At 36.5% G+C, this 130730-nt stretch overlaps 14 protein-coding genes and 2 long non-coding RNA genes across 18 annotated transcripts; 5 read left to right on the plus strand and 11 right to left on the minus strand.

Annotated features, from left to right (window-relative positions):
• Positions 1–936: 936 nt before the first annotated feature.
• LOC111908726 (kinesin-like protein KIN-14G) lies at positions 937–7288 on the plus strand. The gene is made up of 18 exons (XM_042902785.2): positions 937–1684; positions 1937–2103; positions 2198–2341; positions 2429–2620; positions 2729–2788; positions 2879–2947; positions 3022–3093; positions 3176–3280; positions 3365–4567; positions 4661–4742; positions 4866–5126; positions 5226–5332; positions 5429–5607; positions 5714–5875; positions 5951–6204; positions 6293–6513; positions 6595–6674; positions 6888–7288. The coding sequence occupies exons 1-18, from the start codon at positions 1564–1566 to the stop codon at positions 6976–6978; spliced, it is 3570 nt and encodes a 1189-aa protein (XP_042758719.1). The 5' UTR covers positions 937–1563; the 3' UTR covers positions 6979–7288.
• A 134-nt stretch (positions 7289–7422) lies between these two features.
• On the minus strand, positions 7423–13131 carry LOC111908725 (phospholipase D zeta 1). The gene is made up of 19 exons (XM_023904531.3): positions 12649–13131; positions 12249–12350; positions 12029–12144; positions 11812–11950; positions 11558–11719; positions 11297–11467; positions 10980–11228; positions 10785–10901; positions 10575–10714; positions 10182–10488; positions 9607–10074; positions 9395–9505; positions 9069–9215; positions 8791–8988; positions 8613–8714; positions 8308–8439; positions 8103–8168; positions 7942–8003; positions 7423–7857 (listed from the first exon to the last, which is right to left on the minus strand). Exons 1-19 carry the CDS (start codon positions 12841–12843, stop codon positions 7617–7619), a joined length of 3225 nt encoding a protein of 1074 aa, XP_023760299.1. The 5' UTR covers positions 12844–13131; the 3' UTR covers positions 7423–7616.
• Positions 13132–16793: 3662 nt separating this feature from the next.
• On the plus strand, positions 16794–18517 carry LOC111908683 (uncharacterized). The gene is made up of 3 exons (XR_002855954.2): positions 16794–17086; positions 17863–18028; positions 18139–18517. It is a non-coding gene; the product is annotated as an uncharacterized LOC111908683 (long non-coding RNA).
• Positions 18518–26908: 8391 nt separating this feature from the next.
• On the plus strand, positions 26909–28506 carry LOC111908695 (bidirectional sugar transporter SWEET16). Its single transcript, XM_052763645.1, has 6 exons — positions 26909–26942; positions 27046–27082; positions 27210–27423; positions 27582–27740; positions 27857–27976; positions 28174–28506. The coding sequence occupies exons 1-6, from the start codon at positions 26909–26911 to the stop codon at positions 28474–28476; spliced, it is 867 nt and encodes a 288-aa protein (XP_052619605.1). The 3' UTR covers positions 28477–28506.
• Positions 28507–28642: 136 nt separating this feature from the next.
• Positions 28643–31879, minus strand: LOC111908727 (F-box/LRR-repeat protein 3). The gene is made up of 7 exons (XM_023904533.3): positions 30947–31879; positions 30700–30825; positions 30360–30464; positions 29879–30275; positions 29639–29768; positions 29245–29539; positions 28643–29164 (listed from the first exon to the last, which is right to left on the minus strand). The coding sequence occupies exons 1-7, from the start codon at positions 31577–31579 to the stop codon at positions 28919–28921; spliced, it is 1932 nt and encodes a 643-aa protein (XP_023760301.1). The 5' UTR covers positions 31580–31879; the 3' UTR covers positions 28643–28918.
• Positions 31880–56735: 24856 nt separating this feature from the next.
• On the minus strand, positions 56736–59902 carry LOC111908728 (glycine-rich domain-containing protein 1). The gene is made up of 8 exons (XM_023904534.3): positions 59486–59902; positions 59298–59415; positions 58830–59216; positions 58501–58755; positions 57905–58428; positions 57698–57822; positions 57438–57589; positions 56736–57288 (listed from the first exon to the last, which is right to left on the minus strand). Exons 1-8 carry the CDS (start codon positions 59665–59667, stop codon positions 56830–56832), a joined length of 2202 nt encoding a protein of 733 aa, XP_023760302.1. The 5' UTR covers positions 59668–59902; the 3' UTR covers positions 56736–56829.
• A 559-nt stretch (positions 59903–60461) lies between these two features.
• LOC122198090 (uncharacterized) lies at positions 60462–61750 on the plus strand. The gene is made up of 2 exons (XR_006191931.2): positions 60462–61450; positions 61525–61750. It is a non-coding gene; the product is annotated as an uncharacterized LOC122198090 (long non-coding RNA).
• Positions 61751–62080: 330 nt separating this feature from the next.
• LOC111908696 (uncharacterized) lies at positions 62081–63435 on the minus strand. Its single transcript, XM_023904495.3, has 2 exons — positions 62727–63435; positions 62081–62663 (listed from the first exon to the last, which is right to left on the minus strand). Exons 1-2 carry the CDS (start codon positions 63430–63432, stop codon positions 62200–62202), a joined length of 1170 nt encoding a protein of 389 aa, XP_023760263.2. The 5' UTR covers positions 63433–63435; the 3' UTR covers positions 62081–62199.
• Positions 63436–63532: 97 nt separating this feature from the next.
• Positions 63533–65466, minus strand: LOC128125830 (uncharacterized). Its single transcript, XM_042902786.2, has 2 exons — positions 64458–65466; positions 63533–64346 (listed from the first exon to the last, which is right to left on the minus strand). The coding sequence occupies exons 1-2, from the start codon at positions 64761–64763 to the stop codon at positions 63690–63692; spliced, it is 963 nt and encodes a 320-aa protein (XP_042758720.2). The 5' UTR covers positions 64764–65466; the 3' UTR covers positions 63533–63689.
• Positions 65467–66225: 759 nt separating this feature from the next.
• Positions 66226–67356, minus strand: LOC111903060 (uncharacterized). Its single transcript, XM_023898853.2, has 2 exons — positions 66753–67356; positions 66226–66689 (listed from the first exon to the last, which is right to left on the minus strand). The coding sequence occupies exons 1-2, from the start codon at positions 67354–67356 to the stop codon at positions 66226–66228; spliced, it is 1068 nt and encodes a 355-aa protein (XP_023754621.2).
• A 202-nt stretch (positions 67357–67558) lies between these two features.
• Positions 67559–69530, minus strand: LOC128134116 (uncharacterized). Its single transcript, XM_052771553.1, has 2 exons — positions 68482–69530; positions 67559–68372 (listed from the first exon to the last, which is right to left on the minus strand). Exons 1-2 carry the CDS (start codon positions 68785–68787, stop codon positions 67716–67718), a joined length of 963 nt encoding a protein of 320 aa, XP_052627513.1. The 5' UTR covers positions 68788–69530; the 3' UTR covers positions 67559–67715.
• Positions 69531–70253: 723 nt separating this feature from the next.
• Positions 70254–71384, minus strand: LOC128125851 (uncharacterized). The gene is made up of 2 exons (XM_042898678.2): positions 70781–71384; positions 70254–70717 (listed from the first exon to the last, which is right to left on the minus strand). Exons 1-2 carry the CDS (start codon positions 71382–71384, stop codon positions 70254–70256), a joined length of 1068 nt encoding a protein of 355 aa, XP_042754612.2.
• Positions 71385–71586: 202 nt separating this feature from the next.
• On the minus strand, positions 71587–75514 carry LOC111903033 (uncharacterized). Of its 2 annotated transcripts, none has more exons than XM_052771549.1 (3): positions 74806–75514; positions 72510–74742; positions 71587–72400 (listed from the first exon to the last, which is right to left on the minus strand). In XM_052771549.1, exons 1-2 carry the CDS (start codon positions 75509–75511, stop codon positions 74279–74281), a joined length of 1170 nt encoding a protein of 389 aa, XP_052627509.1. In that variant the 5' UTR covers positions 75512–75514; the 3' UTR covers positions 71587–72400; positions 72510–74278. Both variants share the same exon structure in this region, with proteins under 2 accessions (XP_052627509.1, XP_052627510.1).
• Positions 75515–75611: 97 nt separating this feature from the next.
• On the minus strand, positions 75612–78096 carry LOC128125836 (uncharacterized). Of its 2 annotated transcripts, XM_052771552.1 has the most exons (3): positions 77642–78096; positions 76543–76850; positions 75612–76425 (listed from the first exon to the last, which is right to left on the minus strand). In XM_052771552.1, exons 2-3 carry the CDS (start codon positions 76846–76848, stop codon positions 75769–75771), a joined length of 963 nt encoding a protein of 320 aa, XP_052627512.1. In that variant the 5' UTR covers positions 76849–76850; positions 77642–78096; the 3' UTR covers positions 75612–75768. The 2 variants fall into 2 exon arrangements, with proteins under 2 accessions (XP_052627512.1, XP_052627511.1); XM_052771551.1 differs by lacking the exon at positions 77642–78096 and having other exon boundaries at positions 76543–77546.
• An 18741-nt stretch (positions 78097–96837) lies between these two features.
• On the plus strand, positions 96838–99917 carry LOC111908729 (pentatricopeptide repeat-containing protein At4g04370). The gene has a single exon (XM_023904536.3). It carries the CDS (start codon positions 97111–97113, stop codon positions 99367–99369), a length of 2259 nt encoding a protein of 752 aa, XP_023760304.1. The 5' UTR covers positions 96838–97110; the 3' UTR covers positions 99370–99917.
• LOC111908730 (uncharacterized) lies at positions 99458–104176 on the minus strand. Its single transcript, XM_023904537.3, has 7 exons — positions 103865–104176; positions 103396–103574; positions 101071–101144; positions 100806–100955; positions 100431–100716; positions 100096–100329; positions 99458–100021 (listed from the first exon to the last, which is right to left on the minus strand). Exons 2-7 carry the CDS (start codon positions 103540–103542, stop codon positions 99638–99640), a joined length of 1275 nt encoding a protein of 424 aa, XP_023760305.1. The 5' UTR covers positions 103543–103574; positions 103865–104176; the 3' UTR covers positions 99458–99637.
• Positions 104177–130730: the final 26554 nt, after the last annotated feature.

Here is a 130730-nt window from a genome sequence, read left to right on the forward strand (position 1 = left end):
TCGATCAATAAGTAAATGAGGTTTATAATCTTAAGACTTAAGATGAATGTTATTACATGTTTTATATAAGTTTTAGATCAAATACAAACACCTTAAGTCATTAAAAATATGTTTGTAGGCATAGAATCAAGTTCAACAAAGGAGGTTGTCATAGACATTTCTACACATTTGTGTGTAGGTTTATGCATTTACACAATCCTTTTAATACCAACATGGTCATTCAGCTTATTGATTTGTACATGTTTCACCACTTTTTCGGATTTGGTCCGTTGAACCATCGATTATGGGATATTTTTTACTAGAAATGACTTGGAATTTAGGTTTAAAACCAAATCATGAACTGCATTTATTTGACATTATTTTGCCTTGATGGTTGAGTTTATTAATGGTTATAACAACGTACTTTGTCCATTGAATGTTTGCTTACATCAAATACAATAAGAATGTTTCTTTAATAGTTAGAGGGTGTTTGGATAGGGAAAAAAGAGGGTGCTTATTGCTTATTCCCACCACAACAAACTAAGTTTAAGTGTTTGGATATGAATCCTTAAAAATCACCTTATTGTTGTAGGAAGAAACTAAATAAGCTGATTTTAATAAGCATCCCCTTGCTTATTGTTTATTGCTTATTTCCACCACAAACACTTTTGCAAAAACTGTTTATTCTCACCGCAATAAGCTATAAGCTAATTTATCCAAACACCCTCTTAAAATATAAATTTGTGAAATTTAAATACTTCCATTTGAATCTTATAGTGACCAAAACATATCAATTAATGTTTTTAAATGAATTTAGAAGGTGTTTGGATAGTGAAAAAATGATACTTGTTACTTATTCCCATCATAGTTTAATGTTTAAATATGAATCTTACAAATTAGAAATAAACTAAATAAGCTGTTTTATTCCACCTCAAATACTTTTGCAAAAACTAAAAAGCTACCAAGCAGCTCTTAAAAAAAGGGAGGAGGGCTGTCAACGGCGATAAAGCATGTCGAGGACGGAGGAGGCAACAGTGAAAGGGGGACGGCGGTGGTTGGGTAGTACAGTAGGGCAATCGGCGGCGATGAAGTCGGTGTTCTAAAATACAAGTCTTGATTAAAGAATGTATGAAGGAGGGAAGAGGGATGTTTAGATTGTTAGGGTAAAAGCGTAATTTGGCAAAAAAGACTGGCCTACGCCCTTGTAAAATTATAAACGGTTAGGAGCTTTCCTTCCATGGCGAGAGGCACGGAACGAGATTATTTCTCTCCATTTCTAACAGCAACCCTTTCTTCCCTCCCACAACAAAATTAATTTTAGAAAACTGAATTAAAGAATATGATCACAAAGAGGAGAGATAGAGCCAGAGAGAGTGAATAAAGAAATTACCAAATTCAATTTTCTTTTTCTGTTTTCATTACAGCCAGCTCTCCCTCCATGTTTGTAAAACTGTCTCTCTTCATCCATCAACATGCTGCATTCCCTTCCCCATAGATGATTGCATTCAAGAGGACCCAAAAAGTTGAGTGTTTGCCCTGTTAGCATTTCTCTGGGTGTCCTGTTTTTTTTGTTTTGTTTCCAAAATGGCGGAGACTGTAGCCACATTTACGTTTTCGGTCGGGTCAATGGTTGAAGAAGTTCTTCAGCAGCAAGGCCTGAAATTGGTCGAGGCCAATGTGCCATCGAAGCCTAATTCAAAAATCGGTACGTCTCTCCTTTCTTTGATCATCTATATCTATAATACTTATAATTTGGTGTGCATATGTAGATGACATTCTGTCGTGTTTTGGTGGAATAGAATTCATGCATATTAGGTGTTTGATCTATTGTCTGAGAGAGAAAGAATAGAATATCTTATGTTGGTGTGTTGTATGCATGTGGTTGATTGTGGCATTAAGATTATTGATAAAGAGAAATATTATGATTCTGAGGATGTTTGCAATTCTGATTTGTCAGCAACAAAAAGAAATGATGCAACAAGATGGCTAAGAAAGTATGTAGGTGTGGTGGCTGCAAAAGATTTACCAGCCGAGCCTTCAGAAAATGCTTTTAGGATGGGGTTAAGAAGTGGAATTATTTTTTGCAAATTTATTAACAAGATTGAACCTGGTGCAATTTCTAAAGTAACCTTCTTTACCTCTACTACTAGTAATTAATAGATTTTATTTTCTTATAAAAATAAAAAATGGAATGAAATCATGTATGTTGGTTTCCCAGATCGTGGAAGCACCCTTTGATTCTGTTATTATACCAGATGGAGAACCTCTATCTACATCCCCATACTTTGAAAATATCACAAATTTTCTTTCAGCCATAGAAGAAAGGCAACTTCCATCTTTTGAAGCCTCAGATTTAGAACAGGTAAAGCTTGTTTGTTTGTTTTTTTAAAAAAAAAAAATTAAAATCAAAACTGCAAATCCTCCTTTATTAATTTAATTATTTTGATAGGGGGGAAGGTTATTAAGAGTTGTGAACTGTGTGCTAGCCTTAAAAGCATATGGTGACTGGAAAAAGGCAGGTGCAAATGGGAAGTTTAGGTGGGGGTATCGGAAACCCTCTTCAGAAAGGAAAGAAATGGTTCATAAATCATTGGATATGGATAAATGTGATGATCTTTGGAAAGAAGAAGTTAAGGATAAGGTTAGTGTAGTGTAGTGTAGTGTGGTTTACTTTTACTTTCTCTTAACAAATTCTGCAAAAAGTAAAAGCCTCTGATAACTCGAGTGATTCTTGTTTATGCATGTAAAGCCCCTTCAAGAACGTGTTCGTGATCTTATTTCAAATCATAAGCCACGAGATGTTCCTATAGTGAGTCAACATTGGGAGATGCTTTATTAAAACATTCTTTTTTACTTTTTATATAGAATTTGTTTCCACAAATTCCCTTACTTGCTACAGGTTGTTGAGATTGTGTTAAGCAAACTCACACAGGAGTTAGAACGTAAAGTGGAAACCCACAAAGAACAGGTAAGCAGCTGTGTATACCATTTGCATACATATTGAATATAATATATTATGTATCTTGTTTGTTGTTTTAACAGATTGCTGCAAATCCTCCTAAAGAAGTTGACCCAAATAAAGCTCTTCGTAGAGCTAAAAGTAGAGATGCAAAGGTAAAAGCTGATTTCTTCATAAATTTTAGCACTTGTATCACACTTTCTGACACTGAAAATCCTTTGGTTAACATCATGTTAGTCCCTGGATAGAAGAAAGTCTAAAAAAGAAGAATTTATAAAGATGCTTAATAAGGAGAAGGATGAAAATGCTATTCCAGAGACCAGGAGAAAGGAAGAGAAGAAGGTATTGTCATTGTTCATGAATCATGACTTATTTCCAAATTTCCTTATAACTAACTTACTGATTAAAAAAAACATTTGATTCCAGTCGTTTAGTTCTATAATAAACGAGATGAAAAAGAAAGCAACCGAAGATGCTGTGAAATCTCCTATGGAGATTGAAAGGAGAACACCCGCATCCACATTTGCCAAAAAGTGGGGTGAAGTAGCTAATGAGAAAGCAAACACGGATACCAAGAAGTTGGGTAGTGATATCAATAATGAGATGGATAAAAAGTCAACCACAGATGCTATGAAGAATGATCCGATGGAAAAGAAAGCAACCCCAGATGTCAAAAAGTCAACTGTCGATGTAAGTGTCAAGATGGAAGAGAAACCAACCACGGTTGCAATTCCCAAAACAGATTCGGTTCCTTCCAAGAATATAATAAGTTATGAGTTGGAAGAGGAAGAGGAAGAGGAAAGTGAAGAGGAAGAGGAAAGTGAAGAAGAGGAAGATAGCCCAGAGTCAGGTAGTGAGAAAGGTGAGGAGGTGGAAGAGGAAGAAGAAGAAGAGGAGAAGGAAGAGGTGGAGGAAGAGGAAGAGGCAGACGAAGAAGAAGAAGCCATGGAAGCGGAGCATGATGCAATGCAGAAGGAGATGGAATCAGAGCTTTTGGAAATGCAAAACACGGATACAAGTGATATGAGTGATGCGATGAAGAAAGAGATGGAACTTAAGATAATAGAAAAGAAGAAAGAGATGGAGAGGAAGGAGATGGAAATGAAGAAAGAGATGGAAAGACTGGAGATGGAGAAGAAGAAAGAGAGGGAAGCGAAGGAGTTACAGAAGAAGAAAGAGAAGGAAGCAAGAGAACTTCAGAAGAAGAAGGAGAGGGAGGAGCAGGAGTTGCAGAGGAAGAAAGAGAGAGAACAGAAGGAGTTGGAGAGGAAGAAAGAGAGGGAGCAGAAGGAAGCGGAGAGGTTGAAAGGGAAGGAACAGAAGGAGGAGGAAAAGAGGAAAGAGAGGGAACAGAGGGAGATGGAGAAGAAGAAAGAGATGGAAAAAATGGAAATGGAGAAGAAGGCGAAAAGGGAAATGAGGGAGAATGAAAGGAAGAAAGAGATGGAAAGGAAGATGGAGATTGAAAAGAAGAAGGAAATGGAAAGGAAGAAAGAGATGGAAAGGAGAGCAATCGAAGATGCCAAGGATAAGAAATACTATGATTGGGTCAATTCTGAATGCGACAGGTTAAAAACCAGTTCTGAAAAGCAGCAAAAGCTGGTTGATTTCCAGAATAAAAAGCTACAAGTATATTCTTATTATTCTCCACCTTAATCATTATAAAGCTTTTATGAGCACAGATATGCGTTGCCTAATAGAGATTTTGATATGATGATACAGGCATTGAAAAATCTGTTTTCTACTGCAAAAGCAGATTTGGAGACACTACGAACAAACTATCAAAAGGAGTTCAATGCTTTAGGTACATAACAGTTTTTTTTTTTTTTTTTTTGTTTTTAAATTTAAAAAAAAAAAATTAGAAAAAGGTTGGATTTGGGTTTGGGTTTGAAAGGAATAAAAAAAAATGTTGGTTGTGAGTTGTCAGGCAATCAGATGCGTAATCTGGCTCAAGCTGCATCAGGATACAAGAAAGTTGTAGAAGAAAACCGAAGGCTATATAATGAAGTTCAAGATCTAAAAGGAAATATCAGGGTGTACTGTAGATCCAGACCCTCTGGGGGAAAAGCAGGTTGTGTTGATTGCATAGATGAGGGAACCATGGAAGTTATCACAGGTGTTAAAAATGGAAAAGAAATCCGCAAACCATTCACTTTCAATAGAGTTTTTGGTCCAGGTGCAACTCAAGGTCTGACTCTGTCTTCTCCTCCAAAATCAGCTTCTATTTCTTTTTACATTTTCTCTTTATCTTTCTTTATGTTTATGTTTTTACATTTTGATGTTGTAGCTTTGGTATACAAAGACACCCAACCGTTGATCCGTTCTGTCCTTGATGGATACAATGTTTGCATATTTGCATATGGGCAGACAGGATCTGGGAAAACTTGGACAATGGTAAGAAGTAAGAAATTCATTAAACTTTTTTGCATTTTGATTTATGAGATTAATGTTTTATCATTAAAGTTAGTAAGTTGGTGTTTGCATTTGCAGACTGGACCTGATGTTTTTACAGAAGAGACAATGGGAGTAAACTACAGGGCACTAAATGATTTGTTTGGAATCCGAGAAGAAAGGAAGGGCATGATTTCCTACACAGTTTCTGTCCAGATGCTTGAAATTTATAACGAAATGATCAGAGATCTCCTTCTGACAGATGGAGTTAGCAAGAAATATCCTTTTCCCTATCACGGTTATATAAAGTCATAATTATATATATATATATATATATATACTAATAGGTGTCAGATGGAGTTTGTTGACTTAACCATTGAGCACATTAGATATTCGACTGGGTGCAGCGGATGGTATAAATGTACCAGATGCAAATCTTGTACCAGTTACAACAACAGAAGATGTTATACGTTTAATGAATCTTGGCCATAATAATCGTGCTGTGGGGTCCACTCAAATGAACGCACGTAGTAGTCGTTCTCACAGGTAATAATGCATTTAGTTTTATGTTTTATATTTTATAATATATATAATATGTAATATTTAATATAAATATTGCAGTTGCCTTACGGTTCATGTTGCTGGAAAGGACCTGACAACGGGTACAACGGTGCGAGGTTGTATGCATCTGGTGGATCTTGCCGGAAGTGAGAGAGCCGATAAAACAGAGGCTACAGGTGATAGATTAAAGGAGGCAACTTTTATTAATAAATCACTTTCTGCCTTAGGAGATGTTATCGCCTCTCTTGCACAAAGAAGTGCTCATGTTCCTTATAGGAACAGTAAACTCACCCTCTTGCTTCAAGATGCGCTTGGTAGGTCCTGTCCTCTCCTCTCTTCTGATTATTATTATTTTGTTTTACTAATCTTGATGAGTTTGTTTTTTATTTGTGATGTTACTAGGAGGGCAAGCCAAGACACTTATGTTTATTCATGTAAGAGGTGATCCGGATACAGTTGGAGAAACAATCAGCACACTGAAATTTGCTGAAAGGGTGTCTAGTGTTGAACTTGGGGCTGCTAAATCCAATAAAGATATCATAGAACTCAAGGAGTTGAAAGAACATGTTGCTTTTCTTAAGTCACAATTGGAGAAGGCAGGAGGAGAGCTTCCAGATATGGAGGTAAATTTTTGTTATAAATCAAATCATATATGTATCTGAAAATTGATTTTTTATTTTTCAATTCATGGTGAATATTTGCAGTCTGGGGATGTGGGAGATGGTGATGACCAAGATGCAAGCAGTGAACCCAAGAAAGCTGCTCCTGCAGCAAAAACCCCAAGGTATGATGACATCATCACTACTTTGTTCTTTTTACCAATATGGACAATATACTTTTACTTTTTACCCAAATTATAATGATTTAAAATGAAACAAGAGTATGCCTAGCAAAAGCTTAATGGAAATTTGACCTTTTAGTTTTTGTAAAACTACGTTATTACCCTTTTTCAATACAACTTACCAATAAATATTAAATAATATAAATATAAATACAGTGCCAAGGCGGCAGCAGCACCGGCGAAAAAAGCAGCTGCTAGCTCACCGGCTGCAAAGACTGCTGCAAAGCCGGCTCCTAAAAAGAAGTAAGTTGCTATGGTGGATCTATCAAGGAACAAATTTATTCCAATCCTTCTAAATGAGTGTGAGTGAAAGAATATGTATATAGTTATAGTTAGGTAAAAACAGAGGGAGGGATGGGGGGTTCTTTTTGGAAAATATGGAAGTTGATTTTTGGGGGTGATATTCTTTAGTCTTTGTTGTTCATAAAGAAAATGGAAGAATGTTTTATAGGTATACAGAGTTTGTTTCATTCTGTAATGTTGTGATATTGTAATTATTTTCATGTATAGAAACTAAACATTGATTATGCAAAAGATTGTATTTTATTTTTTCCAGATGTAATAATGTGTTAGGACCTGAACTTAAGTAACAATTAACAAAAGCCAGTAGCAACTTATCCAAACTATGTTGCTAACAGACTTGGAAATTGGAATATGATATACACGATTTATACAAAAAATTGTGTCAATGTGGTTCAAGATAGATATACTTATTTATTCACTGCTCTACACAACTTTATCTATGTAGATTGTAATTTTACAATTTACATTTATTCACTGATCTACACAACCACACCCTTTTCCCTCTAACAATCAATCACAAGAAAATTATATATAATTCATGTACATTTCTCCCTAATTGAATATTGAATGAATGATGTATGTCTAGTAAAAGACCTGAGGAGATGTATAGAACTCAGTCTCACTAAACATGGGTCTTAAATCTTCCTGAGACATGAACTCTAACGGAAACGAAACAAGAAACCCTCTTACTCCCTTTAATACCTCCATTGAAGGAACAACACTTCCATCCCTTGTTGATGATGATTCAGGGGCTAAACCTAAATCAATTGTCGTATGTCCAAGTTTCTCTTTCCAGTAGTTCATACTTTGTCGAAAAGCATATCTGCATTAATTCATTGATAAATACCAACAGTTATTATTATTTGGTTCCATCATACCAGATACTACATTATAGTCTAGGATTTACCTTGAGTGTATAGAATCATTTGGGATGCAAGAAAACACATCCTGGTAAATCTGGGCATTTGCCTGTCAAACACAGTAAGTAACAATACATATATTACTTAATAAAGTTTGAAGAATATTAATATATATACATAAATGGTTGTGCATGTATTTTATTTATACCATTGCAGTTGCCAGCCATAGATCTTTGTATGTCACATCAGCTATCGGGTCTCTAATCTGACTAATCTGAAATAAAAAAGAAAGAGAGATTTAAGAAAATAAGCAAATGCGGGTTCCCTACCCGTTCTGGGTGGGGCCTAGTTAATGCCAAACACAGTACAACCTGTTATGTTATGTTATGTTGGTAAAATGGTGATTAGGTTACCTGATTGCCATTCAGACCAAGATGTTCAGACCATAGAGAAAGTCGAAGGCTATTAGCAAATTTCCCAGCACTCCAAGGTTCACCATTCATTGTTGATTCAGTAAACTCTTTATCTTCAATCAGAACCCCAATCTGATATGCATATTTATACAACTTCCTTCGTTACCAAAAATAATTATGGACATTATAAAACCACATTTCATCTTTTTTACCCCGAATCATGCAAACAGTTTTACCAATTTACGAGACAAGTTGCATTTCTTCTTTTTAGTTAGAGGAATAAAGAAAAGAATGTAGATTTGTACCTCGGAGTCCCTGTGACCAAGCAAACTCCTGTCATTTATGTTGGATGATCCAATTAAGGTGATACGATCATCAACTATCATCACTTTGCTATGCACATACACCTGAATAAGATTTCATTAATTAATTGTTAAATTGTTAAAACTAATATAAATACATTATTAGGAAACACTAAATTACCTGACTTGTGACAAGTGGACCATCATCACCCAATCTCCCATATGTCCTAAGACCATAAAATGATATATAATCATCTGTTTTAGGACCAACCACTGAGTTGAGCTTCTCTAGTATTGAATTTTCTCCTCTTGAAATCGATCGATACTGCCAATGCATTATAGCTCTAACCGTTGCTGCCCCACCATCATCCATACGCCCCTGTTTGTTTATTCATTACTTCATGTACACAAAAGGGTAAAATGGTCATTTTACTCTCATATTGAAGACCATGCTTTTACCTGGAATCCTGGTAAGAGTGGTATAACAACAATAACTCTGAAGCACTTTTCCTCTTTATGTGCACGCAGTATACGTCTGTACAGAGCTTCCAGGACACGATTCTCTATGATGTCATCATCTGCAAGGCCTGATATGAAAAACTGATTCTGGAAGAAATCATAAAAAATATTAGCTTTACAGATATGGATCATAGTATGCTCTTCGTTCTTTTATTCAAAAAGAAAAAAAGAAAAAAAAAAAGTTACAAGATCTTGTTGCATTGAAACCATCTTATATCACATTGCTTTAAGTTGACAACTATATTTAATACTAGCCATGAAATTACCTCAATGTAAATAAACTTTTCTGCATTTTCAATTAGGGAACAATAAGCTTTGTGAATGCTGTCTTCGGTTCGACTCGTTCCACCTGACCAATGGCTAACACTTCTGATAACCTGCAAATCATACATCAAATACATGATTGATTGATTGATTGATTGATTGATTGATTTTCATTATATTTGCATGAACTTTATTCAAATGGTAATATTCTAACCTGACAAGAGCATGATGTACGTGGACCTACTTGTGAAATTTCACCACTAGAAACTTGTTGCCTTTCACAACTCTCATCTGACATTTCGGATCCAAAACTAGTTGTCACCATGCTATTTTCATGATGATGATCCAGGGAACTAAAATCATCTGCAGAATATGTTGTTGACAGGGATTGGTTTAAATGTTCATCATGAGATGGATCAACAGGGTTTCTCTGGTCCACTCCATGCAACTTGTTATTGACATTTGAAGAATCTATCTCATGAGCTTCTCGAGGCAAAAGAAACTGTATGTCTTGTGATGGTGACTCATAGGAAAAAGAACCCTGTGTAATGTCTATCTGGTTTCCATCAGTAGGGTTACTCTCAATGTCTAAATTTTGGCTTCTTCCCATGTAGTGTGGAAGGACCATGTGTTGTTGTGGCATTAGTAGTGGTATGGTTTGTTCGTTTGGTGCTTTGTTTCTCTGGGAAAAAAAGAAAGGTAACTAATTAGAGAAACAAAAACTCATCTTTTTACAGCTGCATTTGTTACATTGTATAAGCATATAACTTTTTATTTTTATTTTTTAACCTTAGCATGGTTCCAACGTTGCACAAAGTGTCTAGCTACATCACGACAAGGTGGTCCCCACAAAGCACAGTGAACATCATGCCATGGCATACGGGGAACTTTTCTTCTGTCCAATTCATCTGTCATGGTGTCCACCCAAGAATTTGGTTCGGATTCCCTAGGGTTATAATAGTCCTTTCCAGGCCATGTGAAAGGAGGGTTATCACCAACTTTGTGTTCAATTGTATCATAACGACCAAAACATAGATCTAATCCCCCAAGAAAGCAGATTTTGTGATCAACAACTACAATCTTTTCATGGTGTGACCTGCATTTTAAAAAGGTAATAAGAGTAAAACAAGATAAAAGGATCTTATAATTCACAATATCACTTAAAATTCATAAGATACATACCACAAGTAGATGCCAGCTGCAAAATGGTCAGGATAACGCAACACTTTAACATTCTCATGAATGTTAAGAAGCATTTTCTGGCTGTATAAACTATTGATTTTTAAAGCAATTTGGACCTCCTTGTAGAGAAGAATGTAGATCTGAAAGTATGTTGTTTTAGTTATTAAAATATTTAACACACGACATAAACAAAATAATTAACCATTGTACCTTCACACCTTCCTTTGCTTTAGCTTCAAAAAGTGCATCAAGGCGTGAAGCTCCATTTGCATGAAATGGACGTTTTAAATAAAGTTCGGGGCATAGCCACCATCCAGTAACATAAATCTGATAAAAGATGATTCAGTCAATTAAGGAGTCAAAAGTTTCGAAAGTGATGACATGACAATTTGCAATTCTGTATACCTCTGATTTTGCATTTTCTATTGATGAAGCAATTGCTTCAAATGCTACATGTCCATCTACAAACCATTGAGCTTGACTACCATCATCGGTCAAAGTCAAACCCCTTTGTGGAGCAAAGGAACCAAAACGATGAGGATTGCACCAAGCTTCTTTTGGCTTTTGACCAGTATTATAAATGGCTGATATCCAGTCTCTGATTTTTGCTTTGCTTGTGCTTCTTATCTTTGTACTTCGGTTTCCACATGTAATCTATCAAAAAATTCAAGCTTTATCAATCATCAATAATGGGTATAAGAAAAAGGGTTAACAACAATTACCTTGAATGCATAACGAAGAGGGTTCTTTTCCTTTACTTCCTCCACCAAAAGTACTTGATTCTCTTTATCCCCATTTGAAGGTAGAACATCAAATACAATGATATCTAAGAGTTTGGCACTAAAAGGGTCTTCTAGTAGAGCCAAAAATCCAGGTTTTAATACTGCCCAAACCTGAAAAATCAAGAAACATGCAACAATGTAACTTGCTGATTTGCTTCATCCAATACATGAAGAAGACATCTCATTTTTCTAAAAACTAACCTTCTGCCAATTGTTTCTGCAACAACAGCACATAAAACATCCTGCATCTCCATCATCTCTTTGGATATGACTTAAATGTTGAACCAAAACATAATCCTCTTTCAACTTTGGGCCATACTCTGGAGAAAACGATAACTTAGAGACCTCCAGAAATTTGCAAACCTGACCCGAGTTAAAGAGTACCAAACAACGTTGAAAAGACAAAATTCAAGATCAAATTTATGAAGGAAAGATGAAAAAGCTTTAAGGATTACCTCACGAGAATTCACAATATCAATGTTCCCAAGGAAGTGATTAAGATAATTCTGCATTGCAACTTTTGCTCTTTCTGAAACTGTTGACCTCCCAATTGATGGTCTTATAATTGACAGAGCAGCCCTAGTTGGGACAGATCTGCATTCACTTATATGGTCAGAACAGACTTGATAGAAATTTTGTGGAAGTTCTTAAGGTATTCATGTAAAAAGTTACCTCTTTTTAATGTTATCTTCATTATGTACAGGAATAGCTCCATCATCAGGTTCATCATTGTCATGCACAATTGCTGTCTGATCTCCTATTCCTATGTGTTGAAGCCAATCCTTAACCTTTGGTGTTCATTTCAGAAAAAAAAATGTTTAAATGGTTTAAATTAAGGCATTTAAAGTGAGTTATGGAATTCCATTCAGCTTTAGGAGTTTATGAAAAGAACCTGCTCTTGCTTCTCATGAAATTCCTCAACTATTGCACGTTTCTTCAATGCGACATGTAAGTAGATAACTTGTGACGCCTTCTTTAGTAAACGCCATTTGAACTGTTGGAATACACATGGTTAGCTAGTTTAACCGATGTTTTTTTTTATTGAAATACCTAATAATTATTACTTAAATTCAAATATCCCAAGATCTAAATCTCCTGGTTTTTAGCCTAAATTTAAAAAAACAATGACAATAATAGAAAACCAACCAACTATAGAACTATAGAAGTGGGTACGACATAAATTGATTGTTTACTATTTACACAAACAGGCATGTAGAGGGTATTGTGTCCCTATCTTAAATCAGTAATTAATATAAAGTGGTAGAGGTAATTACTAATTAGCATTAGCTTGCCTGTTTGTATTCGAGTTGAATGGTGTAAGAGAGAAGCAAGGGTCCAATATCACTGACGTCGGTTCGGGAGACAGATAGAATGGTACCCTTAGGGAGTTCATCGAAGATACGGATCGATTCGGCGGAAGAGCGGCGAGACTGAGACCCATGGTGCGATTGCAAAGAACCTTTCGAAATTAGACGCTCAGTCGACATTTATAAACTGTAGTTATGACAACACCACCGTCCACCACCAAGAAAAACTGCCACTTCCGTTCAGATAATCGCCGGCGAAGGTGCTTTGCATTACCAATATGCAATCGAGTGTGTATGGAGCATGGACTATGGACAGAGAGATAGGAGAGTACGTGAGATGCAAGGAATTAAGTTTGAAAATCGTAAGTCAAAATTGATACGAAATCCTTGCTTGAAAGCCTGGATTTGTGAGGTTATGTACTCATATTATAGCGATGGAGTTGGAAGGAATATTTTGTTTGGATCTTTAATCAGATATACCTTTTTCATGTTTATATCATTATATTTTTTTTCTTATTTTAAAGTTATTAACAAGATAGTTATTTAGATTTTAGACGAAACACCCAATCATATGCTATTGTATTCTATTTTTATTAAATTATATAGCTATATTTTATTTTTATCAATTTAAATAATAATCTTTTACATTTTTAGCAAATTTATATACTAAAAAAGATCATACAACTGCGTTTCAGCTGATTAAATCAAACATAATTATAGAAGCAAAACATTTAATCCTTTTAATTTTGCATTATAAGAATGTTTTAGTTTTTCTAAAAGTTAATACTTACTTTGTTAGCAATTTCTATAACACGTTGGTCCAATTAGTTACAGATTTATCATTTATGCCTAAATGTATTATATTTCTAAATTTTTAATTCAAAGTTATTTATTGATAATCATTACATACCATTGCACCCAAAAGAAAAAAAAAATTTGAAGGCTGCGATGGATGGTTCCAATGATTTGGTAGTTTTAGCATATTCCAATTGAATGAGCACCAAACCTTGGAACAACGGATATTCTCAGATGGTGCCGTGGTCATGCATTAATTATTCATATTTATTGGAATCGCTAACCTTACATAGCTTTACCTTTACTTTTCAACAATTACAAAACGACCCCCTAACTCCAACTGTCGACACCACCCTACCTCCCCACATGAATTTCAAGATCTTATATGTATTTTGTCATTTGGTGTATATATATACCATGGTTCTAAAAAGCGTGTTATTGCATGTCTCAAGGCGTGTCATGGCGTAAAACATGGTATAGCAGTTACGGAAACGCCCGATGCGAGTTTGTTAAGCATGACGCCCAAATAACGTGTCGTTGCGCACCTTATCGTGTTATGACACAAATTTTTTTCCCTTATCGGGCCTAAAAAATTGAGTTGTTAATTTTTTATATTAAATATTATTATAACACTTCTAAAAGCTTGATATCTTTGATAAAACTCAATAATTATATGATTTGTGTTTTTTAATGTATATAAAATAGTTATGCCTTGAAAAACATCATGACTCGTTATGGCTTAACGTTGACTTTGCCGTCAAGTTCACTTTTTAAATTATTTAAAACCTTGATATATACATCTAATTGCATATATTCCTAATTTGTTATATTGTTTTACAATATATTCGCTTCAAGTTAATTAAGTTGTGAATTACTAGAAGTGGTGACAAACATGGGTGAAGGTAATTGAAGAAATGTTGCATATACATGGTTTGTTTTTTGTTTTTTGTTTTTTTTTTTTTTTTTTTTGATAAACTGGAATTTTAACATGGGCGGTAGAAAATTAAAAAAAATGAAATGTTACAATAAATGAAGTTCGAAAACACCTTACCATTACACTCGCAAATCCCCAAGTCCGATAAAATGGGAATGGGGTGGGGAAGAGGAAGTTAAGATGGTGGGTAATCGAAACTATTTTCAAATAAAAACCTTTAAAAAAACAGAAGAATAAAGTAAAAAGGCAAACATGTTGGCTCCTCTTAACATGATCACCTTCAAATTAAAGTCAATTCAGTAGGAACCAATGAAAAAAAATAAATGAATAATTAAACATGTTTAATAAGCAACGGTTAATTGTTAGTGGTTAATAACTAAATAAAAAATGAAGGTATAATTAAACAATCCTTTAATAGTATTTTTGCCACATGTCACACTCTCATTCAATTTGTCAAATGTCATTTTATGGTTATTTTAAATTAATTTCTTTTCCATATGTCATTTTATGAGTTTTTATTTTAATAAATTTCACATAATAATTTAATATAATAATTACAATAAATGTAGTAACAAATGAATATAAATTTTATTAATGGACTTATCTTCTTAATTCAAAATTTTCAAATTAAAGCTCATTAGTTTATTTTGTTTATTTATTTAAATTTAAAAGATAAAAAAAATCAATTTTAATAATTCATTATTTTTCTTATTTTATTATAAATCCAAAATTTTAAATATTTAGACATTTATATTTTTTTTTTAATTAACCCATGTAACACATGAGTCTTACACCTAGTACATATACAAATAAAGAGGATTAGGGTAAACATGTGCACACCGTGTTAGTAAATAGATGGAGTAAAACTAATAAATATAAAAATCTACCCTAATAAATAAAGATTTTTTTTTCCACATATCATATTCTAATTCATTTTATCACATGTAATTTTATGGTTATTTTAAATTAAATTTTTTTACACATGTCATTTTATAGTTTTTTCATTTTATTAAATACACATACTATTAAATGTAATAACTAAAATAAATATAATAATAAATGAATATCAATTTCATTAATGGACTTACCTTCTAATTTTATATTTCTAAATTAAAACCTCATTAATTTTCTTTGTTTATTTATCTAAATTATTTGTTTAAATTTAAAAGATAATAAAACACTTTAATTTTAATAATTCAATATTTTTATCATTTTTCTTATAAACTAAAAAAAAAATTAGACTTTCATATTTAACTTTTAAAAAAAATAATAATAATAAACCCATCTAAACATGGGTCCCACAACTAGTATTGTAAAAAAAAGTGAAGAAAAATGTCACTCATACGAATGCAAACACAAACAAATGTCCCTCTAAAATGACTACAAGTGTTAAGAGCATCCATAATGGTGAGGTTAATGGAAAAGTTGAATGGAGTGACAAGTGTATGTGTCATTCAATGGATGAAACTTTACCATCGTGAGATGTCACATTAACATTCAATAGCTTTGGAGTTCAATGATCATTAGACTATTAAATAGGAAAGAGGAAAGTTTTTTTAATTCTTAAATATATACTATAAATTAACTGTTGTAATTTTTTATTGAAATTTATAGTGTTCAATGCACTGTAGGAAAAAATTATAGAGTTGTATGAATTGTAGAAAGATAATGTGACAATCCATTAAATTTTATGAAGTTCAATGCATTACGGATGCCTTAAGTGTAACATTTTTATTTGGGACCTAGAATTTTTGACATTTTTGTAAAAATAGATTTTATATATATATATATATATATATATATATATATATATATATATATATATATATATACGCTAATAAATAAAGGTTTTTTTTTGCCACTTGTCACTCTTACATTAATTTGGACACATGTCATTTTTTGGTATTTTTGAATAAATTCTTTTTTCCATTTGTCATTTTCTCCTTTTTTATCTTTTCTTAATTAACAATCAAATTTACACACCAATTACTAATTGTCTTAATTAAAAATAGTCAATAAATTACAATATTAATACTTATATATTGTATTTAATATGTTTCCTTTTTAAATTTAAATTTTAAATTTCAAATCTAAAATTTCAAATTTAAATAAATTTTTGTTTAAACATTCATATATATTTTTTGTTTTACCAAACCCGTATAACATACGGGTCTCACAACTAGTATATATATACTCTTTATTATGCAAATTTGGTCAAAGACTGAATTTTAGTAGTAACAAGGCTATAATGCAATTTGTACAAGAAATTTATGCAATGAAATCTTATTTGGTCAACAAAAGTAGATAAGTCTAAGTATAAGGACAAGTCATTCAATATAAAGACTAATTCAAAGAACCATCTCCCCGATTTTTTGCTTAAAATTTGCAAGAATTATTCAAATCCCTTTTCCACTATAAAATCCACCACCGATTTGGGGTTTTATTTTTGCATCCACCTCCGATAAAGAACATGCCGGTATCGACCTTGTGCAACTTCGTGAAACGAAATTACAGAAAAAATGATTTCTTGTATATGAACATTGAAGTAATTATATGCACCTTTCTTCTTAAAATCTCTCTGTCCATCTTCATCTAGCCCCACCCCTGTTCATTGCCGCTACGACCTTCATCTAATTCTATCTCCACTGCCGGAGCAACACATAATCATCTCTGTATCTCTCTCGATTTACTAAAGTAAGTGAAAAATCCAATTTTTTTGCTTTTTATTTTCTACCGAATACAAAATCTAAACAACTTTACATTCTCTGTTCCTCATTATGTATCTCTAAAAAACCTCAATCTAAGGCTTGACCACCGCCACTGTTGTCTCCAAACTGCAGAATCAGAAAGACACACAAATAGATTTCTCGGTTTATGTTTTCTACGAACACATTTATCCCATTGATATCCCCATATATTTATTAAATATGAAATAGCATGAGACTGGCTCTTAACGATCACAACCTTTTTGAATTGGATTAGAGATAAATAGAAACATGAGTGAAAGGAGTTGCATGAACAAAAATCAGAGGTATTGAGTAATTGAGATTTTTTAATAAGATGAGCATGACCAAAGAAAGAAAATATGTTGATGTATTTTTCCGAATTTCATTTTCATTCCATTTTAATCAAAAAGCTACACAAGGAACATCATCATCATCTCTCTCTCTCTCTCTCTCTCTCTCTCTCTCTCTCTCTCTCTCTCTCTCTCTCTCTCTCCAGCTGTTCTTTCTTGTTGCGTTTGTATTTATATTTTGGAATTTTTTTTGTTAAAAAGTTGGAAGTAGTTTAATCTGTTATTTAACTACTACCAAATAATTAAACTGATTAGCTGCAACATGGATTGGTAGGTCAACATGTAAATGATAACATGGGAAAATAATGGTGTTTTGTTTCATCTCTACTATCGTTGTCACCTTTTTGTAGAATATGTACACATCTAACTCTTCCATATGTAAATTATTTTCTAGGTATGCAATTTTTACCTAACCAAGATTACTAAAATACCCTGCTGGTAAAATGGTCAAGGCATAGTAGGAAATAAGCAAACGACCCCATGGGTAAAATTGTCAAGACATAGGGTGGAGGAAAGTGTGTTGCATCAGGCTTTATCAAATGCCATTACAAATCTAGCAGGTTCTACACATATTATACCTATAAGTTCTGATTTTCAAAATCATAATTCGATTTTCTACATATAAAACTATATTTGATTGGTTGATTCTCGATATGTATTCAACTTCTAGTTCTGGGGGAACGATCATGATTAGAGCCAATGCCATCAGAAAGGAAAGTAAGGTGACAGAAATGTGATTATGTTCAGGTAGATATGTAAAATCTCATGATTTACTTGGTTTTTAGTATTCTTATCCCTTTTAGGCGTATTTGTAACAATTGAGTTGCTTATTTGTTTCTTTGCTATAAGCGGTGCTAATTGTATGATTGAACACAAGGAAGAGAATTTAACAGTGATCCCTCCTAACATAACCACATGTTATCAATCGATGCTTATCCAAACAATGATAATATGATTAATAAAATCAATGGAAATAGGATGCTATTTATTTTGATTTTTTTATTGCAATCTATTCTGCAGGTACTTTAGGTCATAAAATTATTAATTACAATTCATCCGGTTTACTATATAGTTTGTTATATTACATTTGTAACATGTTATAATAACTGATTATAGATTATTTGTAATTATATAATTAGTTTTAAAAAAATCCAAATACTCTTTAAAAACGGTTGCACTTCCTAAATGTCTTATGTTTTTTTTTCTTTGACACCTTAATTTTACCATTTTAGATTTTTTTACATTAACAATTAAGTCGTCGGAATTCGAGTTAACATTCAAGTCAAACAAAAGTTTGTTATTTCTGAATTAATCCATAATTAGAAGACATCTATTCAACATACTTTACTCAAATTTGAGTTTAATGCGAATTTAAAAAATATTCATTCGTTCAACAAACCTGAATGATAAGTTTTCGTATTATGCATTAATGTTGAAATAGCTACTAGTCAAATATGCTAGGGAGAGGGTATTTTTTCCAATGAGATCTCTATGTCCGTCTGAAGATGAAATGTTCTCGTTTAAGCCAAAAAGAAAACAATTTCCAACTCGATTTTAGTTTTTATTCATTTTGTTTCTATTAGGCTGACTCTTATTAACAATTGTTTAGATGTAATAAACTATTTGCGTAAAAAAACTAATCACCACCTAGAAACTAATTTCTAAAAGAAATTATTCGCACTCGTCGCTTTGCGCAGATAAACGCCTACTGTGTGTGTGTGCGTATATATATATATATATATATATATATATATATATATATATATATATATATATATATATATATATATATATATATATAGGGTTGAGATCAGTTGAGAACTCATAGTTTCCCGAGAACTAAAAGTGGAGCGTTGAATTAAAAGTAATTCAGGAAGGACATGATCGTCATCTTACCAATCTCATTTAATTTTAATAATTTTGTGTTATTTAATATATTAATATAAATGCCTAAAAATTTACATCATAAATCAATTTTTCATATTTTTTTAAAAATAATATTTTTTTTTCGTTTTTTTTTAAGAAAAAATACAACTTTTTTTAATTTTTTATAGAAAACAAGAATTTTTGAAAAAAAAATTGAAAAAAATAGTTTTTTTTTAAATGCAATTTTTTTTCAAAAAACAGCAATTTAAAAAAAAAACTGCATTCTTTTCAAAAAAAACTGCAAGTTTTTTTAAAAACTGCATTTTTAAATAAAAAAATTGCAAGTTTTTTAAGGAAAGTTACATTTTTTTCAAAAAAAACTGTATTTAAAAAAACTGCAATTTAAAAAAAAAACTGCATTTTTTTTTTGAAAAAAGTAAATTTTTAGGTGCATATATGCATATTTTTTCAAATGCATATATGTATATTTCTTATACTATAGTATTCGTAAATAAATCACAACAAATCTCATTTTTATTAATTAATCTATAAACATAATAGTACAAGTATTTTATTCGATACAAAATAAAATATAAAAAAATAAAAAATGCTACAAATTTCAAAAAGTTTTCATGTCTTCGTGTCAATATTTACTTATTTTTTCTTCAATTTATCATTTTTCACCTCTTTAATATTCATCACAATTTCTTCCAAATCTACAAGAAAATTAAAAAAATAATAATAATTAATGCGAAAACACTCACAAAAATGCATTTGTGATTTTAATGTGATTAACATAAGAATCACATGCAATTCACATATGAATCACATTTACATATGACATCATATGTGAATTACATGCGATTCACATATGAATCATATGTGATTCACATGTGATTTACATGTGAATCACATGTGATTTACATGTGATTTACATGTGAATCACATGTGATTTACATGTGAATCAAATGTGATTTATATGTGAATTAAATGTGAATCACATATGATTTACATGTAAATCACATGTGATTTACATGTCAATAACATGTGATTTACATGTGAATCACATATAATTCACATGTAAATCATATGTGATTCACATGTGAATCACATTTGATTCACATGTAAATCACATTTTATTCATATGTAAATCACATGCGAATCACATATGTAAATAAATAATCTTTCTTGTACCTTGTAAAGTAAATAAATAAAAGTATGAGGTTAGTGCCATTGAAGATAATACGAGTTTGTGGTGATGCCCTTCGGGCTCACCAATGCTCCTGTCGCGTTCATGGACCTCATGAACCATGTGTGTAGACCGATGTTAAACCGGTCTGTGATAGTGTTTATTGATGATATCTTGGTTTATTCCAAGACGCAGGATGAGCACGAGGAGCACCTGCGGGAGGTGCTGGAGACTTTGAGGAGGGAGAGCTTGTATGCCAAGTTCTCCAAATGTGAGTTTTGGTTGCGCGAGGTGCAGTTTCTTGGGCACCTTGTCAACCAGAACGGGATTTCGGTAGACCCGGCCAAGGTGGAGGCCGTGATGAGACGGGAGGTTCCGAAGTCTCCATCTGAGATTCGGATTTTCTTGGGATTAGCGGGCTATTTTTGGAGATTCATCCAGGATTTCTCCAAGATAGCCGTACCTATGACCAGGCTAACAAAGAAGGCCATGGTCTTTCGTTAGGGGCCTGAGCAGCAGACAACGTTCGAGACACTGAGGCAGAGGTTGTGCGAGGCGCCAATCTTAGCCTGCCAGAGGGCATGGAGGATTTTGTTGTGTACTGCGATGCGTCCATCTCAGGTTTGGGCGCAGTATTGATGCAGAGAGGGCATGCCATCGCCTACGCGTCGAGGTAGCTGAAGCCTCACAAGGCGAATGATTTACATGGACCACAAGAGCTTGAGGTACCTTATGGATCAGCCGAATCTGAACATGAGACAGCGTCAAAGCTTGATGTGGTGAAGGATTATGATTGTGAGATCCTTTACCACCCGAGGAAGGCCAATGTGATGGCCGATGCGTTTAGCCGCAAGGCAGCACCGATCAAGGATGTCTGTCTGTCTGAGGATGACAGTGGTGACCCCGCTGCTGGAGCAAATTCGGGAGGCTATGAAGGAGGAACATCGGAAGAGCGAGCGGATAGTGGGTCAGGTTTCCTCCTTCGATTATGATAGACGAGGATTATTGACACTACACCGTAGGGTGTGGGTGTCGTACCATGGGGGCATGCGCCGGGTTCTAATGGGAGAGGCGCACAAGTCTAGATTCTCCATTCATCCCGGGGCGACGAAGATATATAGGGATCTTCGTTTGGATTATTGGTGGCCCTGCATGAAGCGGGATGTAGCTTGGTACGTGGAGCGTTGCTTAACCTGCAGGAAGGTCAAGGCCGAGCACCAAAGACCACACGATAAGATGCAACCGTTGGATATCCCGTTGTGGAAACGGGAAGATATTACGATGGATTTTATCACAAAGCTTCTCAAGACCGCGCGAGGAGTGGATTTGGTATGGGTCATCATGGATCGATTGACCAAGAGCGCCCATTTTATTCCGATTCAGGAGAGTATCTCGGCCGAGAAGTTGGCCGACATCTATATCAGGGAGATAGTGGCGCGAAACGGGGTGCTAGTGTAGTGATTTCAGATAGGGATGTGCGTTTTACTTCCAGGTTTTGGAAGAAGTTTCATGACGAGTTGGGTACTCACCTGCATTTCAGCACCACTTTTCACCCGCAGACGGATGGTCAGAGCGAGCCGACCATCCAAACATTAGAGGATATGTTGCGGGCATGTGTTCTAGATTTCGGAGGTAGTTGGGATACCTACCTTCCGTTGGCGGAGTTCTCGTATAACAGTAGTTATCATTCGAGCATCGACGGTCCTCCCTTCGAGATGTTGTATGAGAGGTGGTGCGGGACCCTGATATGTTGGGGAGAGGTTGGCCAGAGGGTCATGGGGAGCACCGAAGTAGTGCTCAAGACAACAGAGAAGATTCAGCAGGTCCGAAGCAGGCTTCAGACTACTCAGAGTCGGCAGAAAAGTTATGCCGATAAGCGTCGATCAGACCTGGAGTTCCAGGTCGGGGATATGGTTCTCTTGAAAGTGTCGCCTTGGAAAGGCGTCATTCGATTCAGGAAGCGGGGCAAGTTGGGCCCAAGGTATATTGGACTGTTCAAGGTTATAGCCCGGGTAGGCAAGGTGGCTTATAGGTTGGATTTGCCAGCCCAACTAAGTCAGATACACAACACTTTCCATGTCTTTTAGCTGCGAAAGTGCCTGGTGGACGACTCAGCAGTGGTACCCTTGAAGGACATTCAGGTTGATGGCAACCCGAATTACATCGATCGGCCTGTAGTGATCCTTGACCGGAAGTCGAAGGATCTGAGGAACAAAAAAGTGGAACTCGTGAAGGTGCAATGGCAGCACCGGAGGGGGTCGGAGTGGACTTGGGAGCCGGTGGATGAGATGATGGAACATTACCCCGAGCTGTTTCAGGATCAAGCAGCAGACTTCGAGGACGAAGTCTAAAATAAGTGGGGGAGATTTGTAGCACCTGGTTCCTAGTATGTATCCTCTTATTGTATACCCTTGCATTTTGGTCTTCGACTCGGCGAGTAGAAGGTCCAACTCGCCGAGTAGAAGCAAGGAGAGACACGGGACTTAAACGGTAAACTCGGCGAGTCGGGTCCCGGACTCGGCGAGTAGACCCTGTTTGGGCAAAACCCTAATTCGAGGGTGTTCACCCTATTTAAACACTCTAACTCGGCCTCCCTTGTCCCTAACACTCCCAGAGAGTTGTAGAGGAAGTTTGGAGCTTAGAAGAAGAAGGAGGAGGTTGAGGAGTGCAAGGAGGGGAAGTAGATCCGAAATCTACACTGTGAGAGGCTTCCATTCAGGTAGAAAAGTTCCTACCTTGATCACTAGTTCATTAGATCCCTTTTTGTCCCTAATTGGTGCTTTTCATGCCCTAAAACCTCAAACTCCATGTGTTTATGCTCTTTGTTCTGAAAGGACTTCTGATCTGGACCTTATGGACATCTTAGAAATGTAAAGTTGTTGTGGTTGAAGTGATTGAGGTCCCTATTGAGTGTATGAACTCATAAAGAGCTTGGAATTGCCTTTTGGAGCTCATAGGGCCATGCATGCACGTAAAGTTTGCAACTTTACGTGATAAGCATGCCCTAGGAGCTTAGATATATGGTTTGGAACCGTTGCATGTCTCAGATTTGGTCTGTATGGGAGGAGAGTTGAAAGGACTCGACGAGTTCCAAAGTGGACTCGGCGAGTTCTATGAAGATGGTCTTAGACTCGACGAGTTGGATGAACGACTCGGCGAGGCCTATGAGGATTGTCTGGAACTCGACGAGTTGTTCTTCAAACTCGGCGAGTCATATGAACTGTTACTGAGTTAAGAAGGGTTTAAGTGTAGAAGGTCCAACCCTTCGTAGTTGCACGCGGAGTTAGCAATTTAACGTGTAGCAATAGTCCCAGAAACCCAAATCCTCCAGATGGATGCTCTAGTGAGGATTTGGAAGCGAGTAGGAGATCTACTCGTGGGACTCGGCGAGTTGTTCTTGGACTCGGCGAGTCGGATCGCGAGTCAGTCTAATCGTCCCAAGAAGTGAGTTAAGGGTGACTCAGTAAGTGGGAAAAAGGACTTGATGAGTTAGTACTGGGATAGTATGAGAGGGACTCGGCAAGTCTGTGCCATGACTCGGCGAGTCCAGTCAAATGGAAGTTGACTTTGACCAAGGAGTTGACCTTGGACCAGGGGTAGGTCAGTCATTTAACCTAAGAATATTTATGAGTGACTAATCTATGTTTATGGATGTATAGCCGGAGGATTACCGGTGCAGCAGTCAGACGTCTAGCATGCAGACTTTCAGCAGCTACCTTTCGAGGTGAGTTACCTTCCAGTAACAGTGGGTCTACGGCCACAATGTCGGCCCACCAGTAGGAGTTGTATGTTAGATGATTGTCTTTGTGATATTCATCTAGGTTTGTTGCTACTTGATATGTTTATGTGCTAGTATGTTATGATGTTATGTGATAGTGGTAGTAGGGGTGAAATAGTCCCCGGTTACCGGTCGAAAGGACCGAAGGGGATGCCAGCACCCAGATATGCTAGGCAGTAGCCGATCGAAAGGACCGAAGGGGAGGCCAGCACCCAGATATGCTAGGCAGTAGCCGGTCGAAAGGACCGAAGGGGAGGCCAGCACCCAGATATGCCAGGCAGTATCCGGTCGAAAGGACCGAAGGGGTAGGTCGGGCACCCAGATATGCCTGACAGTATTCGTATGTTATGTGATTGTATGGTATGTGGTACGATGGGGGAACTCACTAAGCTTCATGCTTACAGTTTACCGTTTTGTTTTCAGGTACCTCTTCTTTGAAGGGGAAGGAGCTGGCGCGGTAGCGGCACATCATACACGCACATTGTTTTCCGCACCATGAGTTATTCTGGGATTTTGTACTCTGACATTATGGTTGTTTTTATGTTTTGGTTTTCAGACACGAAATATGTTTATGAAATGATAGGATCAAATGACGTTTATTCACAAATGTTTTCCAGAGTATTGATTTAAAAATGAAATTTTTGGACGTGAAAATTGGGTCGTTACAAAAGCCATCTCCAACTTGACAAAATGAAGAATGCAATTGTTAAGAAATATGATTATATATGATTATGAGTGGATTAAAAGAAAACACAAATTTGAAATAGCCATGCATGAATAGATTGAATATAACCTTCAACAAATAAGCTCATGAATAGTTACCTAGAAAAAAAGTAGAGATGATCTGTAATAAAGAAATTCATGGTTGCTTACCCAGATAACAATATGCAACCATGATGGGTTTAGCACTCCTGATGGTGGTGTTAGATACTTGATTCCACAAAAAAACGACATATTGACATGCATTTAATAATATGATCAAGAAGTGTAGAAGATAAATGATATTGTCATCACCATAGAGACCCAAAATTACCATTAATTTCATTGAGGGCACATTATTTTAACAAGAAATCCAATTAGGTCTACGGTAAGAAAAAATGCAAAATTTATAGAGAAAGAATATTTTAGAAAGTTTCCCTGAGCATGAAACCTTATTATGTGTCCATATTCCCTAGAACTTTGTAAATTGAGAATATGAGATTTTAGGATTCAACTTTTAAGATTGAAATTGTGTTTTAATGGGAAAATGTCGGAGATAACAACGCACGACTGGGGGAATAAAAAATGAAAGTCATTTAATTGATAGTTTGATTTAATTTATGAAACATTTATGTTTAATGTGATTAATTTCTGAAAGTGAAATATAATATGTGTATTGAATGTTAAGCATAAGTTGATTGTACATGATGTAGTATGTGTGGTACCTCTTAAATTTCAAGAAAATATCTAAAATACTTTATATAATAGTGTGTGTATATATATATATATATATATATATATATATATATATATATATATATATATATATATATATATATAAAGTAAATCAAAATGATATAAAAGTCAGTTTTGTCGGTCAGTGAATAAATCCGCAACGAAAATCTCTCAAAAATATAGTCTTTGTAGAAGTGAAATATTTTGGATCCAATAATAAGAAAACAACAAATCATGTCGACCATTTTTGTCGTTTTCTATAAAAGATATGTAATAATTTAACTATTAAAATATTGGAAAGCATAGAGAATAAAAAGTTAAAAAATGATTTTTTTCCTTTAAAAGTAAAGATTAATTTTACAAAATGACCAGTTCTATAAATCTCAATTGTACTTAATAGGCCAATAAACTATTTTTGTTTGTTTCATTATACCATTCACAGTTAGAATGATTTCAACCTTAGGTCATTTATAATGGAAGTTGTATGAGGATTTAATAGATTAAGAGAGATTAAATGTAAATATAATATAGAGGAGAGAGAGTGGAATTGAATGACTATGGTGCAATGAAATTGTAATAAAAATTTATGAATATTTTAAGAACTAAATTGAATATATATTCTCTTTCCTATATATGGCAATCCATACAACTCTATAGGTTTAATCCATTGGAGATTGTGTTATGTGATAGTGGACGATTGTTGTATAAGATCTTCAATACCAATTAATTGGGTCAAAATATACTTTAACGATGTAAGCAACCAAAAAGAAGGTTTATCAACCTATCGAGCACATTTATAAAAATAAGTGACTTAAAAACTAAATTGTGAGTTATGTTGACCATTTTATTTGTTTTATGTCATTATCTCTATATATAAATGATAAGATATTCAGGTTTTATGGTTTGAAAATTGAAACCCATGTAAATTAAAGCCAAGAATCTTCATTTGACTTCATGTTGAACGATGGAATAGAATTCAAACAAAAAATAATTACAAAACGAATAAGAAGACGAATCTAAGCTACAGTCCAAGACTGGGAATTCTTGAGAAAACCCATAAAAACCTTCACCAATTCATTCCAATTCTTATCCAAAATCTAACCATCGAACTTCTCCAAAACTCCTTAATTTGCTTCTAAATATTTCAGATCAAACAATCCAATTATACATACAATGGTTGCTGCAGACTTTGTGGTCGGGATCGTAGGTGAGCTCTAATTCAAGACCTGAGACACTGACATATGCATGCAAAAACAGTTTATCTCATGGTATTTTTCTACATTTAAATGTTTGTTTATCATATCATGCAGGAAACATCGTCTCTATACTGAGTTTCACTTCTCCCATGTAAGTATCAGTCAGTTTAATTATGATGGAAACATAAAAAATGTGATTCTCACTACCAAGTTAACTAAGATCTGTTTATTCTAATAAAACCTGAGCTGATCAACTTACTACCTTGTAAATGCTGCAGATCACAATTTCGGGACATTGTGAAGAGAAAATGTGCTGACAACTACAATGGAACACCATATATTGCAACGTTTTTGAGTTGCTCTTTGTGGATTTTGTATGGGCTACTTGACCCGGATGAAGGTCTTCTTATTGTCACTGTTAATGCAGCTGGTGTCGCCATGCAATCCCTCTACCTCATTCTACTTTTCATTTATTCATCAAAGGAAAAAAGGGTAAAAGAGAATATATATATATATATATATATATATATATATATATATATATATATATATATATATATATATATATATATATATATATATATATAATTTGTTAAAGCAAAATATATGTGGTTTTATATATAACCTTAAAATGTTATGTATTTCGTCAGGTTAAATATTTTGGGTTTGTGGTGTTGGATGTTGTGTGTTTTGGAGTGGTTGTGGCTTTCACGCTTGTTGCATTTGAAGGTGGATCACGACGTACGTTTACAGGCATTCTTTGTGCAGCTTTCACAACAATGATGTATGCCGCACCTCTGGCTGCATTGGTATGCAAAGTTACTAACCCTTAATTAATTTCATCTTCTTCTTCTTCTTTGTTCTCGCTTGTTTTATAGGTGATTTAAATTATAATTACAATTACATATGTATAATATGCATACAGAGAACAACAATAAAGACAAAGAGCGTGGAGTATATGCCAATTCTCCTTGTGTTCTCTCTTTTTGTCAACGGGTGTGTTTGGCTCACTTTTGCTTTGCTGGTCACAGATGTTTTCGTCCTTGTAAGTGATCTTGATATCCTCTCTTTTGATATAGCAATAAAGAAGAAGTGAAAATCCATAAATAAGATATCAGGTTCAAATATGAGTATCACTATCATTGCCATGGGGATGCTGTGATTTACTTGGTTTATAGACCGCTTTATTATATGTCATTCTAAATCAACAACCAAAAACAATGTAAGAACTCATATAAATAAACATCATTGCAGGTGCCAAATGCGATAGGGATATTGCTAGGGGTCTTACAGTTCTGTGTTTACTTGATGTGCAAAAACTCGACACCTATAGCTATGGTGAACGAAAAGGAAACTGAAATTCAAGACTTTTCTTTTGGAGATATTGCTGGAATTGATGTGAAAGCCAACAATGCAATTCCACAAAAGCGTGCTTTGAGTCGACTAGACGCCTTCCCGATTATAAGGTCACCATCCCTCAGCCCTAACAGGTCCAACTCTACTCAACATCATGAAGCTGATGTTGAACATGGTGGTGCAAATTAATTAATTAAGGATTTTTATATCAGATTCAAATTTAACCATTGTATTTGATTCCATGAAATTTCACCATTGTTTTGCAATGGTCATGTAACCAATTGTATAAAGAAAACAACTCTACTATTATTGTTATTATTATTGAATGGCATATATATAATACATACATGTAATATTGGTAAATCTTCAAAATATATTAATCTTGGTAAAAAATTTTGGGTATAGGAAATTAAGAAAGTTTATTTGGGTACGTAGATCACAATAAGAAGTGGGCCCGCCCTTGGAGAATAAAGATTACTAATTAACCTTGTCTTGAAGCAACAAGTCAAGTATTATCTTTTAGTCTCCCTGGTTTAAAACCCCAAAAACAACAAGAAAACTCGGGGTCTCAATCATCCATGGAATGAACAAACAAGTCTTTGACTTTGAGTACGTTCCTCTAATTATTTAATTAATCCCATCTGATTCTACAACCACTTGCTCCAAGAGTCTCGATTATCTCTGTGGAAAGAAGCGGTCTAAGGGACCCGATCATCTTGACCTTTTTCAGTCGAGCACAACAAGCCCTAAGTGCCAATTCATACCCTCTTGCCGACACATTTGTTAAGTTCACAAGCTTTGCATCCTGCATGCGTGTCAAGTTCCCCATCATCATGCACAAACCCACATCAGATACCCCACAGTAGCTTAGGTTTATCTGCATCAATCAATGTACATACAAATACAATCACAACACTCCACAAAAGTTAGAGTATATTATATATTATGGAAATTTACCTGTTGCAAATTCCAAGAGTAGTATGCGAGTGACCAAAACCCCGCATCAGTAATGTTCACACAATGTTTAATATCCAATTCTGAAAGCTTCCTACATCCTGATGCAAGAGCTGTCAGACCTGTGCCTGTGACTTGGGTAATACTACGCATCTCCAAGTCGGATAGTTCCTCTAATTGGCTTAAATAAGCCATCCCTTTGTCTGTAATCTTACTGCAGTAACATATATTTAGCTTCCTAATCTTTTTGCAACCACTGCCTATAAAACCTAATCCATCATCACCAACATCTGAACACCTACAATTAAAAAAAAAAAAAAAAAAAAAAAAGATGAGAGGAAAGAGTAGAAGCAATATATATGAAGATTAAAAACCATCATGTAAATGTAACATTTACCGGTATAAATCAAGTTCTTTAAGGTTTTTGCAATGTGAAGCGATATAAGACAATCCCTTATCTGAGATATCGGTACAAATCCCTAATTTTAAGCACCGAAGCTCCAAACATTTAGATAAATATTCAAGTCCTGAAGAAAAACAGGAATAACAAATTTTATTTAGTCAATATATTCCATGGTTATACTGCAGAAAGCAACCATTCCATTTCTTCCCAGATTCCATCAAATCAGCCACTAACCTTTGTCATTGACGCTACATTCTGTTAGATCAAGCTCCTCAAGTAAGGGACATGATGACCCAAGATAGCTAAAACTTTTTTCACTGAGCAAAGAGCAAGACTCCAATTTGAGGCAGGAAAGCTTTCTACATGACTGTGCTATGGCTAATATTGCCATATCAGTGATGTCATCACAGCAGGTTAAATCAAGTATCTTCAAGTTAGGATGCCCAGATACAAGCTTCACAATGCCTGTGTCATTTACTCCTTCACATTTGCTCAAACCAACTTCAACCAAAAGCAAGCAATTACTGCTTATAATATCGAAAAAAGAGTCAGCAATTTGAGCTCCATGAACCCTAAATGTTTTTAGATGCTTCAAGTCTGTAAAATTGTGAAAAACAGAGGTGGGAAGCTCCTGATGCATCAAAAGAGATCACTTAGTTTGGAGAATCATTGAATGATGGCAAGCTTCATAGTAGACTGAATCGAATAGACTCACAAGAAAATGGTAACCAACATTGAGCTTTTGAAGGCCTTTGCATCCTCTAATGACACTAATCAGACCAGCACAACTTACATTTTCACACCTCGTTACATCTAATACCTGCAATCAGAAACTATAATGTATGTGAAACCGATTAAAGATATACATGATTGTGCATAACAAGTATGAAAGCAAATCACAAGACAAATACTCTATCTTCCCTGGTGCCCTAGATTATTTGAATCTTCCTAAAACTAACAATAAATGTAAGAAATCAAAATGAGATCAAAATAAATTGATTCAATGTATATAATAAATAAATAAGGAAGAGGAAAAAAATTTGAGGGTCAGAAACCTGTAGTGAATGACAACCATTTCCAAGAAAATGCAATCCCTCATCGCCCACTAAACCACATCCCATCATAACCAATGCCTCCAACTTCTTCAAACGACTTACTGACCTTAATGACTCATTACTTATCTACAAAAGAAAGGACAACCCCCATTAATTGAGAAGACGAGTCTAAATTCAGTACTTAAAATATAGATTCGACATGATAGGATAAAAATGGTAAGATGTATCATTGGAGTCAAGAATTTACCTTGATGTACGACACGCAAAGATGCTTCAACTGGGGACACTTTTTTGATAAGAGATCGATTCCCAAATCAGTTATCTCCAAACACCATTTCAAACTGATCTTCTCCAATTTCTCACACCCAACGGCGATCTTAGCTAACCCTACATCCGTCACTCTCAAACATTTATCCATCTTAACCTCCCTCAATTCCTCAGCACACGTTAGCGCTGCCGCCTCCCTGTCGCCAAACTGACTACAGTGCGACACATCCACAGCCTGCAACCCAGGGCACGACGCAACCAGCATCTCCAGCCCCGAAAACTTCAACGACGTCGTCCTGGACAGCACCACCCTCCTCAATCTTTGTGCCCATCCATAACAGCTGACGTTGTTGAGCAATACAGAGATTGTCCCGTCGTAGATCCGAGGACAGACGGAGAAGTCAAGCGTGTCGGCGCGGGTGTAAGTTCGGAGGAGACCCGGGATGAACTCGGGTCGTAAGAACTTCAGATGAGTCCGGTGACTAGATTCAACACGGTGGAAAAACTTGCAGGTTGCACGGAAGGATTTACGGTCGGAATCATCGATGAGACAATCAAGAACTCGTGCTAGGAGGTCGTCCGTGAGGAGATATAGAACTAAGCATGAATCCATTTGATAGAGAAGGTAAGGTACGATCGGAATCTAAAAATCTATGCATCTAAGTGGGAACGAAAAGGAAGAGCAGGATGTTCAGTGGTTGGTGGGTAGCAGCGGAGAGAGAACGACAAGACTTGAATCTCCGTTTCCGGATGACGGTCATTTTCTCCGGCGGTTTGGGAGTTCCGGTGGCGTGACACTAACGGCGGTTTCCTTAGTACGGCGGAGGTACGATCATCAGATCAGTTTTAGAGAGAGAAAACAAAAACCTGAAAACCCGTTGGCAGTGATAAGCTGTGTCGCAGATTTGACGTAAATATTCACGTGACACTCCATGTGGCAAAAGCAAACGCGTGATTGATTTTAGACCGTTGGATATAGCAAAGTGGGTGACGAGACAGGGGTACAGTGGGGGCCATGTACGTGCAGCGACCGTACCTATCTCATATTCATCCGAGTTTGAACAAGATAAACATCACACAAATGGTCCCTAAATTATTACTTAAGCGATAGATTTTCTCCCTACATTTTAGATATTACATTTTGGACCAACAAAATATTTCTTGAACCAGTTAAGTCCTTGTCCATTGTCCAAGGCAAAAGGCCGAAATGTAGGGCTGATAATTCTCGACACAACCCGCGACACGACACGAAATAAATGAGTTTGGGTTGAGTTTTTCAACCCGCCAACCCGTTTATTAAACGGGTCATATATGGGTTTCTCAAAAAATAAACGGGTTGACCCGCCAACCCGTTTATATACTCAATAAAAAAAATTATTTTATTTTTAAATGTATTTATATATCAAGTATTAATATTTAATAAGTATTATATAATATATACCATTGATTCATAGACCATTTGACTATTTTGACATTTTGACTCGTGGTGGGTGGTTTAAGATCGTAAGTCGTAACCTCTAAGGCTAAGTATGTAACATGTTTCTATAAATGTTTTTAATTTTCATTTGGATGTTTAAAACTTAAATGACTAAAATTTGGACCTACGAACCCAAATCTGACCCACAAACCCACCAACCTGTGAACTCGTATATATAAATGGGTTGGCGGGTCATATATGGGTTTATGTTCCAAACCCGCCAACCCGTGACCTGTATATTTAAATGGGTCGTGTTTGGGTTGGCATATTTTGACCCACCAATCCGCCAACCTGCGACACGCCAACCCGAACACGACACGATTGTCAGACCTACCGAAATATTTATTCGATACATCATCACGTGGACTTGTAAGCTTTCATGTTGTTGTTTGATTTAAAAGAGGCCTACTTGACACTATTTCAATCATTTCCTATAAGAAGGTGTAAAAACTGAAAACAATATAAATATGGCTTTATTTTCGGTAGTTACAAACAATTTTATATCAAAAGTAGGATTCTTTATAGGACACCCATTATAATTTGTTTATTTTTTATAATTTAATCATTGTATCTTATTTCTCTATGTTTAGTATTGGTGTCATACATATTGTATAGATCTAAGATCCTTTATTTAATTATCTTAAACATTATATTATATTACTGTGAATGACAATGCAAACCATAAAGGGTTGGTTTTCCACAAACATGGTATCAAGCAATCTGACTTAGGAACGACCTCCACTTATGTCGGGTTTTTTTCTCCACAATTTCGCCTATCCTCAAGCACGTCGTTGATCATCGGCCTTGGGTCTCACGCCAACATCAACTGTGACTTCACAATTGGTTCAAGACCTTCAATCTTGCATCGTCGATCTCCACTGTGTTTAATACATGCGTTTAACTATGACTTCTTGCTACCCAAGATCTTTCTCTACCTTCGATGCTCTCAATCATTGGATATCACAATTGGTTTTGCACGGTGATTATTGCTACAATCTCTCTACCTTTGGTTAGTATTCTTGAGTTTTTTTCAAAAATAGATTGAATATATAAAAACTTTGTAAAAATGGGTTGATTTTATTTTCATTAGCAAAAATGGGTTTTTTTTATTTGTGGCCCCACATAAAAACCAACCATCAATATATTAATTTATAGACAAAACTGTAAAAATGGTCCTTGTGGTTTCTTATTTTATGTGGTTATGGTCCAAACGTTTGAAAAGTTGCAGATTTGGTCCTTTTCAACAAGTTTTGTTGTGGTTTTGGTCTCTCATCCGTTAAGTTCCTTAAAATGACAATTTTACCCCCAGGGACCATTTTCACAGTTTTGTCTTTTACTATACTATAAGGACCATTTTTGCATATATTCTTTTTTATTTTAATAAAGTATTATATATTAATAGATATTATTTTTAATATATAATATTATATATTAATAAATATTTTTTATTGGATTATTAATTTATTTTAGTTGATTTTTTTTTTAAAAAAATTGTTGGAGTAATTCTTTTTTATTAAATTATTATATATCAATACATATAGTTTTTAATATATAATATTTATATCGTAATAAATATTATATCATTGGATTATTAATTTTTTTAGTTAATTTTTATAATTTTTAAACATTTTTCATTGTATTATTACGTTTAATTTATTATTTTCTTCATATACTAAATGTTGTTTTATTGGATTATTAATTTATTTTAGCTAATTATTTTTAAATTTTTTTTTTGTCGAAGTAATTCTTTTTTATTGAATTATTATGTATCGGTACATATAGTTTTTAATATATAATATTTATATCATAATAAATATTATATTATGGGATTATTACATATTACGAAACAGTATTTTATTGGATTATTAATTTCTTTTAGTTGACTCTTTTTATAATTTCATTTAGTTGGAGCAATTCTTTTTTATTAGATTATTATATATCAACAAATATTATTTTTAATATATAATATTTACATCATAGTAAATAATACATTATTGGATTATTAATTATTGTAATTTTTTTTTGAATTATTAATTTATTGAAATATTACTTTTAATTTATTATTTTTTTAATATAATAAATATTATCTTATTGGATTATTATTTTATTTTGAATGTATACTATTAACTGTTTTTAAATTTATTAGTTTCACCACAAAGTCGCCGAAATACGTAAAAGTGTCGATTATCATCGTCAAAAATTAGCAGGATCACCTCCAAACACCCTCATCGGAGGTTCCATAGATATTATACCCTATTCCACCCAGCGTTGTTGGTAGCCACCTACGACAACCTCTTCATAATCTAATGGAATCCTTCATATCCCACATAATGCGCAACCAACCCCGATAACATTTATAAGTGGTGGTGGTGACCGAGTGATGGTGGTGGTGGTGACCGAGTGATGGTGGTGGTATTTTCCCAATGGTTTCTCATCATAAGATAGATGAAATGAAAGTGTTTGGCAACGATCCTAACGATTTCGATGATGAGAGACCACGATTTTGCGTATCTCATGACTTTGTGGTGGAACCAATAAAATTTACAAGAACTACTATTATAATCCGATAAAATAATATTTAGTATATGAAGAAAATAATAAATTAAGAGTAATAATCCAACAAAAAATAGTTCAAAAAAAAATTACAAAAATTAACTAGAAGATAATAATAATACAATAATATAATATTTATTATAATATAAATATTATATATTAAAAACTATATGTATTGATATACAATAATTCAATAAAAAATAATTACGTCGATTTTTTTTAAAAAGAATTAACTAAAATAAATTAATAATCCAATAAAACAATATTCAGTATATGAAGAAAATAATAAATTAAAAGAAATAAAAGAAATAATTCAATAAAAATAATTAAAAAAGAATTAAAAATATTAACTAAAAGAAATTAATAATCCAATAATATAATATTTATTATGATATAAATTATATATATTAAAAACTATATGTATTTATATATAATAGCTCAATAAAAAGAATTACTCAAACAAAAAAAATTAAAAAAAAATCAACTATAGTCGTTCCCCTAAAAAAAACAACTATAATAAACTAATAATCCCATAAAAAATTATTTATTAATATATAATATTATATATTAAAAATAATATTTGTTAATATATAATACTTCAATAAAATAAAAAAGAACTTATGCAAAAATGATCCTTATGGTATGGTAAAAGACAAAACTGCGAAAATGGTCCCTGAGGGTAAAATTGTCATTTTAAAAAAGTTAACAGCCAACCAGTTAAACTTAACGGATGAGGGACCAAAACCACAATAAAACTTGTTGAAAAGGACCAAATCTGCAACTTTTCAAACGTTTGGACCATAACCACATAAAATAAGAAACCACAGGGACCATTTTTGCAATTTTGTCTAATTTATATTTTGACCTCTTCAACTTTCATAATAACCCCACAAATCATATATTATTTACTTTTTAGATCTTTAATTTTTTAAGTTTATATTTTAATCTTTATTACATACAATATATATATGTTTATTATTAAAATTATACAATTGAAATTTATGTAACACTTTAAGCAATAGATATTAGTATAAAAATTTAGACAAAGAATTCAAATATACAAATATATATATATATATATATATATATATATATATATATATATATATATATATATATATAATTTTTATGTCAAATTATTGGTAGAAAAAAACAAAAGTCATTGAATTATCATCTTCATTATGTGTAAAGTAATGTCTCAGCTGTTACTATTTACATGCAAAAGTAATCTTGATTATCATTATCCACCTGCAAAAGTAAAAGTAAGAATTGTTATTTTCATCTGAAAATATGTAAGTAAAAGTTAAAAAAAAATTATAACTTTGTTTACATTCAATTCATTTTCTGGTGTATATATTGAGTTCATCATTTTCATAAACCATACTTCTCACAAATTTGAAATCTCAGCTTTTCTTCTTTAATTTTTAGTCACGTTTGTAACTCCATACACGAATCTTCCTTCGCAACTAAATTGTAAGGTACATACTATTATCTAAATTTCAAATATATAATGTGAAACATTATATAAAATATGATAATTTATATATTTTATCTTATTGTTTATTTTGCAGTTACAAATAATGTGGCCTACGAATACTAGTCTTGTAGATTTTTTTAACAATTATGGAGTATCACAACCGGTTCAGTCTATTGATTTTGTCACTAACCCCTCTGAGGTACAATTTCCTTTACCTAATGGTGATAAATGTGAGACAGATAATGACTTTGGATTTGATGAACCCAACTCCCAATTTAGTGAAGATAGTGTTAGTGAATCATTAAGTGATGTTGGGGATGAGTCTGACGATAATGTGAATGAAACTCTGATTGTGAGTAAAAGTCCAATTATGAACTTTATGAACGATATTGGAGACGAAGGAGACGATGACATACTAGATATTCAAAGCAAAATTCATTTAGATTTTTGGAATGAATCTGAAAACAAAATAAGGTTAGGAATGTTGTTTGAAAATAAGGATCAGATAAAAAAAGGCAGTAAGACTTTGGTCGATCAACCAAAATAGAGTGTTTAAGGTTTGCGAAAGTAAAAGTAGTTTTTGGATAGCAAAGTGTAAAACTCTTGGCGGTGAAGAAGGAAGTTCTAATACTGACCCATATAAACCGCAGTGTGCATGGTATGTTCGTGCAGTGAAAAAGAAAAACCATCATATGTGGACGATCACGCGTTGGTTGGATGCACACAATTGTTTTGGATCTTGTAGAGGCAATGACAACAGAAGTCTAAACTCTGCAACTATAGCCTTCTACATCATCCACTCAATTGAAAAAGTTATTACTTATCCAGTGAAACATATACAAGCTGATATTAAAAATATTCTAAATGTTGATGTTTCTTATTGGAAGGCATGGCATGATAGGAGAAAAGCCATAGAGAATATTTATGGAACTTGTGAAAGTAACTTTGCAGAGTTACCCAAGTACATTGCAACTTTGCAAACTTCAAATCCTAATACCATCGTGAAATGGTTTCATAATCCAAATGGCTCATCACATGTGGCAACATTTAAGTATATTTTTTGGGCTTTTGGACCTGCAATTAATGCATTTCATCTATGCCGACCTATTATTTCCATTGATGCTTGTCATTTGAGTGGTTCGTACAAGGGTAAAATGCTTATTTTTGTTACAAAAGATGCCAACAATAATATACTACCAGTTTCTTATGCCATTGTTGATGAGAAAACTACACACAGTTGGAGTTGGTTTCTGTTTCAGTTCAGACATTTTGTTGCTCAAGACAGACAATTGTGTGTTGTTTCAGACAGACATTAGGGAATAATTCATGCAATGACAAATCTAGAGGAATGGAAAGAGCCATTGGGATACCATCGATTTTTTCTTCAACATATCATAAGCAATCTCATGAAAAAGTACAAGAACGTGAGGCTTAAATCATTTTGTTGGGATATTGGAAGCACCACACAAAAAAGAAAGTTTGTGATGTATAAGAAACAAATCAAACCAATCAATCTTGAAGCCTAGCAGTATTTAGACCAAATTGATAAAAGTCAGTGGTATCTTTTTTATGATGAAAATCGTTGATGAGGGTCGTTAATGACAAATATATCTGAGAGTATGAATAATGCGCTACGAGGAGCAAGACAACTACCTATTAGGGTGTATATTGATCTTACATTCAATAGAACTGTGCAAATTTTTAGAAAATGTAGTGATGCTGCAATGAATTGCAATACACCTCTATCATCACGTATGTGGCGTCTCTTTCGTAAACGTGACACTTCTGCACAAAGTCATACTTTAAATCAGTTCAACTATAATGAAGGTGTCTATAGAATTGTCACCAAGTTATGAATAAATGAAAACTGAGGAAATACCCACACTGTCAGTGATTATCAACATACATGCACATGTGGTAAGTGGCAGATGGAAAGATTCCTTTGTTCTCATGCTCTTGCAGTTTGTTGTTTTAGAGGGGATAACCCTTTTTCCATTATCAATCATGTTTACACAAGTGTGGTGTACAAGCAACAATATAATGATGGGTTTTTACCACTTCCTCATGTTGATTATTGGTTAGAGGTTGTTGTCTTGAGCACTACCTCAGTGCTCCCCATCACCCTCTGGCCAACCTCGCCCCAACATATTGGGGTCCTGCACTTCCTCCCATATAGCATCTCGAAGGGAGGATGATCAATGCTTGCATGATAACTATTGTTATAGGAGAACTCTGCCAATGGAAGGTTGGTATCCCAGCTACCTCCAAAGAATAACACACAAGATCGCAACATATCCTCCAAGGTCTGGATGGTCCGCTCGCTCTGACCATCTGTCTGCGGGTGAAAGGCGGTGCTAAAATGTAGACGAGTACCTAGCTCGTCATGAAACTTCTACCAAAACCTGGAAGTGAACCGCACATCCCTGTCTGAAATCACCGATACTGGCACCACGTGTCGCGCCACTACCTCCCTGATATAGATATCGACCAACCTTTCGACCGAAATACTCTCCTGAATCGGGATAAAATGGGCGCTCTTGGTCAATCGATCGACGATGACCCAAATCGAATCCACTCCCCGCGCGGTCCTGGGAAGCTTTGTGATAAAATCCATCGTAATATCTTCCCATTTCCACAGCGGAATATCCAACGGCTGCATCTTGTCGTGTGCCCTATGGTGCTCGGCCTTGACCTTCTTGCAGGTCAAGCACCGCTCCACGTACCATGCTACATCCCCCTTCATGCAGGGCCACCAATAGTCCAAACGAAGATCCCTATACATCTTCGTCGCCCCGGGATGAATGGAGAAACGAGATTTGTGCGCCTCCTCCATCAGAACCTGGCGCACACCCCCGAAATACGGCACACACACCCTACTGTGTAGTGTCAATAATCCTCGGCTGTCATAGTAGAAGGAGGAAACATGACCCACAATCCACTCGCTCTTTCGATGTTCCTCCTTCATTGCCTCCTGTTGGGCCTCCCGAATCCGTTCCAACAGCGGAGTCACCACTGTCATCCTCAGGAAGATATCCCTGATCGGCGCTGCCTTGCGGCTAAGCGCGTCGGCCACCACATTGGCCTTCCCTAGGTGATAAAGGATCTCGCAATCGTAATCCTTTACCACATCCATCCACCGACGCTGCCTCATGTTTAGATTCGACTAATCCATGAGGTACCTCAAACTCTTATGGTCCGTGTAGGTGGTACATCGAACCCCATAGAGGTAATGACGCCAAATCTGGAGGGCGAACACAACAGCCCCCAGCTCCAAATCATGCGTCGGGTAGTTCGCCTCGTGAGGCTTCAGCTGCCTCGACGCGTAGGCGATGACATGCCCTCTCTGCATCAATATTGCGTCCAACCCTGAGATGGACACATCGCAGTACACAACAAAGTCCTCCATGCCCTCTGGCAGGGCTAAGATTGGCGTCTCGCACAATCTCTGCCTCAGTTTCTTGAACGCGGCCTGCTGCTCAGGCCCCCATCGAAAGACCACGACCTTCCTTGTTAGCCTGGTCAGGGGTACGACTATCTTGGAGAAATCCTGGATGAATATCCGATAGTAGCCGGCTAATCCTAGGAAACTCCGAATCTCAGATGGAGAATTCAGAACCTCCCATCTCATCACGACCTCCACTTTGGCCGGGTCCACTGAACTCCCGTTCTGGTTGACGAGATGCCTAAGGAACTGCACCTCGCGCAACCAGAACTCACACTTGGAGAATTTAGCATACAATTTCTCCCTCCTCAAGGTCTCCAGCACCTCCCGCAGGTGCTCCTCGTGCTCCTCCTACGTCTTGGAATAAACCAAGATATCATCAATAAACACTATCACCGACTGGTCTAACATCGGTCTACATACGCGGTTCATGAGGTCCATGAACGCGGCAGGAGCATTGGCGAGCCCGAAGGGTATCACCACAAACTCGTAGTGGCCATAGCGCGTCTGAAATGCAGTCTTCTGTACATCCTCCTCTCTGACCCTCATCTGATGGTATCATGAACGTAAATCAATCTTAGAGAACCAAGATGCTCCCTGCAGCTGGTCAAAGAGGTCATCAATCCTCGGGAGTGGGTAATGGTTCTTCACCGTTACCTTGTTCAACTCCCGATAATCTATACACATCCGATGCAACCCGTCCTTCTTCCTCACAAACAGAATCGGGGCTCCCCAGGGAGAACTACTTGATCTAATGAATCCCTTGTCTAACAGCTCCTGCAGCTGTGTAGACAACTCCTGCATCTCAGGATACGGTGCCTTGGCTATCGGAGCTGCACCAGGGACTAGGTCGATCGTGAACTTCACCTGCCTCTCCGGAGGTATCCCTGGTAATTCCTTGGGGAATACATCCGTAAACTCTCGCACCACGGGCACATCATCCATTGTCGCCCTACCCGTCTCCCGGGTGTCCATGACATACGCGACATATCCTACGCAACCCTGCTGAAGGTAACGCCTAGCCCTCGCTGCTGAACAAACCGTTGGTCCTTGCTGTGGCCTCTCGCCCTGAACTACCAACTCTCCCCCACTTGGGGTCCTGATCCGAACTAGCTGCTGTGCGCAATCTATCACTGCCCCGTTGGGGCTCAACCAATCCCTGCCTATAATCACCTTGTTCCCTCTCAACGGAATAGGAACCAGGTCTACCAGATAACGCTCATCGAATATTCTCGGCACACAGTCTTGGAATACCGTCGATGCTCGCACCGATCGGTCATCTGCAATCTCTACCTCTAAAGGGCAATCCAACATGCCCAAAGACTCAAGGAACTTCTTGCTAAGCGCAAGAGAGAAAAATGATCGAGTAGCACCCGAATCAAACAATACCTAAACTAGAATACCGTTCACATGGAACGATCTTGTCACCACATCGGGTGCAGCACGTGCCTCCTCGGTAGTCAATTGGAATGCCCGGATCCTCACCACTGGAGCCTCTGCCTTGCCCTGCCGGCCATTAGTGATCCGCAGGGTCGCTGGAGCTGGCACCTTCACTGGTGTTGATGCTGCTGTCAACTCGGGGCAATTCGCCTTCTTGTGGCCCCTCTGGTTGCAGTGGAAACACATCAACTCAGACATCTGAACAACCGGTGCAGGTGCAGTACAATACCTGCTAAAGTGCCCCGTGTTTCCGCACTTATAGCAGCCCGACGATCCCAATCTACATGCCTCCTTGTGTGGCCTGCCACATTTCCTGCAGCGGCCCCGTCCTGACTGGCCTTTCGGCATACCGTCTGATCCCTTGGGCTTCTTCCCCGAAGCCCCAGTCGTCTGACCCTCCTCAGTCTTCCTCTTCCGGACATGCTCCAGATCAATCTCCCTCTCCTTAGACCTGGAAATCATGGAATCCAGGGTAGGGCAAGCGGAAAAACTAACATGCTCCTGAATGTCAGCTCGCAACATGTCATGATAGCGGGTCCTCCTCATATCCTCATCTCCCGTATACTGGGGCACCAGCAATGCCCTCTCCTGGAACTTGACGGCGATCTCCGCCATAGTCTCTGTAGTTTGCCTCATGTCCAAAAACTCTCTGGCTAGCTGCTGAAGCTCTACAGCTGGCGCAAACTCCTCCCTGAATCTGGTCACAAAGTTCGACCAGATCATAGCCTCCACAACCGAGGCTCCCAATGAGTCACCAACAGACTCCCACCAGTTTCTAGCTCTGCCTCTCAAACACCCTGTTGCATATCTCACCTTCGACCCCTCGGGGCAGAAGTTGGTCAACTGTGTGGACTCAATGTCTGCAATCCATCGTCTGGCAGCAATGGGGTCCTTCTCCCCATGGAAATCCGGCGCATCACTACCCCTGAAGTCCTTAAAGGACAGTATGCGGGATCTTGACTGGCCAGACGCCATATCACTCCTGAATGCCCTGAGGCGATCCTCCATCAGCTCAACTATCCCTTCCTTGATCGACCCGAAGATGATGGGGGTCGACTCAAGGATGCCTCTGGTGATCTCTGACGCGATGAACTCGCGTAGCCTCTCATCTACTGGCTCGGAACCTGATCCCGAATCCGATCCCTCTCCTGAACTGCCAACTACTGGCCTCTGTCGTAGTACCACCATTTTGCAAGACATAATACCAACCGTTAGTGATACCGATACCTCTAGAGGGATCACATCCACTACAAGTTCCCTAGTCTTGCCTCAGCCTTCCTTAATTCAGGTACGGATCCTATGCTTTCAGTAGTACGGGCCCATACTACCTTCCACATCTATCCATACCTTCCTCAAGGTCTGTCTTGACTCCACCAAGTCCCTTTCACCACTGCTGATTCTCTACTATTCCCATTTTAGGCTTACCCTAGGGAAAATCTTTGACTCCACCCAAACCGGTCCTTAGCTGCTGAAGGCCTCCTTGTAACGCCAATTAGCCATTACCTGAATACCATCACATGTGATGAGGCTCAGATAATCCTTCGAGTAACAGACTCGTCCCTACAACGGTTAGACTCAGACAAGAGTTGGGCAATAGGGCCAAATCCAGCACTCTAAGATTATTCAACCCTGTTCACATGTGACGTGACGTATTCACCTAATGGCTAACTCCCATCACTTAGAGTCCCTAAAAGCACAAAGCAAGCGGCATTCGGACGCAGGAAAACTACTCAAGCAAATTTGTTCTCATAATGAGAAGCTACACTAGCATACACTGCTAAGCTCCTACTATCAGGCATCATTCCTAGATCCTTAGTCCTATTCTAGCATGTTGTTCTACTGAATCTGATAAACATAGTATAACATTGTATGGGTACTTTGGGGAATACTTACTTGAGCTCGGCCGGTTGCGCACATCACACACTTGCTCCTTCTCAAAAACTCTTTTGTCTTATTCTTTAGAAAACCATTTTCTTATAAAATCTTTTAATCGCTAGATTTGAGTCCAAACACCCCCGAAGGTGTGTCCGAATCCTTCAAATCAGGGCTCTGATACCAACTTGTAACGACCCAATTTTTCACGTCAAAAAATTTCATTTTTGATTAAGTGATTCGCAAAATATTTATAACATAATATCAACCGATCATATCATTTCATAAAAACATGTCCCGTGTCTGAAAACCGAATCGTAAAAACATAATAATGTCAGAGTAAAAATCCCAGAATAACTCATAATGTGGAAAACAATGTGTGTGTATGATGTGCCGCTACCACGTCAGCTCCTTCCCCTTAGCTGAAGAGGTACCTGAAACCAAAACTATAAACTATAAGCACGAAGCTTAGTGAGTTCCCCCATCGTACCACATACCATACAATCACATAACATACATATTGTCGGGCAATTCTGGGGTGCCCGACCTACCCGGTACGGCTATTCTCGGGTGACGACCTACCCGTACGGCCATTCTGGGGTGCTGACCTACCCATGCGGCCATTTCGGGGTGTCGTCCTACCCATGCAACCATTCTGGGGTGCCGTCTTGTTGGAATAGTGTCTAAGGCTGCAACTATATTAGGCAAGTATTTGACCCGATTGTGCATGGTCCTTTTGGGTTGCCTTCACCATAGCAACTTGACAGGATGATTTATTATGAGAGAATAAATATTATTAATATATTATTAATATATTATGAGAATAATATTGGTATTTGATTAATATAAGTCATAAATTAATTAGTATTAATTTGGTGACTTAAAGAGATTAATTAAATAAGAGGGTATAAACAGTCAATTGTTTGATAGTTACACTTTAGACTGTAAATCCTTAAGGGATAAGGATTGGACAAATTCTAGAGCTTGGGATAGCTCAAAATCGTCCAAGGCTTATCTATGGTAAGGATTTGGATTGCTTTAAGGAAAGGATTATCCAACTAGGGTTTAAGGTGAAACCCTTAAGGAGTCTACAAGTATAAATAGACCCCATGGCATAGGGAAATCGGCACCTCTTAAGAAGAAAGAAACCTTGGCCGATTTCCTCCTCCTCTCCTCTCTCTCAAATCATCTTCATTGCTATTTGATGTTTGTAAGCCATTAGAGGAGTGACAATTGTGACTCTAGAGCTCCAAGACAACAAGATCAAATTAAGAGATTCAAAGGTAAACTTCTAGATCTGATTTTGTATTGTTTTATACCTAATTAGTTGTTAGAAGTCTTGGATTCAAAGCATGTTTAATTAGAAAGCCTAGATCCAAGCATTAGGGTTTTGCATGCGCACATAAGAAAGTTCTTATGGCTAAAACCCATCAGTGGTATCAAAGCCTAGATTGGTTTCTATTAAATTGTTGCTTGTTTGTTTGAAACTTGTGTGCAAAATTCGAATTATGTGTTTCTGAGTCGTAAACTCGACGAGTCCCATGGTGGACTCGACGAGTTGGCCTAACTCGACGAGTCCAGTTGGGAACTCGACGAGTTCAAGCGTCAGGAAAGGCCAGATTCGGGATTTTTTCATACTTATCTTATGGAAACTTGCCTTTATCATATTAGATCAATCTTAATCTGATTTTCTGATATATATGACTATAATCTTGATCTAATTAAAGATATTTATCAACTAATAAAATATTTAATTTCCTTATGCGATAATTAATTAATTATTTTGATTAAATTGGTAATTATCTTGCAAGAAATAATTAAATAAATCAAATATGGATAATTATGGAATTAATTGTTAATTGATATTATTTGTTATTTGATCCTCCATGTTTTAAATGTTTAAAACTTGTCCTCAAGTTTTGAAATTTATGTTTTGTGATTAAAAGTTTTAATTTAGACAATTTAAATTTCAAACCCTAGATTTTTAAAAGTTTAAAATACAACCCTATACTAATATAATATTACAAGATTTATATATATATATATATATATATATATATATATATATATATATATATATATATGTATAACTAAATGCTAGTCTTACCGTTAGTAGGCCTCATTCACGAAGCCGATCTATAAGGCGGGTATAAGGTTGCGGCCTATAAAATTGCGCTTAATGGGTGTACACTCACACCCACCGCTTGCTTGATCGGTGGAGGATCGTTATCCGAACGGGTAGGATAGGGCAACCTCATCCTCTCATTAAAAGTATAAATGAAATACAAAGTAACTACATATTTTTTAAAATTTCCCAATCTTAGTTACTTTAGGAAAAGTGAATTGATGCAATCCCATGAAATTACACTTTGCACCCTTGCTAAGAAGTTAGTGGAGCGTGTGTGGTTTACCGGCACACTAATTGGTTCTAAGCAAAGGTGGCAAAGGGTGATTCATTGCTTATCATAGTTCGATGGAGTGTGTGTGGTTTACCGGCACATTGAATAGGTGATCGTTACAATGAAGGCACCATGTGAATTTGCATGGTAACTCACACCCGCTTTGTGATCCTCGGTATCCCAGTCACAAACAAGAGGGGCATATCAAGATTTAAACATGCCATTGAATAGTTTCAATGAATCTCATCCGAACCTAGGAATTCTCAATACATTTAGGACTTAAAGTTATGTTTTATGGTGGAGAATTAGTGAATCGTCATTCACTTACCTTCATATTATTTTCATGTTGGATTACGACATCCCTTTTCTAATATGTAAATATTGTTGTTGGATCCTAGCCCTAATTTTTCTTATTGGGTGATAATTATGGATTCATATTCTAATTTATCTTTGTCCTTTCTATTTGTAAATGTCGAACGCAAACAACGCTGCTGCTAGTTCTTTCACATTGATGAGCCTTTGTCAAAAGGTCACTTTCGATGGGACGAACTTTAGCGAATGGATAAGATACATTCGCACCATTGCTCGCTATGAGGATAAGGAGTATGTCCTCGATGAGAAGCTCGAGAAAATCAACCCTAAAATCGCTACTCCTGCTGAAATGACCGCTTTTGAAACTCATGAGCGAGATGCAACGAAGGTACATTGCATCATGATAGCCACTATGAACTCCGAATTCCAAAAGTCCTATGAGGACATGTACCCGTACGAGATGCATCAAGACTTATTGGAGAGATACCACCAAAACACGAGACAAGAGTGTTATGAGATTTTCACTAACATGATTTCCGCAAAGATGGGTCATGGAGAGTCTCTTACCGTGCACCTGCAAAATATGCAAAGGTATGTCGACCGTCTTCGCAAGTTAAATGTTGACTTTGGGGAAGACTTGGCGATCGACATGGTGCTTCACTCTTTGCCTCCGAGCTACAATCAATTTAGGATGACCTACCACATGAACAGGGAGGAGGTCACCCTAAGCAAACTCCAAGGTCTTTTGAGGGTTGCTGAAAGCAACTTCAAGGACAAGTCTGTTGCACCAACTCTCAATCCGCCCGCTGCTCCTGTCTTGGCTATTGGACAAGGAAAGGGAAAGAAGAGGAAGGCTTCGTCTAAGAACTATCGTAAGGTTAAAGCCCGAGATGGTGCCTCTTCTAGTGGGACCAAAGTTGATCCTGCTAAGCCCTGCCCTAACCCAAAGGAGGCAGAGTGCCACCACTGCCACAAGATAGGACATTGGAAGAGAAGCTGCCCAGAGTACCTGCAAGCCATCAAGGAAGGAAAGATCAAGCCATCTTTCGCAGGTATATACACAATTAAATCTAACGATTCTAACCATGCTATTTCTTGGGTTCTTGATACTGGTTGTGGTTACCACATTTGCTCTAATGTGCAGGGACTAAGAAGAAGTAGGGATGTGGAGCAAGGAAGGATCAATCTAATCATGGGGAACAGAAGATCGTCGCCTGTGACCAAGATTGGAGTGTATTCTTTAGTGCTTAGGAATAGTTTATGTTTAGATTTGAATAATTGTTGCTATTCGCCAGAAATGGCTAGAAACATCATTTCATTTCATGGCTTGTTTAGACAAGGTTTTAGATTTTCTTTTAATAATGAGAATGGTTCTATTTTAGCTTATCTAAATGATGTCTTTTATTTTGAAGCTATACCATGTAATGGAATATATGAAACTGTTATGATTGTTGATAACTTAGGAAATGATGTTTTGAACATAGACTCCTCCAATAGTGTGGATAGAGCATCCTTGTGGCACTGTCGTCTTGGACATGTCAACAAGAAACGCATAGCCCAACTCCAAAAGGATGGAGTGTTGGAGTCATTCGACCTTAGGGAAGATGACACGTGCGAGTCTTGTTTACTTGGAAAGATGACTAAGTCACCCTTCACAAGTATGTGTGAAAGGGGTGAGGGTCTATTGGACCTAATACATACCGATGTATGTGGACCGTTTAGATCAACCACAAAGGATGGGAACCGCTTCTACGTGACTTTTACCGATGACTATAGTAGATATGGGTATATCTATTTGATCAAGCAAAAGTCAGAAACTTTTGAAAAGTTCAAAGAGTTCAAGAATGAAGTGGAGAATCAATTGGGCAGGAAAATCAAGATGGTTCGATCCGATCGAGGAGGAGAGTACCTAAGTCTTGAATTCCACGATTATCTCAAGGAGTGTGGAATAGTTTCGCAATTGACGCCACCTAGGACACCACAATTGAATGGTGTGGCAGAAAGGCGTAATCGAACCTTATTGGATATGGTTCTCTCTATGATGAGTCGTGCTTCACTATCAATCTCCTTTTGGGGGTATGCCTTAGAGACTGCCGCCCATATCCTTAACCGGGTCTCTACTAAGAAGGTTGCCAAAACACCTCACGAGATGTGGACAGGGAAAGCTCCCTCGTTGGCACATATCAAGGTTTGGGGTTGCGAGGCTTTCGTAAGACGAGATACTCACGACAAGCTCGAACCTCGAAGTGAGCGATGTATTTTCATCGGCTACCCGTAGAAATCCTTTGGATATCTCTTTTATAGACCGAAGGACAATGTTGTCTTTGTTGTGAGGAGAGGGGTTTTCCGAGAGCGAGAACTCATAAGCCAAGGAGACAGTGGGAGGCAAATCGAACTTGAAGAGATTCAAGAGTCGATAGATGAAGGAACCTCTACCGCTGGCACTCAACCCGAGGAGGAAACTCCGGCTGAACCGATTGACGAGTCCTTACCTCTTAGACGTTCCGATAGAGTTAGAGCTCAACCCCAGTTTTATGGTTTTCATAATACTACCGAAGGGGACACGTATATTAGTGATGGTACACTAATAAACCTTGATGAACCTAATAACTATAAGGAAGCCATGGCAGGCCCGGAGTCTGCAAAATGGAAAGAGGTAATGGATAGCGAGATCCAATCCATGTATGATAACCAAGTTTGGAATTTGGTTGATTATGTGCCCGGACGTAAGACCGTTGGGTGCAAATGGATCTTCAAGAAGAATACCGACATGGATGGAAACGTACACACATATAAAGCGTGATTAGTCGTGAAGGGCTTCACTCAAACTCCCGGAGTTGACTATGATGAGACCTTCTCACCAGTTGCAAAGATAAAATCTATTAGAGTGATGCTAGCGATTGCCGCATTTCATGATTATGAGATTTGGCAAATGGATGTCAAGACCGCTTTCCTTAATGGAAAGTTGGCTGAAGATGTTTACATGGCTCAGTCAGAGGGGTTTATGGATCCGAAGCATCCGAATAGAGTGTGTAAGCTTGAGAAGTCCATTTATGGACTTAAGCAAGCATCTCGCAGATGGAATCTTTGCTTTGATGAGAAAGTCAAAGAGTTTGGATTTGTACGAAGTGAAGATGAATCATGTGTATATGTCAAAGCCAGTGGGAGTATAGTAAGCTTCCTCGTTCTATATGTCGATGACATATTGCTCATAGGAAATGATGTCCCGACTCTGCAGGAGGTTAAGTCCTGGCTCGGGAAGTTCTTCGCTATGAAGGACCTCAGAGAGGCTTCTTACATTTTGGGAATAAGGATAGTATGAGAGAGAAGTAAGAGACTAATAGGACTTAGTCAGAACACTTACTTAGAGAAGGAACTGAAACATTTTAGTATGGAAAACTCGAAGAAGGGAGAATTACCGATACAAAGCAATGGCAAGTTGAGTAAGACTCAAAGTCAGAGTACCGAAGCTGAGATAGCTGAAATGAGCCAAGTACCATACGCTTCCGCAGTTGGCTCAATCATGTACGCTATGACTTGTACTCGCCCTGATGTAGCCTTTGCTTTGAGCATGGTTAGCAGATATCAAGGGAATCCTGGCAGAGCCCATTGGATTGCGGTGAAGAATATCCTTAAGTACCTTCGGAGGACGAAGGAATGGTTCTTAGTCCTCGGAGGGAGTAATGACTTGAAGGTGCGAGGGTATAGTGACGCCAACTTTCAGACCGACAGGGACAACTACCGTTCGCAGTCAGGCTGGGTCTTTACCCTGAATGGAGGAGCAGTGACATGGAAAAGTTCTAAACAGGAAACCGTAGTTAATTCAACGTGCGAATCAGAGTACATTGCAGCGAGCGAAGCGTCGAAGGAGGCAATATGGCTGAAGAACTTCATCGGTGATCTTGGAGTCGTACCTGCCATAAAGGAGCCCATGGAGATTTTCTGTGATAATGAAGGAGCGGTTGCCTTGACCAAGGAACCGAGAGATCATGGTAGATCTAGACATATCAACAGAAAATATCACTTTATTAGACATCGTGTAGAAGAAGGACAACTCGTAGTGAAGAGGATATCATCAGAAGATAACCCAGCAGATCCGCTTACGAAGGGACTGAGCAGCGTTAAGCACTTGCAGCATGCTAGGAGTATTGGGTTGAAGGATGATATTAGCATAGATTAGATAGTAGTAGAAACGTGTAATAGATAAATGTAATTAACATTTGATGATTAAATAAAGGAGTTTTATTTATGAGTAATGTTACTGTCTTATGTTAATTGTTTAACTATTGTTTCATTTTGCATGTTTTTGACTTCCAGAATAATTGAATTTATTAAGAATAATCGACTTATTCAAATTGTCCACAATTGTTCATATGTTGGAAGTAGATATGAATGAAGATTGTCGTGAATTGGTGCGTAAATTGTCTAAATGGTATTAGACATAGCAAGAGATTGCTGCGACGTTCATGAGTGCTTATGAACTGGTTTTGAGCATTGGAACAAACCCGCGCTTGCTGGAATCACCTTATGGAATATGATATAAAAAGGGTGATCGAAAGACGATAATATCATATAGTCTTAAAACCTAAATATATGGTTTGTTATTTGTTAATTGGTTGTACATTGATGATGCGAAAACACATCAGTAACTCGATGTTATAAAACGCATTGTTGTGTATAGTTGATTAATGAATAAGTAAATGCATATAAGTCGAAGTTTATCTGTAACTTTTATCCTGAGTAGGTAAAAGCGATATCTCGGCCGCTCGATGATTTGATTTGACTTATGTGACGGGCCCGGTCAGAACTGAATTGATGTGTTCGATTAAGTTCTATGTCAAATAAATCGGAGATCGAGAAACCAAAATGCTAGACGAATCATTCCATAGAATTGTCAGCATGATATCTAACAGAGGACTGTACGATCCCTTATCTAAAGGACAAGATTGATTATATCAGAGTTTGACATCGTCTTTGAGAGTTATGATTGCAAATCGAATTGTACTTGTGCATATAGTTATTAGACTTATCCAAGTGGGAGACTGTTGGAATAGTGTCTAAGGCTGCAACTATATTAGGCAAGTATTTGACCCGATTGTGCATGGTCCTTTTGGGTTGCCTTCACCATAGCAACTTGACAGGATGATTTATTATGAGAGAATAAATATTATTAATATATTATGAAAATAATATAAGGAATAATAATATTGGTATTTGATTAATATAAGTCATAAATTAATTAGTATTAATTTGGTGACTTAAAGAGATTAATTAAATAAGAGGGTATAAACTGTCAATTGTTTGATAGTTACACTTTAGACTGTAAATCCTTAAGGGATAAGGATTGGACGAATTCTAGAGCTTGGGATAGCTCAAAATCGTCTAAGGCTTATCTATGGTAAGGATTTGGATTGCTTTAAGGAAAGGATTATCCAACTAGGGTTTAAGGTGAAACCCTTAAGGAGTCTACAAGTATAAATAGACCCCATGGCATAGGGAAATTGGCACCTCTTAAAAAGAAAGAAACCCTGGCCGATTTCCTCCTCCTCTCCTCTCTTTCAAATCATCTTCATTGTTATTTGGTGTTTGTAAGCCATTAGAGGAGTGACAATTGTGACTCTAGAGCTCCAAGACAACAAGATCAAAACAAGAGATTCAAAGGTAAACTTCTAGATCTGATTTTGTATTGTTTTATACCTAATTAGTTGTTAGAAGTCTTGGATTCAAAGCATGTTTAGTTAGAAAGCCTAGATCCAAGCATTAGGGTTTTGCATGCGCACATAAGAAAGTTCTTATGGCTAAAACCCATCACGTCTTACCCGTGTCAAGCCATTACGGGGTGCTGACCTGCCCGTCGGTCCTAACAACCGACCCTCGGGGACTATTCCACCCCCTACTACTACTATCACATATATCATAACATAAACATATTATCAGACATATATGGGGTGTCGGAACTACCCTTCGGTCCTAACAACGAACTTGGGGACTATTCCCCTCCTACTACCACTATCACATATAACATATCATGTCGGCATATAAACATATCATCACATATTGTCAGACATATATGGGGTGTCTGACCTACCCTTCGGTCCTACCAACCAAACTCTACTACTATCACATATAACATATCATGCCAGCGTATAACATATCAGGTAGTAGCAAACCTAGATGATATCACAAAGACACTCATCCAACATACAACTCCTATTGGTGGGCCGACATTGTGGCCGTAAACCCACCGCTATTGGAGGGTAACTCACCTCATAATAGTTGTTGAACTGTGCAGGAATCCTCTAACTGCTGCCAATACTGCTCAGGAAATCCTACGGCTATAATTCCCACAAAACACTTAGTCATACACTGCTAACTGTTCTTAGGGTAAAATGACCATTTTACCCCTTAACAAGTCAAATTCAAAGTCAAATTCCAGTTGACCTAACTCGCCGAGTTGGCTCGCCAACTCGCCGAGTCCCTATCCCATTACTCGTCCTCATCCATGACCCCACTCGTCGAGTTGGGCCGTCAACTCGACGAGTTCTTCTCTTATATGAACATCACATGAAAACTCATCTGACTCGCCAAGTTGATGAACAACTCGTCGAGTTCACCTTCATCTGATGAACAAGTTCTGTCCTCGACTCGCCAATTTGATGAACAACTCGTTGATTTCATCTTCATCCTTAAGAAGATTGTCTTGGACTCGCCGAGTCTGCTCATGCACTCGCCGAGTCCCTAGAATTTACAGAACAATGGCTTAGTCTAGAACGTTGGGTCACTCCTTGGGACTCCCTAAAACCTTTCCACACTCAACTGGGTCCTTTTGACCCTCACTGAATGGGACAGAAACCTTGGACTCGTCGAGTCCAAGAATGGACTCGTCGAGTCGATCACATCCCTTCACTAGAACTTTGATTTATGATGTACAACCCTTGATCAAAAGATAGATCTATGCTTCTACAATCGATCTAGCACGTAAAGTTACAACCTTTACGTGCTTGCATGGGACTTTGAGCTCAAAGGTCCTAAAACAAGCTCTTACAATGCATAGGGCCTTCTTTGAGTGCAAGAGCCACTCATTTCTGTCTTGCAACCCCTCTTAGGACCTAGATCCAAAACATCAACCCCAAACCATGCTTGCAAACATGGTTGGTGACCAAATTGGCTTAGAAAAGACCTAAAACTCCACAAAATGGGATCTATCTAAAGAGAAAACAAGGTATAGACTTTATACCTTCTGAAGACTGCAAATGATGTTCAAAATCAGATCCCTCAAGCCTCCTCTTGATCCTTCAAGCTTTTCCTTCCTTCCTTGGATCACAAAATCACCAAAATCACTCCAAATGCCTTAGATTGCTTTAATAATGGCTAGAGTTTGCTATGGGGGTCTTCTGGGAGCAAATGGGACGAAGGAGGCCAAGTTAAGGTGTTTAAATAGGGTGCAAACCCTCGGATTAGGGTTTTTGTCCAGACGGGGCCTACTCGCCGAGTCTGGGACTCGACTCGTCGAGTCCACAGCTTAAACTCCGCGTCTCATCCCGCTTCTACTCGGCGAGTTGGTCCTTCAACTCACTGAGTCCAAGGCGAAAATGCAAAATATTTTAAAGAAGAGAATACGTACCAAGAACCAAGTGCTACATTATTATTTGCTAATTGGTTGTGCATTGATAATGCGAAAACGCATCAGTAACTTGATGTCATAAAACGCATTGTTGTGATGATTTGATTAGTGAATGGTAAATGCATATAAGTCGAAGTTTATCTGTTCCTTTTATCCTAAGAGGGTAAAAGCGATATCAGGGCCCCTCGATGATTTGACTTATGTGTCGGGCCGGGTCAGGACTGAATTGATGTGTTCAATTAAGTTCTATGTCAAATGAATCTGAGATTGAGAAACATACTGCTGGACAATAAGTATGACTATGTTCCATGTAATTGTCCGCACGATATCTAGAACAGAGGACTATACGATCCCTTATCTAAAGGACAAAGTATTGATAAGATCAGAGTTCGATAGCATCTATGAGAGCTACGATTACTAACCGGAATGTAGTTACACTTATAGTTACTAGACTTATCCAAGTGAGAGACTGTTGGATTAGTGTCTAAGCCTGTAACTATATTTAATAAGTACTTGACCCGGTTGTGCATGGTCCTTTTGGGTTGCCTTCACCATAGCAACTTGATAGGGTAATTTATGGAGAGAGAGAGAGAAGATATTATGATTTATTAATATATTATAAGAATAATATATTAAAAGAGAAATCATATTATTTGATTAATATTGGTCATAAATTGATTAGGAATTAATTTGGTGACTAAAAAAGATTAATTAAATAAAGGGGCATAATCTGTCAAATGTGTGATAGTTAAGTTTTGGGCTGGGAAACCTATTGGACTAAGGGGGAACGAAATTATGATGAAGGATCATCATATTTTCGTCCAAATCCCTATTCCAGAAGGTTCCATGGGCTGCTTGGTGATTAAGTTGTCCATTAGGGTTTTGGCAGAAACCCTAGCAGCCTACAGTATAAATAGAGACCCTTGCATGAAATTTTCGGCCACTTGATCCCAAGAGAAACCCTAGGGCCGATTTTAGCATCCTCATCTCTCTCTCATATTTTCCTTCTTGCTTGTGGTGTTTGTAAGCCATTAGAGGAGTTACACTTATGACTCTAAGCTCCAAGACAAGAAGAATCAAGAAGGAATCAAGCAATCAACAAGAGGTAATCATCTAGATCTGATATGTTATGATAAATTTCGAGTTCATACTTCTAGATCTAGGGTTTGCAAGTCTTGGATTCATTTCATGTACAATAGAGAAGCCTAGATCCAAACATTAGGGTTTGCATGAGCACATAGGATGTTTATTTGTGTAAAACCCATCAGTAAGGCCTTATATGGCCTTAAGCAGGCTCCACACGCCTGGTATTAGCAGTTCACTGTTTATATCTCTTTTATTGGCTTCACCAACAGTCGATCAGACACCTCTCTTTTCACATTTCATCGTGGTTTGGAGACTATCTATCTTTTTCTTATGTGGAAGATATCATTCTCACGACCTCTAGCCCAACTCTCATCACGAGAGTTATTACAAGACTATCATCTGAGTTTTCCATGTCAGACTTAGGTCCTTTGTCATTTTTCCTCGGTATTGTTGCTACCCGTTCCTCAACCAGTTTGTTTCATTCCCAGATTGTGTTCACTAAGGAGATTCTATCCTGAGTTGATATGATCTACTACAATCATTGTAACACTTCAATAGACACCAAACTGAAACTCTCCTCATTTGGGAAGTTGATTTCTGATTTGACCATCTATCGAAGTTTATCCGGGATGTTAAAATATCTGACCTTCACTTGTTCATATATTGCATATGCGGTTCAACAAGTTTGCCTCTTCATGCATGACCCACAAGAACCACATTTTCTAGCCATTAAGCATATCCTACATTATCTTCAAGGTACACTTCACCATGGTCTGTTCATCTGTCTGTCTCATGTCGATTGTTTGGTTTCTTATTATGATGCTATCTGGGTTGGCTGTCCCTTGACATGTCGGTCTACTTCTAGGTTCTGCGTTTATCTCGGCGACAATCTTGTTTCATGTTCCTCTAAACGTCAACATGTCGACTCTAGGTCTAGTGTTAAAACCGAGTATCGGAGGTGGCCAATGTAGTTGGTGAAACTACTCGACTCTGAAATTTGCTTCTTGAGCTTTCTTGCCCTTTGACTCGCTCTATGGTTGTATTTTGTGACAACGTGAGTGTCATGTACTTAGTTTCTAACCCAGTTCAGCACCAACGAACCAAACATGTGGAAATAGATTTGCATTTTGTCAAGGAAGGTGTTGCTATTGGTCAAGTTCGTGTGTTACTTGTTCCTTCAGCTCAGATATTTTTACTAACGAACTACCTACACAGTTGTTTTTGGATTTTCGGGACAATTTAAGCATTAGGGAACCTTCCGTTCAAACTGAGGGGGAGTGTTAATTGTATTATTTATTTCTCTATGCTTAGTATTGGTTTCATACATACTGTATAGATCAGGCTCCTTTATCTAATTATCTTAAACATTGTATTATATTATTGATGAATGACAATTTAAGCATTAGGGAACCTTCCACTCAAACTGAGGGGAGTGTTAATTGTATTATTTATTTCTCTATGCTTAGTATTGGTTTCATATATATTGTATAGATTAGACTCCTTTATCTAATTATTTTAAACATTGTATTATATTATTATTGAATGACAATGCAAACCCTAAGGGGTTAGTTTTCCACAAACAAAAAAATAACTGTTACATTCGATTGCCAGTTTGAACGATCCGTTTCTAATAAACCATGCCGTCTATATCAAGTTCAACAGAAAAGTTGCGAAAACATAAAGTGAGGTTTGGTTGTAGAATTATGTTTCCAAATACCAGAAAATGCTTTTGGAATTGAAAAGGTATAGAAAACAATATTTGATTTATAAAATTTTAGAAGTCGCTTGTAGTTTAGAAAATTGAAAATTTATTTTTTCTTGAAGAATCTGTTGAAAAAATAATAAACCAAACAAGTTTTAAAATTTTCAATTTTTCTTAGAATTTTTTTTTTTGAAAAACAAAGGATTTTTCTATAACGAAACACACCACAAGTCTTTTTCACATCACAAACCGGTTGCGATTTGTGAACCTATTTCAAACCGTTACTATAGACTTGAACTTTTTTTGCTTCCCAACCGGTTTCTAAACCTAACCGGTGTTCACTCAAACCCGTTAGACCGGTTTGAAAAAACTATTTGGGCACCGCTAGCCAAAACAATACTAAATTAATATATAAAATGAAAGTTTATAATTGAAAATAATTATTACAAACTCAAACAAAAGGCATGAATATGCATCAATCAACCAAACAACGCTTGCTTATACAATTCATCACCACATTCCTCAGCCGAATAACTCTTTGTCACATAATCCACCCCTTCTCGTGCCATTACACCCTCAGCATTCCAATACCAAGGCTTAACATAAACCGATTTCACCAACGACTCAAGCACGATAACCGAACCCCAATCCCGGGACCCATGTCTTGCTTCTTTCAGCCTCCTTCGAACCAGCAAACTCCCCACATCTTCCCTTGTAATTTCTGTAACACTTCTAAGTATCGCCATGTTAAGAAGCAGCATGAATACCGTATCTTCTTCCGGAAGGAATTCCACCGAGGACAGTTTCCAATTCAATAGACCCGTTGCTCTCCCACTAGGGTTTTCCTCCGTGAACCGAACAATTGTCACGAACCCCTCTTCATCGCCTTTGTTTTCATCATCCCAATACTGCATTTTCCGCCCGTTTAACAACCTAACCTGAGACACAGTCAACATGGAGAAGAAGGTAAATCACTATGTCCCAGACTTGAACCTAAGACCTAATTTGTGGAATCTCACATTCTTTAAGTAATTAATTAAGCGGATTCAAGTATATTATGTTTTTTAGATGGAATTGAGTTTCTTACTTGTGAACCGGTGGAGGTAGTGGTTTTAAGATCGAAATCCATAACAGTTGATGATTCCAACCGCATAAACAGTTCATGTCCGGTTGAAAGGCTCCATTGAGCTTGCCACCCTTGGGATGCTTTCTTCGGTGTCGCGGTTCCTATCACCTTCTCTGCACTAGATCACATATGAGAATTGATACCATATAAGATTAGGTCAATACAAGACACAAAAAATAGGAAGTCATGGTGAATGTGGATTCGAGTTTGTAACAACATACCCGGGGCTCTCCCAATTGAACCAGCCACATACAACCATGAGCCTTCTCGTATTTCTATACATCGATCCTCCCATTTTACAACCGTAGGCTTGTTACTACCTCGTCTCCAAAACCCGCCTCCAACTCTGCCATTACAATCGAAAAAATAATAATTTGTTTGCTGATAGATAAAAAGATAAGAATAATGTAATTACTAAGAAATGTAACCTCATACGAATAACGAAACACTCTCTTCCTGCATGATCAAGAACTGTACGAGACAGCCACCGGCCTTCTTGAGGCCGGTACTGGTTCATTTTCAGAACCACCTCCGACACCATGGCTCCCGAATCGTCGGTCACCCGGTCAGGCACCGACTTCAACAAGTATGGTGCTTGGGCAGGCGGCGTAATCGATACAACCACCCTCATTCTTTGCCCGACCACTCCATCCAATGTGATTGAAGTTGCCCGAAGCAACTGGTTCCACATAAAAGTCTTGGAATCCAGCAGCTTACTTCCATTCATACACACTACTCCCCCTTTTCGCCTTAGTTCAACAACCATTCCTTTCGTCCCAAACTCACAGTAAAGATTCACTAATTTCTGCCATGAATTTGAAGGAAGGGTGGATATGGGGTTGTTTATTTTAAGGTCTCGGTGACATCGAAGGAACTGGAAGCGTAAAAACTCCTTTGATACATCCATTTCGAGTGTCTTCATCATAGGGATTTGCTTTACCAATATGTTAACCTATTTTCGTAAATAAAACTTCAGATTATCAAGAATTTAAGATCAAGAAACGGTGTAAGGTGACCGACTGACCTCAAGCAAGAATCGAGGCAACAATGGCCGGTACTTCACGTTGACATCGGTATCCGTAACTTCCCAGTGAAGCGGCGGTGGGTTTAGGCCGCCGGCACCGCCAATGGCCGAGCAGCCGGCTTTCTCGTACGGCTGATCAAACACTTTCTCCCAAAGCTTCTTCGTCACCTCCAAATCCTCCTCCTTCACTGATTCTCCAGAACCAACGACCTTCTCCATTTCCTTCCCATCCATCGTATATGCTGTCGGGTAGCTCTGATTCATTTAACATCACGACCTTGATCAATTTTATGGATTCAGATGCTAAAGTTTGGATATTTTTTTTATACCTTATGAGTAATCCACATCAGTAGAATATCCGATGTGGGTACAAAACTTGAGTTGCTATCGGCGAATTTTTGTGATATAAACACAAAGCCCTTGTATCGGTTTTTGGCAGCGATTAAGTATACGAGTTCTAGCATATAAGGCTTGGAAAACATGGTGAAGAGACATCTTTGCTTAGATACTTCTCCCAAAAGATGATCGGCCGGAAGAATCTTGCTTTCGTGTATGTCACCGGAATCGGACTCATTTTCGAAAGGTTCACATGGGTATTTAGCAATCCAAATCTCTCTGCATCTTTCTAAAGCATAATCTTTGTTTTCTTGGTTAAAAATGGCTGGTTTTCCGATGAGTTTCGAGAATCTTGATTCGCAGTATTGTCTGTAAGTTACCTGAAATAAATTTTCGTGTACAATCGTTGATTTTGAATGTTGAAAAGTCAAGTATCGATTCAGAAAAGAAGTCAGACATACCGGATTTAGAGTGTGACAGAACCAAACCCATTCAATATCAAGAGAAGGAAGGATCATCGGTGGTTTGCCTGATTCCGGCGTAAGATCAGACATCATTGGCATCCATAGTTCATGATACCTGCAATTTAAGCCATTAAAAACACCCACAGATTAAGGGTTTGTGGTGTACGTATTTATTAACTACATACCTACGAATGGATTCAACAAGAACAGGTGTGTGATGGAGCCAATGCGATTCTGCAACATCTCTCAAGAACCCAATGTTTTGTCTGGCGGCGGCCACCAGATCCAAGCTCAGCCGCACCAGCTCCTCCTCCGATACCTCACCGAGGCTTCTCGGGGACGGCGATGGTTGGTCGGAACCAGACATATCGGGCCCTGTCTTTCAGCAGATAGTTGTGGAAAACAATGGTGAATGAACAGTATGAATTGAGTAAAAAGGAAAGTGGAACTCCGTGTGCGACTGTGGTGGGTTGTCGTTTTTGGCATGTGAGTCGTCGTGGCACTTAGGGACTACTTTTGAGGAAGTGCTATCGAGAAGCTACAATACAATAATTCTCGTATAATTATTGTAATATTACACGACAATATCGTTGATGCTGATGGAAAACGAAAGGTATCAAACTTCTTAATTTTTAAATCACGAAAGTGATTTAGGATTGGTTGAATTGAATGAGAATTCTTTGTGTTATTGTCATTTTTTTTTTGTTAATTATCGATTATGAGTTTTTGTTTTAGTTAAAATGTGGATCAAATCGGGTTATTGACTTATTGTCAATCTATCCATTTATGTTGGGATAAATGTCGGATGTCTGCGAACAAGTTTTTAAAGTTTTAAAAAAAATGAATTATCAATTAATATAAAGTTTTTATTTCATAGCAAAAAAATTATAATTTAAAAGGCTATATCAAATAGATTTTAAAAGTTTTTAGATTTTTTTGTTTAATACAATTTATATCTTTTAAAAAAACATATAATTAATTTTGTCAAACATTTATATATAAATAAAAATTACAATTTACAGCTGCTATTTTTTTTTTGTTAAACATACCTATACCTATCATGTGTATATTTTTCTTCTTAAGTGTATTAAACAATGAAATAGTTTAAGTGTATTAAACAATGAAATAGTTTTGATGTGTCCTTTCCATTTAACCTTTCAATTATTGCTTAACAAATGTCACAACCACTCCACCATGTCGCCCTTATCCTTTAGCTCATTAGATATTTGGGGTATTTAAATGATATTTTAGGTGATTTGGGGATCCATACCGGAACTTTAGTTGTACATGGTTTTTAGGTTTGGGCGTTAGTTGAGGTTTGTTGATAATAAAAAGTTTATGTACAAATTAACTTAATAAATTTTAATTACAATCATAGTAGTATTATAAAAAAAAAAGTAAATTATAAAAATGATCTCTGTGATATGGTATAATAGACATAGTGATATGGTATAATAGACATATAAAGTTCAATTTAAAAAAATGACAAACTCGGTCTTTATGTTTTGTATTTATTTTAGAAAATGGTTCTTTTACCGTTAAATCTAACCGCTAAGGCGTTATTTTTTCCAAAAATGATAAGTTTGACATTGAACAAACATGACAAGTATTATATACTCAGGGGACCATTTATGTAATTTTTCCCCATTAAACCTAACCCCCACCCTTGCCCGTTTTCTCCACTCCATTAGTCTATCTTCATATTTTTGATTTCTTCCCCAACATCACCAAACCTTCACCAAGCCCTATTATTAGCATTCTACATATCCTATGTTGTCTCACTTGTCCATCTTCATCTCCTCCGATTCAATTTGGGTGAGCCGTCGTCACGCCTTAATCTGATATTTGTAAAGGTATAGGAAATCGTTTCAACTTTCGACTGGGTGTCCTTCTCTTTGTGGTGTCCATTACCATCGGTGGTTTACTAAGTCAACAGTAGAACATAAATCTAGATAAGTAGAGATTCATTATAGAAGAATCAAGAACATAAAAGTTAAGATGCTTACAACTTGTCGCCTTCAAACATGTTATAAGTTCTTCATTTCATTCCTTCTAACGAGTTTTACTAGAAAATCTACAGCGTCTCTCAGCATACACTTATAAACGGTGCTAACCGAATCATGTGCCGACATCAATAAAAGTTCGAACAAGTAAGTATTATTAAGGAAAATTGTACTTATAATTAACATGAATGTTTTTGAAGACTTGGTGCTCCATTATCAAGGTGAGAGAGAGGCAATAACAAATGCTTGCAACATAAATCTTTGAGCACCGAATGTTTATAAAGGAAGATAAGATGCTTACAAGTTACAACTACAACAACTGCTTGCAACATAAATCTTAGTTCACCTAAATCTCTGCTTGCAAATTACTCATAAAATTTAGAGGATATGCCATATGTGTTTTGTGAAGATATTTTTTAGAGATTGGGATTCACGATTGATCATAAATTTCCTCTTTGACCATTTTTTATTTTAGTTATTAAAAGAAGAAGATGATAACAAACATAACTTTATAATTGCATTTTCTAAGAAGAGCAATAACAATTCAATGAGTATAATCATCAACTTTAACCAACGTATCTCTAAGGTGCTGTTTGTTTTTTCGAAGTGAATCTGTCTGAAGTCTGCGGACCACCTCTGCAGACCTCTGCAGTAGAAGAGGTGGACCAAAGTGCTGCAGACTGTAATGAGAAGCATGTTTGTTTTCTTAACGTCTGCAGACTGCTGCAGATATTAAAAAATTTAAAATAAAGTAATTTAATAAACCGAAAATAGTTTGTTAATACCAAAAATTTAATAATTGTAGTCTTAAAACATTGAAATAAAATTCAAACAACGAAATTAGTCTTACAATAACATTTTTAAATAAAATTCATACAACCAAACTTTAATAATTTTCATTCCATATTTTGCATCAATTGTTCGGCAATTTCATCCCGTAACTGGCTCATATATTCACGGTCCGCAGCAGTACCATGTGTTGGAATCTCATCTTCATCATTATCAACGACCGCATTGTTATTCCGAACCGAGACATTTGGTTCATCATATCGTGCAAAAAACTCATCACGTAGTCCCTCTCTTCTTATAAAATTATGAAGCGCAAAACATGCTAGAGTAATGTTTCGTTGTGTAACCAACGAGAATGGTGCCATCCTCTTTAGTATAGGGAATCGTGCTTTCAAGACACCAAAAGCACGTTCAATGACATTCCGAAGTTTTGCGTGTCCATGGTTAAATTTTTCTTTATTCGTTAATGCACGTCTTCGACGGAAATCTCCAAGCCAATACCTAACATTACGGTACGGTGCCATAAAACCTCGAATGTTTGCATAGGCGGCATCACATAGATAATATTTATCTGTAAAAAAAAGTCATTTATTTTCAAATAAAGATAAAACTATTTAAATAACCATAAATTTACCTGGAGGTGGAAGCGGGAATGGTGCATGTGGATTTGCTAATGCTTCTGATAAAATTCTAGAATCGTGTGCTATCCCTTCCCAACCGGCAACAACAAACGTAAACATCATGTTAAAGTCACATATTGCCAATACGTTTTGGTAACAATCGCCTTTTCCCCTACTTCTATATAAATCCTGTTTGTTTGCAGGGACAACAGCATGTATCAAAGTGCCATCAAGTGCACCAACTGCTCCCTTGAACACCCGTCGTAGCCTCCTATTATGTCCCGGAATGTTTGGATTCGGATTAAAAGATGTTGGTACTATAATGTCATGTGCGAAAAGCAACATTTTGGCCAACACTTCATGAAAAAACTTATGAATTGTTTGCTTTGAGTGTTGAAATCTCCGCTTGATAATCACATAACGTTGGTTATGACCGATCATCATCAAAAACATAGCCATCTTCTCCTCAACCGACACATGTTTGCTATCCTTTAACGCGTAGTTTACTCTAAAATGAGCACATAGTCGGACAAATGATTCACGAGACATGCGTAACACTTCAAGACATTGTAGAGGATTACGGTGAAGTAACTCTAACGTAAATTCATGTCCTGTCATTTCCGAATCGTTGTCCCGCACTCGTTTTACACCCCTCTTCCAAAAGTAGCGGACATACAAGTACATAAGAATTATGAGTAGTATCTTTTTGTCGTGATCCATTACAAACCTATTAATAAAGAAAACATATAATAACATAAGATAATAATATATCATAAGATAATAATATAACATAAGATAATAACATAAATCTCAAGTACCAAAAAAATATAACATAAATTTCAAGTACCAAAAAACATATCATAAATCCCAAGTAGCAAATAACCAAATAACATTCAAGTACCAAATAACAAAATAACATTCAAGTACCAAAACATATCATAAATCCCAAGTAGCAAATAACCAAATAACATATAAACTTAACGAACAATCTTTCCATCCTTTAAAACTCCTAAACTTGTAGCTGTCATCTCGATCCATCCTCTTAATATTTGTGGATCATTAGGCAAATTTACCCACATCTCTCTAATATTCATGGTCCCTCCAAAAATGTGATACGCAGCAAATCGTATAGGGTCTATTGGGTCTAACTCGAGCAACTCAAGCTTCTCTAAACACTGGGGAATTGTTGGCCCTTGAGTCAAATGGCGTAGAGCTTTTTGCATCTCCAGTGCTAAATCATCAGCAGTAATAGAAGCTTTAGGCGAGGCACAAGAAGGTGGATCAGGTGAGGCACTGGGAGCTCGAGGTCTAGGAGTTGAAGGTTTAGCCCTTTTGTTGGGGTTACCAGAAGGTGAAGCAACATAAGGTGAATCAGCAGAAGGTGAAGCAGCAGAAGGTGGAGTCTGAGTAAAATGTTCACTTGTATGATTGGAAAAAAAATCATCTTCATCTATGTTAATGGAAGGCGCGTCCAAAAGCTGTAATGGTGCGCCATGGAAAGAAGATGATCCCGATGGTGTTTGGGATGTGGCATAGCTGAGATTACCAGATGCACTGCTTCCATCAAAGAGTTCTGCACAAAGCTCTGGAAACAATAATGGGACGGTTTTCAAAGAAGCAGCTTTCGGATGTCCCTAAACGCAATCAATGTAACAAAAGTAATATAAGAATAAATATGTGTGTGTGTGTGTGTGTATATATATATATATATATATGTATATATGTATATATGTATATATGTATACCTTTTTAAAGTCCTCCCACTCCTCATTTGTTAAGTTAAAAGTATTTGTTTGTGGGTTGTAAAGGTTTCCAGTTTTGTTTCTTAAGTATAACCATCCTGTGTATTTGGCTTTAAGGTTATCATAGACGTTTTTTAATTGTCGTTGATTCAAATCCACGCCATACTTTTCCTTAATAGTTGTTCCTAACTTGTGCCATGATTGTTTGTGCAAACTCAAACCTTTTCTACCCACGGTTTGCACTTCTTCAATACAAGTTTGCAATAAGCATTTTGTTTGCTCATTGGTCCATGTATGTTTATCTCCCATTGCTAATAACAAAAAAAAAATATAGAATACATACTTTAGCTACAAAGATTAATCATATTCCAACATAATCAACAAATAAGTTTAAGATATTCAACAACAATACATCATGAATGAACAAAAAAAAAAACAATTAAGCAAAGATTATGATTTTGAAACCGAGGACATGCAAGAAATCACAAAATTGGTCCTCAAATGCAAAGAATCGGTACTCAAATGCATAAGAAATCACAGAATTTGTACTCAATTTCATACAATCGTTAGTCAAATCAATAAGAAATCAAAAAAAATAAAAAATAAAATAAAATTCCTATGTTTGATTCCTATGTTTGATTCCTATGTACTCAATTTCATACAATCGTTAGTCAAAAAAATAAGAAATCAAAAAAAATCAAAAAAAATAACTGATCTAGAAACCGAGGGCATGCAAGAAATTTATAATTTATAATATAATCATATATTTGCAATATTGTAAAGCCACTTAACATTGCTGGAATTTGAGATTCCATTGCTGGAATTTGAGACCTCATTGCTGGAATTTGAGATTCCATTCCCACTTAACATTCCTATGTTTGATTCATTCCAAAAGATTACAATCAACATACTTTTTTCCTACTTTTATGCATACTTTATACAATGGTATTGGAATTTTAGATTCAATTCCCACTTAACATTCCTATGTTTGATTCATTCAAACAATCGGTACTCAAATGTATAAGAAATCACAGAATTTGTACTCAATTTCATTGAATCGGTGCTCAAAGAAATCAGAAAAAAAAAAAAAAAATTTACCTGTGAAGATCGAGGGCAGCAGCAAGCGGCGTAGGCGACCGGCGATGGCTGGCAGCGGAGGCGACCGGCGATGGCCGGAGGCTGGAGTCGTCGGACCGAGAAGAAGCCTAGAAGAAGAACGGGAAAGAAAAGGCAGCGGCGTTTTTTTTTTGTTTAGGGCATAGAGTGATTTTTTAATGAGGTTAGAAGTAGTTAGAAGAGGTAAGCCCACTGCTGTGTGGGGAAGAGGACGGGAAGAGTTTTTAAGCCCGAAGTCTGCAGAAAAACAAACAGCTGCGAACCTAAAAGTGCTGCGCGTGTGCTGCGCCACGCAGCACTAAGAGGTTAGAAGAGTTTTTTTCTAAAAAACAAACACCACCTAAGGTGCTGTTTGTTTTTTCGAAGTGAATCTGTCTGAAGTCTGCGGACCACCTCTGCAGACCTCTGCAGTAGAAGAGGTGGACCAAAGTGCTGCAGACTGTAATGAGAAGCATGTTTGTTTTCTTAACGTCTGCAGACTGCTGCAGATATTAAAAAATTTAAAATAAAGTAATTTAATAAACCGAAAATAGTTTGTTAATACCAAAAATTTAATAATTGTAGTCTTAAAACATTGAAATAAAATTCAAACAACGAAATTAGTCTTACAATAACATTTTTAAATAAAATTCATACAACCAAACTTTAATAATTTTCATTCCATATTTTGCATCAATTGTTCGGCAATTTCATCCCGTAACTGGCTCATATATTCACGGTCCGCAGCAGTACCATGTGTTGGAATCTCATCTTCATCATTATCAACGACCGCATTGTTATTCCGAACCGAGACATTTGGTTCATCATATCGTGCAAAAAACTCATCACGTAGTCCCTCTCTTCTTATAAAATTATGAAGCGCAAAACATGCTAGAGTAATGTTTCGTTGTGTAACCAACGAGAATGGTGCCATCCTCTTTAGTATAGGGAATCGTGCTTTCAAGACACCAAAAGCACGTTCAATGACATTCCGAAGTTTTGCGTGTCCATGGTTAAATTTTTCTTTATTCGTTAATGCACGTCTTCGACGGAAATCTCCAAGCCAATACCTAACATTACGGTACGGTGCCATAAAACCTCGAATGTTTGCATAGGCGGCATCACATAGATAATATTTATCTGTAAAAAAAAGTCATTTATTTTCAAATAAAGATAAAACTATTCAAATAACCATAAATTTACCTGGAGTTGGAAGCGGGAATGGTGCATGTGGATTTGCTAATGCTTCTGATAAAATTCTAGAATCGTGTGCTATCCCTTCCCAACCGGCAACAACAAACGTAAACATCATGTTAAAGTCACATATTGCCAATACGTTTTGGTAACAATCGCCTTTTCCCCTACTTCTATATAAATCCTGTTTGTTTGCAGGGACAACAGCATGTATCAAAGTGCCATCAAGTGCACCAACTGCTCCCTTGAACACCCGTCGTAGCCTCCTATTATGTCCCGGAATGTTTGGATTCGGATTAAAAGATGTTGGTACTATAATGTCATGTGCGAAAAGCAACATTTTGGCCAACACTTCATGAAAAAACTTATGAATTGTTTGCTTTGAGTGTTGAAATCTCCGCTTGATAATCACATAACGTTGGTTATGACCGATCATCATCAAAAACATAGCCATCTTCTCCTCAACCGACACATGTTTGCTATCCTTTAACGCGTAGTTTACTCTAAAATGAGCACATAGTCGGACAAATGATTCACGAGACATGCGTAACACTTCAAGACATTGTAGAGGATTACGGTGAAGTAACTCTAACGTAAATTCATGTCCTGTCATTTCCGAATCGTTGTCCCGCACTCGTTTTACACCCCTCTTCCAAAAGTAGCGGACATACAAGTACATAAGAATTATGAGTAGTATCTTTTTGTCGTGATCCATTACAAACCTATTAATAAAGAAAACATATAATAACATAAGATAATAATATATCATAAGATAATAATATAACATAAGATAATAACATAAATCTCAAGTACCAAAAAAATATAACATAAATTTCAAGTACCAAAAAACATATCATAAATCCCAAGTAGCAAATAACCAAATAACATTCAAGTACCAAATAACAAAATAACATTCAAGTACCAAAACATATCATAAATCCCAAGTAGCAAATAACCAAATAACATATAAACTTAACGAACAATCTTTCCATCCTTTAAAACTCCTAAACTTGTAGCTGTCATCTCGATCCATCCTCTTAATATTTGTGGATCATTAGGCAAATTTACCCACATCTCTCTAATATTCATGGTCCCTCCAAAAATGTGATACGCAGCAAATCGTATAGGGTCTATTGGGTCTAACTCGAGCAACTCAAGCTTCTCTAAACACTGGGGAATTGTTGGCCCTTGAGTCAAATGGCGTAGAGCTTTTTGCATCTCCAGTGCTAAATCATCAGCAGTAATAGAAGCTTTAGGCGAGGCACAAGAAGGTGGATCAGGTGAGGCACTGGGAGCTCGAGGTCTAGGAGTTGAAGGTTTAGCCCTTTTGTTGGGGTTACCAGAAGGTGAAGCAACATAAGGTGAATCAGCAGAAGGTGAAGCAGCAGAAGGTGGAGTCTGAGTAAAATGTTCACTTGTATGATTGGAAAAAAAATCATCTTCATCTATGTTAATGGAAGGCGCGTCCAAAAGCTGTAATGGTGCGCCATGGAAAGAAGATGATCCCGATGGTGTTTGGGATGTGGCATAGCTGAGATTACCAGATGCACTGCTTCCATCAAAGAGTTCTGCACAAAGCTCTGGAAACAATAATGGGACGGTTTTCAAAGAAGCAGCTTTCGGATGTCCCTAAACGCAATCAATGTAACAAAAGTAATATAAGAATAAATATGTGTGTGTGTGTGTGTGTATATATATATATATATATGTATATATGTATATATGTATATATGTATACCTTTTTAAAGTCCTCCCACTCCTCATTTGTTAAGTTAAAAGTATTTGTTTGTGGGTTGTAAAGGTTTCCAGTTTTGTTTCTTAAGTATAACCATCCTGTGTATTTGGCTTTAAGGTTATCATAGACGTTTTTTAATTGTCGTTGATTCAAATCCACGCCATACTTTTCCTTAATAGTTGTTCCTAACTTGTGCCATGATTGTTTGTGCAAACTCAAACCTTTTCTACCCACGGTTTGCACTTCTTCAATACAAGTTTGCAATAAGCATTTTGTTTGCTCATTGGTCCATGTATGTTTATCTCCCATTGCTAATAACAAAAAAAAAATATAGAATACATACTTTAGCTACAAAGATTAATCATATTCCAACATAATCAACAAATAAGTTTAAGATATTCAACAACAATACATCATGAATGAACAAAAAAAAAAACAATTAAGCAAAGATTATGATTTTGAAACCGAGGACATGCAAGAAATCACAAAATTGGTCCTCAAATGCAAAGAATCGGTACTCAAATGCATAAGAAATCACAGAATTTGTACTCAATTTCATACAATCGTTAGTCAAATCAATAAGAAATCAAAAAAAATAAAAAATAAAATAAAATTCCTATGTTTGATTCCTATGTTTGATTCCTATGTACTCAATTTCATACAATCGTTAGTCAAAAAAATAAGAAATCAAAAAAAATCAAAAAAAATAACTGATCTAGAAACCGAGGGCATGCAAGAAATTTATAATTTATAATATAATCATATATTTGCAATATTGTAAAGCCACTTAACATTGCTGGAATTTGAGATTCCATTGCTGGAATTTGAGACCTCATTGCTGGAATTTGAGATTCCATTCCCACTTAACATTCCTATGTTTGATTCATTCCAAAAGATTACAATCAACATACTTTTTTCCTACTTTTATGCATACTTTATACAATGGTATTGGAATTTTAGATTCAATTCCCACTTAACATTCCTATGTTTGATTCATTCAAACAATCGGTACTCAAATGTATAAGAAATCACAGAATTTGTACTCAATTTCATTGAATCGGTGCTCAAAGAAATCAGAAAAAAAAAAAAAAAAATTTACCTGTGAAGATCGAGGGCAGCAGCAAGCGGCGTAGGCGACCGGCGATGGCTGGCAGCGGAGGCGACCGGCGATGGCCGGAGGCTGGAGTCGTCGGACCGAGAAGAAGCCTAGAAGAAGAACGGGAAAGAAAAGGCAGCGGCGCTTTTTTTTTTTTGTTTAGGGCATAGAGTGATTTTTTAATGAGGTTAGAAGTAGTTAGAAGAGGTAAGCCCACTGCTGTGTGGGGAAGAGGACGGGAAGAGTTTTTAAGCCCGAAGTCTGCAGAAAAACAAACAGCTGCGAACCTAAAAGTGCTGCGCGTGTGCTGCGCCACGCAGCACTAAGAGGTTAGAAGAGTTTTTTTCTAAAAAACAAACACCACCTAAGGTGCTGTTTGTTTTTTCGAAGTGAATCTGTCTGAAGTCTGCGGACCACCTCTGCAGACCTCTGCAGTAGAAGAGGTGGACCAAAGTGCTGCAGACTGTAATGAGAAGCATGTTTGTTTTCTTAACGTCTGCAGACTGCTGCAGATATTAAAAAATTTAAAATAAAGTAATTTAATAAACCGAAAATAGTTTGTTAATACCAAAAATTTAATAATTGTAGTCTTAAAACATTGAAATAAAATTCAAACAACGAAATTAGTCTTACAATAACATTTTTAAATAAAATTCATACAACCAAACTTTAATAATTTTCATTCCATATTTTGCATCAATTGTTCGGCAATTTCATCCCGTAACTGGCTCATATATTCACGGTCCGCAGCAGTACCATGTGTTGGAATCTCATCTTCATCATTATCAACGACCGCATTGTTATTCCGAACCGAGACATTTGGTTCATCATATCGTGCAAAAAACTCATCACGTAGTCCCTCTCTTCTTATAAAATTATGAAGCGCAAAACATGCTAGAGTAATGTTTCGTTGTGTAACCAACGAGAATGGTGCCATCCTCTTTAGTATAGGGAATCGTGCTTTCAAGACACCAAAAGCACGTTCAATGACATTCCGAAGTTTTGCGTGTCCATGGTTAAATTTTTCTTTATTCGTTAATGCACGTCTTCGACGGAAATCTCCAAGCCAATACCTAACATTACGGTACGGTGCCATAAAACCTCGAATGTTTGCATAGGCGGCATCACATAGATAATATTTATCTGTAAAAAAAAGTCATTTATTTTCAAATAAAGATAAAACTATTTAAATAACCATAAATTTACCTGGAGTTGGAAGCGGGAATGGTGCATGTGGATTTGCTAATGCTTCTGATAAAATTCTAGAATCGTGTGCTATCCCTTCCCAACCGGCAACAACAAACGTAAACATCATGTTAAAGTCACATATTGCCAATACGTTTTGGTAACAATCGCCTTTTCCCCTACTTCTATATAAATCCTGTTTGTTTGCAGGGACAACAGCATGTATCAAAGTGCCATCAAGTGCACCAACTGCTCCCTTGAACACCCGTCGTAGCCTCCTATTATGTCCCGGAATGTTTGGATTCGGATTAAAAGATGTTGGTACTATAATGTCATGTGCGAAAAGCAACATTTTGGCCAACACTTCATGAAAAAACTTATGAATTGTTTGCTTTGAGTGTTGAAATCTCCGCTTGATAATCACATAACGTTGGTTATGACCGATCATCATCAAAAACATAGCCATCTTCTCCTCAACCGACACATGTTTGCTATCCTTTAACGCGTAGTTTACTCTAAAATGAGCACATAGTCGGACAAATGATTCACGAGACATGCGTAACACTTCAAGACATTGTAGAGGATTACGGTGAAGTAACTCTAACGTAAATTCATGTCCTGTCATTTCCGAATCGTTGTCCCGCACTCGTTTTACACCCCTCTTCCAAAAGTAGCGGACATACAAGTACATAAGAATTATGAGTAGTATCTTTTTGTCGTGATCCATTACAAACCTATTAATAAAGAAAACATATAATAACATAAGATAATAATATATCATAAGATAATAATATAACATAAGATAATAACATAAATCTCAAGTACCAAAAAAATATAACATAAATTTCAAGTACCAAAAAACATATCATAAATCCCAAGTAGCAAATAACCAAATAACATTCAAGTACCAAATAACAAAATAACATTCAAGTACCAAAACATATCATAAATCCCAAGTAGCAAATAACCAAATAACATATAAACTTAACGAACAATCTTTCCATCCTTTAAAACTCCTAAACTTGTAGCTGTCATCTCGATCCATCCTCTTAATATTTGTGGATCATTAGGCAAATTTACCCACATCTCTCTAATATTCATGGTCCCTCCAAAAATGTGATACGCAGCAAATCGTATAGGGTCTATTGGGTCTAACTCGAGCAACTCAAGCTTCTCTAAACACTGGGGAATTGTTGGCCCTTGAGTCAAATGGCGTAGAGCTTTTTGCATCTCCAGTGCTAAATCATCAGCAGTAATAGAAGCTTTAGGCGAGGCACAAGAAGGTGGATCAGGTGAGGCACTGGGAGCTCGAGGTCTAGGAGTTGAAGGTTTAGCCCTTTTGTTGGGGTTACCAGAAGGTGAAGCAACATAAGGTGAATCAGCAGAAGGTGAAGCAGCAGAAGGTGGAGTCTGAGTAAAATGTTCACTTGTATGATTGGAAAAAAAATCATCTTCATCTATGTTAATGGAAGGCGCGTCCAAAAGCTGTAATGGTGCGCCATGGAAAGAAGATGATCCCGATGGTGTTTGGGATGTGGCATAGCTGAGATTACCAGATGCACTGCTTCCATCAAAGAGTTCTGCACAAAGCTCTGGAAACAATAATGGGACGGTTTTCAAAGAAGCAGCTTTCGGATGTCCCTAAACGCAATCAATGTAACAAAAGTAATATAAGAATAAATATGTGTGTGTGTGTGTGTGTATATATATATATATATATGTATATATGTATATATGTATATATGTATACCTTTTTAAAGTCCTCCCACTCCTCATTTGTTAAGTTAAAAGTATTTGTTTGTGGGTTGTAAAGGTTTCCAGTTTTGTTTCTTAAGTATAACCATCCTGTGTATTTGGCTTTAAGGTTATCATAGACGTTTTTTAATTGTCGTTGATTCAAATCCACGCCATACTTTTCCTTAATAGTTGTTCCTAACTTGTGCCATGATTGTTTGTGCAAACTCAAACCTTTTCTACCCACGGTTTGCACTTCTTCAATACAAGTTTGCAATAAGCATTTTGTTTGCTCATTGGTCCATGTATGTTTATCTCCCATTGCTAATAACAAAAAAAAAAATATAGAATACATACTTTAGCTACAAAGATTAATCATATTCCAACATAATCAACAAATAAGTTTAAGATATTCAACAACAATACATCATGAATGAACAAAAAAAAAACAATTAAGCAAAGATTATGATTTTGAAACCGAGGACATGCAAGAAATCACAAAATTGGTCCTCAAATGCAAAGAATCGGTACTCAAATGCATAAGAAATCACAGAATTTGTACTCAATTTCATACAATCGTTAGTCAAATCAATAAGAAATCAAAAAAAATAAAAAATAAAATAAAATTCCTATGTTTGATTCCTATGTTTGATTCCTATGTACTCAATTTCATACAATCGTTAGTCAAAAAAATAAGAAATCAAAAAAAATCAAAAAAAATAACTGATCTAGAAACCGAGGGCATGCAAGAAATTTATAATTTATAATATAATCATATATTTGCAATATTGTAAAGCCACTTAACATTGCTGGAATTTGAGATTCCATTGCTGGAATTTGAGACCTCATTGCTGGAATTTGAGATTCCATTCCCACTTAACATTCCTATGTTTGATTCATTCCAAAAGATTACAATCAACATACTTTTTTCCTACTTTTATGCATACTTTATACAATGGTATTGGAATTTTAGATTCAATTCCCACTTAACATTCCTATGTTTGATTCATTCAAACAATCGGTACTCAAATGTATAAGAAATCACAGAATTTGTACTCAATTTCATTGAATCGGTGCTCAAAGAAATCAGAAAAAAAAAAAAATTTACCTGTGAAGATCGAGGGCAGCAGCAAGCGGCGTAGGCGACCGGCGATGGCTGGCAGCGGAGGCGACCGGCGATGGCCGGAGGCTGGAGTCGTCGGACCGAGAAGAAGCCTAGAAGAAGAACGGGAAAGAAAAGGCAGCGGCGCTTTTTTTTTTTTGTTTAGGGCATAGAGTGATTTTTTAATGAGGTTAGAAGTAGTTAGAAGAGGTAAGCCCACTGCTGTGTGGGGAAGAGGACGGGAAGAGGTTTTTAAGCCCGAAGTCTGCAGAAAAACAAACAGCTGCGAACCTAAAAGTGCTGCGCGTGTGCTGCGCCACGCAGCACTAAGAGGTTAGAAGAGTTTTTTTCTAAAAAACAAACACCACCTAAGGTGCTGTTTGTTTTTTCGAAGTGAATCTGTCTGAAGTCTGCGGACCACCTCTGCAGACCTCTGCAGTAGAAGAGGTGGACCAAAGTGCTGAAGACTGTAATGAGAAGCATGTTTGTTTTCTTAACGTCTGCAGACTGCTGCAGATATTAAAAAATTTAAAATAAAGTAATTTAATAAACCGAAAATAGTTTGTTAATACCAAAAATTTAATAATTGTAGTCTTAAAACATTGAAATAAAATTCAAACAACGAAATTAGTCTTACAATAACATTTTTAAATAAAATTCATACAACCAAACTTTAATAATTTTCATTCCATATTTTGCATCAATTGTTCGGCAATTTCATCCCGTAACTGGCTCATATATTCACGGTCCGCAGCAGTACCATGTGTTGGAATCTCATCTTCATCATTATCAACGACCGCATTGTTATTCCGAACCGAGACATTTGGTTCATCATATCGTGCAAAAAACTCATCACGTAGTCCCTCTCTTCTTATAAAATTATGAAGCGCAAAACATGCTAGAGTAATGTTTCGTTGTGTAACCAACGAGAATGGTGCCATCCTCTTCAGTATAGGGAATCGTGCTTTCAAGACACCAAAAGCACGTTCAATGACATTCCGAAGTTTTGCGTGTCCATGGTTAAATTTTTCTTTATTCGTTAATGCACGTCTTCGACGGAAATCTCCAAGCCAATACCTAACATTACGGTACGGTGCCATAAAACCTCGAATGTTTGCATAGACGGCATCACATAGATAATATTTATCTGTAAAAAAAAGTCATTTATTTTCAAATAAAGATAAAACTATTTAAATAACCATAAATTTACCTGGAGGTGGAAGCGGGAATGGTGCATGTGGATTTGCTAATGCTTCTGATAAAATTCTAGAATCGTGTGCTATCCCTTCCCAACCGGCAACAACAAACGTAAACATCATGTTAAAGTCACATATTGCCAATACGTTTTGGTAACAATCGCCTTTTCCCCTACTTCTATATAAATCCTGTTTGTTTGCAGGGACAACAGCATGTATCAAAGTGCCATCAAGTGCACCAACTGCTCCCTTGAACACCCGTCGTAGCCTCCTATTATGTCCCGGAATGTTTGGATTCGGATTAAAAGATGTTGGTACTATAATGTCATGTGCGAAAAGCAACATTTTGGCCAACACTTCATGAAAAAACTTATGAATTGTTTGCTTTGAGTGTTGAAATCTCCGCTTGATAATCACATAACGTTGGTTATGACCGATCATCATCAAAAACATAGCCATCTTCTCCTCAACCGACACATGTTTGCTATCCTTTAACGCGTAGTTTACTCTAAAATGAGCACATAGTCGGACAAATGATTCACGAGACATGCGTAACACTTCAAGACATTGTAGAGGATTACGGTGAAGTAACTCTAACGTAAATTCATGTCCTGTCATTTCCGAATCGTTGTCCCGCACTCGTTTTACACCCCTCTTCCAAAAGTAGCGGACATACAAGTACATAAGAATTATGAGTAGTATCTTTTTGTCGTGATCCATTACAAACCTATTAATAAAGAAAACATATAATAACATAAGATAATAATATATCATAAGATAATAATATAACATAAGATAATAACATAAATCTCAAGTACCAAAAAAATATAACATAAATTTCAAGTACCAAAAAACATATCATAAATCCCAAGTAGCAAATAACCAAATAACATTCAAGTACCAAATAACAAAATAACATTCAAGTACCAAAACATATCATAAATCCCAAGTAGCAAATAACCAAATAACATATAAACTTAACGAACAATCTTTCCATCCTTTAAAACTCCTAAACTTGTAGCTGTCATCTCGATCCATCCTCTTAATATTTGTGGATCATTAGGCAAATTTACCCACATCTCTCTAATATTCATGGTCCCTCCAAAAATGTGATACGCAGCAAATCGTATAGGGTCTATTAGGTCTAACTCGAGCAACTCAAGCTTCTCTAAACACTGGGGAATTGTTGGCCCTTGAGTCAAATGGCGTAGAGCTTTTTGCATCTCCAGTGCTAAATCATCAGCAGTAATAGAAGCTTTAGGCGAGGCACAAGAAGGTGGATCAGGTGAGGCACTGGGAGCTCGAGGTCTAGGAGTTGAAGGTTTAGCCCTTTTGTTGGGGTTACCAGAAGGTGAAGCAACATAAGGTGAATCAGCAGAAGGTGAAGCAGCAGAAGGTGGAGTCTGAGTAAAATGTTCACTTGTATGATTGGAAAAAAAATCATCTTCATCTATGTTAATGGAAGGCGCGTCCAAAAGCTGTAATGGTGCGCCATGGAAAGAAGATGATCCCGATGGTGTTTGGGATGTGGCATAGCTGAGATTACCAGATGCACTGCTTCCATCAAAGAGTTCTGCACAAAGCTCTGGAAACAATAATGGGACGGTTTTCAAAGAAGCAGCTTTCGGATGTCCCTAAACGCAATCAATGTAACAAAAGTAATATAAGAATAAATATGTGTGTGTGTGTGTGTGTGTATATATATATATATATATATATATGTATATATGTATATATGTATATATGTATACCTTTTTAAAGTCCTCCCACTCCTCATTTGTTAAGTTAAAAGTATTTGTTTGTGGGTTGTAAAGGTTTCCAGTTTTGTTTCTTAAGTATAACCATCCTGTGTATTTGGCTTTAAGGTTATCATAGGCGTTTTTTAATTGTCGTTGATTCAAATCCACGCCATACTTTTCCTTAATAGTTGTTCCTAACTTGTGCCATGATTGTTTGTGCAAACTCAAACCTTTTCTACCCACGGTTTGCACTTCTTCAATACAAGTTTGCAATAAGCATTTTGTTTGCTCATTGGTCCATGTATGTTTATCTCCCATTGCTAATAACAAAAAAAAAAATATAGAATACATACTTTAGCTACAAAGATTAATCATATTCCAACATAATCAACAAATAAGTTTAAGATATTCAACAACAATACATCATGAATGAACAAAAAAAAAACAATTAAGCAAAGATTATGATTTTGAAACCGAGGGCATGCAAGAAATCACAAAATTGGTCCTCAAATGCAAAGAATCGGTACTCAAATGCATAAGAAATCACAGAATTTGTACTCAATTTCATACAATCGTTAGTCAAATCAATAAGAAATCAAAAAAAAATAAAAAATAAAATAAAATTCCTATGTTTGATTCCTATGTTTGATTCCTATGTACTCAATTTCATACAATCGTTAGTCAAAAAAATAAGAAATCAAAAAAAATCAAAAAAAATAACTGATCTAGAAACCGAGGGCATGCAAGAAATTTATAATTTATAATATAATCATATATTTGCAATATTGTAAAGCCACTTAACATTGCTGGAATTTGAGATTCCATTGCTGGAATTTGAGACCTCATTGCTGGAATTTGAGATTCCATTCCCACTTAACATTCCTATGTTTGATTCATTCCAAAAGATTACAATCAACATACTTTTTTCCTACTTTTATGCATACTTTATACAATGGTATTGGAATTTGAGATTCCATTCCCACTTAACATTCCTATGTTTGATTCATTCAAACAATCGGTACTCAAATGTATAAGAAATCACAGAATTTGTACTCAATTTCATTGAATCGGTGCTCAAAGAAATCAGAAAAAAAAAAAAAAAAAAATTTACCTGTGAAGATCGAGGGCAGCAGCAAGCGGCGTAGGCGACCGGCGATGGCTGGCAGCGGAGGCGACCGGCGATGGCCGGAGGCTGGAGTCGTCGGACCGAGAAGAAGCCTAGAAAAAGAACGGGAAAGAAAAGGCAGCGGCGCTTTTTTTTTTGTTTAGGGCATAGAGTGATTTTTTAATGAGGTTAGAAGTAGTTAGAAGAGGTAAGCCCACTGCTGTGTGGGGAAGAGGACGGGAAGAGGTTTTTAAGCCCGAAGTCTGCAGAAAAACAAACAGCTGCGAACCTAAAAGTGCTGCGCGTGTGCTGCGCCACGCAGCACTAAGAGGTTAGAAGAGTTTTTTTCTAAAAAACAAACACCACCTAAAAGTCGTCTTGGTGAAAATATAAGGACCGAGTTTGTCCATTTTTTTAAGTTGGACTTTATTAAACCAATAAACCATACGGTATGTATACCATTTTTGTAATTTTGTCTAGAAATAAAATCTTTTTCAACAAATGTATAACTTGGTCGTCATGTCAACTTCTGTACAAGTTGGACCACATATACATATATTTGTCAAGATATTTTTTCATGTACATCATATTGTTCAAGTTTGATATTATGTCAAAAAGAAAAAACGATCAAATCCATTTTCGATCTTTTTTTCAGCCGAAACAATATTTGAGGAACTTTACGTAAGAAGTATGAGAAATTATAATTGATACTGTTGTTATCATAAAATGACATTAACTCATTATTAAAAGTATGTGTACGAGTATGCATGGTCATTAAGTAATTAAAAAAATTATGATGCCATGTCAAATTTTCATTAACTTCATTTTTGTAAAATAATTTATAAAACATCTTATCTAATGTGTAATTCTTACGTAGAATCATATTCTTTAAAAAAATATAACTTAATAATAACATTTAAAAAAATATATTTTACAATACAAGAAATAAGCAACGTCCCAAAAATACCGAATAAAAATTCTATTTTAAATAAGTTAAATTCATTCATTCATTGTTCTAAAAGACGATCAGAGTCAAAGTATTCTCAAGATATCAGAGTAATTTGTAAACATTCAGTGCGGAATAAAACTCCAGGGGATGCATTGCTATCAAGTCGGACTCTTCCTTTTGAAAACGGAAGTACCTAAAACCATAAACATAAACTATAAGCATAAAGTTTAGTAAGTTTCCTAAAGTAACACATACAACACACATACATACAACACACACACACACACACACACACACACATATATATATATATATATATATATATATATATATATATATATAATAGCACATGGCCGTATCGGGTCCGTATCAACCCCGAGCCCATAATGACTCTATGTAACAACATGTAGTTGTGTTGGGTCCATATCAACTACCAAATTCGTATCAACCTTGAGTCCATAATGACTCCGAGCCCAAATTTTGGCTCTATGCATCAAATCATACTAGTAATAGTCACAAAGACAACAAGTACATACAAGCATATCAGTAAGTGTAACAAAGACCACTATTATCCTACAACATAATCCAGTAGGTCGGCATTGGTGCTTTCGACCCACAAGTATAGTGAGGGGACGCACCTCTTAGTTTGAAAGAATAGTTGTACTGATCACTGCTCCAAAAGCTATATCTACTGGTTACTTATACAATTAACAAGGTGTGACAACTCAAAGTTTATTCCGTTACATTACCCCGTTACCGTTAACGGAATATTCCTCTGTATAAAGGTTCCGTTAATAAGAGGTCGTTAAATAAATAAATGTTTTATTTATTTATGTTTTTATGTCGTTATAGTCGTAATAAGGTAAATGAAAACACTTAAATTACATTTCCAAAGTAATTTAGAAAAAGTTAGTTTTTATTATTACGACCACTAAATCGGGTGCGACCAAAAGCCCCGTATAACGACAGTATCGGGTAGAATCCCACTGAGCCCCAACTCCAACCCCTATATAAGGGTGAGTGGAGTCCATTGGAGACTTTTTACACTCTCCCCCCCCCCTCTCTCTCTCTCTCTACAACTTAAATTCGAGCCAAAAATCGTCCGTTTCGAGCCCCAAACGAGTAGGTAAACTATCCTAACACGTTGTATAACTTATCTAGCGTACAAATTCGAGTTTAAAACATAAAATAGGGACAACATCATGAGTTTACGGCCCAAGAACACTCTTGGGCCGTGAACACCAATTAATGGGGTTTTTTAAGCCCCAAAACCCCTCCAAATTGTCCCTAAGGCTTAGATATGACTTGTAGGCTTATGGAATCGGACTTAGAACACCTTGAACTAGCATTTGGAAGAGTAAACAAGAGTTTACTGTCCAAGAACATGCTTGGGCCGTAAACTCCTCTTCATGGGGAGTAAACTCATTTTTGTGTGTTAAAAATGCCCTTAAACACACCAATGGCCTTGGATTAAATTCTAGAAACGACCAACAACAAACTAGGGACCTTAAATGCAATTAAAACAACTCCATAAGGAGTTTACGGCCATAAACCCCTCATGGAAGGGTACCTGGGCCGTAAACTCCCACAAAGGGGTTATTTGGTGCCCTAAACTCCCCATTTGTCTTGGAAAAATGCTTAGGAAATTACCCACTACCACTTAAGCCCTTAAAACACCAAAAGAAAGAGGGTATAGGAGCTTACGGCCGTAAGCTCCCTTGCTTATGGCCGTAAACTCCTCAAAGGGGCCATTTCATGCTTAAACTCATTCACACTTTATGGTTTTGGACTTAGGATAATTCCATGAGCAAGTAAAAGCCTTAAAACACCCTAGGACACCCTCACCATGAGTTTACGGCCGTAAACTCATGGGGAGTAGTCCCTGGGCCGTAAACTAAGTGTTAAGGGTTTACTCTCGGAGAGTAAACTCCATTCCTAAGCCATACGCACCTTTAGACGCTACCCGGGACACCCAAACACTTATCTAAAGTGTTTTCCGCACCTTTGAGCGCGTATATTTGTTTAATTAGTATTAAATATACTAATTGTATGTGAACATATGTTATCATATGTTAAATAGGTCATTGTGAGTGTTCAAGTCCTTGCGTGACACCGAACGCCCAAACGACACCTTCGTCGGACCTACTTACACCAGGTGAGTTCATACTCCTGAATGAACCTTTCAATGTTTTTACATGTTTTATAGGGGGGGGGAATACAAGTTAAACATGCCAGTTATCATATCAATCACATGTGATTGATAACCCACATGCACAAGATTTTACCATACTTTATACTGTTTTACCGAGTAGGACACTATAATGGTTTTCTAAAAAGGTTTTCATTCGTTTCAAAACTCTTACTTATACTGTTTTGTCTAAATTCATTCTAAACTGATTTATGAAAGATTTTCAAAGGTTTTCAAACACGTTTTTACAAAAGAATACAAATTGTGAATTTCTCCGAATATAAAGGTTTTTCATCAAAGTTTCTCTTTCACGGCGTATACTTTTACTTATTAGATACTGCTGCTTCACTTATACTTATTTTATACTCCTACTTAATAACGCTTTCACTTATACTTGTAGTCGCTTATACCGATAGACACTCTTACTTCACTTATTGTCGTCTCTACTTCGTGATACGCTTATACTTGATCGACACTCCTACTTCACTTGCGACCATTTCTACTTCACTTGTTCGACTCTCTTACTTCACTTGCGACCGTTTCTACTTCACTTGTTCGACACTCTTACTTCACTTGCGACCGCTCCTACTTCACTTATTAGACACTCCTACTTCACAAGAATCTTTTCTACTTGATACACACTCAGTCGTAGTTAGATATATGTCTGTGATTATATAGGTACTTATAAGTAATGATTGAAAGACTTAGGAAGGCTCGTCCGCCCTATTTCCTTTTCTTCGTTGAGATGTGGTCTGGTGGGATCGGATGGCCGTCCGAAAGTCATTTGACTCATTAGTTATATATTATATATATGAGTATAGACATATAGGAATTCTCTAGTCAGTTCAGTTAAGAGTCTCTACCTCTAGTCTACACTTACATTAGAAATCCACTATTGGGAAGTATCTACCTCTAGTTCAGCACTTACACACTACCCACTATTTGGAAGTCTTTACCCACTATTTGGGATGCATCTTCAGGACACGGCCTTCTCCGTCGTCTAGTTGGTAACCAGAGTCTCCTGTAGGGAGAGCGGACATTGTGTGTATAGATCTATACGGGATTGACAACCCCGCACCCAGACTGCTAGCTACAGTCCCGGCCTACCAAGCCAACGGGTGACAAATGTCATATCTTAGACGCTTGTAGGGCGTCTGGTACTCTATTCAGTATGGTTACGAGTATCCCGGGTTACCTTATAATTCTTTGGCCTTAAGGTAACGGTATCTCGCCAGCAATTTACACTGTATGCTGGTAATTCATTTCAGAGTCACACTGTTTTGACCTTACAAGACGTATCTTTCATTTGATATTGTCTGGGGTCTGTTTTCTCTGTTTTTGACCTTACAAGACGTATCTTTCATTTGATACTGTCTGGGGTCTGTTTTCTCTGTTTTTGACCTTACAAGACATATCTTTCATTTGATACTGTCTGGGGTCTGTATTTACTGTATTCACTGTATCCACTGTATTCACTGTATCCACTGTATTAACTGTTTTAGACCTGGCTAGACGTATTTTCCATTTGATATTGTCTGTGGTCTGTATTCACTGTTTTGGACCTTACCAGCGGTACCTTCTGGGGTCTGTGTCTTTATTTGTTAGGCTGAACCAGGCGTGTCGTTAGTTCGATACTCTCCTGGAGTCTATGATTCCTTTGCCTTAGTCAGCAGTCCTCACTGCTGAGGCATATGTTATTTCCCTGTTGTCTCTTGCTTTCCTTAATAATCAAATTCAGTATTTTGATAATGATAGCAATTAAGGGAAAACCACTTTTTACCACATAACACTGACCAGTCTTGGTAGAAGGCTGCTTTGATTAAAGAAAATATAGGATTTTCTGGAAAGAACTCTAATACACTGTAAACACTTAAACGATTACTTTATAAAGTTATTTGAATGAAATGTCACTAAATACTTATGAACTCACCAGCATTTGTAAAAATCCTGATACTCGCTTTTCAAATAACTTGTATTCTCAGGTTAGCATTAGACAGGTACATCTCGAAGCTGTTGATGAAGATAGCTTAGTATCATGTTGTATCTATTCTATTACTTGTATTACTTTGAATTGATGTATTAATGTAACCATGTAAAAATTATTACTATTAATGAAATGTTTTGTTGTACTTTGATTACTATAATGCATGTGTTGTGATACTTGACATGACGTCATCCACCCCTGAACGTTTCCGCCGTTCCGGTTTTGGGGTGTGACACAAGGACCCAAATCTCAAATTACCCAAAATTCCCTTAGGTCAAACCTGGTCAAAGCCAAAAAGTCAAAAAGTCAAAGGAGGTTAACACAGAATGAGTATGCCCAGCATACTCAGTCACTACGCTCATCGTAGTAGACCCTTTCCTGATTATGGGGCTCCAACCTGGTACGCTCAGCGTACTACCAGGTACGCCCAACATACTCGACCAATTCCATTTACCTTCATTAAGTTCTTATTTCATTAAGATCTCACGTCTAAAGCTCAAATATAGTCCCAAATAACATTCCAACTTTATGACTTTCCATGGCTAAAAGGAGTCCATACACCAAAATCCTAACTTAACACACAAACCAAAACATCATGACTCTTGCAAGGAGGGAAGAAAGGGACCAAGATCACATTTTTATGACTCCTATTAGCTCTATAATGGACAAAGTTTCCAACTTTATCCATTAGGATGGTCCAAACAACCAAGATCTAGACTTTAAGTCTCAAAAGGACCAAAATGCATCTTTCTCAACTTATCCATTAAGTCCAAGTCTCCAACCTTCATGTCTGAATCATTATGATGTTTAGATGGATAAAGTTTCGAACTTTATCCATAACAAGGTCACAAACTTTCAAGATCTAAAATTTATGCACTAAAGTAACCAAAAAAACTCATGATACCCAAAACTAGTTAAATCTAACAAATGCATCATCAAGATTCAGACTTTATACCTTCTGGATTTGAAAAAGCAATGTAGGCTATGGATTCACAAGCTTAAGCTTCAACAATCAACAAGATTGAACTTCTTTTTCATCCAAAATGCACTCAAAACACATAGAAAGGCTCACGATTTGATCTAAGGGTCTAGGGTTTCGATTTGGAAGCATAAGAGGGTGGAGGTCGATGTTAGGAAGGACCCCAAGGGGTTAGAGTCCTTAAATAGGGCTCAAACCCATGAAAATATGGTTTTTGCACTGCGGCGATACGCCCAACATAACGTCCTAAAAACACATCCCTTTAACCTAGTACGCCCAACATACTGGCTAGTGTGCGCCCAACGTACTGCCAAACTCCCTTTTTCCAGCTTAACTTCAAACAGCCATAAATTCTTCGTTTCAACTCTGTTTTTCGACGATCTTTATATCCACAGAAAGGTATCGACGAGCTCTACAATTCTATCTTGATACTTATGACTAAAAGCATCTCAAACTAAAATCCTTAATATATGCAAGAAGTCTGAAACATAACCTTTCCCATTTTGCCCCTCAGCTTCCATCGAATAGTCTAAGGTTTAAATCACTTGTCCAACATCATACACCTTCAATAGAGTCTAAACTTCATTCCATTGAAGCCCAAGGATTCCATTTGATCCATTTATTATCCACAATCCTCAAATAAGAACTTCTCGAAACAGGATGTTACAAAATATCATATATAAATATAATATATCATCATTTTATAGTTTGATATTTGATATTAGAAAATAAAATATGTTGAAACAAATAGTTAATAAAAAATTATATTTTTAAAAGGACTAGAATAAAATATTAATTGTAAAACCCAAAATCCAAAATCACTATTTAGTAAAATATGAGTAATGAGAAAATTATCCCGTAAAAAGCACATTAATTCAGAGAAAATTGAGTAATATAACTCATATAAATGAATTATTTGAAAAACATTCTCATTTTTTTGTAAAATAACCACTTTTTCAGAATATATCATTCCGGAGAGGTCTTTAGAACATTGGAGTAAGATTCCGGACATTCATTCCGGAATAGATTTTTTTTATATGTAAAATGTGTTATGTTCTTTTTGTATAAGTTTTGTTTTTACAAGATCTAAAATGTAAATGTAATCTTAAAATAAACAAAAAAAACTAATAAATATATAAACTTATAGGATTTGTTTAAAGTAATATTACAATGTTCAAATGGTCTTTGTCCATGTGCCCCAAAAAAATTTCGTCGGTCGTTTACGATATGACATACCCCATGGACTGCTTTTACCCTCTATAAAATATGATTTCCTAGTAATTAACATCTCCAGGAACCAACAAAAAAAACCCCACAATCCCCTCTACTGTCAATCTAGTGTGGTACATTTGGGGCCTTTTCGAGGGTCATGTTGAAACTCTCAAGTGGGATTGCATCGCTTGGTTTGGTACCCCAGTACTTGATACCCACAAGTAGTTTGTGGATGATGGCTCTCATACCTATAAACCAATCCTTATTTTCTGAACAATAACCACTCTTCCAATGACTATCGTATATAGTCATTTTGAATGTCTTCAAATCCAAAGCTACACAATGAGCACTTGGTATATTGATTGGGATGTAAAGCTACACAAAAGGTTAGAAATAATTAATCATCAAATAACATTATATTATAAACTAATATTACTTAGTTAATGTAATCTAAACACAATTATACCATATCACAATCTGCCCAAGCTGGATAAACGGAACCGTCAACCATGTCACTCCAGTCAAATGCATCAATGTTGAAAGTTGATGGCACAACCGTCCACCGAGCATCATCCGCTCTACGCTCTATCAACAATGAGATCCACATCATGATGTGTTGGCAATCAAAAGAATTCTAGTAAAGTAAGCATTATTATTAGAAGTATGGTACGTAATTCGCACATAGTTACATAACTCACACCGCATTCCAACCAGCCTGCATGACCATCCGCATATAAGCGCGTCCAAAATTTAATCGTCGTAATAACGGTCAAAAAACGGTGAGTAAACAACAGCGAACCATATCGTTCTTTATATAGACTGTGTATGATAGGTTCTAACAGAGTATCCAGCGCTGCTTGTTGTTGGTGTACAATACTGTTGATGGGTTTTATAGGTTATAAATGAAACATGTGGTGGAAAAAACTTAACTCTTAAGTTCACATGCAACCTAGGGATGTCAAAAAGTCCCGTGGAACCCCGTTCCCGTGGGGGCCCCGTCCCGTTTGGGGGATTTTTTTTTAAAAAAATCGAGGGCGGGGACGGGGGCGGGGGCAAGGTTAACCCCCGTTTTAATTTCGGGGGCGGGGGCGGGGGTAACAAAGGGGATTCGGGGGCGGGGGCGGGGGTAGAAACATTGAACATTCCGGGGGGCGGGGGGACGGGGAAATTTTGGGGTCGGGGGCGGGAGATACACTCCCCGCCCCGTTTGCCCCCGTTGACATCCCTAATGCAACCTATTTGGATCTAAGTTTTCTCTATTTATAGCAATAACCTATAAACATCAATAGCACTAAGGGAAATCTATAATAACTAAAATTTACATAGAGTTGGGTTTTACATACCTCTTGATTATTGTAGCAAATAATCACACCAATATCCTTCTTGAAAACCTTGGAAAGCAAGCACTAGAAATCAAATGTCTCTAATGGATCACACCCAAAACCCTATAATGAAGAGGAGAGAGAGGTGAGAGGAATAAATTTCGTTCCTATGCTTCTTAAGAAGGTCATGAACAAAAATTGATGGCATTTGGATCGTATTTATAGTTTAGGTGAATTGCAAGCAAAGTAAAATCTGAATTGATTAAATAATAGATTTAATCTTAATTCAAATCCTTTCCTTTTATGTAATCAAAAGGTTTCCAGAAACCCTAGAGGAGCCTTCAAAATCGTCCATGTCATGGAGGTTTCTAGAATTTGCTTCTTTTGTTCAACTTTAGAACAATTGCAATTCACCCCTTACACATTTAATTAATTCCAATTAATCCCAAATTAATTCCAGGTTATTTATAATTAATAATTAGTTAATTATAATTGTTTTTTTATTAATTTTTTAACCATATTAACTAACAAACCAATTATTTAACTATTGATATCATGTTAATTTATTAATCACATAACAAATTAACATCTCAATTATTTATTCTCAATTAATATATTAATCACATAATATATTAACAAAGCATTTCTCTTTCTCTCCTAATATTATTTTTAGTTATTTCTAGTTATGAGAGCAATGCAAAAGGACTTTGCTTCTATTTTCAAGTTTATACCAATTTAGTTATGATCTTAGACATCTTGATCTAACAGTCTCCCACTTAGATAAGTCTATAACTATAATGACAAGTATAACCAAACAACAAAGAGTGTTTTCCAAAGCCATTGTCGAACTCTAATATAATCAGACATTGGCCCTAAGATAAGTGATTAGATATTCATTCGTTCTGCAATATATCGTATGGACATGAGACATGGATTAGAATCAATCTCATAGTCCAAGATTCTGTTTCTCGATTTCCTAATTTATGACGATTGGATTCAGACTACTAATTAAACACATCAATTCAGTCTAGGCTCGCCCAAGCACTTCAGATTTTGATAAAAAAATCATCGAGGGGCCCAAAGATATTGCTTTTCTGTTAAGGAAAAAGGAACGAATAAACTTCGACTTATATGCTTGTATCTTTTACTCACCAAATCATGCATGCCACTATGTTTTATGACTTTACGTTACTAATGTGTTTTCGTAATACCAATGCACAATCGATTGGTAAATTACAAATCATATATCTACTATTTAAGAATAAAAGATATTAGTGAATCACAATTACTCTTGATAGAATCCATGAAGTAATTCTCAGAGCGTAGGTTTATCCAATACTTAAAATCTCATTTAAGTACTCATGAACATTGTAGCAATCTTATTGCAATGTTTAATCCTCATAAACAATCTACAATTCAATTCATGATAGTTTTAATTCACTACTTACTTCCAAAAGTATGAGCGACTATGGAATTAGAATAATCAAATCAATCAGAAAGTAAAGCATACAAAGTGAAACACAATAATAAGCTAATTAACTATGGTATCAAAACTATTGAATATAAATAACCTCTATTATTTAATTTCCATAATAATTACTAATTTATTCAATGTATAATGTTTCGAGTAATCAACTAACCGCTTGAATTAAACATCAGTCACGCCATGTTATGAACATGCATACGATTCCTCTCTATGGTCTTTCCTTTGTGAACATATCAACTGGAAATTATTCCAATGATGCTTGTTTCACAATTCCAAATTCTTATGATTATCCAAGATGTGATGGAATTCCGGAAGGCAAATTAGAGACAGCTGAATCTCCAGTCAGGGGCAGTAATGATAAAAGAAGTTTGGTGTGGGGTAGCTAGTTGACCGAGGAGTGCTACGCCTCTCACAGCAGGGTTAAATAATCTCAGAGGCAAGGGTTTGACCCTTTTGCGCAGCTCTCGTATGAGTCTAACCATTGCAGGGATGAATCTTTTACTCGAAGGATTATCTGATCCATTCGCTGGGATGGGTTTTCAGCATCAGGATATAGTAAGAGGAAGCATTTCGTGAGTATCGGTGGTAGTGACTAGCACTGGGAGTGGCTGGAGAAGTGGATACTTCGAATGGTGTATCCTTCGCAGAGATAGCGAAGGTAGTTGTTTATGGAAAGTTTCCTTGGGAAGGACAGCGAACGCGCAAGGAGAAGGGGTGAACCCCTGGGATGTCCAACATAAGTACTCGGGAAGAACCAAAAGGATTATCGGCTTGGTAGGAGCCGTGTTCTCGGGATTGTTGGTGATTAAAGTGCTCTCGGGGTTCTTGTCCTCATGGATTATTTTGCAAAGAGACCGAACAGAAGACCAAAGGTAGTGGTCCTTCGGGGATCGGACCAGCAGGTGATGTATGCATCGGGCGAGAATGTTGCGAGTAGATTATAGGATAGTTGGTTGTAGCAGACTTCGAGGACAAAGTCTAGTTTAAGTGGGGGAGAGTTGTAATGTTGTTCTGAAAGTATTTGTTTATGGATTTTAGAGCCTGAGGCTAGGGGATTTTCGTTCTTTTATGGGTCTTGAAGTTTTTATTTGTGAATTTTTGGGTCGAGGTGTGTCACTAGAAGCGTAGGGCTTCTTTCCACCTTTTGTGGATATAAAGATCGTCGGAATCGGAGTTAGAATGAAGGAGTTATAGCACTTTGAAGTTATTGACATTAATGGTCCCTTAATGGAAGAAGTTGGCAAGAAGGACCATGCATGCAAAGTGGAAGGCATGTGGGTACGCCTAGCGTAAGTTGGGTTACGCCCAACATATAAAGGGAAATGGTCGCAGGTGCTTATGGCATACGCCCAACGTACGTCCAGAGTCCAGAAACCCTAAATTTAGGGTGTGCCACTATATAAGGAACATTATACCCTCAAGGTTCAGCCTCCATTCCAACCTAAAGAGCTGCTACGAAACCTTAAACCCTCTTGAGTGTTCTTGGAGCTTGTAAGGCCATTTTGTAGTGCATTTTAGTGTTCTTGGAGAGGAGTAATCATCTTGGAGTCTCATTGATCAAGGAAGTGCTTTTAGATCCAAGTTCTCCAGCTTATTTACAAACCCCAGAAGGTATAAAGCTTTCAACTTTCCTCATAGAAGTTTAGATCTAGGTTTATGGAGCTTTGGACCTTTTTAGGTCCAAAGAATGGACCTTTATGGTGCAACTTCGTTTTTGAGCTTGGGGTTGCCACCCTCAGAGCTAAAAGTGTCCCATAAGTAGTAATGCTTCAATCTTGATGGTCCTAATGAGTTCATGCATGATATCTAGCCCTTGCTATGGAAGTATGTTGTCACCTTTTGAGTTTGGGCTTATTTGGTGCGTTGCAAGTCACCAAGTTAGTGACTTTATGGATTAAGACATGGAAAAGGACCTGCATCTGAGTTGGTAGCCTCTGGATTGGAATATTAAGCACTTAATGGGAAAGTGTCTTAACATGGGGAGTACGCTCCGCGTACATTCAGGTACGCCCAACGTACATACAATTTAGCTAGTACGCTGTAACGCCCGTAGATCCGGGCTAGTCAATTTAGAGACGATAAGCATCAAAAAATGACTTTTTGATGGAAGATTATTTTTAAGTATTAATCTTAACTAAGTTGTATTATATGCTACAAGGATTTCGTGCATATAAAGAACGCCGAAATCCGAGTTATAACGAAGAAGTTATGACCTGTCGAAGTTTCGTGAAAGAACCGGCACGACACAGCGCGATGTAAATAGTGAATTTATGTTAGAGCAATATTTTGCCTTAGAGATCTAAATAAAAGTCGTAGAATACGTTAAACCGAGAGCGTGCATAAAAAGAACATTTAAATTTGACTTCGGATGAGGAAGTTATGATTTTTCGAAGTTTCAGCATTAGCAGTATGTAGCCCGAAACTCGAGATTGAGGTCGACTAATATTTAGCCAAAACTTTCTAAATGAGAATTGAAGATCTCATCAATAGTATTCCAAAGATAAAAAGACAGACGAAAACGGAGTTCAGATGAAGGAGTTATGAATTTCGAACAGAGTTTTCCTGTCCCGGCCTACTAAAAATAATATATAAGTAATATACTTATAATATATTAAAAATGAAGTCAAAATCAACAGAGTCTAAACGAGAGTTGTAGAGCATAATCTCACCTTCGCGTCGATATAAAGAACGTCGAAAACGGAGTTCGTATGCGAAAGTTATGAATTTCTGAAGTTCGGGGCGCGAAACCCCAAAACTGTGAGATACCACGACGTGGCAAGTCTTCTGACACCTCTGAGAGTCCCCCAGTTGCAACTTGCGATGACGCATGCAGTGACGACCAAGCCCACGACGTGGAAAAAGGTGTCACGGCGTGGCAAGGGCCAGTTTTGCCCTATAAATAGATTTGAAGGGTCAGCCGAGTTTGGTTGCTCATTCTCTCATCTCTCACCTGTATCGCATCGATTTACGTGCAAAGAAATACCCCCGAAGCCCCGAAGATCCCGAGAAGAAAAGAGTTTCCGAGCCGAAGCTCTGCCCGTGAGAAACCCGGTATGTGAAGATATCCCGGTTTCACCGAAGAATACTACTCTTAGAGTTGTAGTGTTGTCCGATCATCTTCTGATCAAGTGAGTGTGTAGTTACTTTCTTCTAACACATAAATATTAAGTATTTGCTATGAAATGCGTGTTATGTGTATAATATAAAGTTGTTTATATGTGTGAATGTATAGTCACTTTCATCTTACACATAGATATGAAGTATTTTATAAAATACGTGCTATGTGTATATATATTGTTGTTTATATGTTTGGTGTGAGTGTGTAGTTACTTTCTTCTAACACATAAATATTAAGTATTTGCTATGAAATACGTGCTATGTGTATAATGTAAAGTTGTTTATATGTGTGGGTGTATAGTCCCTTTCATAAACACTATTTTAATACAAGTATTGTTTGAATGTACTAAGTATATGTGTTATGTGAGTGTATCGATGTTATCTTCTAATCTCATAGATATGATTTATTCTCTATGAAATATGTGTTATGTTTATGTGCCTCATCTTTTATCTGAAATGTGTTTTGAATGAACATACTATACCGGTTTTAAACTATGTCTAAAAATGTATATTTTATCTAATAAAATGTTGGGTAGAACATGGGTAGATAGTTGTCTTGTGATAAAAGGATGAGAGGCCTCGATGTCATTGTAATCCAGTCATCTAGCGGAATTTAGATGATGACCACGAACTTTTCTAGACAGTCCAGTGGAACGCTAGTAGACTCATAACCTGTAGGTGTTAATGAACTTGGGTGTTCATTCGCTGTATTCCATCCCCCTCATGGTTGCCTTATTTGACTTATATTGCTGAGGAACCCCTGAAGCATGTGTTGTCTCCCCGATGAAATATTCTTAGACTAGGTCCCTTGTGTTAGTTGTCTTAGGGACGTAAAGTGAGAATAACGGGAATGGGTAATTGGGTTATTATTGGTTGATGAAATTAAATTAATTATTTATTGTGGGTTGAAAACCCTATATGCTCACCAGGCTCCTAAGCCTGACCCACTCAGTTTAATTGTATCACAAGTATCGATACGAAGCTGCTTTGCACTGAGAGATTAAAGGAGATGTAAATCACTAGAGTAAATGTATGTATGTTATGTTTATGCTTATGTGTATGTATTGAACATGACATCCTGATATTTTGTTATATAATGAAAATACATTTCTTTAAAGAAATGCTTTGATAAACTCTTATCATATTTTCTTTTGGGAACAAATTCCGCAACCGTTTTCTTTAAACGATCACTCTGATTTATAAAACAAAGCATAAACAAATCGGTCTTTTCTGGCCGTGAAATTAGGGATGTCACATACACTTAGCGTACATAAGAGTACGCCCAGCGTAATCATCAGTTTGGGTTTGGCATGTGTTGGGCCTCGACTTGGGTCATGTTTTTGCTTTAGGCCTTTTGGGCCATCAGAAGTCAGATATTATGGGCCAAGGATATATTTGTCTTAGGGTAAGGCCCATTAGAGGTATTGGGCCTAGTTTAGCAAATTGGGCCATTAGTGGGCCACTAGTGGGCTTGGGAAGCTTACCTAGTGTTAGGCCTTTTATATTATAGTGTGGGCCTTAGTTATGGACCAAGTTGGCCTAGGGGTTGAATGGTCATTCTACCCTATGGAGGATTATTGTATTGGACTAAGTGTTAATTTAGTGTTGGCAGCTCGGGAGCCGAAGAAGCAGCAGTTCGAGAATTGGCAGAGAGCTGTCAGAGGGATATCAGTAAGGTTTCAGCAGTACAAGGTGAGTCTCCTCACTGTGTGAATGGGTCTAAAGCCACAATCCCGACCCATGTAGTTTATGAGTAGGAAGACCCGGGGGATATCCCTAGGCACTGTATGCTAGTATGATATTCTAGACCAAGGTCTGATGCCGGGCGGGAGTCTGAGGTATGTTTGCATGATAGATTATACTTGTTGTATGTGTGATACTTGTATGTGCCTGGTAGGGAGGTGAGTGTGGGCGAGGTCCCGTATCTCACCATTAGCAGAGTGTGAACGGGGTTCCATATCTCATTAGAAGTAGAGCAGGGGTGAGGCCCGAGTGAGGAAAGGAGTGAGTGTGGGCGGGGGCCCGTATCTCACTATCAGCAGGAGTGTGGACGGGGTTCCATGACTCACCAGTAGCAGTTCAGGGACGAGGCCCAAGATAGGCGAGGCCTTAGTATAGGGATACAGTAAAATATGACTAGCTTATGTGTTATGTGTTATATTATATGTTTGGATATGCTTAGCGGGCGGGGCCCGGAGACAGGCAGGGCCTAAGAGAAACATATATGTATACCGAGCAGAGCCTGATGTCGGGCAAGGCCCGATGCCGGATCAAGTCCGATGTCGAGCAAGTCCCGATGCAGCGAGCAGGGCCCAGTATGTGGTAGTTTGGGGAACTCGCTAAGCTTCGTGCTTATGGTTTTCAGTTTTGGTTTCAGGTACTTCCGGTAGCGGAGGGAAGAGCTCGGGGTGATCGCATGGCACACACCATTATTTATTTAGCCTGGGATGTTTTACTCTGATAAAATGAACATGCTTTGAGTTAATACTCTGATTTGATATTACGACTTATGTTTATGACTTGATAGTTATGGTTTGATAAACAATTTAAAAATGAAATTTTTGGTCTCGATTTTTAGGATGTTACATGAATTTTGGGATATTACAATGTGATTTTTGTGTTTTAAACTGTAAATTAGCTATATTAAGTTGTTAATTTTTTGTATTAAATTGTGAATGTGTTAAGCTGTGAATTTTATGTATTATACTGTGAATTTACAGTATTAAATATTTTAAGTTGATAATATGGTTGTGAATTTATACTTTATGTGTATTAAATTGTGATTTTATTGTATTAAGGTGTAACTTTTGTGTTTTAAACTATGAATTACCTGCAATAAGTTGTGCATTTTCTGTTTAAACTATGAATTAACTATATTAAGTTGTAAATTTTATGTATTAAGCTGTGATTTTTGTGTTTTAAACTATAAATTGATTGTATTAAATTGTGAATTTTATGTTTAAATTGTGAATTGAGTATATTAAGTTGTAAATTTTTAATGAATTTTATGTTAAAATATGAATGATTTATGTATGAATGCTTGTATTAGTTTTCTTATAAATATATTTATTTTTTTGTTATATAAATATGTAAGAATGAATTAGTTTTTATAATTATTTTGCATTAAACTCTAAATAAATGAATTAATTGGTTTATTAAATTTTGAATATAGTATTTTGAGCTATCAACTAATGATTTTATATACATATCTTATTTTGAAGAAATGTTGATTGGGACGATGACACATGTGGTTGGTGGTGGTGTGTGGTAGTTGGTGGGGAGTAGAGTTTGGGTTTGACTTATTTAAATATGTGAATTAGTGTATGATAGATTATATTATGTTATGTTGTGAATTTTATGTATTAAACTAAAATGGATTGTATTAACTTGTATATTTTATATAAATTTTGTGTTAAAATATGAATGAAGGTATGCATAAAAATATTAAATTATGTATTATTGAATTAATATATTTATTAACGCGTGATTATGGTATTTTAAATTTTTAGTATATCTTATACACAATATATTTTTTTAAATTTAGAACAAAAAAAAATTGAATTTGTCAATGCATAATTTTATTTATTTATTATTAAATTTTTATATATTTGCTGCAAAAATGAAATAGCATTTGTTAAATATGACCAGATTATTACCATTGAATTTGGTGATAGTTCAACATCGGTCCGATAGTGGTTTGAGGGTGGTCAGACACCAATCTGACGTGGTTTGACAGTGGTCCAACAACAAATGGCAACTAATTGTAAACTAGGGAATGCAATTTTTTGCTTAATTTAATATGAATGTTTGATTTGTCCAAAATGCATTTAATGAAAACATTTTAAAAAATATTTCTTAGAATTCTTAACATTTTTGGGTTCTCATTTGAACCACTCCATATATATATATATATATATATATATATATATATATATATATATATATATATATATATATATATATATATATATATATATATTAGGTATAACCTTTATAAGTACTTATACAAATTTAACATACTTGAACAAACTATTTTAGGTTGTTTTTAAGTATTGATAAATTTTGATTTGTATTGATAAATTTTGATTTGTAGCCTTCGTCTGATTAGTATGGATCATTTTTTGGCGTTGAGAGGCTTACATGGCCACCCTCAAAGGTATTAAAAGGGATTAGAACATCACCCCGTCTTCATGTTATGTAGAGTGATGTAGAGAATGTTATGTTAAAAAATGGCAGTAGGTAGGCAATTGACTAAGTGTGCTTCTTCATTTGATTTCATTAGTTTTTTTACATATTTAATTTAAAAAAAATAATAATATGGTGTGTATATTGAAATGGTGTGTTGAAAAAAAAGAAGAAAAAAACAGTATGGAGGACCCATCTAGATTTGGCAATAGAGCGATTTTTTACTCTGATCCGATCCAAACCCTTAACAATTATATGGGTTTGGAGCATAATTTTTGATCCGTTTACATGTTAACGATCGTACTTCATAACCTTTTTATTAAAAGGGTCGGGTATGGATCATCACCGATCCGCTTCGTTATATAACCCCCCATATAAATTTTAGAATGATATATTTATAATTTATACTGCCCAAATTTTACTTTTAATTCAAATCGCAAGTCCAAAGAGAAAAGGCCAAAGACTAAACTGTTTTTACATAGGACTCGATGACTTGACTTCTAGACTTCGGTAGTGTTTGTTTTTTGTCTGCAGATCTGCGTGGCCTCTTCTGTCTGCGTCGCGCAGACATTAGTGTTTGCAGATTGTTTGTTTTTTTTTTAAGACTGCAGACCTAAAAATATCTGCGTGCCCTCTTCTTGGCGCAGATGTGGACCAGAGTCTTCTAACATCTTTAGACATCTTCTAGCCTAAAAAAACATATATATCTTTATTTTTTTAAGTTTTTTTTTAATTTATATTTTTTCCAACTTTATTAATGATAAACAATTTGAAAAAAAAATTATAAAACTTAAAAAAAACGTTCGACGATACAAACATGATATTTTTGAGAAATTTATAAATAAAGATTTATTACAATAATAGTCGTTGAAGTTGTTTATATAAATATGAAAAAAAAAATCATAATATATTCTTATATTTTTTTGCCAAATTTTGTAAAACATTATTTAATATAGTATCGTCAATTTCTCGAGAAAATATTTATGGTACGTTTTTAATGGATTTAATTGAAAAAATTGAAATTTATTTTCATCAATTTATGTATCAAATTCTTTGATCACTAATTATAATGTTTAGTTATAACTTTGCAACCAAAGTTGTTGGTTTTTATCAAATATATACGTTAACTCATATCATTTTAATTTTTATTTTTATACAATAATACATACAAGTTGATATAGATTCGTTAATTATTTATAACAAAGTCATAAAAATATTAAAAAATCACTTTAAAATTTAAAAAAATCAGTTTATTTATATTTCAGTTTATTTCAGTAGACCGTAGATGTTGAAAAAACAAACAATCTTCTTTTTTCAGACTGCAGACGTTTGGTCCATCTCTTCTACTGCAGAGGTCTACAGATGTGGTCCGCAGACTGCAGATATTTTGTCTCAGAAAAAACAAACAACATCTTTCAATCTTCTATCAAGAGTCATGATGTCATTTCAATTATATTTCATCAAGTAATCATCAATTTCATTTATAAATCAATAAAGTTATTTATCAACCAAAAGAAAATTTGTAATTGTTATTCTCTATCAATGCAATCGACGGTCAAAAACTAATCATAAGTTACTACAATAATAATGATTTTATTTTCAATCGAAAGTCCTCGAATACATAATGTGTTTTTAAATCAACATTTTTTTTATTTAATAAATGTTATTTTATGATTTAAGTAAAATGTATTTAATTATTCAAAAAATCTAAAGGTTACTAGACGAGTTTGAATTTGTTAGATAACAACATCAGTTTGATTATTCCAAAAAATTTAAATAAGTATAATTTGATTTTAAAACTTTAATTGATTTGTGACAGTTGCATAGCACACGTACATGAATGGGTTCCACAGCCATGCGTCACTTTCCCACTACCCTACAACTGCGTCCGACCGCACCCGCGCCACCGTCAGCCTCACTGATTTACGGTGATAGCCGAAGTTGCCAACGCCGCCCTTACACTATCTCCTCTTACCCTAGCGGCGATGTAAACCACACGACTGATATGATTCAGACGTCGAAGAAATGACCAAAACTGAGTAGGTATTGAAGCATGAGAAAGGTCAAGCCTCAATTACCCCTCTCTCCGCCGTCACTTGCCACCAACTCCACCAAGTCCTACAATGCTCTGATCAACCGTCACTCAATCGCCGGTTCTCACCGCGAAGTCCTCCTCCTCTACTTCTCCATGCTCAAAACGAACATTATGCCGGACCCCTACACATACCCAAGTATGCTCAAAGCTTGTACTTCTCTAAACCTCTTCTCACATGGCCTTTCTTTCCACCAACATTCCATCGTGAATGGGTACTCCTCTGATGCCTACATTGCTGCTTCCTTGATTAACCTTTACGCCAAATTTGGGTACACCGATGTTGCCAGCAAAGTGTTTGATAATATGCCTGAGAGAAATGTTGTTCCCTGGACTGCAATTATCGGGTGTTATGCTCGATCAGGGAAGGTAAATACCACGTTTCAAATGTATAAGCAGATGCAGTGTGAAGGAATTAAGCCAAGTTCAGTCACCATATTAGCCATGCTTTCAGGCGTTTCAGAATATACCCACGTCCAGTCTCTTCATGCTTCTGCAATCCAATACGGGTTTGCTTGTGATTTATCTTTAGCCAATTGCTTACTAAGTTTATATGGGAAATATGGAAGTGTCACTGATGCTAAGAACTTGTTTGAATCAATGGCTAATCGAGATATTGTCTCTTGGAATTCTTTAGTTTCTGCTTATGCTTTGATTGATGATATTAGAGAAATCTCACAACTTTTGTCTAGAATGCTTGTTAGTGGATTGAACCCTGATCAACAGACGTTTGGGTCATTAGTTTCTGCTGCTACAAGACAAGGTAACCTCAGAATCGGGAAACTGGTGCATGGGAAAATAGTCATCAGTGGTTTTGAAATGGATTTCCAAGTTAAAACATTACTTATAACCATGTATCTTAAGTTTAGAGACGTAACAAACGCCTACCAAATATTCGAATCAACTCCAAATAAAGACATGATTTTATGGACTTCAATGATCTCTGGGCTTTTATGGAATGAACGTCCAGATAAGTCATTGGAACTGTTCCATAAGATGTTAATTTCACAGGTAATGCCATCCACCACAACCATATCATGTGCTCTTGCAGCATGTGCTCAATTGGGGTCTTTACTTCTAGGAACCTCAATCCATGGGTATATATTAAGGAAAAAGATTATTCTAGACATCCCTACTCAAAATTCTCTCATTACAATGTACGCGAAATGTGGGAGACTAAATCAAAGTTGTGCCCTTTTCGATACAATGAACCATAAAGATGTTGTCACATGGAATGCCATGGTTGCAGGGTATGCACAAAATGGTGAATTATCTAAAGCGTTGTACATCTTTAACAAAATGCGAGAATCTTTTGAGAGACCCAATGAGGTAACAGTTGTATCTCTTCTCCAAGCTTGTGCCTCCATTGGAGCTTATCATCAAGGAAAATGGATACACAATTTTGTTGTGAGAAACTGTCTTGGTGGGACCCGGTCCCTCTTAATCGACACAGCTTTGGTTGATATGTATTTCAAATGTGGAAACATGAAGAATGCTAGAGAGTGTTTCGATAGAATGTCACAACATGATGTGGTGTCATGGAGCATAGTGATTGGTGGGTATGGTAGTCATGGTGAAGGGGAGAATGCTTTGAAAATGTTCTCAGAGTGTTTGGAAACGGGGATCGAACCAAATCATGTTACTTTTTTATCGGTTCTTTATGCTTGTAGTCACAATGGGCTTGTGAAGGAAGGTGTTAGGCTCTTCGAGACTATGACAAATCGTTTCAAGATGGAACCAAAACTTGAACATTGTGCTTGTGTTGTTGATCTTTTGTGTCGAGCGGGTAGGGTAGAAGATGCATATGATTTCTATAAGAAGATGTTTAAATGGCCGGCTGTTGATGTTTTAGGGATTCTTCTTGATGGGTGTAGGATTAAAGGTAATAAGGTGCTTGGAGATGTTATTGCACGTGATATAAGAAGTTTAAACCCTGAAGATCCTGGGAATTTGGTGCAGTTGGTTCATAATTATGCTTCGAGTGGTGGGTGGGATGGTGTGGGTGAAGCGTGGATTCAGATGAGGGGTCTTGGATTGAAAAAGATTCCTGGTTGGAGTTTTATCGAGTTAAATGGGAATATTACGACTTTTTATAAGGATCATACTTCACATCCTGAATATCATGAGATAGTAATGTGTTTGAAAGCCATGGGCATGCATATTAAACCACGAAAATCAGCAACGGATAGTTTAAAATATTATGAGGATGATTGCATGTAGTGGCAACTGAACTTCTAACAATATTTTTCATTATCAACATCGCAGAAAAGATCCTCTGACTGTAATCAATTTGGGAAGCACCATCATGTCACACAAAAACACCATTGACATCTAGAAATAATTTTTTTGACAAAAAGTATTTGTTTTACGTTACGATACATGTACAAAGCTATTTTTTATGAAAGGAGAGACGACCGAAAAGCTTCATTCACACTCACACGGTATCTCTAACAAATGAAGAAAACTATTTTAAACATGTTCTTCTCTTTCACCTGGTCTCAGGTGTCTTGACTGCAGGCACCTCATCAGCATAACCAGACATGTCAATATCCACAAGTGATAGGTCAAAGGGTATTATTGACGGGGACTCGGAGACATCCACTAGCAGCGATGATGAAGGAGTCGGTACCTTTTCTTTAGTCGGACTTCCAATTTCCGGGGTTGTATGTCCTGAATTGGAATTTGACATACTTGAAACTGATAGCTGTATGTCACTTAACTTCCCTCCTGGAAGGTCCTTGCTTTTCCTAATCGTGTCCATCTCTGACCCCGTTGGGACAAAAGTGCGTGCCCTGTATTTCGTCCCCCCGTTTTCTTCCCCCGAGTCGCTGCTGTGGTTGTACAGTACGTAATCGTGGTAAGTCGGTGCAAACTGCAAAAGAGGAAAAGTCAAATATGACCAAATGATGATGATGAAGATCTAAAAGGAAAGAAAGATGAACAGACCTGATGGACGGTGTCATGATAGAAGTCGTTCAATTTCAAAGCATGTGCAAGACTAGCTGTAAAGCCACGGGGTGCACCCACATTAGCACCAGCATACTCTCTGTACGGAAACGCATAAAGATGACCCACAGCAGCAATAAGCATCTCAACACAGATTATCAAGTTTTGGAACTGAGCTGCTTCCTCTGCGGTTTTTATAAAGTTATACTTTGCAGCAAGAAAAACCAAAACACCCTGGAAACCAAATAAAACCAACAAAGTCAAATAAAATATTACATATTTACTTGTGTGCATGTGCCATGTATATATATATATATATATATACTATACCTTACCTGCCAATAGGTCATAAAAACAACACTCTTAATGATGATGAATTTTGGAACGGGATTAAAGGGCTGGAGCAAATCCCTGCATGCCATGTAAAACAAGGCCAAAGCATAGAGTGCCAGACTGTAAGAAATGGTGTATATAATGGTGAGATATAAGTAGGATTGTGCCACGCTGAAATTCCCATCATTGTATTTTCCTTGTGAATAAAGTAGAAAAGTAACTGCCACCAATATTGGTTTTAGAATCACAAACTGTAAACACCCTTGTTTGCATCTCCTTATAAATCGCCTGCACAAACAAAACAGAAATACATATAACTGTCTTGTCACTGCACTACAACATAAACATAAACAGAAAGATAGTCTCATTGATCTCACCCATCCAGTGGAATAGGAGGGAAGCAACATGTCATCAGACACCAATTTGACTTAAGAGAGCGCCCAGTAAGGCTTAAAACAACAGCACCTGGACCACCTACCCATGCCAGGCACAGTGACAGAAAGTTGTATATAACCCAAGCTTCATACCTGTAGAAAACAAGAAACATTTATATTTACAACTTCAGTCTTATTAAGCAAAAAACTAGCTTTTCTGACAAAGAAGCATGTTTAAAGAATCCAAAATTGGGCATTGAATACTCACACTTCTCGAATAGAATTGAAGTAGATTGAGCTCTTATTGAATACAAGCGACAAGAAAGACATCAATGCATAAACCTGCAAATAAACAACAACTCATTGTAAAATACAGGAAAACCACAGAAACAAACATCAATGAGCAAAGATAAAGAAAAACTGAAACATCAACACTTAAGAGTTTAAGGTAAGATCACTACTAATACATGCAAAAATCAAGAGGGTAGAATTTGGGAGACCATCTGTCAAATCTGCCTTAAATTTTAGAGGTGCAAATCCGTAAGTGAGGTCTCCTGTTCAAGCCTGATCATCACCTTCCTTGCTCTGAGGACAATGTGATTTACATTTACCTTTATCCACTTACATGCATCCTTAACCCTACTAGGTTTTACAAATCTAATTCTGGATAAAGGTACACATTTCTAACTAACCAAACTAATGGGATTTGAGACGTTACTAGGTGTGTTAGTTAAATTATAAGAGATTTATGTATGCGATTGGGAATATACTCCCTCCATCCCTAAAAAGTTACCACATAGTTTAACAAAATGTTTCACTATTAATTTAAGGGTCAATGTCACTACATAGTAAGCACTAACCAAGTTCCAGATCCTATTCATGGCTGCCCAAACTTGTACAAACAACTATTTGAAAAAGACATTTCTGAAATTTCTCTTAGAATAGATTTGTGGTACCTAGGTGGAACAAACAGAAACTTGGTTATTATTTAATGAAATTGTTTACTGCTACATCATTGTCATGTCATTAGTCAAACAGTCAAACCATTGGTCTAGTGGTATCAGTCCCTCCCCACAGGGGCTTGAGGGTTCAAGTCCCATGGTGGACAAAGGTGTAGTTTTGGAGTAGGATTTAGAGGGTGTGTGATTCTAAAAAAATATACATCTTCAAGAAAAAGTTTGAGGACCTAGGTGGAACAAACTTGGTTACTATTTCTTGAAAAACATGCCCTTCAACAAGGACAAATAAACATGCGACTTGAAACTAAAGCTGCTAATTTCTCTAATGATTATTTAGAAAAAGTATACAAAGGATTGAAATATACCCAAAAACAAACTGTTGCATTTCTTTAGAACGGCGACATACCCCAAAATGGAAAATGTTGTAATTTTTTGAGGTGTAGAGAGTATTATGTATGTAGAAGAAGCATCTAATTTAGACATTAGTAACTAGAGTCTATATATATATATATATATATATATATATATATATATATATATATATATCATCTATTACAAGATATGTGTTCTTTACTTTTAGCTCAAGTTTATAGTAAATTTTAGGATTGGTCATCCAAAACTAGCAAAATAGTCATCGAGGGATGCATAGAGTAATAATAACCTATTTCTATAGTGATCTGTGAGCTTTGCACCTCCATATAAGTACTTCTCACATGAAAAGATACCTCCTCTGATGAGAACATTGATTAACCATCCATCTCTATGGGGGCATCATTTTAACTTAGCATAAACTAGATGCTGTTCTTTCAAATCAATAATTCCAATAGCAAGAATAAAAAAACTAATTCCATACTGGAAAAGAAGCTTGAACTTGTTAGAACTCTTAAAGACAATCAAACCAACTCTAGTTCCTGAGGATGTTAAACAGAATAGCAAGCAAACAGCTTAATAAGTTCCTCCACATAACTGAAGTAACAGGATATTAAAAGCAAAATCAAAGTCCCTACTTCTAGAGAAAGGCAGAAGTTGCTGACTACAATTAGCTCATACATCTACGATGATCACCTTCAACAGCCAACATCACAATCTACATAACCCAAAATGCTTGTTGGCATGCCAGATTTTAGCCACATTATCATAGTTTACCTACAAACTCATGTGATGTGTTTGTCTTACTATATTTGATCTTTTTGTAATCTTTCATTTTCTGTGGGGATGAAGATGCCTTTAATACATCGTTGGCTGGGTATAAAACAATGGAGTTCAGAAACGCAAATTTTGTAAGATGTGCAGTGATGTAAGAAGCGAAAAACACCACACATGGTAGAGACAAATAGTCAAAAATGTGTCGTTTGAATCATCCAAGTCGCTAAAGAACAAAGCCATTATTAACACTGTTCTATAGAATTGAATAACAATATTACTTCAACATGAAATGACAAGAAAAAGGTCCCAGACTGTCCAAACTTTAACCAAAACATCTTCATCATCAGTCAGGAATTAAGGGATTAGTAGTGAGTAGTGACAGGTCTTAGATAGCACTGCTTTTCATGCAGAAAGAAATAATCTCTTACCACAACTCAAGTAATATTTTACGATTAGCTGATCAAAAAAGAAAGGAATAAAAAACTCACAGGAACCATAAAAATGATGCGGACAATATAACGCTGATACGTGGGTTCAGTGTAATTCAAGAGATGTCGGTAAATGTGAAGAAGAACCAATGCAATTGCCCCAATCGTGCAAGGAAGCGCCACTAATATATAGTATATTGGTCCCATTTTTCTTTTCCCAATACACACCCCTGTTCCCCCTGAAATCCAGATTAAACCATGAGTAACGACGGATTAATGAAAATCACCAGCACATCCCTATGTGCTAACTTGATGCCAAATCAATTAGAAAATAAAGGATACAAAGATAACATAAATAAATTTCCAGGGTTTTGAATACGATGAAGTTTTTTCAAGTGACGTTAGGAAAAATTCGCTCAAAATTTGGTGTATATAAACCCTAACCCCCAAAAAAAATGACAATTCATACAGAGATTAACATGATCATGGAGTTGGTAAAAGAAGACGATATGTAGATGAAATGGCCAACCTTTCTGTGAATTGAATCAGGGGGATTAGGGTCGAAGAAGACGATGACGATACGCAGATGGATCTGCTATTGTTAATTTTTCTGGAATGGCGATCTGCAATTGCTCTCGAAATGCGAAAGATGGAACGACAATATCGGGTTCCCGAGATGCAGCGATTAACAGATTTCTAAGGCAAAGCGATGCACTTATTCTGCAGTTATCGGTTTCCAGGTTTCTATAATAATTCACGGCAACATTTCCAGCTAGAAAGAAATTATTTAATCACGTATCTATCCATAATTCCATATACCAGGCATTAGTTTGATACTAATATGTCGTTGGAAAGAATATATAGAGGTGAAACAATATTATTAAAAAATAATTTCATTCACAAAAGAAATGCTAACATATTTTCACAAAATAATATATACTATATAATAATATATAATATAATGTATAATAAAACTCGCATGCAAATCATTGGCAGATTAAGAAAATTCCTCCGTAGGATATGATATAGTCAAGTCGAAGTCTAAATGGTCAAAATAATTGGATCGAGTAAAAATGATCCACTTCTCGGTCCAATCTATAGAAAAATATCTCAAGTAATATGGTGTTTCCATAGTTATTAGAATTGCTTGATTTCAAATGTTGGTTAATGTTGTACAACTATGTTAGGGTTTGTTTGATATTAGGCTACTGGGTCGGTCAGCAATTTTGGCTGACTCGGTGCGGTTAGCCCGTTTGCTAAACCTAAAATTTGGTTAATTTGGTCAATATATCTGATTGGGTAAGATAAAAACCACTGATTCGATCCTTCAAGAAAATAACGTTGATTGAAACAAATACCTTTGTTGTCCTTTCTCTCCTTCTCACGTCGACAACCTTTTTCTCATTCTCAACTCTGGACGCGAAAACTTCTCCCACCACTGGTTCAACTTGCAGCAACGTCGACTTCCTCTCTTTCAGTTTTCCTTCGTCGACATCGTTACTGCACTGACGTTTTCCTCAGAGCCGCCACAAGCAGTCGACCTCTGTCTCTGCCTCTCCTAAACAAACGTCAATCATTCAAATAATTTCTTTGTTTTTTTCTCTATCTTGGTAAAAATCGGAAGTCGCACTTGGAACCTTCAGTTGTAGGTTGAAATTTGGTTTTGGTTGCCCCTGGATCCGATAGAGGTTTGATGAGTTTCGATTTTGGTTTCACTCATCTGTATGTTTATTATGTTTTTCTGTTTCCATATGAATGACAATTTTTAGATGTGAATTTCTAATTCTTCCACAGAAAACTAAATGGTCTGCAAGTTAACATTAAAAGTTAAAATTGTATGATCTTTTGTTGAAATCAATTTTTGTCTTATGTTAACACCTAACATCATGCTCCATAAAGAAGTAGATTTTGTATAGTTGGCAAGAACTAGTATGTTAACATCACATTCCAGGCTAATCTCAATCTTAATCTAAGAGATGGCTTCAACTAAGTGGTATAATGGTAATTTCGATCTCATTCCCCACTTCTGATGCCAATTTCAAGGTACAGATCAAAGTTATGTTATGGCAACAATGTCTATCTCTATATGAAGTTGCCTCAATCCGGTTACCATATTGTGTCATAGTTTCTTATACATCTAGTGTTTGAGGGTGATTTGCTACTTCTTCTACATCTACAAGACCATAGGCCATACTATGTGGATTTTAGTTTTGATCTATAAAACTTGAGTCTTAACTGTTCTGAAGATTTTGATACTGATGTAAATGTATATGTATATGTTAATGTGTGATTGGATAGAAAATACTATGTAGATTTTAGCTTTGTAATACAAAAGGGAATGAGATTTATACATGAAAAGAATGAGTTCAATGTAATTTTCTAACATGAAGACAATTTACATGGTTAACTGTATGTTAAAAACCTCAAGCAAGAATGTGTGAAGTATACCAATGTTAAAAAGTATACAATTGTCCATTATAAAAAAATGTCGTTTGAGGGCAATATAGTTATTTTACACAGTCAGTCAAATGCAAAATCAAACAACAAGTTTCAATCAGGAGTTAACTCAATCAGAATTTCTAACCCAGTCAGCTCTAACCGAGTTAGCAACTATCAAACGATTCTTACTGTTTTCTTATGTATATATTAGATTTAAAATAACTATGTTGTTTTGATGGAATAACCATATATTTGTCGGTCATATTTATCAAGGTCAACGTAGTATCACATTAGATTTGTCACACTGCAAAAAATAAATTTTCATTTACATGACGTGGATTGACACACTTGTCATGCTATTTTTTTTCCAAAATTAATTTATATTAAAAATAATAAATTCGGCCAAATTATTTTAAAACTAAAATTTCATTAAACTTCAAAGAAGATTACAACAAACAATCCCCCAAAAAACAACATAGAATTAAAAATAGAAAACATGGAAATTAAAAGTACCAAACTTAGATAGAGCTAAAGGGCATCTTCATCGGAAAATTGACCGTCTAAATCATCGACCGATTCCACGATAAGATCAATGTGGTCGACGGTCCAAATATGTTTTGTCAAGTCTCTACGAATAACATGATGGGTCTCAACATCATAAATTATTGTCCTCCTCGTGTAACATCCTATTTCGAGAAGTTCTTATTTCAAGATTGTGGATAATTAACGGATAAAACGGAGGCCTTGGGCTTCAACGGAATGGAGTTTAGACTCTATTGAAGGTGCGTGACGTTGGATAAGTGATTTAAACATTGGATTGTTCGATGGAAGCTGAGGGTTAAAATGGGAAGGGTTATGTTTCGGGCTTCTTGCATAAATTAAGGATTTTAGTTCGAGATATTTTTAGTAATAAATATCAAGATATAACTGTAGAGCTCGTTGATACCTTTCCATGGATATAAAGATCGTCGAAAACAGAATTGGAACAAAGAAATTGTGGTTGTTTAAAGTTAAGCTGGAAGAAGAGAGTTTGGCAGTATGTTGGGTGTACACCAAGAGTACGTTGGGCATACTAGGCTGAGGAAGTTTCATTTTTAGGGCGTTACATTGGGCGTAACTTTAGGTACGATGGGGCGTACCTAAAGCAGTGCAAAAACCCTATTTTTGTGGTTTTGAGCCCTATTTAAGGACTTTAACCCCTTGGGATCCTTCCTAAAATCAACCTCCACCCTCTTGAGCCTCCAACTCGAAACTGTAGCCCCTATATCAAATCTTGAGCCTTTTTATGTGTTTTGGGTGCATTTTGGATGAAATAGAAGTTCAAGATTGTTGATTGTTGAATCTTGATGATGCATTTGTTAGATCTAGCTAGTTTTGGAGAAATCCTAGATAAATCTCTGCCTCAAAATCTCAAAAGCCAACTGCTGATCAGGCCCTCACCGAAAAGTCACATTCTTCTTTGTCATACGGGTCAAAGGCACTACAATCTTAGAGAAATTCTGGATAAATGTCAGATAATACACTGCATGACCTAAGAAACTCCGGATCTCAAATGCAGTCCTCAGAACCTCCCATAGCATCACGACCTCGATCTTGGCCGGGTCAACCACGATACTCTCCTGGTTGACAATGTTCCATAGGAACTGCACCTCACACAACCAGAAATCACATTTGGGGAACTTGGTATAAAGCCTATCCCTCATCAGGGTCTCCAACACCTCTAAAAAATGTTCTTCGTGCTGCTCATTGGTCTTGGAGTAGACCATAATATCATCAATGCATACAATCACAGATCGATCCAACATCGACCTGCAGACTCGGTTTGTGAGATCCATGAACGTTGTTGGTGCATTGGTGATCGTTAAGGGCATCACCACGAACTCGTAATGACCATAACTAGTCTTGATGGTTGTCTTCTATACATCACCATCCCTGGCCCTCATCTGGTGGTATCTCGATCACAAATAAATCTTGGAAATCCAACATGCACCCTGAAGTTGATCAAACAAGTCGTTAATCTTCGAATGTGGGTAACGGTTCTTCACAGTTAGCTTATTCAACTCCCGGTAATCAATACACATTATCTGTTAACAATTATTCTTCTTCAAAAACAAAATCAGTGTTCCCCATGGAGAGCTGCTCAGACGAATAAAACCCTTGTCTAGCGATTCTTGAAGTTACATAGACATCTCCTGCATCTCTGGTGGTGTTAGGCGACACAGGGTCCTTGGCTATCGAAACCCTACCAGGTATCAGATCAATCTGAAACTCAACCTGCCTCTCGGGAGGCACTCTTGGAAACTCCTCGAGAAATACATTGGGGAAATCCCGAACAATGGGCACCCTACCCAACTCTAACATGCCCTCAACTTGAGTGTCTCCGACATAAGCAAGGAACCCATAACAACCCCGCTGCAGACATCTCCTAGCCCTCGCAGCTGAACAGAGAGTTGGTCCATGTGAAGCTTTCTCGCTATGAATCACCAATTCTCCCCTACTAGGGGTTTGAACTCTCACTAACTACTGCTAATAATCAATCATGGCCTCACTGGGGCCCAACCAGTCCATCCTGATAATAACCTTCGATCCTCGCAGAGGAATCGACACCAGATCAATAGAGTACCTCTCGCTAAACAGATTTAGAACACACTCGCGATGAACCCTCGAAGCACTCTCAGTACGGTCATTCATTATCTCTACCTCCAGTGGAGAATCCAATGTCCTCAGAGCATCACGAAACTTCTTGCTAAGCGCAAGGGATACGAAGGATCGGGTAGCCCCCGAATTAAACAAAACATGAGCAGTCATACCATTGAACAAAAAGGTCCCTATACAAGATCAAAATAATCATAAGCATAAATAAGGAAAGAAATAAAAGATAGAGATAAAACATGTACCAGTAACCACATCTGGCGTTGCATGGGCCTCATTGGTGGTTAGCTGAAATGCCCTGCTATTCACCACAGGAGCCTCCGCCTTGCCCTGGCGGCCATCAGTAATCCTCAATGTGTTTGGCGCAGGCGCCACCACAGCTCCCCCTGGAAACCTTAGGCAATTGGCATTTTTTATGGCCAGTCTGATTGCAATTGAAGCAAATCAAAGCACTCTCGGGTAGTCCCTACTCATGTGGCCTGACTAGCCACAACTATAACAACCTGAACCTGCCGCTTGGTAAGCCCCACTGTGCGGCTTGCCGCAACGGGCCCAACCCTGTTGGCCTCTAGTGCGAGCATCCGAAGTCATGGGCCTCTTCGCCTGGCCCAAAATTTTATGTACCTGCTCCAGCTTCCGCTTCGTCCGAAGCTCCAGCTCAATATCCTGCTCATGGGCCTTCTCGATCATATCTTGCACCCTGAAAAGCTCACAAACTACCTGATATCCTCCCTCAACATGTCATGATACCTCGTCTTCCTTATCTCCTCATCCATAGCGTACTGCAGGACCAACAAATCCCTCTACCTGAATTTAGCGGTAATCTCTGCGATAGTCTCAGTAGTCAAGCGAAGGTCCTGGAACTCCCTCGCCAACTGTTGCACCTCAATCGTTGGTGCAAACTCCCTCTGGAACCTCTGGAAAAAATCCTCCCAGGTCATGAATGTTACTGTCGTTGACCCTAATGCTCGACTAACCTCCTCCCACCAGTCTCGTGCTCGATCCCTCAGTAGGTAGGATGTAAATCCCACTTTTGCCCCCTTAAGAAAAAAAACTTGTCCGCTGAGCATTCTCCATGTCAGCGATCCAGCGCCGACTAGCGATGGGGTCCTTAGCCTCAAAGAACTCAGGAGCTCCACAAGCCTTGAACTCCCGGAATGAAGGAGCTCGATCCCCTATTTGACCTGCATCAATCTCAACTCAAAAGGTCCTAAGCTCTCATCCATCAACTCCATAATCCCCTCCTTGACGGTACCGAGCAACACATGGGTAGCATCCAAGATACCGCGAGTAACCTCAACCGAAATAAACTCATGCAGATGCTCATCAATCGGTTCTACATCAGATCCAAAACCAGAACTAGAACCTCTTCGAGTAATCATCACCATCCTTCAAACCGAAACACAACATATAAAAAATTAGCAAAGGACTCGAGGGGATTCCTCTACACAGGCCTCCTTTGAGTTTCCGGTTCTGCTCTTGTCTACCTTTCACACCTACATGTACCTTCCTCAAGGTCAGTCCTAATTCCTATAAATCACCACACTAAAACCATATACCAATCCTATGCTATACAACATACATATCCTTGACTCTCCTAGGAATTCTCAACTCCCACAACTCGCAATACCAAGAACCTCAATCAACAGCGTTGGTTACCTTATGCATGCAAGTTATACACAAAATAGGATCACATAGACTGTCAAATGATGATTCTACCCTGAGTCCACAACCAAACAAGGAATTAGAAAATGAGGCCAAATCGATCATTCTAGGGCTATACAATCCTTATCCTATACAACTTTTTTTTGAAAGAGTTATCCTATACAACTTTGAAAGCATGCACTTAGCAATTAACTAAGTCGATATCAATTCCAAGCAATACATAGCATCAAGTTCCACTAGGCTATAAGGCATCACATAAATCAGACAATTCTATCATATGATCCTTGAAGGTATCATTTTCCCTAATCCAGCATGCAATTCTCATATCAAGCATATTACTCGTAATATATAGGTATGGGTAATTTGGGAACCACTTACTTGAGCTCGGCTGATTGCACGCATCACACCCCTTCTTCTTAATAAAAATGTATTTAAAATTTTAATTTCATTTTTCTTAATAAAAAAAATATAATTTCCTTATTTTGAGTGCTAACACACTCGAGAGTGTGCCCGAATCCCTCAAACCAAGGCTTTGATACCAACTTGTAACATCCTGAAAATGGTAATAAAAATTTTCACTTAAAAGTCTATCTAATCATTCATTAATTGTTCAAAATCAACATCAATTCACAATATTCAAAACATCATAGTACAATTATTTCAAATGCAGAAATCATGAGGGGAGAATGTTGTGCCATCATGTTGGGCCCTTCCCTTTTGAACCGAAAGTACCTAAAATCATAAATATAAACTGTAAGCACCAAGCTTAGTAAATTCCTCAAAATACCACATACCCAAAAAAGATAAGTGCCACGGGCTACCCCGTGGTCTTTCCTTACAATGTCCAGGGTCAAATATCGGTCTTACATACAAGTGTCATGGGCTACCCCCATGATCTTTCTTTGCAATGTCGAGGGCCAAATCTTGGTCTTACATACAAGTTCCATGTGCCAGATCCTAGTCTGTTATACAATTGCTAGGGACCGAATCTCGGTCTTTCATAAAATTGCCAGGGGTCATATCATGGTCTGTCATGTAAGCATCACAGAGACAACTAGCATTCTACATAACAAGTAATGGGCTGACGTTAGTGCCTTTGACCCATGGATATAGTGAGAAAACTCACCTCACAAACAGATAAGAAAATTGACTAGCATGTCGCTCCATGATCAACTCTACCAATCACCTTAATAAATTCAATGACACAATCTCAACATATAAGTCAAAATACCAAAAATACCCCTAGGTCAAACCCTAGCAAAATCCAGGTCAAAGTCAGCTGAGTCAACCGAGTTAACTTAGTCAGTACACTGGGCATACTCCTTACGTACATGGGGCGTACTGCATGGTTGACCGAAGTCGGGGAGCTGACCATGTACGCTCAGCGTACCCTTTGGTACGCCCAACGTACGCGACCGCTCTTCACTTAAGCCATTAAGTGCTTAATCCTTAATCACTTACATCCAAAATCCAGATCTAGGCTCAAAAAGATGTCCTTAACCATAAAGTTTCCAACTTTATGGTCTAGCATGGCTATTAAGACCTTAGCTCATAAAACCCTAACTTTTTTACCCATTAAGACAAACTAGCTACCAAGAACACATTTTTATGACTTAACACACCCTAAAACCTCTAAAAGGACAAATCAAAACGTCTTGAAGTATCACCTACTCACAAGGACCAGGTTTGGAACAAAAAGGTGACAACTTTGGGCTAAAGCTAGATCCACAAGAAACATACAACAAGATTAAAGCTTTTTACCTCCACAAGATGCACAATGAAGAGAAAATGTTGGATCCAAAGTCTTGAGTGAAAAACCACACCCTCAAGGCCCTTCCTTCTACACCAAGGCTCCATAATGACACCAACAAGGGCTCTCCAAGCTTCACAATGCACTCACACATACTTAGGGTTTCAAAATGAGGAAGGTGTTGAAGATAAGAGGGTGAATGACGCTATAAAGGTGCTTAAATAGGGTCCGAACCCTAAAAATTAAGGTTCACACCCTGGCTATGTATGTCATGCGTACTAGCATACACTCAGCGTACTAGCATGAAACTAGGTACACCCTGCGTACCATGCTACATTCGGAAATTACGAAAATGCCATTGGGGACTAATCTTGCAATTAATCTTAACTCAAAGGTCAAAATGAATACCTGAGAATTAGATGTTACATCAAGTCCAAACAACCATCTTCCTACATGTGGTCAAGGTTGAGTCGCAAGAAATCGCAAGTATGAATTTTGACCCTCGGTTTTATCATTGAATAGATGTACTTGTTTAGTGTGATGCCAAATGGATAGTCATTTGTATAGTTAGCTTGTTAGGGCTATTATGTTAGCATCAGTGGGTTTTAAAGGATCAATGATGCGACCTTCAGGGTGCTTCGTAAATCATAAGGTATGAGGTTTGTTTGTGAAGGGTTCAAAGTTGTATTGTTTTGAAAGATTTTGGCGTCTTCATTTAAGGTGCATGATTTCCTTGTGATTGCTGGTTAATATTCAAGAATTGTCGCAAGCCATTTTGCATACCGAGATCTATGTTTATAGAGTGTTTGGATAAACCGATTTTAGGCTTCAACGTGGAAGACATCGTCCAATGAGGGAGTAAGCCCAGAATGGGGAATGACTCGGTGTTTTGTTTGAGGGATCAGCAACCAATTTGATTTTGATTAGTTCCATCACAATAGGTCGGAGAAAGTTGCAATGTAAGTTTGTTAGATTTCTGATATTCGAGACTGTTGAGATCTTTTATGGTGATTTATGAACATATACGTGTATGAAGGATCAACACACACACACATACACACACATACAAACACACACACACACACACACACACACATATATATATATATATATATATATATATATATATATATATATATATATATATATATATATATATAGGATCAACATAGAACCAAAATAAGTCATAGAACCATAGAACCCCCTACAAAAATCAAAATCTATTAATTCTATTTAATTACTTTTTTAGTAGGAGATCATTAAAATACACATTTATGGTCATTTATGAACACACACACACATATATATATATATATATATATATATATATATATATATATATATATATATATATATATATGTTCATTTCTAAACATATGTATGTGTTCATATCCAAACATAAGTATCAGATCATCATATCATACTATATTATAAAGGAAACATTTTTCCTTTCACCGCATTCATTTGAAACTCCCCTGACATTTCAATTTCTTTCTAATATTAATTATAAGTTGGTTAATAAGGTTAAATAAATATCAAACCTAAAGTGTAATCATATATAAACCAAAATTTCAATATTAAAATAATATCTTTACTTCTACTTATTAAGTGATGTTTTTTAACTTTTAACATATTATGCTTAATTTATTAGTTTTAATATATTGTTGGATGTAAACCATTAACATTTTAAAGATACAATTTTGGAACAATTTGTATAAAATACATAAACTATTAATTTGAATATAACATTACAACGTCAACTTAAATATAAATTTTAGTTTAACTTAAACAACTCAAAGAATATTTTGTAAATAGTTAAAAGTGATTAATTGTAGTGTTTTTCTAATAATGCTTATAAGTTGGTTAATAAGGTTAAATAAATATCAAACCTAAAGTGTAATCATAAATATACTAAATTTCAATTTCAAAATAATATATTTACTTCTACTTATAAAGTTAGGTCTTTGACTTTTTAACATATTATACCTAATTTATTAGATTTAATATGATGTTGTATATAACCATTATCAGTTTAAAGCTACAACTTCTGAACAGTTTGTACAAAATACTTAAATTGTTATTTTAAATATAACATTACAATGTCAACGTAAATATAAATTTCAGTTTCACTTAAAAAACCAAAGAATATTTTGTAAATAATTAAAAGTGATAAATTGTAGTGATAAATGCAAAAAGTAAATTTTAATCTCAGTTTATGTAGCACCTGGTTCTTGGTACGTATTCTTTTGTCGTATACTTTGCATTTTGGCCTTGGACTCGGCGAGTTGAAGGTCCGACTCGCCGAGTAGAAGTGGGAAGGGACGCGGGACTTGAGCGATCAACTCGGCGAGTCGGGTCCCGGACTCGGCGAGTAGACCCTGTTTGGACAAAAACCCTAACCCGGGTGTTTGCACCTTATTTAAACGCTCTAACTTGGCCTCCTTTGTCCCTAACACTTCCATAGAGTTGTAGAGCGAAACCCTAGCCCCCATATTGTTTGTGACATCCCCATTTTCACGGCCAGAAAAGACCGATTTTGTTTATGCTTTATAAAAATCAGAGTACTTCTTTTAATAAAAATGTTGCGGAATTTGTTCCCAGAAAAACATGATAATCGCGTTATCAAAGCATTTCTAAAGAAATATATTTTTATTCACTTTTAAAACATTTGGGATGTCATCGTCAATACAAAAACATAAACATAAACAGAACTTACATTCATTTACTCTAGTGATCTACATCTCTTTTAAATCTCTTAGTGTCATGTGACTTCACATCAACACCTGTGATATAAATAAACTGAGTGGGTCAGGTTGGGAAACCTGGTGAGTACATAGGGTTTTCAACCCACAATAATATAATTATTATGTTTAAACAATCAAACAATCAACTCAATTACCCATCCCCATTATCTTCTTTATTCTTAAGGATCTACCCTAAGAATCAGCTATTTCTCATTCATTCATTCCTAAGGATCATCCTAAGGAAGCAACATGAAGTCCATTGTTGCCAATGACACATTGGTCAAGCGCAGCTGCTAATCTTGTCACTTAGGCGCAGCTGCCAGAATTGGGACATTTTCTATGAGGCGCTTCTGCCGGTATTGACCTTTAAAGGCTACTGTCATGGTCATAAGGCTCCCTATTAGGCGCAGCTGCCGATACTGTCCTTAGAGCGCAACTGCTAGGACGTTTACCGTAGATCTAAAACATCTACGGGTTGTGGCGCAGCTGCCAGTGCTTATCTATAGGGTACTAGGTCCACTGCTGCCAATGTATACCTATAGGGCACTAGGTTCATGCTACTAATGTTCCTCTATTTCAGCTTTTATCCCTCATCATTCATGTACCCATGTTTTACCCAACATATTTTGTAGATATAAAATACTTTATACAGTTTACATCATTTAAAACATGTATAAAAATCTTTCACCGGCATAGACAGCAAGTATTCAGACAATATGCACACATAGCATGTAATTTATAATAAAATACTTCATATCTATGTGTAAGATGAAAGGGACCATGCACTCACCTGAAAGGTGGTGACTCAGCACTCGGACAGCGCTTCGATACTCTCAAAACAATTTCCTTCGATAAAACCTAGTATCAATACCACTAGGGTTTAGTCTAACGATAACCGCGACAAACTAATAGTCTGAATATTATTATTATTATATAAGCGTTAAATAACACTCAATATAACTCATAATAATAGCCCAAATACTCATTATAAGTTCCTAATAATGTTACTATATTAAAACATAAGCTATACTAAAGATAGGGTAGGCATAACTCACTTACAACGGGTTTTTCTCGAAAACCGGGCTTCAATGGAGCAGCGTTTCCGAGCCGAAAGACCCTTTTTCTTGGGACTCCAGGAGCCTCGGGGCTTCCATCGGGTGCTAGGGGGTTTACCTAGGCTTTTAGGGGGCTTAGGGGGCTAGAGAGAGAGTCTAGAGAGAGAAAGAATAGTTTGGGAAGGTGTGAAGAATGAGGGAACCCGAAACCTCTATTTATAGGGGTGTTGACTGACCTACTCGCCGAGTTGGTGCATGTGGCAACCTTCTGGTGGTGCCACGTGTCCAATTCTGGTGGTGCCACGTCACCCCCTATCGCGTATCGGCCTTCAAACTTAGAAAAATCATAACTCTCGCATACGAGCTCCGTTTTCGACGTTCTTTATATCCACGCATAGGTAAAATAAAGATCTACAACTTTCGTTTAGACTTCGTCGGCTAATTCTCGACCGATTTTAAATTTAACAGTAGGAGGCGTTTAGACTGTTAAATGACCGCAAAGAATTCGTAACTCCTTCATACGAACTCCGTTTTCGTCCATATTTTTACCGTTGAGTTTCTATTAATGAGATCTTCAACTCTCATTTAGGTCGCATAAGCCAAAAACCGCTCGAACTAAAATTCGAGTTTCGGGCTGTACACTGCTAAGCCGAATCTTAGAAAAATCATAACTTCTTCATACGAAGTCTGATTTGGGCGTTCTTTTTATGGATTTTCTCGGTTTAACATATTCTATGACTTTCGTTTAAACAACTAAGGCTAAAAAGTCCTCCATCGTAAATTCACTATTTACGTCTCCCGGTGTCGTGCCGGTTTTGCCGTAAAACTTCGACGGACCATAACTTCTTCGTTATAACTCGGATTTCGGCATTCTTTATATGTACGAAAACCTTGAGACATATTATAAAACTTGGTTAAGACTATTTATTATAAATAATCTTTTGCCTAAAAGTCGTTTTCGACCCCTATTGCCTCTTAATTGACTAGCCCGGATCAGCGGGCATTACATTGTTCTTGTGAGTGATCTTTGATAGGTTTTGAGCAAAACATCATTCCTATGGTGTACATGAAAACCCTAATAGCTTTTGGATCTAGTTTGTCTAATGAACATGCAATTGAATATCCAAAGCTATAAACCCTAGATCTAGCATACAATTAATCTTATTAACATAAGAATGGGGTTTTAGATCTTACCTTGCTTGTTATGTAGCAATAACAATCACAATCCTCCTTGTAATGGATTTAGAAAGCTTAGAGTCACAAGTGTCACTCCTCTAATGGCTCACAAACACCAAGAGCAAGAGGATGAAGAATGATAAGAGAGGAGGCACCCAAAAACGTGTAGAAACCCTAAGGAAACTCGTGGCCACGTTTTTGGTTCTCTAGGGATCCTTAAATAGTGAGGCAATTAGGGTTATCTAACAAGGAAACCCTAATTTGACTGCTTAGGCCCTAAGCAACCCATGGACTCCCTCCTTAGACGATTTCTAATGGGTTTCCCCATAGAATTCGTCCACTCCATCCTCTATGGAGTCCATTAGCTCAATATTCAACTATCACACAATTGACAGTTCTAGTCCCCTTTATTTAATTAATCTCTTTTAACCACAAAATTAATTCTTATTAATTATTGACTAATATTAATTAAACAATATGATTTCTCCTTTAATATATTATTCTCATAATATATTAATAAATCATAATTAATCCTCTCTCTATATAATTCATCCTATCAAGTTACTTTGGTGAAGGCAACCTAAAAGGACCATGCACAATCGGGTCAAGTACATACCAAAATAGTTATGGACTTAGACACTAATCCAACAGTCTCCCACTTGGATAAGTCTAATAACTATTATGCGTATGACTTCAGATCCTGATCTGCAATCGTAGCTTTCAAAAACTGCTGTCAACTCTGATCCTATCAGAAGCGTGTCCTTTAGATAAGGGATCATATATTCCTCCATTCTAGATATCGTATAGACTTGAGACATGGATTTCAATCATTCTCTCTATATTGTTTCCCGATTTCCGATTTATGACAACTGACAATAGACTACAATTGAACGCATCAAATTAGTCCTGGCTTGGCCAAGCGCTTAGGTGCCATCACTAAATCATCGAGGGGCCCACATATATCGCTTTCATCCCATTTTGGATAAAAGGAACGGATAAACTTTGATTCAATGCTTGCTTGCACTCACTCACCGAATCACATACAACAATATGTTTTATGACACCAAGTTACTGGTGCGTTTACATATTATCAATGTGTAATCGACTCGCAAGATACAACTCACACATCTCGGTTTCAAGAATATAAGATATTATCGTCTCACCAATCACTCGTGATAAAATCCATGAAGTGATCCAAGTGAGCGAGGGTTTAATCCAATGCTCAAATCATATTCATAAGCACTCATGAACATTGCAACAAACATTTGTTTATGTCTAATACACTTTAGACAATTCACACACCAATTCACGACAGTCTTCATTCATACCTACTTCCAACATATGAACGATTATGGTATGTTCGAATAATTTGATTGTTCTGAACCAATTTAATTATTCAGGAAGTCAAAACATGCAAAGTGAAACACAAGAATAATACTAATCCCATATGGCCCCAAACTCTGGGTATAAATAAAACATTTTATTTAATCATCATATTGATTACTCATTATTTGTTGTTTCGGGTAATCAACTTCTTACTTGAATTATTACTACACTTGTCCCATGCTCTCAGCATGCACTCAAGGTTTACCTACGGTCCTTACTTTGTGAAATAGATCAAATGAACACATTTTCAATCATACTCATTTCACAACTCCCAATCCTTATCATAAGTATAAGAATATCAAATTCTTGTTACTTATGCTAGATTCTAACATTTTATGCAATGATTCTTTCGTAAAGTCATAGCTCAAAATCATCAAGACTTAGCCAGTATCTATCAGAAACAATTCTATAGATATGATGTCTCTCACTCAAAGTACATTCCTTTGAACGTCCTTCTTGAATAAAAGTTTCTAATCTAGACATAGATTGTTAATATCCAATTCCCAATATGGAAACATTTCCATATTTTTCATATGACAATTCATTCTTAATAGAATTTTATATATTCATAATAATGTCATCCAATACCATACTTCCAACTACTCACAAGCGACCAATCCTCAGCGAGCTTTGGATCGTCCTTTGATAGTTGTTTAATTATTTTAGTCAAAACCGATTCTAGTCCTCTTTCCCTCTAAATGCGCTAGACATTTGGAAAATTTTAGAATGGTCATATATAATAGCACTAGCAATCAATCCTATACCCGAAGCGTATGGGACACGATGCATAATGTCTTACATAAAGATATAATACTTTATCAGTCTTCTGCCATAATATTTTATGTGTCTCGTTCTTACAATTTGAACTATGAAGAGGGATACCGTAATCATAATCGAAATATAAGAACACACTATGTATCCTTTGACTAAATTTATTAAAATTTCTCAATCTAAGCTTTAGATTTTGAAATGAAGTACAATATTCTCACCCTTAATTATAGCAAAACAACTTTTCAACCCTTTTGACTTTGCAAAGTATAACTCTTGTTTTCTATAGTTAATATTGCTAACTTGCAATACTTGCCTTAATAATCATACAAGCACAACATTTATGCTCCCACTATCATGATGATTATTATCATATAAGCATAACACTTATGCTCCCATTAGCTTTGACATGTATTTAGAAAACAACTTAACTTCCAGAAAACAATACCTATTGAATTTCTTAAGTTCATATTTCTAATACCTAATGCTTTGATAATCCTTTATCTAAGCTTCTTAAGCTTATACACCTTTGCCTTAGATAGCTCATATGTGTGTCTAAACAATTCAGACTAATTGCCAAATCTCACAATTTGAAATATGGAAAGGGATACCATAACCATAATCGAATTTGAGAATACAATTTTCACAATCACTATCTTCTTAAAATCTCTCTTAGCGAAAGCATTTCCTCACAGTCATTTTCATGAAGGAGGGAATCTTATGACACTTAGATTTTAATGGTGTATGTGCTCCTATCCATGAGAATTTGTCAAAACCAAAGTTTGCGACAAATCCATACTCATATGGACCAAACTTTCTCAATCTTGATTTTTTGCATTATGGTAGCACGAGTGCCCACCATGTCTTCCAAGTAGTTAAGCAGTTCACCCTTTCCTATCAATGTACTTTTCATTGATCAAGGTGCTTGCCTTTTACTCATAGAACTCACATGCATAATTAACTCAACTGGAATGGCACAGAAACAAAATAGTGTCAACACGATAGGCTGTAAACCTCAAGTCGTGTGCTAGTGATGATTGATAAGGTTTATTCTTGATTTGTTCTTGAAACCTTTCAAGACCATTGAGATTCCCACTGACTCCTTGGCATATAAGATTCTCTTGTCAATAAACATTTCTTGACAAACAAATATTCAAGAGTTAGTGTAGTTTTTATCAAGACAAAACACTTCACAAAATTGGTCCTAGCTGGTCTTTATCTTATCCAAGACATCACAACTTTCCAATTTCAAATGTGCAATAATAAGAAGACCTTTTCCAAATTCCACATTTTATGAATGTTATAAACCTTCTTGAGACTTGTCACTCAATTCACAATCTTAACTCTAAGACTTGTTTTTGGAACTAAGTATGATTGACTTCTTGATTTAACCATTTCTTCAATTCTTGATTCCTCTTCTCAGACATACAATTGCACTAAGACTCACTTAGAGGATCAATTGAGATATGGTTCTTAATCATTAAGACCTATCATAAAACATAATAAAAAGTACTCTCCCTTCTTCTCAGAACAGAGAAACTTTTATCTTTCTGCCTACTTGATTCTTCTTATTCATTCTGCTATTCATTTAAACTCTTTCAATCAACTCGGAATTACACTTAATCTTATAAGTATAATCATATTTACGAAAGCTTTAGTAAATCATGATGAATATCTTTGTTACCCTTGTGGTGGACTTGATCAACACACAACCTTGTGTACTTGATCTCCTAGTCCTTCACTTGACACTTTGTTAACGAATTACTCTAATTTCCAAATATGAAATTTCTCATTCATTATGCAACCAAGTTGTATGATTCCAAGTTTCTGTCCAATTGAAACTTGGGCGATGAGAAACTTTCCCTATTTGGTAAATTCTTAACCTTTCCACAATTAACATAATTAAGAATCAAATCCATTATTGCTAACAATAGAAACTTACAAACATCAATTTTTCATACACGCCATTGAAAGGATAAATAAATAATATAAAATCAGAATTTATTTTATTGCGGAAAAATTTGTCCTTGCAATTCAACTGAAAAACTATGTTGTTACATATTCCTAAGCAATCTATTCTAAATCCAAGTAGTAGCTTAAGAATCTAATCTTCAAGCAATGCGATCGAAATCTATTTCTTCACGATTAGATTCAGCTCACATTTTCTCCATTAAGCTTCATTTCTTTTCTTCGATCCTACAAAACATCAAAATGTAATCTTATCACAACATGTATCAAGAATCTAGAATACGAACTTAAAGGAGTTAGTTAATGGATTTTACCTAAAGTAGAGCCATACGTTTTGACTCTCCCATCTCTTAGATCTCTTAGGTAAATAGGGCAGCTTCGTTTCCAATGCCCCTTCTCTTGGAAATAAAAGCAAATGGATTCCTTTGGAATGGCACATGGAACTATCTCAGAATCTACCTTTTTTGGATCTCCAATGTCACCATTTTCAATATCCATTGAAATTTGGGAGTTTGATTCACCAGACAAATTTGCTCGACCAGCTCGCCAAATTATTGCTGATTCAATAGCTATAAGCATACATGTCAAATCAATGAGGGTCACGTCATGATCCATCATATAGTACTCTCTAAAGAATTCACTATATGATTCAGGAAGTGACTGAAGAACCCAATCAACAGCCAATTTACCTGAAATTTCGACACCCAACATCCTTAACCTTTCAATGTGTGACTTCATCTCTAAGACGTGTACACACACAGGTTTCCCATGTTTACTTGCCAAAAGGGCTTGAGTGAGCTTGAAATTTTCAAGCCTTCGAACTTGTGGGTTGGGGAGAATAATTGGAGGTGGTGGAGGTAGTGAAGCATGATCTCTTGTTCCTCGATCGAATAGTGGAATATCATCTTCATGTGGAAAGCTTGTTCCACGGGATTTGGGAATACCATAGTTGTCATACTTTGACATCTACAAAACGGGAGAAAATTCAAGTTAAGTTGATGAGGATCCTCGATGTGACACCCTAATGAAACATCGAGGCTAGGATCCAACACAATACTCCACAACCTAGAAGAGGGATGTCGTAATCTAGTTGCAGAATATTTGAAGGTAGGTAAATGACGATTTACTAATTTCCACATGAAAAAAGAAAAACAAATTTAAGTTTTAAATCTATTGAAAATTCCTAGATCCTTTGAGATTCATTGAACTTTTCAATGGCATGTTTAAATCTCGATATGCCCCTCGATTTGTGACTGGGATGCCGAGGATCACAAAACAGGGTGTGAATAACCATGCAAACTTACATGGTGCCCCCAAAATGCTACAATCACTTATTTGATGTTCCGGTTAACCACACACGCTCCACCGAACTATGACAAACAATGAGTAACCCTTTGCTACCTTTGATTATAACCATTTAATGTGCCGGTTAACCACACACGCTCCACTAACGTCTTCGCAAGGGCACAAAGTGTAATTTCATGGAATTGTATCAATTCACTTTTGCCTAAAGTAACTAAGATTGGGAATTTTGTAAAAGCATTTAGTTACTTTTGTACTTCATTGTACTTATAATGGAAGATTTCTGTCATATCCTATCCGTTCGGCTAACGACCCTCCACTAGTCAAGAGTGCGGTGGGTAAGAGTGGATACCCATTCAATCGCCATTTTATAGGCAATTTCCTTAAACACCCTTATAGACCAGCTTCGTGAATGAGGCCTACTAACGGTAAGACTGACTGTTTACTCATCCATATATAATACTAGACTTTTAATGTTATATATAGTATAGGGTGTATTTTACACTTTTAAAATACTAGGTGGTCTAATTTAATAACTTATACTTTTAATTTAATTAAATGTAAACCAAAACTTTATGGGTTTATTAAATCTCCTTTAATTATACACTTTAATTAATTAATAAAACCATAAGGGTGTAATTTGAACTTTTCAAAACAATACTAGGGTTTTAGAATTTAATATTTCTAAATTAAACTTTTAATCAACTTTTAAATTCCAAAACTTGAGGGCAAGTTTTTAAACATTTCAAAACATTAGGGTTTAACTTATTTAAATTTCAAAACCAAAACTTTTAAGTTCAAATTTAAACTATAAAACCTAAAGGGATTAATTTGAAACTTTTCCAAACTTTGTCAAGAATATTCTAGATCACAAAATTCAAATAAGGCAATTAACAATTAATTGGTGGTTATCTAATTTGACCTAGTCCAAATTCTTGCAAGATAATTCATCAAATAACTCAAATAATTAAACATTATCTTATAAGGTAACAAATATTTGATTAATTGGTAATTATTTTCTATTTTGGTAAGGATATTCACCCAAAATCAATAAAAATCAGATTTTATTCATCAAAAACGTTTTTGGTAATAATCCTAAGCCAAAATAGCACAAAATCACGATTTTCCCTCTTTCTGACCAGCTGACTCGTCGAGTCAGGCATGGACTGGGCGAGTTCATCTATGGACTCGGCGAGTTCAGCCCCTAGAAACCCTAAATTTCGATCTTTAAGCAAGTATAATTCACAATAGCATTAAATACATCAAAAAAAATAGCCATGGCTCTGATACCACTAATGGGTTTTGAGCAAAACATCATTCCTATGGTGTACATGCAAACCCTAATAGCTTTTGGATCTAGTTTGTCTAATGAACATGCAATTAAATATCCAAAGCTATAAACCCTAGATCTAGCATACAATTAATCATATTAACATAAGAATGGGGTTTTAGATCTTACCTTGATTATTATGTAGCAATAACAATCACAAATCCTCCTTGTAATGGCTTTAGGAAGCTTAGAGTCACAAGTGTCACTCCTCTAATGGCTCACAAACACCAAGAGCAAGAGGATGAAGAATGATAAGAGAGGAGGCACCCAAAAACGTGTAGAAACCCTAAGGAAACTCTTGGCCACGTTTTTGGTGGTCTAGGGATCCTTAAATAGTGAGGCTATTAAGGTATCTAACAAGGAAACCCTAATTTGACTGCTTAGGCCCTAAGCAACCCATGGACTCCCTCCTTAGATTATGATATATGCTAGTATGATAGAATTGTTTATACCCGTTGTCTGTGTGATACTTGTATGTTATGGCTTAGTAGCTGAGTGTGGGCGAGGCCTGTATCTCTCAGATAACGGAGTGTGGGCGAGGCTTGTATCTCCCAGATAGCGGAGTGTGGGTGAGGCCCGTATCTCAATGAGTGTGGGGGAGGCCCGTATCTCCTAGATGTTCATTATATGGTTGCATGGTATGAGGTATTATGCGGGAGGTCACTAAGCTTCGTGCTTACAGTTTACTGTTTTGATTTCAGGTACCTCTTCAGCTAGGGGGAAGGAGTTGGCGCGGTAGCGGCATATCACACACACACACACACACTCTTTTTTTCCGCATTAAGGATTTTTCTAGGATGTACTCTGACATATTATTATGATGTGGCTGGTTTTCAGACATGAAGCTTTATTATGAAACTTTTATATCAAAGTTTTTAAAAGTTGACCTATTTAAAAAAAAAATGAAATGAAATTTTTAGCCTGTATTTTTGGGATGTTACAGTTTAACTAAAATATTTCCTAAAGATATTTTTATAATCGTTAAAAGTTTTTAAATAAGTAACTTAAAATAACTTACAATAACAATAGTTAAAAATAATTCTATATAAATGATTATATTGTTACCTTTTAAAATAAAAAAACAATGTTTGATGTTTTAAATAATTATAATGATAGAAATTAAAACATTAAGTAAATAAAATTTGGATAATTAATTAACAATAACAACAACTATAAATAGCATTAAACCATATATTATATTTAATTTTATTTGTGTGTAACTCGCGGGTGGAAGTCATTTAAACGATTGAGATTATGCAGTTATAATAGATGTATATATTATCATACAATTCAAAATAATCAATATATTATATCAATTTAGTATACGAATTATTAGATCAAATTTAACAACAACGTTATTGCTATATTAAAACACATATATTTGTAAACACTTCAACTATATAGGTGTTTCCGCGCGACGCGTGGACATTCGCCTAGTATATATAACATGTTTCCAAATTAATATTCATAATTGAACATTTATACAAAAACTCATAATTAGTCATGTTCATACACGTTCACTTATGAACATTTATACAAAAGACATAAATTAAACAAATATACGCGAGATTAATGTTCGTAATTGAACATTCATATTCATATACGTTCATAACTGAACATTCACACAAAATCATACATATTCATACAAAATCATATATGGTCATACAAAATCATGCGTGTTCATAACTGAACATTTATACAAAGTCGTACATGTTCTATATTCAACCTGTGTTACATTAACATTTATACAAAATCACACATGTTCATAATTGAACGTTAAGATTCATATATGTTCATAATTGAACATTTATATAAATTCATACATGTTCATAACTGAACGGAGGAGGATTTCTTTAGCTATTTGATCTTGTTCTTGTGACCTCCTCATTGTAATTAAAACCTTATCTCCAACCATCCATGATCACTACACCTGAAACACGAGATTCGTTCAAACAACAATGTTAAAATTTCAACAAATGATGAATCTATTACTTGATTTCAATACATATTCACTTGTGAACATATGTCCATGAATGAACAAATGTCCACAATTGAAAAATATTCAATATATGTTCACTTGTGACTATTTACACTACTAAAAATTGAAATTTCTCAATAAAAAAATGAAACAAAAATAAAAACTCACAATAGATTCAAGTTCTTAAGATCTCCCAAATAAATAGGAATCTCCTTAATGGCATTATTTTCAAAAACCCCAAAATATGTTATAAACATATTGTTGGATTAGTGTCTAAGCCCGTGACTATATTTGGTATGTACTAGACCCGGTTGTGCATGGTCCTTTTGGGTTGTCTTCACCAAAGCAACTTACCAAGATGATTTATGGAGAGAGAGAAAGAGAGACAGAGAGGTTATTATGGTTTACTAATATATTATATGAATAATATATTAAAGGAGAAATCATATGTTTTAATTAATATTAGTCAAGAATTAATTAAGAATTAATTTTGTGGCTAAAAGAGATTAATCAAATAAAGGAGACTGGAACTGTCAATTGTGTGATAGTTGGTTTTGGGTTGTGGATCTTCCTGGATATATGGTGGACGAAATTAAGAGTGGAAGCCCACTCTAATTTCGGCCAAGGAGGCCTTATTCCAGAAGATTCCCAAGCTTATTGGGGCCTAAGTCATCTAATTACGGGTTTTACTGAAACCCTAGCAGCACAAGTATATAGGACCCCTAGGGCTAGCAAAATCGGACACTTGATCCCTTGGAAGCTTGGAGCCGATTTCTAGCCTTTCACCCTCTCTCCTAAATATAATCTTCTTGCTTGTGGTGTTTGTGAGCAATTAGAGGTGTTACGCTTGTGACACTAAGCTTCTTGAAGATCAAAGGATTCTTGAAACCATTGAAAGGTATCATCTAAACTAGTTTATTATAGATTTCGATTTCAATGTATTCTAGATTAGGGTTTTAAAGTCTTGGATGAATTGCATGTACAATAAAGAAACCTATATCCAAGCTTTAGGGTTTTGTATGAGCACATATGATTGTTTTTTGTGTAAAACTCATCAGTGGTATCAGAGCCTTGATTGACTTCTGTTGTATTTGATGTTTTGTGTTTCATTCATGCTTGAAAAATCCTTTTTTTGGTGTTCTGCCTGACAGACTCAGCGAGTCCCAAAGTGGGCTCGACGAGTAGGATGAACTCGAAGAGTCCATAAGGGGACTCGGCGAGTCGGGCTGTCAGATAGAGGGATTTTTGGGATTTTATGCCTATTTTGCTATGTGATAATTACCAAATCGTTTTTAATTGATAAAATACAAATTTTATTAATATTGGGTGATTATCTTTGCCAAAATAAATGATAATATATGATAAATGTTAATTATTTGAATTTATTTGATCATTATCTTGCATAAAATTGGATTAGGTCAAAATTAGATAATCACCATAATTAATTGTTTGATTATTTATTTGAATAATGATCTATTAAGTTTTGAAAAGTTTCAAAACTTGCCCTCAAGTTTTGGAATTTAATTTTTTGAAATAAAAGATTAAATTTGAAATTATTAAATTCCAAACCATAGAATTTTACAAGTTTAAAATTCACCCTCTACTATTATAATATTATAAGAATAATTACTATATATGTATAACTTAAATGCTAGTCTTACCGTTAGTAAGCCTCATTCACGAAGCCGATCTATAAAGGGGGTATAAGGTTATGGCCTATAAAATGGTCGTTTAATGGGTGTCCACTCTCACCCACCGCTTCCTTGATTGGTGAAGGGTCCTTAGCCAAACGGATAGGATAGGGAAAACATTTCATCATTAAAAGTATAATGAATTTATAAAGTAACTAAATGGTTTTACAAAATTCCCAATCTTAGTTACTTTAGGCAAAAGTGAATTTGATGCAATTCCATGAAATTACACTTTGTACCCTTGCTAAGATGTTAGTGGAGCGTGTGTGGTTAACCGGCACACTAATTTGGCTCTAAGTAAAGGTGGCAAAGGGTGACTCGATGTTTGTCATAGATCGATGGAGCGTGTGTAGTTAACTGGCATGTCGATTAGGTGACTGTAACATTAGGAGCACCATGTATATTTTCATGGTTATTCACACCCTGTTCGTGATCCTCGACATCCCGGTCACAAACTTGAGGGGCATATCGAGATTTAAACATGCCATTGAAGAGTTCAATGAATCTCAAAAGATCTAGGAGTTTTCAATACATTTAAAACTTAATTTTAATTTGTTTTTTCATGGTGGAAATTAGTGAATCGTCATTCACTTACCTTCAAATTATTTGTTGTTTAGATTACGACATCCATCTTCTAAATTGCAAATAATGTTGTTGGATCCTAACCCTAATTTTTCATTTGGGTGTTTAATTAGGGATTCTTATTTAATCAAACTTTGTCTCTTTTCCTTTTCAGATGTCGAACCTGAACAACAACGCTTCCAGCTCAAACACCTCCGGCTCATTCTCACTCATGAATTTGTGTGGGAGGGTGATTTTCGACGGAAAAAATTTTAATGATTGGATTCGTAACAAAAGAATGGTCACCCACTACAAGGACAAGGAGTATGCCCTCGATAAGGAGCTAAAAGAGGTGGACATGAACACTACCACTCCCGAAGAGATCGTTGCCTTCGAGGCCCATGAGCATGATGCCACGAAAGTCCATTGCATCATGCTAGCGACAATGACTACTGAAATCCAAAAGTCCTACGAGGACTTATATCCCTACGAAATGCATCGGGACTTGGTTGAAAGGTATCACCAAAGTGTGCGGCGGGAAAGGTAAGAGATCATCACTTCGATGATCACGACCAAGATAAGACACAGAGAGTCTGTCACTGCTTATCTGCAGAAGATGTAGAGGTATGTTGACCGCCTGCTAAAGTTAAATGTTAACTTCGATGAAGAGCTAACGATTGACATCATTCTTCATTCGCTGCCACCCTGCTTCAACCAGTTTCGCATGACCTACCACATTAACAGATAGGAGGTCACGTTGAGCAAGCTGCAAGGTTTGTTGAGGATTGCTGAGAGTAACCTCAAGGAAAAGCCTGTTGCACAAACTCCTACTCCTACTGCTACTCCAATCTTTGCTATTGGTCAAGGAAAGGGCAAGAAGAGGAAGGCTCCCTCAAAGAGTCACCATAAGGGAAAGTCCCGTGATAGCACCTCTTCTAGTGGAACCAAGGTTGGTTCTGTTGGACCCACCTCCAACCCAAAGAACGCAGAGTGCTATCATTGCAAAGATATAGGGCATTAGAAATGAAGCTGCCCAAAATATCAGCAAGACATCAATGATGGGAAGATCAATCTGTCATTCACATGTATTTATACTATTCAATCTAATGATTCATCACATGCAGTTTATTGGGTACTTAATACAAGATGTGGTTTTCACATTTGTTATGATTTTCAAGGCCTGAGAAGAAATAGGGATGTGGAGCATGGGAAGATAAACTTGATAATGGGTAACAGAAGATCGTCGCCTGTCACCAAGATTGGAGTTTACTCTTTAGTGCTTAGTAATGGATTAAGACTAAATTTGAATAATTGTTGCTATTCGCCAAAAATGGCAAGAAACATCATTTCTTTTCATGGTTTGTATAGACAAGGAGTAGATATTCATTTGATAATGAAAAGGTTTCTATTAATGCTTATCTTAATTGTGTTTTTTATTTTGAAGCATTGCCTTATAATGGAATATATGAAACTGTGATGGTTGTAGATAACTTAGGAAATGATGTGTTGCATATCGAATCTTCCAATGGGTTGGAAAAAGCATGCTTGTGGCATTTGTCGTCTTGGACATGTCAACAAGAAGCGCATAGCCCAACTCCAAAAGAACGGAGTGTTTGAGTCATTCGACCTTAGGGACGATGACGTGTGTGAATCTTGTTTGCTTAGAAAGATGACTAAGTCACCCTTCACTGGTACTTGTGAAAGGGTGAGGGTTTATTGGATCTCATACACACCGATGTGTGTGAGCCATTTAGATCCACCACAAGGGATGCGAGCCCCTTCTATGTGACTTTCACCGATGATTATAGCAGATATAGGTATATCTACTTAATCAAGCACAAGTCAAAAACCTTTGAAAAGTTCAAAGAGTTTAAACAAGAAGTGGATAATCAGTTGGGCTGGAAATCAAGATGCTTTGATCCGATCGAGGTGGAGAGTACCTAAGTCTTGAATTCCACGACTACTTTAAGGAATGTGAAATCGTTTCGCAATTGACGCCACCTAGGACACCGCAGTTGAATGGTGTGGCTGAGAGGCGTAATCGAACCTTACTAGACATGGTTCGTTCCAGGATGAGTCGTGCTTCGCTACCTATCTCATTATGGGGGTATTCCTTAAAGACTGCCGCCCATATCCTTAACTTAGTCCCTACAAAGAAGGTTGCCAAAACACCTCACGAGATGTGGACAGTGAAAGTTCCCTCGTTGGCACATATCAAGGTCTGGGGTTGCGAGGCTGTCGTAAGACGAGAGACTGACGACAAGCTCGAACCTCGAAGTGAGCGGTGTATTTTCATTGACTATTCGCAAAAGTCCTTTGGATATCTCTTCTATAGACTGAGTGATAATGTTGTCTTCGTTTTGAGGAGAGGGGTTTTCTGAGAGTGAGAATGTAACACCTGATTCCTGCTTGAGAAGAGGAAAGGAGCTTGGGAGTTCAAGTTAAATCTAGAAGATCTAAAGATATTGTTCCATTTCCAGCTCATTTAAGGGATCGAGGAGTCGAGGGAAGTCAATTTCCACGTCGGGGACAGTTCAGACACTACACGACATTGAGGTGAGTTACCTTCCAGTAGCGGTGGGTCTAAGGCTTTAATGTCGGCTAATCAGTAGGAGTGTATGCTGGAAAATTGTCTTTGTGATAATTGTCTGTGTTTGCTGCTATTTGATATGTTTATGTGTTAGCATGATATGATGTTATGTGATCATAGCAGTAGGGGATATAGTTCCCAAGTTACCAGCTGATAGGGTCGAAGGGGTAGTTTAGTACCCAGCTATGCTAGACAAATTATGATTATATGATAATATGTGGTAGACCGGTCGAGGGGACCGAAGGGGTAGGCCAACACCCAGATATGTTAGGCAAGGTCACCAGTCGAGAGGATCGAAGGGGTAGGCAACACCCAAATATTCTAGGCAAGGTCACCGGTC

Source organism: Lactuca sativa, chromosome 5 (genome assembly GCF_002870075.4).
Source record: "Lactuca sativa cultivar Salinas chromosome 5, Lsat_Salinas_v11, whole genome shotgun sequence".
NCBI lineage: Eukaryota > Viridiplantae > Streptophyta > Magnoliopsida > Asterales > Asteraceae > Lactuca > Lactuca sativa.

Coding starts and splice junctions, on each gene's coding strand:
- LOC111903033 (XM_052771549.1), bottom strand. CDS start 75,511: ATGGATCACGACAAAAAGATACTACTCATAATTCTTATGTACTTGTAT. Junction 74,743..74,805: donor ATTCCCGCTTCCACCTCCAG/GTAAATTTATGG, acceptor TTTTTTTTACAG/ATAAATATTATCTATGTGAT.
- LOC111908730 (XM_023904537.3), bottom strand. CDS start 103,542: ATGGGACCAATATACTATATATTAGTGGCGCTTCCTTGCACGATTGGG. Junction 101,145..103,395: donor GCATCATTTTTATGGTTCCT/GTGAGTTTTTTA, acceptor GTTTATTTGCAG/GTTTATGCATTGATGTCTTT. Junction 100,330..100,430: donor TTTTTATGACCTATTGGCAG/GTAAGGTATAGT, acceptor TTTGGTTTCCAG/GGTGTTTTGGTTTTTCTTGC.
- LOC111903060 (XM_023898853.2), bottom strand. CDS start 67,356: ATGACAGGACATGAATTTACGTTAGAGTTACTTCACCGTAATCCTCTA. Junction 66,690..66,752: donor ATTCCCGCTTCCAACTCCAG/GTAAATTTATGG, acceptor TTTTTTTTACAG/ATAAATATTATCTATGTGAT.
- LOC128134116 (XM_052771553.1), bottom strand. CDS start 68,787: ATGGGAGATAAACATACATGGACCAATGAGCAAACAAAATGCTTATTG. Junction 68,373..68,481: donor AGTGGGAGGACTTTAAAAAG/GTATACATATAT, acceptor GATTGCGTTTAG/GGACATCCGAAAGCTGCTTC.
- LOC128125836 (XM_052771551.1), bottom strand. CDS start 76,881: ATGTATTCTATATTTTTTTTTTTGTTATTAGCAATGGGAGATAAACAT. Junction 76,426..76,542: donor AGTGGGAGGACTTTAAAAAG/GTATACATATAT, acceptor GATTGCGTTTAG/GGACATCCGAAAGCTGCTTC.
- LOC111908726 (XM_042902785.2), top strand. CDS start 1,564: ATGGCGGAGACTGTAGCCACATTTACGTTTTCGGTCGGGTCAATGGTT. Junction 1,685..1,936: donor GAAGCCTAATTCAAAAATCG/GTACGTCTCTCC, acceptor CTGATTTGTCAG/CAACAAAAAGAAATGATGCA. Junction 4,568..4,660: donor TCCAGAATAAAAAGCTACAA/GTATATTCTTAT, acceptor ATGATGATACAG/GCATTGAAAAATCTGTTTTC.
- LOC111908728 (XM_023904534.3), bottom strand. CDS start 59,667: ATGTCTGGTTCCGACCAACCATCGCCGTCCCCGAGAAGCCTCGGTGAG. Junction 58,756..58,829: donor TGATGTGGATTACTCATAAG/GTATAAAAAAAA, acceptor TAAATGAATCAG/AGCTACCCGACAGCATATAC. Junction 58,429..58,500: donor TGCCTCGATTCTTGCTTGAG/GTCAGTCGGTCA, acceptor TTACGAAAATAG/GTTAACATATTGGTAAAGCA.
- LOC128125851 (XM_042898678.2), bottom strand. CDS start 71,384: ATGACAGGACATGAATTTACGTTAGAGTTACTTCACCGTAATCCTCTA. Junction 70,718..70,780: donor ATTCCCGCTTCCAACTCCAG/GTAAATTTATGG, acceptor TTTTTTTTACAG/ATAAATATTATCTATGTGAT.
- LOC111908729 (XM_023904536.3), top strand. CDS start 97,111: ATGAGAAAGGTCAAGCCTCAATTACCCCTCTCTCCGCCGTCACTTGCC.
- LOC111908695 (XM_052763645.1), top strand. CDS start 26,909: ATGGTTGCTGCAGACTTTGTGGTCGGGATCGTAG. Junction 27,424..27,581: donor ATTCATCAAAGGAAAAAAGG/GTAAAAGAGAAT, acceptor GTATTTCGTCAG/GTTAAATATTTTGGGTTTGT. Junction 27,741..27,856: donor CCGCACCTCTGGCTGCATTG/GTATGCAAAGTT, acceptor ATATGCATACAG/AGAACAACAATAAAGACAAA.
- LOC111908696 (XM_023904495.3), bottom strand. CDS start 63,432: ATGGATCACGACAAAAAGATACTACTCATAATTCTTATGTACTTGTAT. Junction 62,664..62,726: donor ATTCCCGCTTCCACCTCCAG/GTAAATTTATGG, acceptor TTTTTTTTACAG/ATAAATATTATCTATGTGAT.
- LOC111908725 (XM_023904531.3), bottom strand. CDS start 12,843: ATGTCGACTGAGCGTCTAATTTCGAAAGGTTCTTTGCAATCGCACCAT. Junction 11,468..11,557: donor GCAGAAACAATTGGCAGAAG/GTTAGTTTTTAG, acceptor TTGATTTTTCAG/GTTTGGGCAGTATTAAAACC. Junction 10,715..10,784: donor AAGCAAAGGAAGGTGTGAAG/GTACAATGGTTA, acceptor ACATACTTTCAG/ATCTACATTCTTCTCTACAA.
- LOC128125830 (XM_042902786.2), bottom strand. CDS start 64,763: ATGGGAGATAAACATACATGGACCAATGAGCAAACAAAATGCTTATTG. Junction 64,347..64,457: donor AGTGGGAGGACTTTAAAAAG/GTATACATATAT, acceptor GATTGCGTTTAG/GGACATCCGAAAGCTGCTTC.
- LOC111908727 (XM_023904533.3), bottom strand. CDS start 31,579: ATGGATTCATGCTTAGTTCTATATCTCCTCACGGACGACCTCCTAGCA. Junction 30,276..30,359: donor ATGTTGGTTACCATTTTCTT/GTGAGTCTATTC, acceptor TTGATGCATCAG/GAGCTTCCCACCTCTGTTTT. Junction 29,769..29,878: donor ATGTAGCGTCAATGACAAAG/GTTAGTGGCTGA, acceptor GTTTTTCTTCAG/GACTTGAATATTTATCTAAA.